The 117,394-nt window shown below is 45.2% G+C and overlaps 2 protein-coding genes and 1 long non-coding RNA gene across 4 annotated transcripts; 1 reads left to right on the forward strand and 2 right to left on the reverse strand.

Moving 5' to 3' along the window:
- Positions 1 to 20,557: 20,557 nt before the first annotated feature.
- On the reverse strand, positions 20,558 to 29,665 carry Klhl38 (kelch-like family member 38). Of its 2 annotated transcripts, none has more exon segments than NM_001025008.1 (4): positions 20,558 to 21,506; positions 22,482 to 22,587; positions 27,445 to 28,795; positions 29,417 to 29,665. In NM_001025008.1, coding segments are annotated over 3 exon segments (1,746 nt in total). In that variant the 5' UTR covers position 28,795; positions 29,417 to 29,665; the 3' UTR covers positions 20,558 to 21,216.
- A 20,005-nt stretch (positions 29,666 to 49,670) lies between these two features.
- On the reverse strand, positions 49,671 to 102,295 carry Anxa13 (annexin A13). Its single transcript, NM_001134910.1, is given in 11 exon segments — positions 49,671 to 50,416; positions 53,244 to 53,356; positions 56,739 to 56,814; positions 60,727 to 60,828; positions 61,776 to 61,844; positions 63,540 to 63,619; positions 63,724 to 63,757; positions 68,370 to 68,540; positions 71,804 to 71,898; positions 79,951 to 80,035; positions 102,259 to 102,295. Coding segments are annotated over 11 exon segments (960 nt in total). The 5' UTR covers positions 102,274 to 102,295; the 3' UTR covers positions 49,671 to 50,296.
- On the forward strand, positions 51,561 to 93,750 carry LOC134479910 (uncharacterized). Its single transcript, XR_015625571.1, has 3 exons — positions 51,561 to 51,677; positions 79,125 to 80,286; positions 92,313 to 93,750. It is a non-coding gene; the product is annotated as an uncharacterized LOC134479910 (long non-coding RNA).
- Positions 102,296 to 117,394: the final 15,099 nt, after the last annotated feature.

Consider the following 117,394-nt stretch of genomic DNA (forward strand, 5'->3'; position numbering starts at 1 on the left):
GAAGAGAGCCAGGGTGTTGCTCCTGCAAGAAATCATCCCGGGACAGCCATAGTCATGGGAGGATGGAAATAGCATTGTGTTCTTTAAAGAACATCAGAGCTGGTTGACCAAATGCAATTTCATGACTACCGATTGCATTTTGGTCCAGGGAAGGAAAGTGTGTGTGTGTGTGTGTGTGTGTGTTTGTGTGTGTGTGCATGTGTGTATGTGTGTGTGTTTGTGTGTGTGTATGTTTGTATGCGTGTGTGCGTGTGTGTATGTGTGTGTGCATGTGTGCGTGCGTGTGTGTGTATGTGTGCATGTGTATGTGTGTGTATGTGTGCGTGTGTATGTGTGTGTATGTGTGTGTGTATGTGTGTGTGCATGTATGTGTGTTTGTGTGTGTGTGCATGTGTGCCTGTGTGTATGTGTGTGTGTATGTTTGTGTATGTGCATGTATGTATGTGTGTGTATGTGTGTGTGTGCATGTGTGTGTGTTTGTGTGTGTATGTGTGTGTGTACGTTTGTGTGTGTGTGCATGTATGTGTGTGTGCATGTGTGCCTGTGTGTATGTGTGTGTATGTTTGTGTATGTGCATGTATGTATGTGTGTGTGTGCATGTGTGTGTGTGTGTGTGTGTGTGTGCGCGCGCGCACATGTGCACACGTGTGCACGTGTCTGATTTGACTCCCTGTAAGCTTACCCCTCAGGAACCTCCTGATGCTGAGGAAGCATTTCTCAGTTTATCAATCCCCTGGATTGGAGTTAAAAAAATCTCCTCTGTCTGTCTTCTCAGTGCACTGAGCAGTAACAGGTTTTTGTTTATGGCCGATTGAACTAAAATAAGTTTGCAATGCATGGCACTTAAGACACCGGTGTTTGGTGTCAGCTTGCCTGGCTTAAGCTTCTGCTATCTCATTCTGTGTCCCTGAGCAAAAAGGCTTTACTTCGGGTTCCCAGTAGGGAAAGGAGGACAGCATTAATTGTTACAGGTTGGGAGTGAGGATTGATTGCCACAGTAAGTGACAGATTTACCTCAATGTTGATCAATGATAAACCTTCATCGAATGCTAACATAAGCATCACTCAAGTGACAAGCTAAAACTTTGAGTTTTGATGGCCATGATGGAGGAGGATGGATTTTAGTTTTGAGCAGAGGTGAATTTAAACCCATCACTGTCTGACTGACACGGAACATGCGTTCTGAGTCTTGGCTTCTCTAATTTGTAGTGTGGGAGAGGTTAACGTCTCTGCGGTTTGTGAAGTTGATAGAAGGGTCCATTCTGTGTGCCAGTACAGCCTGGTGCTCAGTGGGCTCCTGGCAAAGGCATCTGCTAGACATCTGCTTCCTCTCTCTCCCTCTCAGCCCTTTCTTTCTCCACACATGTGAGTACCAAATTTTGAACAGAAAGAGGGCAGCTATGTTAACTGGTATAAAGGATTAAATTTTTTAGGATCATTATAACTGTTTCTACTTATTATTTAGTGACTATTCTTAAAGGTCTTGAAAGACTCCTTGAAACCTTTCTCAAGGCTTAGTCAAGGAAACAGGAAATATTAGTGTTCTGGTCCTCCTCACCCCACTTTCCTTTCTCCCATCTTCCTTTCTTCCTTCCCTTGCCCATTCCTTCCTTCCTTCCTTCTCTCTCTCTTCTCCCCTTTCCTCACTGCCCCTTCCTCCCGCCCCTCCCCCGACTCTCTTTATTTGACATTGTTGAGGTACGCCTTGAGCCTGAGATCCTCTTGCCCCTGACATTCTGGGAGTACAGGCATGCGCCATCACACCTGGGTTACAAACCATTTCTTTGTTTGGCACATCCAACCGGGGAACGCAGAGACTTTTGCTTCCCACGGCCTATCCCAGTCTCTCATTGGCTCCCTCTCCTCTCCATCTTCTAAGTCTCTCCCTCCTAATAACTCTGTTTAAGTTGCTAGTCATTTGTGAGGAGATGGACGAGCTAAACTGGGAGGCCCTTTGAGCCAACTGATAATGAATAATAACCAATCAATTTTAAGCAGAGAATTTCAGTCTTGGAATCATTGATATTTTAGGGTAAAGGGGACATAATTGAATAACATTGCATACATGTATGAAAATGTCATATTATTTTTTACACTTAATATGCATTAAAATTAAAATAAAAACTTCAAGCTCATCACCAGAGACTAATCAAATGCCACTTTAACAGTCTTTGCTTTTCAGCCTGACTGTGGGAAGCAGTGACTAGATTACTAATGAATGCTTGGGTTTTTCTTTTTCTTTTTCTTGTTCCCAAATAAGCGCTTGAGCAGGAGGGAACACACACACTGTGACCCTTTCTGTGTGTAACTGAAACAGACCTTGGGGGAGCCCTGTGCATGTAAATCAGTTTCCCTGTCTGAGCTCCCCAAAGCAGATCTTCACCCACACTGGCTAGCCCTTTGAAATCTTATCTGCAGACAATGGCACAGCCCCAGCAGCTCTGCTTTGCCTTCCAGAGAGGACCTGTTGTCCATGAGAGAATCCAGAAAAATCCCCAAGGTGTCTGATGAGATTTGCCTTTTGGAGGAAGAATTCTAATAATGAGGATTATAAAAGTTTTCATACAGCGTCTTAGACAGAGATCTTTAATCTCGCGATCGTGGCTATTTTAAGATTCTAAAATTGGGAGACAATTAAGTCTTCAGGTTCAATTTCGATTAAGCTTCAGCTTCGTGAGGATCCAGGCTTTACCATCTCTGCGCTGAGGTTTTATTGACACAGGAGTTTCTTAACCTTGAAACCTAACCAGATGGGAGGCTACAAATAGCCCACGCTGAATCACTAGGGCTCAAGTCAAAGGCAGTTTGAAGACATACTGTGAAGTGAATGTGGATGTATGTGTGTGTGTGTGTTTTCCCTGTTGAGTGTGGGAAATATTTGGATTCATGAAACCAGAATTGTATAACACAGTCAATTACAATACAGCCAGGATCAACCTAAACCCACTCGAAGAGAGATCTGGGTGGGAGGCGGTCTAGAACTTTCCATCTGGCATAGATTTTTTTCCCATTCAGTTCTAATGTACATCAATAACTGCTCTTAATGACACTCAGTTCATAAAATTTCTGGTGCCTAGTTATCTCCAGTCAAGTTGAAGAAAAAGATTGGTTGACTTCGTGTCATTCCACTGAATGACAAAGTGCCCTGTAATAGTGGTTTCAACAACAATTTCATTTAATTTTTTACCTTGTGAGTCATGCATGTAGAATCACTGGGGGCTGTTGATCTGAGGGTTAAAGGATCCATTTCCAAGATGGTCCCTTCACATGACTAGCAGTTAGTGCAAGCAGCGAGGAGGGTGCTCAACTGGACAGTTGATGAGATTTCCATTCCTCACCTGATGATTTCTCCATGGAGCTTGGACTTCCCCACAGTGTAATACTAGTATCCCATTGCCAATGGTCTGTCTAGTTTAGGTCGTTTGAATGAAGCATCAGCAAGCACTGTGGCCCTAGGTAAAATCTTGCCCGCTACTTGATTTTGTAAATAAAGTTTTATTAGAACACTGCTGTGTTTATTGGTTTCCTTACCATCAGTGTCCCACAGCAGCAGTGGTGAGTATTTCCAGACTGTAGTCTGGAAAAGGGTAGGATATTTTCCACCTGGCTCTTTGCAAAAGACGTTTGCCAGCCCGTTTGCTGTCAAGGGGTTGATCTGTTTACCCTTATCTCTTCCTTCTCCCTTATTTCAGTGGGAAAGTTGAAGGAGTCTTGTTTCCCTATTTTTATGTTTTTGGATATTTATCTCAGTCTAAGAGGTTCTCCTTGAGGGGTTGGGGATTTAGCTCAGTGGTAGAGCGCTTGCCTAGCAAGCACAAGGCCCTGGGTTCAGTCCCCAGCTCCGAAAAAAAGAAAAGAAAAAAAAAAAGAAAAAAAGAGGTTCTCCCTGAGCTTATCCATGGTGGGGACTCCAACATGCTGAACTGCTTATGCTAAAAAGGTTAGCGCCCTCTATTTTCTTTTTTTTTTTTCCCTTTTTTTCTGGAGCTGGGGACCGAACCCAGGGCCTTGTGCTTCCTAGGCAAGTGCTCTACCACTGAGCTAGATCCCCAACCCCTAGCACCCTCTATTTTATTTGACCAACTCATAAGAACTGATGGTGATCCAGTGTAAAGAAGCAAGAATGTTTAATTTAATAAAAAGATTAGAGGTTTGGGAGCCTTTGAGCTTAAGTCCCAAGCACACGTCTATTGTTCTTTAGTTGGATCTGTTCTACCTTTTGGGAACAGTAATTTATTCTTTCCTCCCCTACTCAGTGCTGTCTTGGTTGAATCAAGGAACTTCTTTCTGTACCTGTTTACAGAAAATTAGACATGTGACCAAGGGGGTGGGTATTAAACCGATTCATCCCATGACAGTAGTCTGAAGACCAGGCCATCTGTCCTTTCCTGTTGCCTAGAGCCCTGGAGATACTCTGACCATAGCTCATTTTTCAGACTCATTTTCTAACATTTCTTCTAAATTCCATGAGCTATCTGGCATGCTTTCAATTCTTTAATTTACAACTAAAAGTAGTTAATTGGATTATTTCTTTAAAAAAATGGAAAGATTTTCTTTATTAATGACCCCAACTGTATTTTTTTAGATACAGGAGTGTTGAACTCAAATACTTAGAAGAAGTTAAGATTGCAGTACCTACAACTCTATTTTGTAGAAAAATAAAAGGGGATTAAGTTGATCAAATGGAATTTTTTTTTTTAAAACTTAGGAACTATCAAGTCCTTGCAAGCACAGCTCATTTATTTCTAATGGAGAATCCTCTCTATGGCATAGAGCACAATCTGCAGAGTTAAGAGACACTTTGCAGAGTGGGAGGAAAAACGTGCAAGCCTTCTATCTGACAATCGATTAATATCTGTAATCTATGGGGTAAAAAAACTCTTAGCAAAAACATCCAGAAGAAGGAAATAATTCAGGTAAAAATGGCCTAACGATTTGAATAGACATTTCTTAAAGAAGATACATGGCCAAAAATGTGGAAAAGTCTTCAGTATCAATGATCATCAGGGAAACGCAAATAAAATGATAGGTGATATCACCTCAGCCCCACTGGAACGGCTAGCATCAAAGCAAAACAAAACAAGTGCTGGCAAGAAGCAGAGAAAAAGGAACCCAGACAGTATTTGTGAGAATGTAAGTTAGTATAGAAAACAGGATCAGAGTTTCTTAAAAACAAAAAGAGGTGAGCATATGACTGGGCAATTCAACTATAGAGAGAGTGTATATCCAAAGAAAATAAAATTATTATCTTAAGAAAATATTTGCGGGCCTATATTTACTGCAGCACCAGTAGCAATTGTCAATATTGCCAGTCAAGGTGTCCATTGGTAGATAAACGGATAATGAAAATGTGACACATGCATAGGAGGGAGCATCATTTAGCTACAAAAAGAAGGGAATACTACAATTTAGTTATGTTAACATGGATGGATTTGGAGGTTTCATGCTAAATGAAATGAATCAGACCCAAATACCATACATTTTTATCCATTTGTGGGGATTAAAACGTCAAACTCCCAGAGGAGTGGAATGGAATTGTGGTTACCCGAGACTGGGAATACAGTGCAGGGGAGACTGGAAGGTCAGAGAAGGGCTACCAAGGTATAGAGGAGACATTAATACGTTGTGTATAGAACTGTAAAATAACTGTTATGTATGATAATCTGTGACAGATTTAGAAAGAACTAGAAGAGTTTGAAAGTTCTCCCCCACCGCCCAAAAAATCAGTAAATAGATGCTTCCTATCCAGACTTGATAGCAAAGCTAGAAATGGAACTCTAATGCCTGGTTTGATCATCATACGCTGTACACATATAAAATTGTCCTTCTGTCCTTCATAAATATGTACAAATATTATGTCTCAATAAGAGGGGAAGAGATGGCTTCTTTTACTTGTAATCAATACTTGTAAATGATGCCACTATGTAAAAATAAGCAAAGTGAAAATCAAAACAAGTATTTATAACCTACAAAATCCGTAGAGATTTGCCCAGCAATGATATTCACTGTGTGACCTAGAGAGGTGTCCACATGAATGGTTACTGAAGTTGTTAATTAGTGTTTCCTTTCTGGGGATTTTTTTTGCAGTATGTATCAACAGCATTAAAAAGGTTCATACAATTTGACCTAGCGACTGTGTCTCCCTACGTGTTTGCTGAGGGCAATAATGAGAGATTAAGGTGGTATCAAGTTATATATAGAATGTGAGCTCTGGGGTTTGCCAGCCTGGCTGCAAGTCCTTGTTGGCAGTTGGTAAGTCACATAACCTCTGGCTAGTTTCTCAGACTTTCTACCCAGATGTGGTTGCCATTCTTCCAAGGTTGTTCAGTTGACGTTTCTTCCTTCCTGAGCTTCATGGATACTGGTTCACTGCCTGCTATGAAAGCAAAATACCCAGAGCTGGACACTTTAAAAAGATGTGTAGTCGATTTTTGGAGACTGAAAGTCAAAGATGAGAGAGGCAGGCCATTTGTCTCACCTTAGTTACATTATAGTAAGGCGAAGACAAAAAGAAGACTCACCATGTGTGAGTGGTTTGTAAGTGGTTTGTAAGTTTGGAGTGTAAGGTGGTCTCACTTTATAATCTACTCCTGAGAGAAGAAAATTGCCCTAGGAGATCAGCGTGAATTTTTCCCAAGGGCAGCCCCTTTGGTGACTTAGTTACCTCACTCTAGGCTCTTAAAACCACCTCAGTAAGCACCATGCATCTAGCACATGAACCCTTTGGGGACAAACTGCCTCCAGACTTTAGTGTGTCCTAGTGTGGTTCCGTCCTGTGTTAGAGAGGGTGTTCTGTGTTGCTAGAAGGACACCGTGATGATAATGGATTTGACCCTTGAGTGCAGTCCTCTAAAGCATCATGGCTTCCAGTTCTTTCTCTCTAGCATTCCTCCACCTGGGAGACCCCAGCCACACAGCTGCGATGGCACTCGAGAAGTTCTATGGAAATACCCAGGGAGCTGGGATCCCTACAGTGTGGGCACGTTGTCTTAGAAGCTCAGCTCAGCTGAGTGTGGAGGCTCCCGATTGCTTTCTTCTCAGATACTCACACCTTCTCCCATCTCACTGGTTTCTGCTTATCCTCTCAGTCATTTTGATTGATATGGAAGAGACTAATGTGTCTTCCACTAGCCTTCGGAAACCCAAAGAGTGATGGGTTGATCCACTGGAAAAGCCAGAGTTCCAATTACAGGATCTCTTTCCCCTTAAGAATTTAGCTCTCATTTCTAGGTCAGCACCTGATAGTCATGACCCCAAAGATCAGTGAATCATCCAGTCATGGGGTCTGGAGATGATTCAGTACGACCGAAAGTGGTGTCAGGCGTGCTTTTGGCTGACATTCTCCAAGGTACTGATTACTCCTCCAATTATGCAACTGGCCCCTAGACCCACCCTGTGGAATGATCCGAGTCTCACCCAAATTAAGCATGTGAGACAGGGCTCTTACCTGGTACAGCATGGTCTCCTGAAAGATCTCAGATTTTTGTAGCCCATGGAAATTACTGCAGCCAAGATGGTTCTCTTTGCTTTCTTCAGAGAAGGGACAACAGATCTTTATTCATCCTCTTGATTTTCTTCTTCTTCTGAACCAAGATCAAGGGTCATTTGGGGGTGGGCATCATTGACCCCAGTCTCATAGTTTTTTGCTAGGTTTTTGGCAGTCATGGTATAGGGAAGATGACTCCAGGCTGAATCAGCCAAGCATGCCCTATGTTCAATAACTATGAACGCATTTATATAGAGTAAGATTTTGTGTCCTGTTTTCGTAAGCAATGTAGGACACTAGAATAAAAACCACGAACTTAGTTTTAAACCCTGCTTCTGTAAAGAATGTGTCCTGAATATGACCAAGTTACTATATCTGTGTGAGCTTAGCTTTTATCAGCTGAGTGGGAGGATAGAAGGCGTGTGGTTTGAATGAACATGGCCTCCATAGGCTTGTATGTTTCAACACTTGGTTCCTAGTTAGTGGAACTATTTGGGAAGGATTAGGAGGTGTGTCCTTGTTGGTGGAGGTGTGTCACTGGGGATGGGCTTTAGTGTTTCAAAAGCATACACTAGACCCAGTTTCTCTCTCTCTCTCAGCCTGCTTCCTGTGGGTCAGGATGTAAGCTCTCAGCTCCAGCCACACCTGTCTGCCTGCCTACCTGCCACCACAGGCACAGATGATTACAGACAAACCTACGGAGTCTCTTCATACCAGTAGAACAGCAACTATGGCAGGAGTTCCATTAACTATACTATTTTATCTTTGCAAATGTTATCTATAAGTGTTCTCCCTTCCACTCAACAATTTTTTCAATGAAGAATTTTTAAATAATTTTTTGTGTCCAGCATTTTTGGCATTAAATATACATATATGAACTCTGCTGTTAGCTTATATTTTAGTATAAGGAAGCAGAAGATGCATACTGGAAGAGCAGTATAGTCTTAACTGCTGAACTATTTCTCCAGCCTCCCCCCAAGATCACATCTTAAGAGAGAGAATGGGAGGGAGCATGGGTACTACAAGGGGGTTTCAAGGCTATACTCTGTGATGATGAAGAAAAGTTCTTGAAAAGGAGATAACATCTGAGAGGTTACCCATAATATTTCTAGACTAGTTGGTTTTGTGTCAATTTGACACAAGCTGGAGTCATTAGAGAGGAAGAAGTCTCAGTTGAGGAAATGCCTCTGTGAGATCCAGCTGTAAGGCATTTTCTCAATTAGTGATCAACAGGGGAAGGCCAATAGGTGGGGCCATCCCTGGGCTGGTAGTCCTGGGTTCTATAAAAAGAAGTCTGAGCAAGCCATGAGAAGCAAGCAATAAGCAGGCCCCTCCATGGCCTCTGCCTCAGCTCCTGCCTCCAGGTTTGAGTTCCTGTCCTGTTTAAATTCCTGTCCTGACTTCTTCAGTGATGAGCATCGATGTGGAAGCAGAAGCCACATAAACCCTTTCCTCCCCAACTTGCTCTTTGGCCATGGTGTTTTGCTGCAACAATAGAAACCATGACTGAGACAATGAATGAACAGAAGGAGTCTACATAACTAGAGAAATATCATTGCAGCCAGGAAATGGCAAATATAAAAATGCCGAGGTGAGGAAGAATTCACACTTTGAACAGTAGGAAGGAGGCAATAAGCGGGAGCATGGAGCACTGGCAGAGGAGCAGAGGAAGGCAGATTAAATCTGACCCTGGAGATGAGGATTAGGAGTTGACTCTATACCAGGTGCAACACCTCGCCTAATCTGATTTACATTTAAGAAGAAAACATTTTGCAATGTGGTAGCCCTTCCCACCAGCAGCACTGGCCAGGTAATACAAATGCATGTTGGAGGAGTGGGGCAATGTAACTCTCACATACCAATAACCAGCTTGGAAAACTGCGGGGCTGATCTGCCAAGCTGGGCCCATGTGTGCCTTATGAGTCAGCACTTTCTGTTCCCCATTATACACTCGCTGAATAGATCTGCGTACACATAGCCATTAACACTGCCCAAGAGTGCTGTAAGGACTGGAAATAAGAAACTGCATGAATGCTTACTAAGAGTTTAACATACGTGTCTGTGGCACTGAGTCACGAAGTCCAACAACATAAGAGCAAGCTTTAAGTGCATCCAGCAACATAGGTGGATTTTACAAGTTATACAGTCGAGCAAAGTACACCAGAATGACAACTTCAAACTAATTCCATCTGTACAGAATCCAGCTGTTCTAACGGGCTAGAAATCAGGGTAGTAGTTACTGTTGGAGAACCTAGAGTCTGCAAAGGGAAGAGAAGGGGCCTAGGGTCCCATATTTGAATGTATAAAACAAAACAAAACAAAACAAAACAAAATAAAAGTAAAGGAAGGGCATGACTGGTCCCAGGTTTGGTGTAGGAGAATCAGGGATGTCTCGGATAGCCCAGAGAGGACATGACCAAACTGAGCTGTGCCATGTGGGGACAGGGGGAGGGGAAGGGCTGAACTGTACCATGTAGGGAGGGCGAGGGGAAATGAAAAGAGGAGATCGTAGAAACCAGGCCCAGCAGCCAGGAGGTATAAAGGTACAAAAAAGAGTTCGTAACCAAAGTGGTTGGATTATATATATAAAGTGGTTGGAGGAGCTGTGAAGTGAATAGAATATCTATTCTCCAGGCTGGAGAGTTCAGGGTAGGGACTGGATATGGGAGCAACATGTAGGGACTGAGGGATGTAGGAAGAACTTGGAGGTCAAGGTCTTCTTGGATATGTTAAACAGGCATCTCAGACATTTGTACCAGGTTTGAAACTGAACACCATTGTCTTATTTCTTCATCTGGGTGCTGGTCACAGATGTGTTTGTTAGCTTCCCGTAAATACCCCCCTGTTTTACTGCCTGTACAGGCCAGATGAGCTTTGGTCTGGGAGATACAGAGTGGTAGATATGGGAGAATATTTATTTGGGGCCACTGTTCCCATCATCTGCGTTTACATTTATGATGGCAATTTTCTCAAGGCCCTTGGGCAGATGCAATCCATTCCCAAGGAGATCATAGCTTAGGGATTCTCTCCGGCCCTGTTCCGATTCCAGGGAGAGATGGATCTCAAGCTCAAGTCTTGGTGTTTCTTCTGAGGGTGCTTCTCTGAACTGGAAAAACTGGTCTCTCAGGCACCCATCAGCTCCATGACTCAGAAGACCTGCATTTGCCTTTGAGCATTTCAGCCTTGAAACTGATCCAGGATGCGACAGGGGTCTGACCATTGTCCTTATTTGTACAGTCTTATCTCTGATTACCTTTAAAAAACAAAAACAATGTTTTTGATTAAGAGGGTAAAAATATTGTAAGTTAAGACAAAATCAGGTTGGAGGCCCATTAAACTCTCAGAGCGAAATAGTGATTTTCGTTGTCAGATCTTCTCGGTCCCATTGCATGGACATATGAAATTGTGTGTGACATATTGTTCTTTGCTCTAACCACAAAATTTCATGAATTTCCAGTCACTGAATAATGGAATAAATCATCATTCCAGACAAAGAGAAGGGGGCAATTTTGAGGGTAAAAGTATTTCCTTGATGACTTATTGAGAAACAGAAGCGTTGGCCAGATCCACAGGGAATAAGCCTTTATGGGATACGTGTCCTGTGCCTCAGGCCTGAATGTGAAGGCCACATTGTCTCCATTGGACGAAGAGCACAGAGATCTTCTTAGTCTCTGCTTCTGTTTATCTATAGCTGCAGTTTGTAGCTAAGCATTGTTTGTTGGTAGATAAATAAGAAAGTGTGGAGTTGCAGTCCATCATGGTGGCCACGTGTGGCTGTAGGAGCAGTTTTGCCCATCATGTGGTAGAGATAGTTTATATGGCTGCAGATGAGAGAGAAGAATGAGCTGGCTGGAGACACAGAATAGGATGTTCTTTAAAGGTTCACTTCTGCCACCCAGACTCTAACCAGAGCCAAAGCCTTCAAAATAGTATCACAAGTACCAAGCGTTCAAAAGGTCACTTTCTTAGTTGCTTTACCATTGCTATGACAAAGCATGATGACTGAGGAAACTTATAAAGTGTTTAATTTGGGGCTCCTGGTTCCAGAAGGTTAGGGTCCATTGTTATCATGGCAGGGAGCATGGCAGTGGGCAAGCAAGCATGGTGCTTTTGTAACTAAATCATTTGAGGGTGGGAGACCCACCCTAAATGTGGGCCATACCTTTTCGTGGCAGCCTGGATACAGAACATGGAAGAAAGATGTTTTGGCTCTTTGCCCACTTGCCCCTGCTCTCCCTGGTAAGTTTATTCCTTCACTGGTATTACAGACTACTTTGGGGAGAGAGGGGGTTTCAGAGTATGTGCAGATCATCTAAGACATCCAGCCTTATGGACTGAACAATTATTGGATTATTAGACTTTACATTGAGAGACAGCCATTGCTGGAACAGTCAGACCATAAACTGTAAGCCACTCTAATACATCCTGTTATAATATACACTCATGGAGCTTCCTGTCTCTGTTCCTGTTGGGACTGTAAGCACACACTACTGCTCTGGGTTTTTATATGGGTGCTAGATATTAACCTGCAGACTCGACAGATTTCCCATCCTGCTCTCTGCTGCTTTAGTTTCCTTTCTCAATTATGCTGCATCCTGGATGTTTGGGGTATTACCGACCTTCTAGTCTCTGTGACCAAAATATCTGATAGAATCTCAACTCAAGGGACAGTAAGTTAAAGTGTGCCCCCCACCCCCAGTGACTCTCTTCCTCCAGTTACACCCCATCTTCTAAAAGCGCCACAGCCTTCAAAGTAGTTCCCCAAGTTGGGAACTAAGAACTCAAGCTTTGAGCTTGTGGAGGAACATTTCAGCTCCAACCCATAACATTTGCACGGGTGTGCCCGTATACATTCATACTTGCCCCCTGGCGGCCAGCTCTCTTTCTGGAGCCCCAGAAACAAACTTGTGGACACAGCAGACCTGTTCTCATACTGTATGCGGTGACCATCTGGATCGGATGTCAAGTACCTAAACTGAAGAAAGAAAGCAGACCCAGAAACATTATGATGTGAGGTATGAAGGGGAGAAGGAGAGGTTGAAAGTGAATGGTGTAGAGATTGGTTGGGAGCTGCTTTCCCAGGGCAATCAGGGGTGTGTGTGTGTGCATGTGTGTGTGTGTGTGTTGCGGTGGGGGGCAGAGCTGGAAGGGTGTCTTGGAACTGACCATGCCTGTTGCAGGCTAAATGAGCAGGAAATTTCTTCATTATCATTCTCTGATTCATCCACTCAGCAAGAGTTTTTTCAGGGCAGATTGCCACGGCCGTCCCTCCTTTGTTGAGCCACCAATGATCTTGGTTCTAGTATAGAGTCATGGTCGCCTTGAACCCTTCCGATAAGCAAGCCAAATAAATCCATACGCAAAGTGGGGATTCGTTCTGTGTTCTTTGCTAGCACTGGACAAAGGTCCTTCCTCAGAGGTCTCCCTGAGGTCTCCTCTGCTTTGCTCTTTTGTGTCTCCCTTCAGCAGGGTAGAGTGGGAGACACTCCTCTCCAGCTCCCCACACAGCCCTTGCCACAGGATCTGATTTTTTTTTTTTTATTGTTCCAAGTTGACTTTCTGGTTTCTGGATGTGGGTAGGGATGATGGGTCTTTTGGGGGAGCTGCAAAGACAGTCTCTGATTTTGAACAAGGCAGATCTCCAGGCCTGTGTCTTCCTAAGTTACCATCACTGTGGACGTGAATCCTCTGCTGTATCCCAAAAGCTGCATTTTCTGGACCACTGACTTCTTGTGGGAAGGTGACTGGGGAATTGGGGGTTGTAGGCCTTGACATTTTAATTCAATCAAATAAATGAAACAAAAGTGAAAAGTGACTCATGGAGATTTTCAGGGAAAAGAGAAGTCAAATCCCCCACATGAAGAAGATGATTTGAATGGGTTTGGAGTTTCGATGAGCCTGTAGGACAGTCGGCATTTCAGAAATGGATCCGACCCTCAGCAGCCCCTGTTCTAAGTTCTACTCCAACATGCAGCCACCTCAAAAGGTCACATGGGAAGATGAGAGCAGGGTCTAGTGGGTGGCACCGTGCAAAAAGAAGAGTCCTCTTAGATAATTCCATGTGCTTGACCCTGTAACTTCTCAGACCCCAATTCCTTCTTGTTTTTATTATATGTATGTATGTATGTATGCATGTATGTGTATATCTATAAATAATCATCTATCTTTCTATATCTATGTATCCCCTATTTATTTATTTATTTATTTATTTATTTATTTATTTAGTATGCATGTGTGGTGTGTGCATGCATGTGTACATGTGTATCTGTGGGTATGTTATGCAGGTTCTTGTGATCTAATTCAGGTCGCTGGGCTGGGCAGTAAGTACCTTTACCTGCTGAGGTATCTCATTAGCCCTTTAATTCCTTCTTGATGGACATTTGGACAACTGGAGTTGTAGGAAGTTGCTTAAAAGCTATGTCCTGGGCTCGTTTCCTTTTGTCCTTTGAGTTTGTAAATGATTCAGTGCCTACTTGTCGAGTGTCTTCCTGGTGTCAGGCCCTGTGCTAGGAGCTGGAGATCTGGAAGAGATGTCTCTGATGATCACGAAGGTGTTGGGATGACTCCATGCTCTGCTGCCTTTCAGGGGCACAGTGGGATGAAGACCATTAAGAATTCCTGGAGGTCAAGTTCTGCCTTCTCCCAAATTCATGTCTACACAGAAGCCCAAACTTGGGTCATGCTTACAAGGGGAGTCTTTTCAGGCATAAAGGAGGAGACAGAGGATGCCAGACTGCATTAGGATGACCCCTGAACCTGATGAGAACATCTTCTTAAAAGATTGTCCAAGAATATGAAGCACAGGCAGAAGCCAGAGTGGGTGTGGCACATGCAGCCTCAGAACACTGAGAATTCCTGGAGTCATAGAAAGGGAAGAATCAGGAACATCTTCCCTAGAGCTTGTTCAGGGAGTATGGCTCCGTCATACCTAGGTTTGGGACCATGAAGAATGCACTCTTCTAAAACATCCAAAACAAACTTGTGTACCTTGTAAATGTAGCCCTGGGCAACAAGTGTCACACCTAAGGACCTAAGAGCCCTTGAAGCAGAGCCACCAGGCTTCAGTTCCTGCTTCCCTGACACTTTTACATGTTAACAAACCATGCTGGGAAACACCCTTGCTGTGTGTGCTCTGTGGATGGTGAGTGGTGGTGGGGCAGGGTGCTCCTCCTTGTTCTCTCTGTGATTCTCAGACTGAGTATGATACATAGAGCACAAGGGCTTCTGGGTACTATGGCTGCACTCTTAAGTGAGTATTCTGAGTTAATGCATGAGCAGAGGGGTGATGTAATCAGAGGTGGACCAATCAGTGAGAAGAACTGTGGCTGTGGACATCTTCGGAAATGGAGTGCAAGGACTTTCCATCTGCTGGGCTAATTGCTGACCCTTGGTAAAAGTGGTATTGAGGAGGTTTTCCATCGAGATTGTGTAAACTAATCAGTAACAATGGCAGGAAGTAACAAGAAGAAGCAAGAACTGTGCCTATTGCCCCTCCTAGGCAGACACCCGATGGTCCAGGAAGACTTAGTATCTGTGATAACCCCTCATGGGCTTAAACATTCCATTTTTAGATGTGGGCTCTGAGGTTGAGAGAGAGATGGTAGCTGGAAACTACTGTCATGACAGCAAGGAATGGAACTGGAATCTGAGGTAGGCTCTTCTGCTCGTAAGTGTGTGTCCTCTACAGCACACTTCGAAGCTATTGGAAAGGGGCAGTAGTCAGGGTCCCTGAGGCTGGCATAGATCTTAACGCCTTCTGAAGTCTAGGGAATCAGAGGAGAAATTCTCTGTAAAAAATGGTGTGAGAAGATAGTGAGCTGGGAGAACTCTGGGGTTCAGGGGACCAATAGTTCAGGGCCAATAGTTGTGTATCTTCAGATGATCTCAGGCTGACTGGGTAAAGCTGTCCTCTTCTTTCCTGTTAGATTTCACTACACTGAAGAATGTCTATAATACCCAGATCTTCAGTAACTTAAACATATTATGTGTATGGATATTTTGCCTGAATGTATGTTTGCACACCAGCAAATGTTCTTAACTCCTGAGTTTAGGTGGGCAGTGGTGGTGGTACAGGCTTTTACTTCCAGCTCTCAGGAGGTGGATCTTAGAGTTTGAGGCCAGCCAGATCTACAGAGTGAGTTCCAGGACAGCCAGGGCTACACAGAGAAGCCCTGTCTCAAAAAACCCAAACTCTAAACAAAACAGAATCAAAATTCCTGAGTGATTTCTTCAGCCCCATCTTTGATCAGTTTTAAAGGTCAGACATAATCTGAGCTCCTACCTCAGGGAAGCCAGTCAGCCTGGTAATTAAGTCCCTGTTGCTCCAGAGTTGCACGGACCATCCAGTGCCCCGGAGGCCGGTGTACTTCTTCAACTATTTATTTGTTCTGCCATCTGTTTGCCAAGAGCATGACAAGCCTGACCCTGGGATCTCAAAGGAGTAAGACTCTGCTTTGACCTCCCTTCCCCATGAAGAACTTCTATTCCAACTCAGCTCAAAAGAGTCCTGTGATCGGAGGGTTGGGAAGGTAGGTCTGTTGATAAAATGCTTGCCATGTAAGTATAGATATGAGTTTAATGCACGGTGTCCATGAGAAAGGCTGGGCGTGGTGGCATATGGCTGTCATCCTGGGGCTGGGAATAAGACGGGAGGTGGAGACAGGGGGATCCCTGCAGCTTGTTGGCTGGCCAGTCTAGTCTAATGGTTAAGCTCCAGGCCAGTGAGTGATCCTATCTCAGAAAACAAGGTTATTTGGAGGTTCGAGGAAGAATGACAATTAAGATCATCCTTTGAATCTCTCTCTCTCTCTCTCTCTCTCTCTCTCTCTTTCTCTCTCTCTCTCTCACACACACACACACACACACACACACATACATACAGCCTGACTTGTACGTTTACAAATATTCCAGCATGTGTGCATGTATGTGTGTGCACACACACAGACAAGTACAAGAACTAAGGAGCGGCTATGGCAGTACGGTGTGTAAAGGACTAGAACCAAGGAGGGAAGGCCGGGTAGAATGGTTGGAGAAAGCTTCACAGAACAGAGGAGGTGAAGGCTGAGAAATTTGCTCACTAGGAAAGCCACCACAGCAGAGGAAGCAGTGTGTATCAAGACAACGGGGGCATCATGAGTGTGGCATGGTGGGGCTGGGAAAGATTTTAGAACTGGGAAGGTGCATTAGTTAGGGTTTGTATTGCTGCAATGAAGCACCATGATCAACGAGCAAACTGGGGAAGAAAGGGTTTATTTAGCTTACGCTTTCACATTGCTGTTCATCACAAAAAGAAGTTAGGAGAGGAACTCACACAGGGCAGGGTTTTGGAGGCAGGAGGTGATGCAGAGGCCATGGAGGGTCCTGCTTACTGGCTTGCTTCTCCTGGCTTGCTCAGCCTGCTTTTTAATAGAAGCAAGGACCACTAACCCAGGGATGTCACCAGACGCAATGGTGGGTACTTCCCCAACAACAGCTAATTAAGAAAATGCCTTACAGTTGGATCTTATGGAGGCATCTTCCCAACTGAGGCTCCCTTCTTTCAGACAACTCAAGATTGTCAGACAAGTTGACAGAAGACCAGCCAGCCCAGGAGGATGCAGTGTGTGAGTAAACCCAGCCACAGAGATGGTGAAGTCAGTTCCTCCTGTTTGAGAATTTGGTTCTCAACTTTCCTAATGGCATGACACTTTAATATACTTCCTCATGTTCTGGTGACTCCTGGCCACAAAATTATTTCACTGCTACTTCATAAGTGCAATTTTCTACTGTTATGACTCATGAAAATATCTGATGTAGAGGCTGACCTTATTAAAAGGTCATTTGACCCCTCAAAGGACCCACAGGTTGAGAACTGCTGTTTCAGGGTATAGATACCGAAAGCTCTATATTCCTAATCAAGAAGCATTCTTAATCGTAGCTGCAGACGAGTCTCCTTTCTGGAGGGTGAGGGGTAGTCCTAGACCTGGGAGGTAAGCGTTACCTTGAAGCCTCTTGAACAGGTGAATCAGGAAGAGTCTTCATGGGATAGGCCCATGACAGTGTCTGATGGGTGCCTGACTCAGTATCTGGGTGACCATTTCTGTGTGTGCAATGGTGACCTCAGGACAGTTGGACCTCCTTTGTAGACACCCACTGGGACTTGGGCTGAGAAGACACTGTCCAGCCCTGGAGACTGCTTTCCCCTCTAACTCAGCTCGCATTGCCCACCGTCCCTGACTCAGTTTCCTCTTCTGCTGCCTTCTTTGTCCTTCCTTCTTTGTCAGCTCTCCCCATGCTCTCCTGTTCTCTTTTATATCAGGATGGGGTGTTTGATATTTGCTTTGATGTTTTCTTTCCTAAGCCCTGATCAGTTTCACTTCCCACTTCTTCTCTTGCTGTCTGTGGAGATGATTGGTCAGGCCACTTGACATTTTCTTTTTAACCCAGGGGGCTTCCCAATTGGGTAAGAGCAGCTAAGATAGAACACAGTAAACAGTAAGTGATAACTTGGGGTTATCGATAAGAAAGCAGAGTCTAACAGCGTGGAGGGTAGGCAGCTGCCCAGCTAATGTGCTGTCTAAGGCATATGTAAAACTATAAGGCTGTGTGTGTCTTTCATCTGGGGACATAAATGGTCCAATGCAGGACAGAAGCCCCGTGCCAGGATTTATATTATTATTATAATATAATTATTATAATTAAGTATATTATAATATAATTAATTATATTATAATTATTAATGTAATTAATAATTATTTACTACCAAAAGTTTGTGTACCAGGTGATCTCGATTAAGTTGACAGTCAGCATTAACAATCACAGGAGTATAAGGGACAATGGAGGCATTCAAGTACAGAGCTGACCCAAGTCTCAGAGGGGAACTATATGCTGAGGGACTCCTCGATGCAATGCTTCTTAGTCCACTGTGTAAAGTATGAATTGAAATTACAACTGGTTTATCCATAAAGGCAATTGTGCATACAAAGACCTAGGGTAGAGGTAGGAAGGGAGGGGAGGGAAGATGGAAGGAGGTGGGGAAAACAGAGGCAGTTGCAGTGATGGGCATGACAAAGGCTGAGACAGGTGCTGTAGGGCTATGAAAGACTCTTGAGGATAAATAAAAGGTTGGGAAGTTCTGGAGCATGTTGGGCTGGACAGTAACATGACCAGGAAGACAGGGCTGGGTGTATTGTTCAAGAAAGGATATGGGGGAGGGACATGGAAGTCTCCTGTCACTTTAGGGGACTAGTCAGGAGATGAGGATGCATTGCCCTGGAGAAGTCACAAGGAAGGCACAGGGACTGGGGTATTTTTTTTAATCTGTCTTGGGGATATCACTGGGAGGATGAGTGGATAGTTAGATGAGTGATCAGGGAAGGGAGACACTCTGAACAGAGATGTGGGGAGGTAGAAATGAGCCTTGCAGGTTGAAGTCTGGGAAAATGATTTCCTGGAAGAAGGGGCAGCAAGTGTGGACATGGGAAAAGGGGCCATGCTTGGGATGTATAATCCTGAATGGCAGCATGGCTATTGTGAAATGAAATACAGGGGCTAGATGGGCGACAAGGTCCTAAAACAAGAGTGGAGATCCTGGAACGAGGTTTGAGGAAGGGTACAAGTCTCTGATGCTTACCTGAGATCGGAAGAACAAGGGGATGAACTGTCTTTCTCTCTCTCTCTCTCTCTCTCTCTCTCTCTCTCTCTCTCTCTCTCTCTCTCTCTCACACACACACACACACACACACACACACACACACACACGTGCTAGCATGCATGTATATGCACACGGGTGCATTTTATGTGTATGCATATCTTATCTGCACATATCAGCATTACATGAATGTCTGGTATGTGTGTGTGTGTGGCCTGCTGAAGTCAGAAGAGGAGTAATATACAACTACACGCTTTTTTTGTGAATTTACCCATCCAAGGAGATTAAAAAAATGGCCCAAGAATTGACATTTCAAGCATATCTCCATTTAGACTAAGTCGTGAAAATGAGGAGACAAATCTGAGTCAGGCAAAGAGAAGTCAGAGCAAGAGGTATCATGGAAGTGGGAAAGGAAGGTAGTTCAAGGTGGGCAGTGTAGTCAGTCAGCGTGGGTAACAAGTGAAGCTGGACTGTTTGGGTAGTGTTTGCATTACTGGATACCTTCCAAGTTCATATTTAAGGAGAGAAAGGACCAAGAGTCTGACTGGAGAGACTTCAAAGAGAATGGATTAAAGCTAGAAGTGTAGTTTCATGGGTGGAATCCTTGTCTTGCATGTACAATGCCTCGGGTTTGATTGCCAGTGAAGCATGAGCCGAGAATGGTGGTACATACCTGTAATCTCACAACTCAGGCAGTGGAGGTAGGAGGAATAGAAGGTCAAGGCTACATAGTGTTTGAGGTCAACCTAGGTTGCATGAAACTCTGTATCATAAAAGGGGAGAGGGTTAGAGAAGGGGGCAGCATGTAGGCTGGTTGGCAGGAACAATGGTGCAGGCAGAGTCCCTGCACCATCATTACGTGTATTGCCTCATAGAGAAAGCCTGAGGTGCTGAGGTCAGAAAGCAGGAAGAAAGGAGAAGCAACACTGAGAAGGAAGATTGGCTCCAGCGTGTGGGCATTCTGGAACCAGAGCCGGAACAGCAGAGCTTATTCCAGATGCTTCCATGGGTGAGAAATAACTTTCCTACATACTGAGATTGCCTAGTAGTGGCCAGGACAGGATGGGAAAGAAAGTAGCCATGGTGGTCTTCAGTGGTCACAGCAGAACTGGGCTGCAGTTGACCATGGCTCCAGCTAGGGTTACCTAGGATGCCGTTCAGAAATACAGACCTGTAGACCTCACTTCAGAGAACCCCTGGGCATCCATCTTGAATGGGACTATTCGGCGCTATTTCCAAATGTCTCCCTGGTGACCATATCACTTGGGCAGCACTGAGAACCTCGGATGGGTACATCAGCTTTTTCATTGGCCTGACATTGAGTCAAGTATGAGGGGCATTTGGAAGTGAAAGGGACACACGGAGAGTCAGCCCTGACAACCAGAGGCTTCCTGAGAGAATCTGTTAGCTTTCCCCAGAAAGGCCATTCTCACAACCCTTACTGAAATGATGCTCTAGTTTAATTCCACAGCTTGATAGCTTCCTAGAGTCTGGAAGAGAACAGGCACCAGAAGCAAACTTTGTTCTGTTCTTATGTTCTTCATTACAGAATAATTTTGCAAACCCTAGGTAAATACTGAACTGAGTCTTCTTTCAATGAGCTGTATCCACAGAACGTATGGAAACAGTCGTGACTGGTTTCTCATGCTGTCACCTGGCCTGAGGGGTGATTCCAAGGGTTCAAGGGTTCTCTTGGGTCTCTAGACCTCTCATTCTGGATGTTTGGGGTGTCCTGGGCGTGTGTGTGTGTGTGTGTGTGTGTGTGTGTGTCCATGTGTGTGGTTGTGTCAGTGTCCAGAATTCTTTCAACCTCTGAGAAACCTCTTCTGTCTTATTTAATGCAGTTTGGGCTGTCAATCAAGTAGTTAACCCACTTCTATCTGGAGGGATGTGATCTAGACCTATCCAGTTATAATAGTGCCCTTTCAGACATTGGTTCAAGAGGTAAGGATGGAATTTTATAAAGTATCCACTGGCATTCTAAAGAGAAGACTACTCTGTAGAGAGTGGTAGCTCTGACTCCCTCAGCTCTAGGCCTTTGGAGCTGGACTGCAGTCTCTCCCACCACAGCTTTTTGAACTGAGATAAGTTCCCGTGGCCCTCATGAGAGGCTGGTCATGTGGGGTATGCACTGGAGAGTAAGGCAGGCGTGGTCAAAGAGTGTGTGAGGTAGCTGTCCCTGGGATGTCCAGGTGTCCGTCTCTGGGTCATAACAGTCAAAGGAAGCTGAGTCCTCGATGTTACAGTCTGTGGTCAGCCGCCGTCCACCCGTCACGTACAGCTTGTTTCCCATCACCGTGGCCCCATGGTGCATCCTTCGGTCTTTCATGTCCGCGCACTTGACAAATTTGTTGGACTGAGGATCGTAAGCAAGAATCCTCCTTGTATAACCTGGAAGTCCAATAACATGAACATCTGTGGGTTGCTTACCTGTGGCTGTGGGTCAGTGGTTGATGAGTGCTTCTGCTCCCCAGTCACCCCAGGCTGAGACCCTGAGCTGGAGCACGGATGTCCAGGTACCCTGCTGCAACCTGACCAGTGCCAGAGCTGAGTCTCACAGCTGGGTCTCTCAGGCTCTGACCCAAATTTAGGCAGCATGTAAGACATTGGTGGGGTAGGGGCAGATTCTTCCTTCCAGAAGGTTCCTCAGGTTCATTGGCATTTTTACCTCTCCTAATTTACTCCAGAACCATAGTCATTCAAGGAAAGTCTTTGTGACTCAGAAATGGTTGCCCATGGCAGGCTATTGGGTAGTTACTTTGAGGGGCCCTATTTTACTGACAGGCAAACCAGGGCATAGAAAGATGAATAACTACAAAAAGTATGTAACCACTTAGTGGGAGAATTGGGACTTGAACCCAAGTCTTGTTGACCCCTATACCAACCCTGTTAACCATAATATATTAGGCATTTTTAGAGAAATGATGCACTGGAAGCCATTTTTGTTCTTACTCATAGTATCATCATTGTTAATGATTACTTATAATAATGGTATTATTATTATTATTAATTTTGAGATGGGGGTCACACACTGTTGTCTAGTCTGAACTGGAACTCACTATGTAGCCCAGAGTGGCTTCAAACTAGTGATGCTCCTGTTTCAGCCTCCCACGTGCTCAAATTACAGGTAGTTTGAACCACTACAGCTAGACTGCATCAAATGTCTGCAGAATGGGCACCATTTCATCCCTTGTTCATACGGAGAGGCATGGAGAAGCTTCCAGGTGAATACCCTTGCCTGGCTTTGCACACTCCCCCCAGAGAATGTGCTGCCCGTAGAATAACCATCTCCCTGTCAGTATCAGCAACCGTTTCCCCTAAGGGATGCCACATTTGTCCCCAGCCACCCATCCTCTGCTATCTCACCTCCTACAATGATGATCTTTTCCCCCAGTACCACTGCGGGGGCGCACACATTCTTGATCATCCTTGTCTCCATTTTGTACCACGTGTTTCTGGAAATGTGGTAAACCTGGTGAGGGAATCAGAATTATGGCAACAAAACTTAAAGCTAGCTTCTTTAAAAGAGAAAAGAGGTAGTTGTTTGTTACAGCTTTTCTTTAGTGTGTACATGTGTGTGTGTATATGTGTGTAGGTGTGTACATATATCTTTGTGTGTGTGTGTTTGTATCTTTATGTGTGTGAATGTGTGTGTGTGTGTGTGTGTGTGTGTGTGTGTGTGTTTGTGTGTAGATGCCTCAGCTCAATTGTGAAGGCCAGAGCATAGCTTTGGGATTTTGGTTCTCCGCTTCCACCATGTACATTCCAGGATTTGAGCTGAGGTAATCAGTCTTGTGACAAGAGTCATTATCATTGACCCAAGTAGTCATTTAAAGGGCGAATCAGAAATGAAGTTTTCCTTTCTATTTCTTTTCATGATTTCAATTGTGGGTATTACTGTCAGCAAATGAACAATTGCTGGCAGAGAGAAGAATGTACTAGAAGTTAGTCATGTGACCCGATGAGACTAATGGCGGTATTTCCATTGAATGGACCGAGTTTTGCATTGAGGTAGACACTTCCCTTCATGGGATATTTTATTCTTTTAATGAGAAATGGAGGTCATGGATATTTAGGAAACCGATTATTTTTCTAATAATTTTTATTTCTAGCTCATGTTTATATTTCTAAATGTTCCTGTGTAGCCGAGAGGGTCAGAGAACCAAGAATAAGTTTGAAGCTATCTAAGGAAGGCTTTGGAACAGTTTATGCCTGAGAGGAATTAGAGGTTTTGGGAAAGAAGAGAAGCAAGAGAAGAAGAAGACAGCAAAGAGGAGAAGGTAGGCTCATTAGCTCTCCTCTGAAATGTGGGTTGAATCAAGATTCGCTCTTTTGTTGATTTCCTAGGCTTAAAATTCAAATATGAATTTCAAAAGCTAATTAGTAGCAAGCAAAACTTAGCACAGAAGATAAAGGGATTCCACATAAGAAAGGAAGAAACAAAGATATTTGTTAACAGAGGAAAACGACATAATAGTTGTCACTGAAACTTCTTTGCATAGAAAATATAATTTCTAGCTTTATCAAAGACCTTATTCTTACCATTAGATAAAAGTTGGAGGCTGAGGATATAAGGCACTTGGTAGAGTGTACTATGTATGTATGTATGTATGTATGTATGTATGTATGTATGTATGTATATATGTATATGTTGATCCCAGAACCACATATACAGGATATGGTTGGTGTCACAGCCTAGTCATCTTAGGCTACACAGGGAGTTCAAGGTCAGCCTGGGCTACATGAGACTTGTTTTTAAAAGAATGAGTAGGGGCTGGAGAGACAGCTCAGTGCTTAAGAGAGGTGGGTGCTCTTCCTGAGGATCTGAACTCAGTTCTGACCAACTGACATGGTGACTCACAGTGTCTTTAGTTCCGGCTCCAGAGAATCAGATGTCCTCTTCTGGTCCCTAGAGCCACTGCGTGCATGTGGTGCACTGATATATAAGCAGGCAAAACACACATAAAAATACATCTTTAAAACCAAATAAATAAGCAGCAAGAAGAATTTGACATTCACGCTTCATCAGGTAGATAGACTCAGAGGAGCTCAGTGATTTGCCCAAGGCTACACAGCCAGATTGTGTGGAAATGGTGGTTTCTGGTTGTTTTTGAGACCGAGACCCTGTCGGGATCTATATCATTCCTTCTTGCTGTTTGAAGCCTGGAGGAGGCTGAGTGTAGTCACAGTGCCTGGGAAGCTCATTTGCTTCATCTGAAAATACACTGGTGACACACCCCTTGAGAAGTGGGTCCTCAAGGGAAAAGCAAACGCAGCTTGCATTTTACTCCAGTGAGCGATTTCCTCCTGGCCTTCTGTTCCCTCAGCTTTGTGTGACTGTGGCAAGGTAACCATGAAGTGATCTTCCCTTATAGTATGAGATCGGCATTGCCATCCAGCAGCAGAGGCAGACCAAAGGCCAGGGAGATAGGGACTGTACACATTTACCTCGTCTAGTGTCACCATTGAAAGACAGCACTGGAAGGGACACATGCATCAGATGGAGAAAACTCTGCCTCTGCCTGTAAACCTATCCTGTGCCAACAAGTGACCCCCAGCATTCATTTAAAACTGTTTAACTGAGTGTCCACTTCCAAGCTAGTGCTAGGCAGGAAAGAAAAGCATGTCCCTGGCTTTCCTCAGTTATAACACAAAAGGGTCACTCACAAGTCACTATTTACTTGGCTTTGTTTTAGTTTTGCGTTTATTCTTAGGAAGTCGGTGACAGTTTTGTAGTGTGCAGTCACCAGCGTGTTTGTTGATTCTATTACGAAAAACAGCCAGAGATGGTGGAGGGGTGGGGTTCTAGGTTTCCATAAATGTGAGCTGGTGGTTCTCTTGAGTCTTTCCCAGCTCAAGTCAATGTGTGGGACTGAGAAGGGTACTTCTGAAGAGTGAGGCTCTACATGGTCAAGGGGAGTGTGAGCTGCAAGAAAGAAGGGGAGGGGAAGTAACCTCCAGCGGCTCTGAAAGTGTCTAAGCTATCATCATTCCTTGCGTGGTCTTCTGGGAGAATCTCCCAGCTCTTCTCCAGTCCCTCTTCTAGAAGCACAGAGGGAGCTAAAATGCCAATCCACTTTGATGCTCTCTCTGCCCATACTGGTCAGGTTGCCATCCCAGTTTCTCAACAAGTCCAGTGGTAACAGCTTCATCTCCACCAGCCCTTCGGAATGTTCCGGAATCTTGAGGGAGGGGTTCGGAGGCAGCATCTGGATGGAGGAGGTTGCTGGGTTAGTGTGGCACGGGTACGAGGAAGATTACACAGGGGTTAACACCTGTTCTCCTCAGCGACCATCCTGCATATCCTTCTTCCTCCTTGCTCTGCCTGGCCACCATGTGCCACACTCTCGGCTCCCCAGGCAGTGGGCTGAGCCTCCTCCTTTCTCTTCTGGGCCTTTGTACAAACACTCTTTATCCAGAATTACTCCCTCCCTCTGCAGATAACTCTGACTTCCTCAGCAGTCAGAGAGCTCTTTGCTCCCAGTTGGGCCCTGTCTTCCGTGCATCCCAGCATCCACTTGGACTCCTCTCCTCTTTAATCCTTTCTTATCTGCCAGCTCTCTCCTCTGCTTCTCTGTTGCTCAAATCAGCTTAAGCCAAATGCAGAGTTCTCTTCAAAGCCGTCTGTTTCATTCCCTCTGGTCCCATTCAGGACACCTCCTAAGCTCTCAGAGCACCTGGATCTTCAGATTCTCAATCACCACTGCCTTGTAAACGCCTTGAAGGTTAAACGTAATTTTCTGTTCCCTCCTCCTAGGACTTCAGAGCCTTTACAGTGGCCAATGTTCAATATGATACACATGGATGAACAGAGGCCACCCTTGGGGTCTTCTGTATGGCAAAGAGCAGCTTACCATGTATGCAGCAATTGCTAGAAGTGTGCATGAAGCTGGGAAACGATATTCTGATGCAGCCTTTTGCAAACACTTCTCAGAGATTGTTTAAGTGAATTTCTCCTGTCATTTAAGGCATAGGTTCCCAGACCTAGCCATGCTTCAGATCCTCTTGGAGACTTTTGTAGAGCACAGATGCCAGATCCCATGCTGAGAGACTTGGATTCAGAAGATCCGAGGTCAGGTTCCAGGGGATTTGTTGATTGAGGGTGGAGTAGGCTTAGAGTCTTTTTGTGAAGACTTACTGATATGGGATAGTGCAATATGTTTGTCATTATATATGCATCCATCCAAAAGGATTTTGCTTATTATGTTTCAACAAAAACTTCTAGGTTATTTTTTCATCAAGTGAAAACAAGCTCTATGTGAATGGGGGTGCATTAGTCTCACAATAAGAATTCATAAATAAAACAACACTGAAAAGTTCATTCTCTTTGTTCTCGGCAAAAGACAAATGTGTGCATGTGTGTGCATACTGGGTGTGTGCCTATGTGAGTATATGTACACATATATGTGTGTGTTCTCACATGTACACACATTTGAACATATATATGATTTTATGTGCATACAAGTACATATGGATATGTATACTTATATGCACATATGGCCATATGTATATGCACATATGTACAGATGTGTATATTCCATTATATGTCTGCATTTACAGAGGTGTATACATGAACATGTGCATGCTATGATAAATATGATTGTATGGATATACCCACAAATGCCTACATATATATATATATACATACATGTGTGCAAAGATATATCTATGTATATGGGTATACAAGAATGCATGTATATACATACATATTTATGACATCTGGGCATATATATGTACTGTTATATATATATATGCACACAAATTCATGTATATATAAGTATATACATACATATGCATGTGTACATACATATACATTTTATATGTGCATGTGCATACCCATGAATATATACATGCATGTGTATTGTGCAGTATGTTTGTCATTATATATGCACATATGTATATGTGTATGCCTACATATGTGTGAAATTATATATATATATGAGTGCATATGAGTATGTCATGTAATTATGTGGGCATATATGTGTATGTATACATATTTATGCTTTTGCTATATATGTTCATGTGAATGAATGTACACCTGACTGAATACATGCACACATATGTATGCATGTATATACATATCATATATATATGCATGTGCCTATGAGTATATATGTAATAATTATGTATGTGAATATATGTATATGTGTGCATGTTTATGCTGTTATGTATGTGCATATGAATGCTTGCTCACATGACTAAAGACACACATATATACATGTGTGCATGCTTATTTATATATGTATTATATGCATATGTGTGTGTGTGTATGTGTGTATGTGTGCAAACACACTTGGTACTAACATGATGAAAAGGACCAACGGATTACCTGGATAAGGCGCACAGGGTTCTGCATGATGTCCTCACCCCCAAAAAGATAGAGCCTTTGGTCCTTTACTGCGACGGCAGGGTGGAGCACAGCCATTGGCATGTCGGCCATGCTCTCCCAGACATCACGGATGCTGTCATACCTCTCCATGGAGCCTAGAAGCTCCTGCCCTTCTCCAGTACCCCCAATGGAGAAGATGAAGTTCCTGTGGGTAGTGCTTCTGTGGGAGTAACGGGCTGCCAGCATGGGCTCCCCCATCCTCCACTGGTTGAGTTTCATAGAGAAGATATAAACACTGCAGCTGATGAGACCCTTCCCCTCTCTGACAGCCATGCCCCCAAGCACATAGACGCTTCTGTGCAAGGTGACAGCCGAGGCCTTGTACAACCGTGTGGGAAGTTTGGCTAGGCTCTGCCACTGGCCAGTCTGTATACTATAGAGCAAGACGTCCCTGGTGGTCTGCTGGTTGTCCTTCCGTCCCCCAAGGAGGAGGAGGAAGTCTTGGTAGGAGCTCCTTGGGGGCGTGTGCCATAGGAGTTTACAATCCTGGGCACTGGGACCATATAGAGAGAATATCTGCTTCTTGGCCATCTCCAGGATGGCTTGGCAAGCAGGCGAGGACTGCAGGAGGGCATCACTGGCGATGAAGTGATGGAAGAAGGCTGGGTGGATGTACTGCAGACGGACCTGCTGCAGCAGTTCCTGCATGTATCTCCATCGGGCTTGGAGGTCGTGCTTCACCCAAGCCATGAGCGCCTCAAACACCTTCTCCTCCTCTCCACAGAGCTTGTCATCTCCCAGGTAGTCCCTCAGCTCCATGACACAGAGCTCCTTTAGGTCAGCTGATGCTGCCACCTCTGGGAAGTAAGTCAGGGCCACTTCCCTCGCTTTCTTCTTAAGACTGTCACAGCTTAAGATTTCTGCAAGTCTGACCAGGCCCAGGCAGTTGCTGGGAGCCAGCTGGCTCTGGAGGTATGAGGAGCAGGCCTCAAACATCCGGGGATACTGCAGCATAGCAGCCGCCTCCATCAGGGGGAGGACGGTGGCAGCTGAGATGTGTACCTCTCCCGTGTATACATACGCGATGACCTGTTCCAGAGTTGTGGAACTGATGCCTTTCAACTGCACTTTGGCCTCTCTGCTCTCCCGGAAGTGGCTGCAGAACATGGCCCTGAAGTAGGGGCTGCTGGAAGCCAGCACATTGCGGTGGCAAGGGACCTCGCAGGCCCCGGAGCAAATGCTCACGTCAGTGAGGATCTTGCTTTGTCTTAAGCCATTGAGCTGTCTTAACAAGTCAGAAGAAAAGTTCTGGTCTTTGAAGACAACCGCATCTGGTAACTCCTCATCCATCCTACAAAGAAGGAGGGAAGCCTCAAATGTAAGCAAAGCCAAGGCTCTCTCACACAGTATACTGCCGGGGTTCACTGTGAAGAGCTCCCAGTCTCGTTTCAGTGCTACCTATTTACCAAGACAGTGGAATCACAAACAGTAGAGCACATTGGAAATCAAAGAGGAAGCCACCCTCACCCTAGACCACAGAGTGATCTACTTCAGGCTGTTATTATCTTCAGAGATAAAAGACACATAGCATCTCCAGCTACTCATAGGCATCTTCCAACCAAAGTGGATAGTCAGGGAATCACACATTAGCCTACCACAAGACTACTCCACGCCTTTGACAAGAAATGCATGCCTTTGTCCAGCAAACCGACTTGCCAGTTAGTTCCTCTACAGATCTTTCTGGGGGTTAGTAATTCACCAAGGCTAGGATTCGGGGGTGTGGCCATCTGGTCACTGGACAGAACTGAGGGATCCTGGTGGACGGCTGCGAGATCTAGATAGAAGATCATTGCGCTCATTGGTTTTTATTTTTAAGATGTAATTAATAGAGGACAAAGACTAAACCTGTCTGTGGCTTATTGGTGACACAGGCAGTCTGTCTGCTGAGGAATGACCTACTGGGGACACTTACCTTCTTTTGCTGCAGTGATATCCACTGATGCTGAGTCTGTCTTGTCCTCTCAGGATTTCTACCTTAGGCTCGGAGTAAAGCCATAAACCCCGGGCCTTTCCGTTGGCAAATTCTCCGTCCTAGGAGAGTTCTGGATTTGTTTATGCTGCAGGCACTTTCACAGTTTCTAGAGCTCTGTGCGAGGGCTGCTGGGCAGGCAGACAGTGTATACATTCCAAGGCTAAGAATAGCTGCATATGTACTTTCCACTGTTATGACATGCGACTTTCCAGTTGCCTTCTGCAGCCACCCGAGGGCCTGCAGGGCTGCGCATGCTCACATGCCTTGTTTCCTTGGTGAGTGTTTACGTTGGTATAAATAGAACCAAAGGAACGAGCTCTGTGACCGAGGCTTTGCTGCCCATTTGGATGCATCCCGAGTCCCTTGTCCTAAGAGTGCCTGGGAACTTTAGATGTCTGTAAACAGGTTGCTGTGACCTGTGTAGAATCACTGAAGACAGCTCTGGGTCACAGTCGAGGTGGCAGGTGGTCATGGGAGAGGCAGAGTGGACAGAACCCTGGGTGCTCTTCAGTAGATGTACATCCAGCCCCTCCTGCCTGACAGGATTGCTGTGAGGGCTGTGGTTTCCTTTCTAGGCTCTCAAAGCAAAGGAGCACAGAGGAAAGGCCAGTTTTGTTTTTTTGTTTCCTAAATACTTTTAAGCGTCCTGTAGTTTCTAGACTTGTGAAAGTCTTGACTGAAATTGGGCCCTCTGTCCCTATGGTGTTCTCCCTCTCTCTCCCTCCCTCCCTCCCTCCTTCCCTTCCCCCCTACATGTGCATTCTGACTTATAATGACCCTGTGTCTCTCGGCCATTTGCCCCTTCTGGATCCTTGCTAACTGCTCTTCAGCTGGGCTCTCTTAGACCTCAGGCTTCTTTTTCTGTCTCCTCTCACTAGACAGAAGTGAGTTACATGCAAGAGGAAGGCACGGTGATCTAGGGGGAAAGAGAACAGTGAAGAATGGGATGAGGGGAAAGGAGGAGGACGATGAGGAGGAGGGACAGAGGAGAGTGAAGAAGAGGGAAGGGAAAATGGAGAAAGAAGAAAGAAAAAGAGAAAGCAAGAGGGAGGGAGGGAAGAAGATGAGAAATAGGAAGTGGAGGGGAGACAGGGGGATGGAAGGGAGAAGTGGAGGAAATGGGGGGAGGAAGAAGAGAGGAGGGAGGGAGAAAGAACAAAGAGAAAAATGAGGAGGAAGAAAAGGCACTATAGAGGAAGATGGTAGGAAGAAAAGGAGGAACAGGAGGACCAGAAGAAAGGAGAGAAGGGAAATGCTGGTGGGTATGGAGAAGGCAATGGCAGAGGCGGTCAGGCCTACAGTGACAAGAATTGGATCAGTGGAAGGGTTGGGGGCGGGACAAGTGTATGCCGCTCATCTGGGCACTGCTCTCCATGATGATTGCTCTTGGCATAAAGGCCTGGCTTCCTCTTCCCACATGGCTCAGGCTTTTGGGACCGCCTGTCATGCTGGTTTTAGTTTTTGTTTCTAGTCTCTCTACTGTTAACTACCTCTACCTTGTTGCCACAGAGTAAGCCCTGGGAAGACAAGTCAGGACCTGCCAGGCTCCACATCACACCTCTGCTGACTCCCTTATCAAGAGTGCTTCTTAGCAGGAGGCAGCTTGGCCACCTGGCTCTTACCAGAACCATGTCTCCCACTTGTATAATTTTGTCTTGCTTCAGCAGACAGCTTATAGGTCCACGCACATATGTGTTAGTATCTGTTGAGGAGTTAGGGCTGACCTGGCTTCTAGGGTACTCAGGGCAGGGCGGAAGGAGTGTTCTCACTCATAGGTCATACCCCCCAAAGAATTCAGCTGCTCAAAGGCAAAACGTACATCCAAAGCATGGCATTGGGTCCAGGAGTCTAGAGGCAGACATTGGTGGTAGCAGAAAGCCGGTGACAAAAGGGTCAGGTATTCAGGAGATAAGGAGCAGAGATTGGAGCTGAGGGCAGGGGTTGGGAATGCTGACCATTCCCGGGCTTCTGAGGCATGCTGAGGACATGGGTGAACAGTTACATCTCTGACAGGGGCCTGGCGACCCTCTGCTCTGTACTCTGTGCATTCGTGTGCATTCTTTGCTTGGCCTATCTCCTGTTGCACTGCCCCATTCATCCTTCCACACGAGGTCCATGTGCTAGCTTTTCTGAAGTTCTTCTCTGCTCTTCCTCACCTGTCTGCCCTGTCTTCACACCCTCTGAACCTTGGAACAGAGGCTGTGCCTCAGACCCTCTAGATGTCTGCTGGCCCACTGTGCCTCTCCTGTCAGTCTGTAGTCCCTGAATGCAGAAGGTTTGATCTCCTGCCCTTTCCCCAGAGTTCAGTGCAGGGTGTGAGACCTAGTGCGTGGGCTCTGTTAAGTTCCTGAACTGAGCAGAACTGAACAGAGACAGAATGGAGAACGGGAAGATGGGAGCATCATGGGGTTCTGACCTAGGGTTTCATTGCTGTGAACAGACTAAGGCGACTCTTATAAAGGACAACATTTAATTGGGGCTGGCTTACAGGTTCAGAGGTTCAGTCCATTATCACCAAGGAGGGAGCATGGCAGCACCTAGATGGGCATGGTGCAGGCAGAGCTGAGAGTTCTACATCTTGTTCTGAAGGCAATCAGGAGAAGACTGGCATCCTCAGGCAGCTAGGAGGAAGTTCTCAAAGCCCACGCCCACTCCCACAGTGACACCACTTACTCCACAAGGCCACACCTACTCCACAAGGCCACACCTCCAAATAGTGCCACTCCCTGGGCCAAGCATATTCAAGCCACCACAGGGTCCCATCTGCTTTGTTAGGAGTACCAGGGTTACCGCTTGCAGTATGTGGTAGACAGCAATGTGAGCCCTCACTTGAATCAAATAATGTTAATAATATAATGAGCTAAGAAGTGAAATAATTGCTTTGGATGATAGGGTGAGAGATTAGTGCAGGCCGTGGGCAGGGCTTTGGCCTTTGGGAGCTAGGAACAAATGAAACACAACTTTTTCCAGAGTTTGAATGCCTCCATCATGGTTCTTCCAGCCTGTGAGCAAGCCGAGGATATCCTGAGGTCAAAGGGCAGAATGAATTAACTTGGCACAGACCCCTGCAAGGCTACTGAGCTTCCTCCTCCACCATTTACTTAGTTAGGCCTTCCAGACCAGGCCTGTCAAGTGTTTGGCTGGGCCTGGGCATATATGGGTAATGTCTGACCAGCTTCAATCTTTTAATTTCTAGCACTTAGGAAAAAAAGGGCAGGTTCTATTCTTTTGACCTTGCCAAATAGAATTCAGAAAAACACAGAGTTGAGCTGCTTAACACATTAACACATAGCAAATGTGAGCATGCTTGCGTGTGCAACACACACACACACACACACACACACACACACACACACACACACACACACACACACACAGGAACCCAACCCCAAATGTCTTTCCCACCCATGAGTAATCTCAGACAATTTGTTTATACATCAATTTATCTCTAACAGCCTTTTCCTTTTCGTCTTAAATTTCCTTAAGAAGCTATCTTCGTCTTGGGTTTGAACATATGGTGACCCAAAATAAATGGGGACACCCATCTCTGTCCTTCCTTTTGAGGAAAGCCAGTGTCCAATGAATCAAGGCCTAGATTTGGGGAACAGGAGGACGGGGACAAGGGGCTGGGGATTTAGCTCAGTGGTAGAGCGCTTACCTAGGAAGCGCAAGGCCCTGGGTTCGGTCCCCAGCTCTGAAAAAAAAAAGAACAAAAAAAAAAAAAAAAAGGAGGACGGGGACAATCTTAGCATTCTTCTCTTGGTATCTATGCAATCTCTAGCAACTTATTTATGTCCTTCCAGCCTTGACTTCCCATTCATCAGATAAATGGGGTTCAGCATCCCTGTCCCCCACCAGTAACGTGTAGAGTACTGGCAATAGACCTAGCCTAGCCAATGTTATCTTATTGCTCTGAAGATAGTCTTGTTAGAGACTGACAGATCATGGCGTCTGTCTTTTAGGGTTTAAATTTGTTTTCTGTTCATTTTAGCTGTTTCAGTCCTGAGCAATGGATTGATGTGTTCCTAATCCTCTGGAGATTTAACCTTTGGGGGTCTTGGAGACTAATCAGAGCTCTGTCATGAACTGGCTGCATGATCTCAAATGTGTCATGCATCTCTGTATACGTTTCCCCATCTGGCCTTGAAGATGTGAAGCCCCTATCTTTCCAGCCAGCTCCCCCACCCCCCACCCCCTGTGGCTTGTACTCCAGGTGTCTTCCACAAGAGGAGGCACAGAAAGGAACTGTCAAAGGCCGAGCCTCAGCACTGAGGCCTCTTCATAGTTCTGGCTCATCTCTGGCCTGAAGTCACAGAGGAGAATGTTAGCCAGTGCCTTTTATAATGTTGCTCTTTTAAGTGAATCCAGGAAGCCTTTCTTCCCTGGTAGAGTTCTGAACTGACTCTGGAGGCCTTTCTTTCTCATCTGTGAGTACAGGGACTGGATTCTTGTGGAAAAGGTAGGCCAGTGTCAGGCTGGACTACTAGGACCAAAAAGTCACTAAGCAAGCACACACATGACCACAGGGGTATGCACACATGTACATATGTATATATACATATGTCCTCTGGTTGTGTATGCTACCTGCCTTTAGAGAACCTTGGTGGCAGTGGCTTTAAAGTGCTGTGCCTCAGGGACATGCATTGCATGTGAAGACATCCATAGCAGTCATTCCCTCTGGAAGGCTGATCCTAACTGATGTTAGGGCACTTCCAGTCCCAGTGAGGCCAAATGGGGGAGCAAAGTGGTGAGCAGGCATAGGAAGACTGGATCTATAAAATCTGTAGGCTGGAATCTGCCTTGCTGTGTCACACCAGTCCTCCATAGCCACTGGTCCCAGTCACTGGCAGTTAAAATACTAAGAACAATCGCACTTGCAATTAAAGTGTGTGTGAGGATGCTCAAAGGCTCTGTGCAAATAATACACAACTTTGAGGGACTCAAACATTGGTAGTGAATGTTGGTCCCCAGCAGGTCCTGAGGGATGACAGTAGGGTCTAGCTGAATCTGTCTCTTTCTTTTTTTTTTTTTGGTTCTTTTTTTTTGGAGCTGGGGACCGAACCCAGGGCCTTGCTCTTCCTAGGTAAGCGCTCTACCACTGAGCTAAATCCCCAGCCCCCGAATCTGTCTCTTTCTTAATGTGAATACTTTCCCCTCTCCCTTGTGGTAAGGTCTACAAGGACTTTGTAGTCACAACAATAGTAAAGGGGACTCTGTCCCTTGATCCAAGGGTTTCCTTGATGGCTGTCCTCTGGGATCAGACACTGATGACTGTCACTAGCCTCAACTCTTCTTCCATGGCCCCTCCCACTGCCAGCAATATCCTCATATTTTCCTCCCCATGGAGAGCAAGGGGAGAAAAGACTCAGATGATGTCAGCACTATTAGCACATGTTGTTGTAACCTGGATATCTGGACCCCATTCTTCCTGTAAACTGAAGTCTGACCTTATATACCTCTTACGCCACAGGATAGCTGTCCTGGCTGCCGTTAAGGCAGAAAGAAGAATGAACTTAAGTAAAGATGCCTCTTCTTGGTTTAGCTATGGGAATAGAAAATGAAACACACTGGTTTCTCTGCTGCCCATCAGCTGCGGTCAGTGTTAAGATAGACACCAAGGCAGGCACACTACCTTCCTCCCACTCAGCTCTTTTCTCTCAGGAGACTAAAGGCAAAAGGCCTGTAGGGGATGTCTGGCATGAAAGGTGAACTTTCTGAACTTAGAAATCGGATTAGGCTCCTTGGGAGAAATGGGGGTTGACCAAGTATCTGACTAACTAAGAGTTGTGCATATATCCATCCATCCACCCACCCATCCATCCATCCATCCATCCACCCACCCACCCACCCATCTATCCACCCACCCATCTATCCACCCACCCATCCATCCACCCATCCATCTACCCATCCATCCATCTATCCATCCATCCATCTATCCATCTATCCATCCATCCATCCACCCATCCACCCATCCATCCACCCATCCATCCACCCATCCATCCATCCATCCATCCATCCATCTATCCACCCACCCACCCATCTATCCACCCATCCATCTACCCATCCATCCATCTATCCATCCATCCATCCATCCATCCACCCATCCATCCATCCATCCATCCATCCATCCACCCACCCACCCATCTATCCATCCATCCATCCATCCATCCATCTATCCATCCATCCATCCACCCACCCATCTACCCATCCATCCATCCATCCATCCATCCACCCACCCACCCATCTATCCACCCATCCATCTACCCATCCATCCATCCATCCATCCATCCATCCATCCATCCACCCACCCACCCACCCATCCATCCATCCATCCATCCATCCACCCACCCATCCATCCATCCATCCATCCATCCATCCATCCATCCATCCATCCAAGAAGACACTAGGGATCTTGCAGGGACAATAGAGAAATAATTCAAGAGCCCAAAGTATTCTGAAAGGAAGCGTTCCCCACCTGCCTCCCCTCCACATCACCATCTTCCATCACTCTCAGGAGTTCTGGCTCTCTATAGGAGGACTCACACGCACTCATCCTTGGAAAGCTTTCACAGAAGTTTTAATCAAGTCCATCTATGTACCTATATGTCTATGTATCTATGTATCTATCATCTATCTAACAATCATCATCATCTATCATCTGTATATATTATCTATCATCTATCAATTGTCTGTCATCTGTATCTATTATCTACCTATCTATCATCTATCTATCTATCTATCTATCTATCTATCTATCTATCTATCTATCTATCATGTATCATATATGTATCTATGTATTTATGCTAGAATTGTCAGCATAGATTGATCTAGGAGACTGCTTACTTCACATCCTTTAGACTGATAACATTTCTAAAATTATCCAAACCCACTTTCTGTGGACCGATTTGTTTTTGTGAATTTCACGCATACATGCGTATGTGTATTCAGGTTGCTTGCCCTTCACACCCTCATCCCTTCCATCCCTATTCATCCTCCCTCCTCCCTACGCCAGGTTCATGAGTTTTGGTTTTATTTGGTGACCATCTGTGCAAGCACTAGATTGGGACTCTATTAGAGCCTGGTGAGTCCCCTAGTGGGTACACAACTCCCCGTTTCTCTGAATCTGTCAGCAGCAAATCCTTCAGTAGGGAGGAGTGGAACTCCTGAACCCTTTCCTTCATCCCTGCCTGATTGTTTATGGGACCATTTTTGTGTAGAACCCAAAATATTTTAAATCTGTGCAATATTTGCATTTAAATTAAAACACTACATTTACTCATTTTGGGGGTGTATGTTTATATGTGCATAGTGTGCATATGTGTGTACAGGTGTGCATATCTCTGAGTGTGCACTTAGGTGCCAGGGCATTCCAGTGTCTTCTCCTATCACTTTACCTTACTTATTCTTTTTCTCTTTTCTTTTCTTTTGACATAGAGTCTCTCACTGAGCCTGAAGCTTGTCGTCTCAGCTAGGCTGGCCAGCCAGAATTCCTGGGACCTGTTTGTCTCTGCCTCCCAACTAGGGGTCAAGCTTGTGTGATCATACACTGATCCATCTTCCTGTTTTTCACCCTCTTTGGGGGAGCAAAGTCTCTCACTAAACCCGGAACTCATCAATTTCACCAGGTGGCTTAGCCGGTGAGCTCCAGGGAAGACATCTTGCTGTCTTCCACTTCTCAGCCTATTGCCTGCTTGAGCATTACAGTCTCTGGAAGGATACAGAGATTTTGTGCAGGGTGTGGGGGGAGGGGGAGGGGGAGGGGAAGGAGAGGGAGAGGGGGAGGGCGAGAGAGAAAGAGAGAGTAGCCGGCCATTTTAAAGACTGTCGTGGTTGACTGACTTTCAGAGGCTCAAAACTCCTCTTTTCTGTTAGGCAAAGCCTCGTGGGCTTACCCAATGGTTTCCTTAGGCAGTTTCTTTGTCCTTATTCAAAGACTCCCAGATAGAGGCTTTGGGGTGCGGCGGATACTAACCATTCCTCTCGTAAATAACTTTTATGGACAATGGAAACCATTATGAAATATGTATATATATATTATTTATAACTTTGTACTAGGACAGCAGCTTGGGTCCCCAGAACCTAGCAGGTATTCAGGCTCCTCTGGGATAAAGACTTCCCTTGTCATCTCTCCGCTTTCTCCTGCACCTGAATAATCAAAATGTGGGAAGAGTGGGCAAAGCCAAACATAGTTGATTTGGTAACCTCCATTCCGAAGATAACTTGCCAAAGTCCCCAGGGCTTTGGATGAGGAAGCAGGAAGCACCTTCTTGTGTTTTCACTCCAGCGGACAGGCCAGCACAGGCAGGGACTTTCAGACATGAGCTGGAGTTTGGAGAGTCTGCTATTTAAACTCTCTGTCACACCCAGGGCCTTGTCAGTTGTCCAGAGACATTGCACAATGTTGGTGGTAACAACTGCAATTACTACCAGGAATTATAAACCAGGAATCTGCTATTCCACCTGGGAGATTTGAACATTATTCTTCCTATGGTCATGTCCAGAGTTATCTTCAGCCCAGTCCAAGTGACAGAGTGGGAATATTCTCTGTTTGTGGCTGCTGATGTATGACATTTTGGAGTGAGTATGATCTCTCCAGTTGTCAGAGAATTCTCTAGCCAGTCATAGGACCGCTGTAGCCTATGCCCTGGACTGCCTGCTGCCAACCCTACTTGCCCTTGGTGGTTGGAGGTGGCACAGAATGGAGTTTGTGACATGAGAAGACTCCAGGAGCAGGTGAGACACCATGCTGCACGCTCCTTTAGTACCCTCCACCCTTCCTCCTGCCCCATTGGTCCCAGGAAAGCATCTCTTCTAAACAACAGTTCTGGACATTGTCTGAGTCAGCAATCCTTGGTCTCTCAGGCAGTCCTCAATTAGGTCCTCCTGCAGAAGATGCCGTTGAGACTGGGGGAGGAGGGCAGTCTTTATGCAGAGGTGGCCGTGCCATTCCTCGTACAGAAAGATGAAGCATCAGTAGCTCTGATCCAGCAGAGTACTTCCGCCCAACGTGTCGTCATGGAATAAAGACTGCACTCAGACTATCCTCACTGACCACAGAGCAATTTTGGAAAAAGGAAATTCCTTCTTTTGGCAGGCGATACAGTCAGTCATCGATCTTTAACCTGGAAATCATCCCTTCCCCCAGTCAGATCAGATCAGATCATGACTTCTAAAACATGTAGAAAAGTTCCATGGATAAAGGGAAAGGATTGTTTCAGAATGCGTTATTTTTTTTTTTTTTTTGGTTCTTTTTTTCGGAGCTGGGGACCGAACCCAGGGCCTTGCGCTTCCTAGGCAAGCGCTCTACCACTGAGCTAAATCCCCAACCCCCAGAAGGCGTTATTAAAACATGAATTATCCCTAGAATGAACATTTCGGGCCTGTGCTTTGCTAGTCAGAAGAGCTGGCTGCAGTGTGAAAGGAAAATCCGTGGACAGGCAAACCAGGCAACACCAAAGCTTTGCATCCCAGATGCACCTGCGGTTGTTGGAGGGCCTTCGAGAACCCTCTCCCTTCATCCTGCTTACCACACAAGGTGTCCAGATGGTCGACTGAGGCACAACAGACCTTTCCTTCCTGGCGGTTCCCTACAAAGTTTTTCATGCTGTCTGTCCCCAGGCGCTGTTCCCCACTTCACCCCTCTGCTAGCACCTCTTCTCAGTTTCTCCTTTTGCTCCAGTTTCTCAGGTTACTGTTGCTTGCAGAAGCACTATGCACTTGTATGTTCCATTGCCATTTCTTACTCGGGATCTTTCTAGCGACCTAAGTGGCTTGACAATCAGAGTTAACGTCCCCGCTTCTTCCCTTGTGTGCCTTCAAGTCCCCTAAGCGCCATGGCATGATGGAAAGGGACATCACCCTCCCCACAGTTTTCATTGTGAAAGCTGCCTCTGGTCAAGATAAGCAGCTCAAGGAAAGAGAAAGACCCTGGGAGGGGAGAGAGAAGTCTCACACAAGTCTCACAGGTGTCATGGTCTCTCGGGCAAATTTGCTTATTAAACAGACTTAATATCCTTTAGTTTCCTTCTCCTCACAGGGACCTATGACAGGCCGTATGCCATCTTGATGAAACACTGTTTTGGGGGGTAGCTACAGGCAGTCCTGAGCTAGCCTGTGTTCTGCTGGCCCTATGATTTGGCTCAGACCCAGTCTTCACTTTCACCTTTGTGACTTCCACACGGTCAACTTGTATTGATTGTCCCTTCAGCACCATTGTAGATCCATGGGACTGATGTGGTCACACACAACTCGCACTCCATATAAAGGTGCTTACCTGAGGTGGCCTACAGATCTCACACTCTCTCTAACCCGCTGACCTGGATGGAGGCAGGTGTGAGGGCTCCCTCCTGGAAAGAGGCTGCTAACACTTCTGTACTCTCCTTGGAAGCTGCATTGGAATCTTGTTTTCTGTAAGTCACCCCTCCTGCCTCTGCTTGCCAGCCTTTTGTTAGTCTTGTTAGTCACTGCAGTGTAACCTCGGTTGAAAGGAAGCCTCTAGGTGACTGACTGACTACCTTTAGGCTGACTGCTGACTGCTCTCATCGGACTGGGACTAGGAGAGCAATGGCGAGCCCGCATGCTCCTCTTTAGGCTTTCTCTGCCAAACAAAAGAAGCAAGCAATCAGTATATAGGGCGTAGGTGCTCTAGAGCCCCCCAAAATACATTTTTCTAAATAACTGGATCTCTTCTTACCCTTTCCCTAATACCTGTTTCAGAATGTGATTTTCAGGGCTCATGTTCCTGTGTCTTGTTTTGAAAACCATGTGCACTGAAAGCGTGGCGTCAAGCCTCCAGGCTTTTTGGGGGTACATTGTGGTGCCTAACCAATCAATTATTTCTTTATTTAACATGTGTTGGGTGAGTCATTAATACAAGAGTATGCTGTGAGTACTCGTGAGTTTCAGCTACTGTTCTCGACACCAGGGAGACAGGGGAGGGGCAGAGGAAAGATGAGTAGATGAAGTCAATAGATCCCTGAGAATGTTGTGGTTGAAGGTAACTGCCATGAAGTCACTCCCAGGATGCAGAAGTGATTGGATTGGCAGCTGTCTGATATTTGTATTAGCTACTTTTCTGTTGCTGCAATCATGACCAAACTGTGACCAAAGGCAAACTAAGAAAAAAGAGTTTATTTTGGGCTACTGCTCCAGAGGGATGGAGTTTATAACGGCAGGGAGAACACAGCATCAGGCAACAAGAGTGGGAAGCTGGCATCCACATACAGGAATCAGAGAGAGAGAAAGAGGGAGAGAGAGAGAGAGACAGAGACAGAGACAGAGACAGACAGAGACAGACAGAGACAGACAGAGACAGACACAGAGACAGACACAGAGAGAGAACAAGAAGCAGAACACGGCTATAAACCCCCTAAATCTTGTCACCTCCAGTGATGCACTTCCTTCAGCAAGGCTGAACCCCCTAAAGGTTCCATAACTTCCCCAAACAGCATCACTCCCTGTGGATAGTGTTCAAATATAGAAGTGTATGGGGGACATTTCTCATTCAAACCATTGTAATTACCTTGTAAAATAAGGTATGAAGGTGAGAGCTGTGTGGGGAGAGTTGATGTGTGCACTAGGGTAGAAATGCTGAGTAACAGGTAGCCCCTACAGGGCCCCAAGTTTACTTGGGCAAGTGAATAAAGATAACTATGGAGAATAACGTGGTATAATGAGCTATGGGGAACCAGCTAAAAGGAAGCACACTGGCTCCAGCTAAAAGAAAGGAACTGGCTCAGTTTGTGGGAGTCGGGAGGGAAGGCTTGTGTCCTTGGGTCTTGGTGTCCGAGCCATGACAGGGAGCAAACATGGAAGTTGGCTGAGGGAAGAGAAGATGTGCAATCCTGTTACGGTGCGTTCGGCCAACCGCAGTTCCCTGAGCACCTACTCCATGTGTGTCTGTGTGTTCTAGGTGTGGGAGTCAAAGTCGACCTTCCAGTGTTTGTGTTCTAACAGTGGGCAGGGTGGACAATAAGTAAATCGGTGAGATAATTTTAAGTGGTGACAATCCAAGACAATATAGGATAAGGACTAAGGGAGATTTGGAATGTGCTGAGGGCAGTCATGGAATGGAACTGGGCTTGGAAGAGGTGACACATGAAGGTGACACGGTGACATGCAAGAGGTGACACTTTGAGATGGGACTGGGGATGCCTAGGAAGAAGAACTTCCAAGCTCTGAATACTGGAGGCAGGAAGGAGTGTACTAAATTTGAGCAAGAGGGAAATGCCTCGGGTGGGTTGTACCTGATAGGGGAGGGAGAGATTGGCATTCCAGAAGCATCCAGAGATGAGACAACTGGTAAAACAGGGAGCCTGGCTATGAGGCCAGTGTGAAGTCTGGGCTAGAAAGGATAGAGCAGTCTCTCGAAGAAGTAATTATTATGGAGATCTGAAACATGGGAACTCTAAGGCACCTGGTGGGATTAAAAAATGGCACTTCTGAAGAATCAAGGATGATTCCTGAGCAAATATTTGAGAAGCTCTGTAGATAGAAGTAGTGACTGAGATGGAAGAAAGCAGAAGGAGCTGGTTTTGGAGACTGGGTTTGCACTGGACATGTTTATTGTGGAATTCAGACTGGATACTCTGGAAGAAAGGAAAGAACTTTTTTTCATGAAAGCTTGAGATCTGAGAGATGGGGTTAGGTGCCTGGGGACAGCATGGAAGACACAGTTAGGGAGGTGTCTGGCTGTGAAGGGCAAATGTCTGGAGGCAGGAGTTGACTAGAGGTAGAAGGCCAAGCTGGTCTGTTGTCTGAGTGGAGGAGGAAATGAAGGATCAGCATTCATCTGGTATCTGCTCCCTCCAGGCGCTCCCTCTGTAGTGGACTGATTCATGACTCCCATTTCAGGGTTAGCCACTCAACACAGAGGATGGGATGACTTGGGTAGACAACAGTGTATCTAACTGAATAGATTTTGCATGGCATGACTGCAGCCATCTTGAACCAGAACTTCCACAATCACCCCTGAGAGGTGCCGGTTCCTTTTTACTACATACTTTTCCAGAAAACTCTAACTATTTATAAAGTATACAGTAGAGTGGTGTGTGGAGCTTTTCAGCCCAACCCTGGCTCCTGGGATTCGTCTGATTCTTTAGTATTAAATAAGCCAGGTACATTTCAGCTAGGATGAAGTAACTTTTGTCCAACCTTAAATAGTATACCTTTCCTTCTCATCCAAATCGTGAGGATCACGTCGGTTGGATGTAGTCGCCTAGGACTCCACTTTTGTCAGTAAGTCTTCCAGTAAGTGACACTGTCGGACCTATGGTCTGCCTGCCTCTTTTCCTCTGGGCTGATCCTCATTCACTAGGACTGAGTTGGAGAAGAACAAAGATATTTGCAGGTTCCTGAACTGTGCCGACCTCTGCAAAGAGCTGCCACTACCTCTGCCATTTAGTCCACGCGAAGATCCTAGCGTCAAGTCATCTACTTGGCGTCAGTGTGGTTGTTCCTGATGTTTTGGTAGACCCAGACACCCAGACACACACTAAATGGGTTAGAGGGAGATCAGTGGGTAAGATACTTGTGTACTTGCCCTGTAGCTTGAACACCCGAGTTCAACCCCTAGAGTCGCACACACACACACACACACACACACACACACACACACACACAGAGAGAGAGAGAGAGAGAGAGAGAGAGAGAGAGAGAGAGAGAGAGAATACTTTGCCAGCCATAGTGATGCGCACTTGTAATCCTGCAGCTGGACCCCAGTCTATGTGGTCAACTCAAGGCTGAAGAGAAATGCACCAAAAATCAAGGCAGATGGTACCTGAGGAACAACAGCAGAGGTTGTCCTCTGACCTCCACACCCATGTGTTCCTGCACACACATGGGAGTATACACATACATACAAAAGGACGCTAAATATTTATCCTTCAAAGATACCTGCTGTTAGCCAAGAGCCCCCCCCCCCCCCGCCCGTTTTCTCCAGAGGCAGTTTGTTCTCATCTATGCCTGTACACTTAAGTAGGGAGCTTCTGGGGCATTCATCCCCATGTTACAGATGAGAAAGTTGAGTCTCAGAAGAGCAGAGTGTGTGGACAGGCAGGTCCCTCTGTTGGGTTTTCCCTTTCCGCCTCTGTGTTCAGTCAGTCAGGGGTAGGATGGGAGAGGGGAGCTGGAGGCAGAGTTATAAGACCTTTGACCAGAAACGAAGGTGGTCCCAGTTGGATGAGTGTTTCAGAAGGAAGACATGATGTGTACACACTAGAGTCTCCCTGCTAGCACAGGCGGTCTGCACGTAGACCATCTGTGTCTTAGCCTACAGCAGCAGCGGCTCAGGATAGAACATCTACAACAGGTGTGTGTCTGCTGGGGAAGGGTGTAGTGACGTACTGAGAAGTGTAACTGAAGGGCGAGCCAAAGGCGGGCGTGCATTGCCGTTCTGGCTTTGTATGACTTACTTTTCTGACAAAACTCTGGGGAAAGCAGTTGAAGGAAGGAGGGATGTCACTTCAGCTCACCTTTTGAGGTTTTATTCTATCAGAGTGGCATGGGGGTGAGGTAAGCTGGTCGCTTACACACAAAGTCAGAAAGCAGGGAGAGATGAATTCTGGCACTCAGCCTGCTTTCTTCTCTCTGGGTTCTCAGCCTGTGGAATGCTGCAGTTTGTACTCAGGGTAGATCTTGCCTCTCTAGCTACAATGTCTCCGAAAACCCCCATGCAGACCTGTCTAGACCGTCTAGAGGTGTCTCCTAGGTGATTTTCAATCTAGTCAACCTGACAGTGACATAAGTCATCTCTACCTTTGTGTCCCCCTCCCCCTCCTCTTCTTTAGCATATTCAATTTGGCTTTCACAGGAATGAAGCAGGCTTTTCTCCTCAGAGGTGATCAGCTTATTTAAGAATTAGCAACATTGTTTAACAAGAATGGCAAATACAACACAAATGCGATCTGCTATTGCCAAGTTCACAACCCTCCAGAAGACAGGGGACCTCCTACTCATGCCCCACAAGCTGACAGCCCGTACAGCAACCATGGAGCCACCAACAGGTTTTACAGAGAGAATAGGTTAGTAGTTGTTCTGGTAAATAGGCTAAGGGGTTGAATGAGAAGAACTCCGGACAGAAACACGTGTGTTTGACACTGGTCTCTGACAAACATGTGAACTGAACACAATACTTGTGTTGAAATGGTTTTGCTTTTTCTGGTTCTTTTCTTCTTCCTGGCCTAACCTTTTCAAAAGACTGGTTCTAATTTGAACTGGTTCAGTAGGATTTGAAAAACAACATTGATATTGTTTTCAGGGTTGTAAAAAAAAAATTAATACTTGGGTTGGGTTTGGAGTTTGGATAATTAGTGTTGTCCACTTTGGTTGGTGAGTCACACTATCCTGGTCCACATTATTCCTCCCCGTGAGGAATGATCCAAAATCAGTGCTTGTCTTGTAGTTTAGAGACAAAAAAAAAAAAAAAAAAAAAAAGAACAAAAAAAAAACCCGCCTTGTCTCTTTTGTCCTGAGGTGTCCATATTCTCAGCAATCCAAATGTGCCACTCACCGGACACCAAAAATTACTAACAGATAAAGTGACCCATGAGTCCACTGAAGCTGACAGTGATTGGGACCTTATTGTAGAGATGCTCCACATAACTCAATAACTATTCTCATCCAGGTGCTCATAAAACAAATGTTCCTCCCAGTCATGGCTCTGTTTTGGTGGGAAGAGACTCAGTCCATGCCAGAAGCTTTGTAAACTGCCTAGGGTTTGGCCCTAATTTGAGTTTTCCTGATTTCTCCAATTTGTATTATTTCTTTGATTCCAAGCACCTTCTGTGTGGAATCAGTATGGACTATGTTTTGAACTTATGGAGTTGGTTACTTTAAAAACGAAAGGTATCAGTGTCTTTATTTTTAGTTACAAAGAAGCCACAAAACATTCTCCTCAGAGCCTAAGGGCAATAACCCTTTAGGCATATGGGGATGGGAGTCTGAGGACAGCTCAGCAACCTCCCATCCTTCCTGTTACGAATGCTGACTCTCACAATAAAATAGTGCACCGTACATTTAATTAATGCAAATGAAATTCATTCATGCACATTTAAGGATTTATTTATTGTTTATTAAATATAATTAGCTGTCTTCAGACACACCAGAAGAGGGCATCAGATCTCATTGCAGATGGTTATGAGTCACCATGTGGTTGCTGGGATTTAAACTCAGGACCTCTGGAAGAGCAGTCAGTCTCTTAACGGCTGAGCCATCTCTCCAGCCCATTTATGCACATTTAATCCTCTCTGTACATGCGTATGTGTGCAGGTATACTGATTGCTGATGTGCTTCCCCAGAGTTCCTGTACTAGAGTCTTGGTCCATAGTATGGACTCATAACCTGTTAGCATTTTTAAAAGGTGAAAGGTGATTGGGTCACTGGTGTCTGTCTTGTACATCCCGGATCAAGGCTTCTCATGAGAAGTCTTAGGGGACCAGATTACTATAAGTAAGCCTGGCATCTTTCTTTCTTTTTTAAAATATATATCTACATTTTTTATTAACTTGAGTATTTCTTATTTACATTTCGAGTGTTATTCCCTTTCCCGGTTTCCGGGCCAACATCCCCCTAACCCCTCCCCCTCCCCTTCTTTATGCGTGTTCCCCTCCCCATCCTCCCCCCATTACCACCCTCCCCCCAACAATCACATTCACTGGGGGTTCAGTCTTGGCAGGACCAAGGGCTTCCCCTTCCACTGGTGATCTTACAAGGATATTCATTGCTACCTATGAGGTCAGAGTCCAGGGTCAGTCCATGTATAGTCTTTAGGTAGTGGCTTAGTCCCTGGAAGCTCTGGTTGCTTGGCATTGTTGTACATATGGGGTCTCGAGCCCCTTCAAGCTCTTCCAGTTCTTTCTCTGATTCCTTCAACGGGGGTCCTATTCTCAGTTCAGTGGTTTGCTGCTGGTATTCGCCTCTGTATTTGCTGTATTCTGGCTGTGTTTCTCAGGAGCGATCTATATCCGGCTCCTGTCGGCCTGCACTTCTTTGCTTCATCCATCTTGTCTAATTGGGTGGCTGTATAGCCTGGCATCTTTCTTACCTCTTGGCTTACATGTATGCTCCTCCCGTGGGGACTGTTTTCCTTTCTGTGTTTCCGCTCTGTTGTGATACAGTCCCACGGCACTTAGCAGGGTTCCAACCAAGTACTGCTTAATCATACACAGACTTGAACGTTCTCAATTGTAAGCTAAGTCAAAAGAAATCCTGCCACGGGGAATGGAAACAGTCCATGGCAATGGCAGGAGACTGTGGCTATCCTTGATCTGTATTACTTACCCTAGTATTATGACTTCCTCCTCTCTTGCCCCATTGTGTTGCTTTCTAGAGCCAGCATTTGCATCCTAGCAAGAACCATGGGGCGTTGATGATAGCTGAAGACATCCTATGAATGCCCTGGATAGAAACACAAATGGGGCTGGGGAGATGGCTCAGCCTTTAAAGGCTAGGCTCACATCCACAAATATAAGAGACACAAATAGATGTTGATCTCTTTATGTCTACATGTGTATCATGCATACACATGTGTACAGATTGAAAAGCATGGGACTACGGCTGTAAATACTCAGCAGTAAGGCCCCATATGCAGCATCTACCAGTTCCCATGTTCTAAATATCACAGCCTGTTTCAAGGTGCTGACATGACATCATAGAACATGAGTTGGGGAACAGTAAGCAATGGTACACCAGCGTGTAGAATTTCCACCTCTCAAACACAGTGGGTGAAATAGGCTGAGGGGTAGGCATGCATGGAAAGACTACCTGGGACCCTCAGAGCTACTGAGAGGAATTTGCAGAGTAGGAGTTAATGCTCCCAGAGCTGCTGGTGAGACTCCTTAGTTCTTCGACGTGAATGTCTATTTGGTTTGCCCAGGCTAGACTCCCACATTACTTACTTACAATGCCCTAAGAATCTCACTAGGGTAAGTAGCAGTGTTGAGTGTCATCAGAACCTGGATTAGAGCTTGCTGGGGGAAATGCATGCTGGGCTAACACAGGCAATGGAGGGATGTGCTATCCTCTTGTAACCTTGGAGATGGGCTCTGGTGTAATCCCCAGGGTCTTGAGTATCTGAATGGCTGGAGATGGATTCCTCTGGTGGCCCTGGAGGGATGGTTGGGCAGGAAAAAAACTGCACAGTGGAGGCCAAGACAGAGCTGCTCTCCTCTCTACTTTCCTTCTTTTACTTTCTCTCTCCCTCACTTCCCTAGGTAGATCGTCAACTCCAAAACTGAGGACACAGCAAGAATGAGGCATGGTCTAAGTAAAGCAAGAGTGTGAAGGAGAAAGAGAAACCCCCTTAGATGGCTAGAGTACCAGAGGCTAGGGTGTGGGTCACAGGACACAGCAGATAGACAGTTTTACTTAGACACACAGAGACTCATCCTGTTTATAGGTGCTGAGTGAATATCCAGCAATCATAGGGATATATGTTTGGATGCTTCCTTCTTCTCAGTGTGGAAATGAGCAATTCTGAGTCGTGAGCTGGTGCAATGGGGAGCAAAGGCATTAGGGTCAGAAGAACTAGGGTGAAATTCCAGCCTTAACTTCACTCTCCTGAGACTTTGAGTAAATGGCCTTGCTTTTCTGTCATAGTTATATTGATCCTATGAAACATCTTTCTGATCTATCTGAATTATGCCCCCCAGACAAGGCTAATTCTGGCTCAGTCTCTTTTCAACCCACTCTTTTGTTTTCCTGTCCTTGTTGAGTTCAGATCCCAAGAATTGGTCACTTTGCTTCTGTTTGGTGACACATATATTTCATATGTTATGTTATTAGATTTGGTCCTCGTTAAAAAAAAAGTAATGTTTTATGTGTAAAAGCTCAGCTTTGACAATGACTGTTAGGTAGATAGCAAAGCTCACAGAACTCCTTAACTTGTGGGTCACCACTTTTCTAATTACTAAAAAGGACATCCCATGGCACAGCATCTATCCTTATACTGAATGTTTGGACTATTTGCTGTAATATTATCCAAATGACTCCCAATCTCCAGCCTGATCAAGTTCTTTGTTCATGTAGATATCACCGATGGCTGCCAGTGTTTAAAACATAGAGTCCTACCTCGGGAGAACATCCATTCCTCCTGGGGTCAAAATACAAACTCAGCAACCCCGCTGCAGCCTTGCTAGCCTGCCCTTTTCACAACACCCGTGTCCCAAACCATCTGTCCATCAATGTTTCTCGGCCCCTCAACCTACTAGGGGCCACAGCCCTGAAGAACACGTCAGTAGTTCCTCAGGTGGGAATGGGGCTCCTGTGCTCCTACCCCATCTGTGCTGGAGTGATGACCGCCTTGATCATGTGTGGATTATACATAGGCAACCATAACTGTTACGAGTTCATAAGCATGGTGTTATGTCATGTTTGGAAGCCACTGTCTTGCCACACTGGCTCTTAGCCTTCCCTTCTCCCTGTCTGGGATGTTCCCTGAGCCCCAATGGGAGGAGATGTGGTACAGATGCCCCGTTTATGTCTGAGCACTCCGTAGACACCCATTCTCTTCACTTTGACCTACGCACTCTTCTTAGTGTACTGACAACATTCCCCGTACTGATGGAGACATCTTATTTCAGGACTAGTTCAGAAAGATACTACATTAGAAGCAGCCCATGTTCCGTTGACTTTTGTGTCAGTGGAGCCCACCAGAGTGATTGGAAGGTAGAAAAATAAGCAATGAATGGTTTCTGACTCATTCTCACACACGCCCTGCAAATCACGTTTCTGAGAAACCCGGTCAGTAGCATAATTTCTGCAGCCTTCCAGCTTGTGAGATGAATCCTAATTCTGATGCTTACAAATGGGTTTTAGTCAGGTTACTTCTTAGGGTCTTCAACTCATAAATGGAGGTCATAGGAACCTCACAGGGTTATAGATTCAGTGTGGATTCAGTATGGTACTTAGCCGTGCCAGGAGCAGATCTCATCTAGGACAGGACAGCTATGATGGCTTGCCCAAGGTGTCTAAGTTAACTTGAGAGTCTCTGAATGGCTCCATGTGACTACAAGACCAGCGTCTTGGAACAGAGATTCTATGATCGCAGAATCAAACCACCTGACAGACAGGGCACTGACGGCAATCCCATCAGCACTGACGGCAATCCCATCGGCACTGCGCTTAGCCTAACTGTATTTGAAGATCGGATGGAAGACTCAAGCAAGCCACAAATCTAGAGAAACAAGAAAACCCAAGCGAACCAGGCGAGGTCAGTGAGTTTTACTTCTATTTGCATTTCACATAGGCAGGCCATCTCTTTCCTCGATGCCGGCCTTGACCGATATCCCCAGTGATTGTTAATAGACATTTGCAATCCCCCAGTCCATTTGGATTTCCCGAGCTCTCTGTTTCCCAGGCGAGATCCCAAGTTCATCAAGCCAATTTGGCAAAGCAGCTGACGGAGGCGCAGACCATCACCGTAATTAACGGAAAGGCTTTGAAACTGAACGCACAGAAGGGAAACGAACAAACCGTTTAATCTTGCCTCTACTCCGTTTTAGCCATTTAATCTCTGCTTTGGCTCTGTGCATCTGGGAGGCATATAATTTTCTAAACATTTTATTATAAATGTTCAGCCCCCCCTCCCCCACCAACTGCTGGTTTCATTTGTGCTTAGAAAGCATTCCCTTCAAATGCTAAAGGGAGGCTGGAGGCACTTTAGGTTCCTGCTAAGCCAGCATTCAAGGCTGTTCAAGCCCTTGGAGGACGCTGCTCCTGACTTCAGCTGCTGGGCCTCGGGCTCCCTTTAAACTGATGAGCAGACAGTCCAGAGGGGGTGAAGGGTTTTCGCTCATTTGCAAATTTGATTCGTTTGGGCTTGGATCAGTGCAAGAGAGCTACCAGCAGTTTTCGGAAGTCCCCAGAGGTATCTGAGTGAACCATGTCAGAGAGCGACTTCTGATACTTCTCCTGGAACTTGGCTTTTATCCCCTGCAGGTCAACCTGTGGGAACGATGACAACAAGGAAGGTGACAGCACCCGTGGTACGGTGTTGTAAATGGCGGACACTCTCCTACACCATCGTATTCATTCACTGTGTCTTTGAACAGCCCCTTGGGAGCTAGATTGTCATTATCTTCCATTTTGAGGAAAAGAAAAGCCTACTTCAGCCCCCTGAAAATAGGTGCTTCTTTATGTGTGTATGTGTATATGCACACATGCACTTACTCCATTAAAATTTTATTTGTGGAAGCTAAAGTTTAAATTGCATATTTTAAAAAGCGTTTTAATGGTTTATTTATTTTTATTTTATGCATGTTAGTGTTCTGCCTGCTTGCATGTGTGTGTGAGGGTGTCAGATACCCTGCAATGGGAGTTACAGACATTTGTAAGCTGCCATGTGGGTGCCAGGAATTAAATCTAGATCCTTTGGAAGAATAGTCAGGGCTCTTAACCACTGAGCCATCTCCCCAGCCCCCTAAATTGCATATATTTTCATGTGTTACAAGATATTTTTCTTTTGGGTGTTTTATAGGTGTTTGCAAAGGAGTCATTCTGGGTGGCAGAGCTGTACACAAACAGGTAGGTGGTTTTCCAAGTCATAGTTTGACGGTATTTGGTAGAAAGGAGATGATTTTCCAGATGGAGCTTTAAAAGTAAGCATTGGGAGCTGGGGAGATGGCTCAGCCATTAAGAGCACCAACTGCTCTTCCAGAAGATCCAGGTTTGATTTCCGGCACCCACGGCAGCACACAAGGGTCTGTAACTGCAGTTCCAGGTAGACACCCAAAGAACCCGATGCCCTCTTCTGGTCTTTCTGGGCATCAGACACACATGTTGCATGGATAGACAGGCAAAACACCCACACACATAAAATAAATAATAATTTTTTAAAAAGAGAAATGATTTCTTCCTTGTACCAAATCAGGAAGAATAATAGTTCCAGTTAACACATTCCAAACTGATTGTAGGACTTCTTTTGAGTTTAATTCATATAAGGCTTAAGAACTGGGGGCTGAAGGAAATGGGGAGGAAAAACAGACAAAACATTGTCCTGCTTCAGCTTCTTTCAGCTGTAAAAGGAGAGCTACGCCAGAAAAAAAAATTCCAGTCTGGACAAAACAAGTCTTACGAAGAAACAAAGTTTAGTTTTGGTTTGAGCTCCGCCTTGCCTACCAGGCCTAGAAACTGTAGACAGACAGGCATCTGGTTCTCCTTCTCTTGCTTTCGTGTATGGTTGTACTGAGAAAGAGAAGAGAGGAAGGTAGGAGAGGGTGGGGAGTAAGAAGTTGTTTGCTGTGGATGTCCACTGAGAGACTACTGGAGGGCAGATGCTGCCCTGCTTGGGGTCTCTGCCTGGCTGGATGCCCGGCCCTGGGGGAGGGCCAGGTTTATGGCAGACAGGATTGGGCAGCCGGCATTTTGTTTTAGTCCCCTACACATCTCTGTGCCTGGGCCTGAAGCTTTCCCGAGATAATGGCCACACGTGGAGATTACCCACGCTCACAGGTGGTCCATGTGGAGATGGCATTGAACATCACGTGGTCTCTATGGGAGGGAGCATGCGTTGCTGACAACCCATCTGGTGGGATCCAACCTCTCGCAGGGTCTATAGAGCCCTGTTGCTCTGCGAGCTCTCTGGAGCTTCAGCATGGGCAGAGCGGCTGAGAGCTGGAGGGAGGGAGAAAGACTGAGCGGCTGAGAGCTGGAGGGAGGGAGAAAGACTCAGGACAGAGGAGAGAAAGGGAACTCTAGAGGAATAGCAAAGAGGCAGCTCACATGAATGGGGGTGGGGGGGTAAGGAGGAGGAGAAATTCCAGGAACAGAAATAAAAAACGAAAGAGCTGTCTTCCTGCTGCGAAGCTATATTTAAAAACAACGTCAGCTGTTAAGTGCTTGTCCAAAGGCATGGGTCGGAATTTGGGTTGGTACCTCTCCCTTGCCGCTAAATCGTGTTTCTTTCTTTCTTTTTTTTTTTTTTTAAGATGTCTGTGGTTTTCAGCTGCTCCACTCCGTTCCTTTCTCCAAGGCTTCTGCCACAGCAGTGGTGACAGGCCTGCCCCTCGCTTCCCCTTCAGTTCACTTCTCCTGCTGACCAAGGCCTGACAGCCCCAGGCGCTCTCTGTGAAGCACGCTGGCTGCTTCCAAGCCTCTGCCTGCTCCTGCCCTTCTCTTTCCGAGACTCACTTTCTTCTCTGTGTGGGGTGCAGACTGGTCCTCAGGGAGTAAAAGAAGGCCCAGTCTTTTTATACGTGAAGTATTAGAATGTGCATTGTAGCACATAAGCAGATATCCCGTATTATCTGTACTGTTAAGTTTGGGTGAGGAAAGACGGTAATTAGAAAAAAGTGTCTAAAGTGGCTCTTTGAGAGGGTCTGGATTGAAAAGTTTTAGGGGTGGGGCTGATGTTTTGTTGTTCTGAAAAATCCTACTCGTAAGGTGTGCTCCGTTACATAAAGAGAGTGAGGGAATCATTTGGGTATTATTTCCATCTTGCCGTGGGGTGACCCCTTCCCATGGCTCTGGTTTGTCTTCCTTAAAATAGAGCTGTATGTAGCCGTGCTACCTCGGAACAGCTCCAGCAGTTCCTCTACACAGCGCCACCAGCTCTCTGGAGCCGCGGCCGACAGGAATAGAAGTAACTCTCAGTATTGTGTTTAATAAAGAAGAAGGCTGAAGCAGGACCCATGTGCTCTGCATATTCTGGGAAGGGAAGGGCTGTCTTTGTCTTGCAGTTTTTGAGAAGAATTCTAACAACAACAACAGCAGTAACCAATGACACCAGTGGGGGAAAAGATGTTGACTCCCCTTTTGGAGTCATGTGTCTTACCTCAGCTCTGGTCACAATGATGCGAATTAACGTCTCCTCGTCTGTCCCCACACCCTTCATGGCCTTGTATAGTAGGTCAGCAAAATAGCCCTCAAGGTCCTGGGCACATCTCACTAGGAGGGAGGGAAAGGAGGTTGTGAAATGTCCTCGTAGTCCTGTGGGACGACACAGGGAGCCTGTACGGGACCAGTGTGTCTCGGCTACTCGAGGGACTTCTGGACTTGACAGGTAGAGGTTTGGAAGGATCTGACATTTCAATGAGATCTAGAAGGTTCCCTAGGTCAGCTCCCCTACCAGAGCTGAGTCAAAAACCACTTCAGAGTGAGGAGAATGGGCTCTCTTCTCTGCAAGTCCTGGGGAAGGAGTGTGGGCCCTCCTCACGCCCACAATGTGGAGGTCTAGAGTCTCACTCATGGATAGAGCTGATGGTGCACAGTGAACCCCCCGGGGCTAGAGCAGGGCTCTGTGGGAACACAGCTTGGCCAGTAGCCTTCCCTAATAGAACCTCATATGGAGAAGGTTTGCTCAGCCAGACCATGCCCTGCTTTCTTGTGTTCAGGAACTTCAACACCCTTTGGTTACCTTACTACATTTGTTTGGGTACCTTCTGCAGGTCCCCAGCATCCTTCATCTGGTATAAGGGACAAAGATGTTTGTCCTTACTGATAAAGATCCCCTCTCTATGGTGTTGCTATGCACTCCTTTCTGGCCCTCCCCTTGCCTGCCATCTTTGTTCTGTTTACAAACCGATGAAGCTTGGTATTTGCTCATGAACCAGGCAACTGGGTGCACCTCTGCACTGGAGGAAAGTCAGCATTTCCAGACCCTTCTCCCAGGCTCATAGGCATCCACTCCACAAATGCTTCAAAGGAGTGAACCATTTACTTCTTTAGGTTGTTGACAGTCTGCTAGAAAGCCTACCAGTATTTTTTTTTAAATTTGGGTTTTGTTTTGAGATAGGTTTCACTCTATAGCCCGGGCTAGCCTCAAACTCAAGCAATTCCTCTGCCTCAGATGGGAGTTACAGTGCTAGAATTACAACAGTTTTTCAATGTCAGTAATAGTAATGAATTTAATTTAAGTGTGCAATGTGAACTTCTGTCTGTACCGGAGCAGGGCTTTCATTTCCTAGGCCACTATCTGTGTGGCAGATGTTTCTAAGCAAAGGAGAGGAGGAGAAGCCAGGTCAGGAGCCAATATCCCCGCTTTTAGGCCATATAGCAGCCACTTATGTTTCAGTGGCAAAGTCAAGGGTCAGGTGTTTCTTCTATTTCCAAACTCCTGGTTTGAGGTGGTAGGGAACCCCGTGCTACCCTAACAAGTATACTTGAGACTCCTGGTGGTCCTCAGACTGCATGAGCTGCTGGCATCCACAAAGTTTTCCTACGACTTGCAGCACTGATGCAAAGGCCAGCTCCCTGTTAGTAGCAAGTAGCAGGAATATCTCAGAAGGCTGGACCAGGAAAGCTAGGGGATATCTGGGCTAAACCTGTTTAATGTTGAGTGGAAGCCGTGGTAGCTATGGCTCACCACCATACCTGATCTTCTTGTCTTCAAGGAGTGGGGCTTTGCAAACTTATACTGAGCACAAAGCCACCATGGGGAGCTTGTGACAGTGGCTTTCCAGGCTCCGTCCCACTTCTGGCTTCTCTGTGGTAAACCTGGGCTGGGTCCAGGACACTTTCCTAACAGCTTTCTGAGGTAAGTGGTTCATGGGTCCCATTGAAGAAGTGTTCATGGTGGTGATCATGTGATCTCAGCCTGTATGGATCTGAGCGGTCAGGTGGCATCTTTATGGAGTAGGGTTGGGGATATATAGGAAACAGCTGTGAAGCCATTTCTTTATGAGGTTGACGCTCAGAGAGTTCTCTAAGCACTTTTACTTTTGGAACTGTGAGTCCATTTGGTTCTTGTGGTTCACAGCTCCAGGGTATGACATTCTCCTTCTTCCTAACCATGTGGACTATCTGTTTTCTTTCTTCACTCTTGTTTAATATATATATATGTATGTATATATATGTATATATATGTATATATATGTATATATATGTATATATATAGTGGTGTGTGTGTGTGTGTGTGTGTGTGTGTGTATGTGTGTGCGCGCGCGTGTGTTCTTTGTGGACATTCAGCTCTGTATGAGAAAGACCTGGGTCTTTCATGCGTCTGATTTACACTAAGCACAAACTACTCAGGGCCAGGCAGGAACCAGGAAAACACTGTCACTGAATGGCAGCCCTGGTGTCCTCTGATGGTGCTCTTGGGTCTTCCTGCTCCTCATGTCACAAGTACAGGAAAAGGTCTAGACCCTCAGAACAAGCCACTGGGTAGATCCTTCATGAAGCCCAGAGGACATCTGTCCACACAGGGCTCATATGTGTTCCGTGTGGGGCATGGATGGTGTTGGTAATGTTTAGAGTTCCATACATCAAATCAGTGTTTGCTAATCTGAATGTAAAATGAGCATAGATGGCAAAAGGTCGACGGCTGGCATTGTTTAAAATAAAACAGCGAGGACAAAACATCCTCCAAACTCCACAGAGGGCTTTGGCAACAGAAGCACATATTTTAGGTTCCAGGGCTGCTTGTTTGGTTCTTTTCCTTTCAAAGGGACACGTCCGTCCATTCCTGTGCCATTCTCGATGGCTCCCTGGACTTCCTACCACAGCAGTGTGGACAATGGACAATGCCTTCATTCCAGGACTTGCAAAAGGAGAAGGGGGCATGCCAGACATGGCCCTGTGCCCATCTTTCTGCTATTTCCTGCCTTTGGGCGACACCTGAAGAGGAGGTCCTGGGGTTGGCTTGGTTGGCAATGCCAAGATCTAGCCTCCCTCCCCTCCATTTCTAAACAGATCTCATTCTTTGAGAACATTGAAGGGAATCCAGTGGAAAAAGAAACCCTCTGGGCCCCAGGCATGCTGCAGAAACTTGCTCATGGTCCTAACTGTGGGCACTTTTCAGTGTGTGTCATGTAAACTGCATACCGCTCCCTGAGCTGGGGTAATAGGCGCAGGCTTTGGACTGAGCTGGGGTAATAGGCGCAGGCTTTGGACAGACGCTCTCAGGGATCCGTATTCTCCGAACAATCACAGGAGACCCTGTGGCGGACCTCGCTTAGGCGCTCTCTGTAGGATCAGGCATTCAGTGCCAGGGTCGATTGCTGATTGCTAACAGCTAGGTCCCTTTTCAGAAGTCACCTTCCAAGCGACAGAGGGGCTGCACAGTGTCCCCTGTAGATAGGTCCTGGGGTACAGCCTGTGTCTAGTGGCTGATTGGTGTGCAGTCATTAACAGAGTGAGACTTGCCTCCTTGCTTCACTTTGGACAGACCCACCTTCAGAGCTCCCTGGAGAACAAAAACCGCGTCACACCCACCTTCCGCCCTGCCCAGCTGTGGTGCTTCCAAAATGGCTCAAGCCAAGAGACAGTCTCCCATCTCTCTGAGTGCTTCCACGGAGCCACTCTGAGGAGCACTCTCCTGGTTTTACTTTACCTATAGTTAAATAGGCCTTCTTCAAGTCTCCCGACGTCTCTTCTTCGATGGCTTCTTCCATGTCTTTGCCAATGAGCTGGAGAGACAAACAAAGCCCAGGCATTACCGCAGGGGTTGCCGTTAGCCTCAGCTTCCTTTAGAAAAGGTGCCAGTTTTAGCGCCATGACCATAAAGGTGCCTATCTTGTCTCCTGCATTGCGAGGTGGGATGGTCGTCTCCCTGTTCAAGCATTCTTATATTGAGTCGTATCCTCAGCCTACAATAATTCTTTTTATTATACGGCGTCCTAGTTTCCAGTGTGTTTTCTATCTTTTCTGTTGTGAGTTCCTGAGGAGACTATGGCTGAAACTCTGGCCCCGGGCCCCTTGGACTGTCGACTCAATCACTTGCAGTTTGGGTAAAGTAAGGAGAGGCTGTGAAGTTCATGATGGAACTTGATCTGATGATTCATAAGAGAATGGGGTTTCACGGGCCGGAAGCCAGGGGCCGGCCGCTTCCGTTTACTGCTGGTGATCGCTAGTGGTCTTCCACATTCACGACTGCATCCCGTCACTTGGTGCAGTATTACACACTAGGCTTCTTCTCAAATATTTACAGAAACTAAAGTTAAAGTAAATTGTGCCTATCCTGAACACAAATACCGCCAGGGCCAAGCTCAGGGAAGGCAAATAAAGAGAAAGGCGTGTGCTCTGCTGGGCTTGAGGGTTTTGTCTCTTTCTTAGAAATTGTCTTTGAGGACAGGACACAATTGATCCTCAAAATAATTGAGACATTTGAGTACACACTAGTAGCGCTTGGGGCTTTTATGGGAGAAACAAAGGCAAACAAACATTCTTTGTGATGTGAGGACAATGTGTGTGTGTGTGTGTGTGTGTGTGTGTGTGTGTGTGTATGTGTGTGTGTGTGTGTAGGGGGTTAACAAAGGCCCTCCCCACCATTCACATGTCTGGAAGTCTTTTGTGAGGTCTAGAACACCAGATCACAAGAGAACAGGAGCTTTCAGGCTCTCACTTTCTGAGGTTTGATGTGGGAGGTAGTGCCTGGGCAGGGATGAGCATCACTCCCCCAGAGCCTGGGCTCTTTGTTGTACAGACTGAGAGAGTATTTCATGAAGATGTTCTGTTCACACAAGTCTGGGTCTTTAAAGAAAACCGAAACAAAGCAAAACAAAACAAAAAGACCAAACACAAAACAAATCAAATCAAACACACACACACACACACACACACACACACACACACACACACAACCACCTTTTTGTTTCTATTGTTAGGACTGAGCCAGAGCCACTTTCAATTTTCTGTAGACTCTCAGCCTCCAAAGCAGACACAAGTAGGGAAGAGCTTTTCTGAGGAGGCAGGAGGTGGGGTGGATCACTAAGCATCAGTGCCACTCTCTGTTGCTCTGTGGTATAGGGGATCTTCTTTATGTGCCTCTAGGGAGGCCATATTCACATAGTATCTTTTCTCTTCCTGCTTCACCCCTTTTTGGCAGCTGCCTAGGAATCTGTGTGGACCCCGTGAACACAGTCTGAAGACAGTGGGCTAGCCTATGCTATTGGGGCCCTTCTTTTCAAACTTTTCCCTTCAGTTCTTGCAATACCTGTTTTTTTTTAATGGTGCTCTTTCTGCTCTTTGGACCAAACTAATCTCAGAGACTAGATCAATGGGCTATCGTGCCTGTACGGAGCTTGCAGGAAGAATAGGGACACATGTTCTCCTTTTCAAACACATTCCCTCAAATCGACAGCACACCAGCAGTATCAGGGCCAAAGCTTCTTGTGTGGACTTAGAGTTGTGTACCCAAAGACGCTGTGTAGTGAAGGGCATGGCTCAGAGGTGGCAAGGCTGTGCTGTGGTTATGTGCACACAAAGTTCTCCTGAACTTACTTTGTCCCTGTAACTATGCCGTCTTTTGTGCTTAATAGTCAAGTCATGTTACATGGTGTGGCAGCTTGAGTGGTTCTGTTGCCTGTTCTGACATTGTGGGGTGAGTCAGAAGTTGAGACTTGGACTCAGAGGTGAGGGCGGTGAAAAGAGCAAACCTGAGCTATAGTGTCAAAAAATGAAATTCATCTCCATTCCAGGACAGCATTGTCTGTAGCACACTAGTGGTGGCACACTGGTATCTTTGTGCTTTTGGTCAGTGACTATCAAAACCTTACAGGGCTTGGTGTCTGAGAGCAGAGTAAGCTTTTAAAGGAATGAACAGTCAAGATCAGCAATGATCCTGCAAGGCTCTGGGAGCTGATTTAGAGCTGCTCTCCTATAAATGATCATGAAATCACAGGAATCCCTAATTTGTCCGTTGTTACTGTTGGTTTACAAAGAGAAACACGCTGACAATTGCCAGTGTTTATGGCATTGAATGATTGCTTTTGTTCATTCACTGAATCCTTACTACTCCGACCTAGTAAGACCTACTCCTGTAGGTATTAACTCTATTTTACACCTGGGGAAACCAAGGCACAGAACTCTGAAAACCTGGCCAAGGTTAAGCCTAGGACTTCTCAAACATGTGTCAGATTCAAGGCCCAAACCTCAGGAAGTAGGGTTCAGAGGACCAAGGAGAGGACTGAGAATTTTCATCTTAATGGGTTCTCAAGTGGCTATGATGTTGTTGTTTGGAGACAAACTTTGTGATAATAGCCTAGACCCTCATCACTTGGTTTCATAAAACAAGAGAGAGAGAGAGAGAGAGAGAGAGAGAGAGAGAGAGAGAGAGAGAGGGAGAGAGAGAAAGTGTATGTGTGTGTATGTTTCTGTAGTGATGGCCAATGTCAGCCATCCAAAGACACCCCAACTGTGGCCTTTGTGGCGTGGAAAGAGGACATAGATCACAGATAAGTCCTCCAGCTCAGCGGCCACGGGCTTCAGGCCCTGAGAACGGAGAGGATCAGGGCTGCTGCCTTTGATCCTGACACTGGGCATGATTTGAAAGCAGGGGGCCCTGGAAGCTCACGTACAGTATGGCTACAGTTCCAAGGCTTTGTCTCTTCATCTGCTAGCAGCATACATGAGAGAGGCTATTTTGAGTGAGGAGCAGCCAGCCCCAGCTGAGGTAGGAACACAGCTGGGGAGTCCTGAAGTTCCTGTCCACTTCGGCTACCGACTTGCTGTGTGGCCCTGATAAGTTACAGATGGCTCCTTGCTCTGCGGACTGGCCTTGTCCAGCAGTTGTGGGCCACCATAAAATAGCCATTTGGCCCACATGATAGTTAGGATGTTGTGAAATTTAAATCAAGCGCAGGGCACAGGAATGTTTTGAAGAGGTAAAAGCATTCTCCAAAAACAAAATAGAAGACAAAAGAAACTGGAAACTCCCTGTAGGCTTTGTGTAAATTAAAGATTTTCTCTCAGAAAAGGACTAATCGCCAAATACCTTGAAATAGCCAGCTTATTTTGTTGACTTACATTGAGAGTGAGACTAAAAAGATAATTTATGCGTGTTTTTCTTCAGGAGCCTTTCTCTGAGGTATAGCACATCTATTTCTCCTGGGAGGCTGACAGTAAATTGTGATCATAAAAACAAGGGCAAACATTTGTATGGTTGCCACATGCCACATGTGGTTCTGAGCCTGCATCTGCCCTCACATTGAAGATGATTCTATGAGAAGTGATGCCCATGGTCTCTGTCTCACAAAAGAGGAGGGGAGGTTAGTCACTCACTGTCAGTAGAGCCAGGATTTGCACCTGGACCCTCTGAGTGTAGAGCTTTGCTCCTAAACGTGACAGTTCTCTGTTTTCCTAGCTCTGCCGTAGCCCACAGTACCCCAACTCCAGTCCCATATTTAAGGCTGGTCAGTTCTGAAGGGTCGAGCTGCTCTGGGTGTGTTTAGCAGTCTCCTGGGCCTTCTTCTCCTACCATTGTGAACTACTGATGTAAATGATCTTGTCCCCAAAACTCAGTCCCACATCTGAGATCTCGGCTTCCTTTAGAGATAGTTCAGGACAGTATTAGAAAGGACCCTCATAGCTTCACCACTTACGATCTGGTAAGCCTGAAAGGTAGCACGCAACTGCTTGTAGCTCCTCTTGGCCAGGACTTCATTGAAGGCAAGCTCGTCGGTACCCCATCGGCCTTCGCCTGCCTAAGGGCCAAGTATAAACAATGTGAAAAGAACTGGTGCAAAGCCATACATTACTGTTGACACATAGGAAACTTAAGCACGACGTCATGTAGAAAACTACAGTTGTCACAAGTAGCTGTGTCAGAGTGTCCCTTTGTGGCTAACCATCCTTGAAGCTGAGGTGAGGTTGTTCCCAATATATCAGAAGCCAATGTGACAAGGCACCTTCCCTAATGCTGCTCACGCACACCAACTAAAGGTATGTGTCCTCAAAAGCCCCTGGTGTCATTACAATGTCACTTACATTGTAGTTTGGACTCTGTACCTTGTGGGCTTTTCTCGAGGTGCCTGGGAAGAAATAAGCCCCCAAAGAGATCTGGTCCATCGTGATATGGGAGAGAAAAGGAACCATCTTACCCCACCAGTACAGCACCATCTCATACTCACAACACATCCTTAAAACCCTCAATGCAGACCCCACTTGGGTTATTCCCCTTTCGGGGAGTCTCATATGGAATCCCATTCCAATCTGTCTTTGGAATGTCTGCTTTCCTAATAAACTTCTGCTTAAACTATCTATGCCTTTCAGCTGATTTCTTTCCTTTAAGAAGACAAGAGCTGAGAGATCCCCATAAAATCATGAGTGGGCCTCACTTACAGAGAAGTACAAAATATGCATGCAATAGAAGTCAATATATGGAACATTTAAAGCTTCTAACCGGTGGTGTATGTGACACATCTGCCTGTATCATTATCTATACCCTCCTGTGTTCCAAAGTATAGGAATAGGAACAAGTTATTAGAACATGATCTATGCGAACTGTAGCAAGTGTTTACCTATCAAAGGCCACATTTCATTCCAAAGTAATTCTCATTTGCACGAAACAAAGAAATGCTTGTTAAAGAAACAATCCGAGTAAGTCAAAGCCCAAAAGAATGTGTGGGGCCAGGTGCGTGCAAACACTTACATCATACAAATCTTTGGCATCCTGACCAGCCAATTCTTTGTCCACAGTGTCTTCTTCATCACGACCGGCCTACAAAGATTGACCAGATTGCCATTAACTCAAGTACCTGCTTGACCGCAGAAAAGCCAAGCAAGTCCTGTGATTCAGGGCTGACTTTGGGGAAAGGGGAGGAGGAGGGTGGAACTCAGCTCAGCCTGGTAGAGTGGCAAGGCCTACTCTTTGCTGCCATCTTTTGGGAGAGGCTAAAAAGTTTAATTTCTGTAATTCTCTCTCTCTCTCTCTCTCTCTCTCTCTCTCTCTCTCTCTCTCTCTCTCTCTCCCTCCCTCCCTCCCCCCTCTCTCCTTCCTTTCCCCCTTACTCTCTCCCTCATCTATATCCAACCCCAACCCCACAAAGTTCTCTCATCAAACCCACAGTCTTCAGTGAAAGCTGACAGCAACCTGGACTCTACTAGGAAGCTTTCTTTCTCCTCAAACACCAAATGCCACCACTCAGTGGCCAATGCCCAAGAACTTTGAAAGTTGGTCATGTAAGTCTTGGGTGGGGGGCAGAGTGCTGGAATAGCCAGTGACACGACCCCTAGTATAATCTCCTTTCCTTGGGTGAGGATGATCTCAGGATGACATCATGTCAGATAGCATGAGGGGAATTTTGCAGATGTAATCCAGGTCTTTAATCAGGCGAATGAAAGAAATCCAAAGGGAAACTATCCTGGGTGGCCCCTGGCCCAAGCAGATGAGAGTTCTTAAGGATCAGAGGTGGAAATCCCAGAGGCTCTCTTGCTGCTGGCTTTGGAGTAAGCAGGCAGCCTGCCTGTAAACTGTCCTGGTGGTGGGAAGGGTGGAAGGACATGCGGTAGGGATCTGGAGAAAGTCCCAAGAACTTCTGGGTAACTAGCAAGAAAACAGTCACATCAGTCAGCAGGCCCGGAAGACGTGAATTCTCACATGCTGACATGTTAATTTCATCCTGGTGAGACCCTCCATGAAGGACTTAGCTAACAGATATCTGGACTCTCGGCCCATGGGCAATGGTGGATCTCTTGTAGTTCCCACAGGTCTAGACTGTAAGAAAGTGGAGTTGTGTGTGGAGAAGGCTCTGTTTGATGCCAAATGGTTCTTGCTCCTGGGTTGTTTCTAGCTCTGCTGTCTGCCTCTGGGACTTGAGTTTCTTTCTTGGACAAAGGAGGCCTCTATGCTAAGCGACAGAATTACAGCTAAAGGAACTGTAACCCTCAAGTAGTCGGGCAGAGTGCTGGGAGGTGATGGCTTCCCAGAGATGAGGGAGCGATGGTGCCTGGGTTCTCACTAACACTGAACTTGGATAGCCCAGGCTGGCCTCATACTTGATATGTAGCCCAGGCTGGCCTCATACTTGATATGTAGCCCAGGCTGGCCTCATACTTGATATGTAGCCCAGGCTGGCCTCATACTCGATATGTAGTCCAAGCTGGCTTCATACTTGACATGTACCCAAGGATGACCTTGAACTTCTGATCCTCCTGCTTTTACCTCTAAAGTATTGAGATCACCTAAGTGAACATCACTTCTGGTTTACATGGTTCTGGAGACTGAACTCAGGTCTCCCTCCATTCTAGACAAACAGTCCACCCGTGGAGCTGCATCCCTGACCCCTTCTCTAATGTCTTAAGTGCGTGTGCGTGTGTGTGTGTGTGTGTGTGTGTGTGTGTGTGTGTGTGTGTGTGTGTGTGTTAATCACTCATCCCTAAAATCACGAAGTAGGCGATTCCTGTTTGTTCTCACCTGGAGCAGGGACACCAGAATCTTTCTCAGGTTTCCACTTGTGTCGTCTTTGACATCAGATTCAAGGCTCCTGCCAAATACTTTTGAGGAAGAAAAGAAGGAAAGGGGAAAGTGGATGACTGAGTTCCCGGTGATATTTCAAAAGAAATACAGTTGATCCAAAGCCAGAATAAAAGCTACTTACACCTTTGGTAAGCTTCTTTGATGTCGACAATTTCCTAGGAAGACGATTGAAATAATTATTGTCTGGGCTGGGAGTCAATAGGAGCAGAGAATTGAGGCAGGAGTCTGTCTCCAGATGCAGGCAGCTGGCCTTTGTGACTTTCTCTTGAGATGACTGTCCCTACAGGGTAAGGCACAGGCCTGTGGGGAGTCTGTTAGCATAAAGTGGCCCTCTCTGTGGAAGCATGTCAAACATGGAAATAGTGTATGCACACAATCTCCTTAGAAATGGAGTCAACTTGGGGGATGCATCACCAGGCAAATGAGGACAATGTACGTTTGCACAATGGAATACTATTCACCCCTAAAAGGAAAGAAATTTTGCCATCAACCATGGCAACATGGTTGATCCTGGAAGGTATTAGGTTGAATGAAATAATCTAGACACAGAAAGTCATGGACTCACTCATTTATGAAGTATAAAAAAGCTTACCTCATAGGCACGGGAAGTAGAATGGTGCTTACCAAAGGCTAGAGTAGGGATTGGGGGAAGGGCCAGCAGTACTAAGTCATGGCGTGTGGTGGTTTGAAATGAGGAATGTCCCCTATAACTCAGGTCTTTAAAAATTTGGTCCCCAGTTGCTGGCTGTTTGTGGGGGCTGTGGGAAGGTACAGCCTTTCTGGAAAAAGTCACTAGGAGAGGGGTTTGTGGGTATAGCCTCACTTTATACTGTTTCAAACTTGCAGTTGAAGATGCAACCTCTCAGCTTCCTTCTCATGTGGCCACGCCTTCCTGCCATCATGGGCTTTTATCCCCCTGGAACCATTAGTCATAGTTTCCCCTTCCTGCTATAAGTTACCCTCAGTCATGGTGTCTTATCACAGCCCCGGAAAAGTAACCGATACACAGTAAGATAGGCATGAGGAGTTCTAGTCTACACAGAAAGAGGATTGAAGTTGACAAGAATTCATTATATATCAGCGTGGCTAGAAGAGAGGATCTCCAATGTTCTCACCATAAAGGCATGGGAAATGTTGAGGGTGATGGGTTCACCAGTTATTCAAACTTGACCATGATACTTTGTCTATTTGTATCAGAATGTTGCACCTCAGCCCAGACATAGCTACAGTGATAATGTGTGGATAAGAAAATAGAATGGTAAGAGAGTTATGGCTAACTTAATAGCTAATATTTTTCCTCTGTCTCCTAACCCAGTTATTCTATCATCCCCATCTATACAACCAAGGTTCAGTGTGTATCTCACAGGTGTCTATCACAGTCCTGAACGCTAGTATATATGTCTAGAGTACTATCCTCCAGGCCAAACGGCAACCATCTTTGTAAGTTTGACAGTGCTCAGTTGCAGAAGATCATCTCAGCTGAGCTTCTTGACTATTGATCTTCTCTCATGGGAAAAGGGGTGTAGAAGGTCATGGGATCCTTACCTAAATATATAGCCACTCCTCCCACCTAGTTATAGGTAATTCTGCCCTAACTGTAATGGTAGTAAGGAGGAGCTAGAGGTATATAGGCTGAGGGGGACTAGGGAAGGGAGTGGGCATCTATGGTGGGTGCAGACCTTCCAGTGTGGCTGCTTTAAGGCCACCCACACTCATGCCTGTAGCCCCTCAGCGACTGCTCTCTAAGTAAGCCTAATAAACCCATTGGTTCCCCAGAGTGGATTTTGTGGAATTGTTCTTGCTTTGTCATTGTTAGATCTCCCCTAGGAAAGGAATCTTAGCAACAGAAACGTCTAGAACTGTTGTCTGCATCATACCTTTAGGCGGTGGGAAACTGCTTGTTGTTTTGTGGCTTATTTTTAACTCTATGTTGTCTTGGAGACCCAAGCTATCCTCTAACATGGATCGTCAGTGTGTTTTTTGGAAGGAATAGAAAATATCCCCTTCTGCATGAGCCACAGTTGATTTATCTAGCCTCCTCCGGTGGCTGCCTAGGTGGTTTCCAGTTCGCCTGTGCTTTAAACAACTTGCTAGGTCAGCAGGGCAAGTCTCCCTCTAGAATGTGTACTGGAAGGAATTGGTTTACATCCTCTGTGTCAAGTCGCCCACCTCGGAGCTGTCTCAACTTTCACTTGAGCCAGCAGTGGTTAAGAACTGGCATTTCCCTGCTCTTAAGTGAGTTAAAAAGAAAGAAAGAGAGGGCCAGGTGTGGGGATGGCACCAAGTGGGCAGGTTTGGGCTGTGATGGGGCGGGGGAGGGACAGCAGACCAGGTGGGAGGAGCTGCTCACCACTTTTGTTATGCAGCTCCCCCCCTTTCTTTTTTCCACCTACCCCTGGGATCTGTCTGAACCCAGCCCTCCTCCCCACCTTCACTTTGTGTGTGTTTTCCTTTTTAAACCACTAAGTCTATTTGTTTGAAAGAAAAGCTTTGCTGATGGCTTGGACCTTAAAAAAAATCCTGCTGAGATTAAGAAAACAATAAGGAAAGCAACAGGTCACAAAAGCAGGTACTGCTTGCTCTTGACATTGGATGCTCCATTGCAGGGACCTTGGCATCTCTGGGAAGGGTGGGCACGCATGGAGAATACGAAGTGACATCAGGTGGGGTCTGTGCTACTCCTCCTTTGAGCTCCTCCCCTATCTCCTTGAGATGGAAGGGTTACAGGTTAGGCATCCAGCTCATCGGTAGAGCCTTTGCCTGCTAAGTGTGGGCTTGAGTTCAATTCCCAGCTGTAGGGACACGGTTCTGATGCTTTGATTTAATCGGGAATCTGCTGAAGGTCCTTGTCCCCAATTGGGTTTTGATCTATCAATAAAGATGCCAGCAGCCAATGGCCGGGCACAGGGCAGGACATAGAGAAGAATGGAAGGAGATGCCCATACTGGGGTGAGAGAGAGGGAACAGACACAGAGCTGCAAGGGAGATCATCCAGGATGTAGGAGAAAGAGAAAATGGTCCACAGAAGGGCAGCCCAGAAGCATCTTGGGCAGCAAAGACCAATGGGCATCACAGAAGATATCTGGGCAGCAAAGTTAAAGGTAGATTTGGAAGGTGTTTCGCCAGAAGTACTGGAGAGAAGGGCATGCTAGCTGCAGGAGGCTTAGGAGTGCCCAGCCACTGAGCCAGTAAGGCATGCTAAAGATAAACTGTGTGTGTGTGTGTGTGTGTGTGTGTGTGTGTGTGCGCGCGCGTGAGTGTGAGTGTGTTTCATCCAAGGATGCAAAGATTCCCTGAGTGGGTGGCTGTAAGCGCAGCCTGCACAGGATCATAAAGTGGGATAGATAAAACTACATGCTACGCTACACACAGCCCTGGAAAGGGAAAAGGAAATGGAGAGACCTTATTAACCCCAGAGATTCAGAGGACTGGAGATTGTGGTTGTGGCTTGGTTCCTGGTGGTGCTGTGGGGACATGACTGAGCCTGAGTTTTGGTCAAGCAGAGGAAGCAGCTTCAGGGACTACAACATTGCACCGAAGCATGGAGGCAGGGTTCCCTCCTGGGAGCCTCAGAGTGTTGTTGGGCTTTTCTGGCACTTTCTCAGCTATGCCTCCCCACTCTAGCGGTTGTGGAGAAGGGTGGGGATCTCTAGAAATGATTTGTGGACTTTACTCTTAACTCGCCTGGCTTGAGGAGCCAAAGACAAGTTGGCCGTGCCCCTACCATAACAACTTCCCAAAGGGTGGTGCATTCTCAAGGGGTACTGTGGGAGATCTGCTGATAAAGGGCACAGGACCAGGGGTGGGGATGTGGCTCAGTTGGTAGAGTGCTTGCCTAACGTTTGAGAAGCTCTCCGTTTGATATCCAGTGCCACATAAAACTGGTTTTGGCAGTGCATGCCTATAATCTCAATACTGGAGGGGGGAGAAAAAGGGGGGGCAGGAGGACTAGGAGTTGAAGGTTATCCTCAGCTATACAGTGAATTTGAAGCCGGTCTTGGTTACATGAGCCTCTGTCTAAAAAAAAAAGAAAGAAAGAAAGAAAGAAAGAAAGAAAGAAAGAAAGAAAGAAAGAAAGAAAAGAAAAGAAAAGAAAAAACAAGAAAAGAAAGAAAAGAAAATAGAAGAGAATAAACCAAAAAGCAACATCAAAAATCCCAAGTCCTAACTCCCCACCCATCAAGAAATAAAGCAACAAAACTCTACCGTTCCAGAATCGCCCAGGGAGATGCTAGCCCAGGGAGATGCCAGCCCAGGGAGATGCCAGCCCAGGGAGATGCTAGCCCAGGGAGATGTTAGCCCCCGCGGAGGCTGTTCACTGGAATCCTTGGTTCCGCACACCTTGGCCATTATTGAAACATTCTGCTCTGTGCTAGGTAGTGACACTAACATCCTTGGCTACTTATTCATATTCACAGCAGAGGGCTCATGAAGTCAGACTGAGAACAGATAAGATAGAATTCTGCCTTCTGTGTGAAAAGTGCATCCATTAGAAAAACAAAACCTGAATCGACATAGCTCTCTGTCAAGCCAGGGACAGCAATGTAGAGATTGATCTCTGGAGGACTCCAAAGAGTTGTTCTTCCTACATAAGCTTAGCAGGAATGTTTCTGTCCAGAATCTTGTCTACTCATGGATACCATGTAGGGTATTAGCTTTCTCTAGCAGGACTCAGCATGTCTGATGCAACAGCAGGGCTCAACCACGTGTGATGCATGATTGACCTGTCCTCCAGGAAATGGGACCAAGGGCTCAAGATAGACTAACCTTGTTGCTTCTTGTGCATAGGATCTCTATGAGCATGGCCTCATCAGTGCCTAGGCCCTTCATAGCCTTCTGCAGCTGCCGTGCTGCATACTCATTAGGTCGATCCAGAAGGGCCAAAGCTGCCTTCTCGAAGTTTCCACTCAGTTCACTCTTGAGCACCTCCTCTAAGTCCTGCAGGAAGCATAGAGCAGTTGGCTGGGAGTGTCATGGGAAGAGAAGGGGGTGCCTTGCCTACAGCACTATGTGAGTTTCAGGACGGGACACCTGCCTTAGACATGCATAGGAATGATCTGGGCAGGAGTCACTTGATCACCATGATTGCCTGTTCATTTCTCCCCTACTCCTAAGTCTGGCTGAGAGGCATCTCATTCAGGGCTGATGCCCCCAAAGATGAATTTTAAAAGCTAGAACATTTATAGAACATGTAGAGAGCTTTCTTTCAGCTGAAGTTCATCATAGCCCTTCAAAGCTGGCAGACAAATCTCATCTCCACCTAGTAAACCTCAGAAAAATGAAGAATTTGCTACCAAACATTCAGTTAGAAAAGACTCAGCAATCTGCATGGATGGTCAGTGTTTCTATATGGGAGAACAGCAAGACTCATTAATGTCATAGGGTGGTTGGGGGAATGAGAGTCCATGAAAAACTCTGTGTAGTGCCCACATTCAATGCTCAAAAAAAAATTCTCATGGTAATATGTGGTTTGCAAGAATATTGCTATTCCATCCTAAAAAGAATTTTCTGAGAAAACAGAAATCAGCTGTTTCTCTGATAGATATCTGAGCTCTGGGTTTGGGAGGGGAAAAAGCGGATTTTACATAAGGGGATCTGCTGTGTTCAAGGGCACATGATATAATGCCTTTGTCCATCAAGGTCATGTCTCTTTGCCTAACCAAGTCCTGTGAAGGCAGGCCTTTCTCAAAACTATCCAGTATGAGTCTATGGAAACAATATTTTTTTTTCAAGTCAGATAGGCGTTGTTTAGACATGCAGTCCCATCTGCTAGGTCTTTTGATCTGTGAACATAAAATCAAACCTGGTGTATTCATATGTTTCTGAGCCCAAGAAGCAGGTTTAAGAAAACTGGACTCTTGTCCTGGCTTCCCTAAAAACTACCTATGGTACCTTGGAATAGCTATTCTCAGAGATCAGCTGATGTGTGGACTTAAAGGTGATTATTTGAGCTCCTCTAGGTATTATTTTAGCATCCATGGTTCAGCTCCCAGGAGATCACCAAACACTTGGCACAGGAAAGTCTTTTGAACTTTGTGTTAAAATATTCTCTATTCTTCAGCAGAGTCCTTATCCCCACAATTCCTTTTGTTCTGGACAAGAGTTTAAGATGTCTGTTTCTGACTTCCTATTTTATTGAGCTAGAAATAGATATGTTAGGGGATGCTCAGTCCAAGTTATGCATGTAAAATACGGATGAAAATTTCACTTCAACTCCGTGCAGGTGAACAGAGTCACTTGTTTTCCTAAAAAAATGACATTGACAAGCCTGGTTATTAAGACATACACATACATAGCACACACACATACAACACACGTATAGCACACACACACACACACACACATACACACACACACACACACACACACACACACACACACACACACACACCACTGCAACATCACAGCCATTGACCATTTGTTTTATAAGCAAACAGGCCCGTTATGCCCTGGTCTTCTGGGAATCAAGGTTGGCCTGGGTTACTGAAGACTTAGGCATGGGTCCTGTTTTTTTCCTTTCTTTTCTTTTTAACAAAAGTTAACTCCGGAGGAGGAAGTGTGAGGAGGTGCAGGAGGAGTAGAAATTAGGTTGGATATAATCAAGATATATGTGTTAAATTGTGAAGGACATGCACGGTTCATAAAAAGCCCACTAGTGACATTACTTCAACACATAATTGTTTGACCATATGTGCTCTACCTTGCCTGTCTGTAAAATGAAATGACCTAACTGTCATAATTTCTATTTACTGGTTTGTGCTGGAATTATTCTGTTTGAAAACCAAGAAGAGCAGTAAGTGACCGTCCTCATTCTGACTCTGAGGAGACCAAAGCCTAAAGAGATTACTATGGAGCCTTTATCAACAGGAATGAGAATATACCATAGTGGTTTTCGTTTTTGCATAATAATTCCAGTGTCTCGGGGCTATGATCCCCCAGGAATGGGGATTGAGGCGGGAGGATCTCAAGTTCAAAGTAAGCCTGAGCAAATCATGGAGATTCTTTCTCAAACTAAAAATAGAAAGGGGGCGGGACATAGCTCAGTGGTAGAAATGATCATCTCTAAGTCCACACATCAGCTGAGCTCCTAGAATAGCCATTCCAAGGTACCATAGGTAGTTTTAGGCATAGTATGAGAGAGTCTCCAAGTTCAACTGAGCCTCAACTAAGTTCAGGTAAGCCTTAGCTCTGCAGGTATCCGATGAAAGCTGGGAGGGGGAGAAAGTCTGTTCCCAGGGGAGAACGCACACACCCACTGCTTATTCAATACCAAATGGAAGCCCTGAAAACATACATACAAGTAACACTATACAGACTGAATGGTCACAGTATGTACTTAGGAATATTTAAAATAGAGAATATTTAGCAATGTATAGTTACTAGCATATTTAGTAATGTAATATATGTTTAGTTATATATACATATACATACACATATACTTATAGTGTGTGTGTGTGTGTGTGTGTGTGTGTGTGTGTGTGTGTGTGTAACAACAATGAAAAAAGAGGCCATGAATTTGAAAGAGAGCATTGAGAGTTATATGGAAGAGTTTGGAGGGAAGGAAGGAAAGGGAAAATGATGAAATTATATTATCATTTCAAAAACTAAAAGAAATAACTTAAAACAGTTTCCTGTACCAATGATTTATCAAGAAATATGGACCGTGAAGACAACAGAATACATCAAAATTTGTATAGAGAGCCCTGCTGGTGGGAACTGGTTTCCAAATCGCTGTCCCATCTATAAGTTATTATGTGTAATTAGTCCATATTGAATGAAAAAATGAGCAACTCCAATAGAAAAATGAAGTTGATTAAAAGCAAAACAACGAATTTTGGAGTACTGACATATAGGCATTAAGTTGACATAGCAATATTAATCTTTTGTCTAGTCAATTAAAAGTTCCAAATGCCAGGCTGGAGAGATGGATCAGCGGTTAAGAGCACTGACTGCTCTTCCAGAAGTCCTGAGTTCAATCCCAGCAACCACATGGTGGCTCACAGCCATCTGTAATGAGATCTGATGCCCTCTTCTGGTGTGTCTGAAGAGAGCGACAGTGTCTTCACATACATAAAATGATTAAGTCTTTTTTAAAAAAAGTTCCAAGTGCCCTTTTCTCCGACTGTTCCGACTTTAGCTGTGTCCTCCCTCCTGAGGTGTGTAACAGAGGCCGAGGCTGAGGTTGGCACAACCCTGCATACCTTACTGTACTTCTCCTGGTACTTCTGCTTTATCTGCTGCCTCTGCTCCGATGTCCTGCTAGATAAGACTTCAATGACGGCTGCCTCATCCGTTCCTGAAGTTCGGGAGATAGAAACAAAGTCACAGCAGTCAAGAAATGTGATGGAGGTCATTGTCACTCAGGTCTGAAGAAGCCAGGTGTCAGGGGCTAGACTGGGACTAGACAGAGTTGCTGCTTACTGTTTTCCTCTGAAAACCATGCTCTTGCCACTCAGACAAGTATCTATGGAGACCTCACCATGTGTGAGGGGCAGTGAGAGCCCCTCAGAGAGAAATGCCTATGGCAGGCATGTTCCTGAATTTAATTCCTGATGAGTAGAGAAATCGGCATGAAACCTGAGCTTGAGTCTCCATCAGGAGACAAGGGGCTAAACAAAATCTGGGATATACATACGATAGAGTACTGGTGGGTCACAAGAAGGAGTAGGGTACAGAAAAATAAGGATGAACTTTGGAAATGTTATACTAAGTAAAAGGAGCCAATCACAAAAGACTACACACTGTATGATTCTACTCAGGTGCAAATCTAGGATAAGGTATTTCATAGGGCAGAAAGTGGATTAGGGGCTGGGGGGTGGATAGAATAGACAGGAATATACGGAGATGAAAGTATTCTAAAAATAAGCAGCTGTCTACGGCCACACCACCCTGAGTATACGCCAATCTCATCTAAAATCAACTACAGCGGGGCTGCATATGTCTATGAATACAGTAAACATCGAACTGTATATCTCCAATGAGTAAGTTATATAGAATGTGACTTATATCTCAGTAAAGTTATTTTTTAAAAAACCTAATAAAGGGTATGGCTTATGCCTTTTTTTTTCTGGGTACTTATAACTGAACAGGTAAGATTGAAGCTCAAATTTACTGAATAGTAATCTTATCGATAAACTTCTCTCTCCCTCTCCTGTGTGTGTGTGTGTGTGTGTAAAGTACTCTGGCACCCCTAGTTCCTCACTTACAAGCTGGGGTCATGTTGTTCACGGGTGTGTGAGAACGAAAAGACAGAGTCCACAGTGGGGCCATGGTGCATACAGCAGCAAACTGTGTATCACAGACAACAAGCAGCATGGATGCCCAAGGACCTGGTACTGCCTCGAGTCCATGAAGGGCTGGTGTCCAGGCCACCCTGCAGGAGATGCTCAGCCATGATAGAGTCTGCTGTGCTCCCACCACAGCACTCAGCAACTGCGAGCTCTTCATGGAACTTTTGAGGTCATCTAGTTCTTAGTGACAGATGAGGAAACTTAGGGAAGAACATTTTATTGGTTCCTGCATATTCTTTTCTATGCTCTGAACACTGTAGCTAGTTTGCCCCTAGCCTCCCATCAGTCTCTTCCCTCCCCTCCCCCACCTTCTTGTCAGCATCATATGCTGGCTGCCCCTCCCCCCCAGTTCCAATCCACCTCTCTGGTTGTGCTCTACTTGGTCACATAACCACAGCTCTTTCTTGTGTTCAGCTGAGCTCCACACGACCCCTCTAGCCCAGTTCTTTCCCCTGGATTCCCACCTTGTTCCCAGCTGCCTGTGGCCACACTCACATGGCCCTCCAGGGCATTTCTGCTTGGAGCGCAGCTTAGCCAGATTCATTTGGTAAAATTTTAAGTCTATTCTCTGAGCTGTTACTTCGGTTCCATACATGGCATCACCTTAGTTAGAAAATCCAAGGTTGCCTAAGGGATCCGCCCTTGCTGCTTTTGCTTTCTAATGCCGTTAACCATACCCGTCTCTCCTACAGAGAGGCTAATAGTTCTTTCATCGGAGCCTTTCCTTTGCTTCTGCTTCTGTTGCCAAGCCTTGGCTGGTTTTAGTCTCCCTGATACAAGGCACGCGCTGACCTCTGCCATGTCAGTCTCACATCATCTCATAATCTAAACACTGTTTATGACTCCTAGGATTGGTTCCTGAAATGTGGTCTCACGCTGCTCTTCTAGACCTTTCTCTGTGATGATGGACACGGGACCCACTTGTCTTCTCGTAATGACATTTGTCAGTAGATCAGTCACTCTCAGAAGCCTTGAAGAAACAAATTCCTGCTTATTCTGATCTCGCATAGCCAGTGTTAGGACGGGTTATTATAAGATCGTATAATGTGATGTTGTGAGTCTCATGGTTAGGCCCTGGGCGGTGGTCACTCAATGGTAGTGGGCACTTTTACATTGCTTGGGCCATAACTGGGAGCTTGGGGGAGTTGAAGGTTCTGCAAGGTCCACTAATCTGTTCTTTGCTAAGCCATAGAAGTATGAAATTGATTTTGAAAGGCTGACATGTAACCATTTTTTACACTTACTAATTATGACTTAATGTGGACTTGTGTTTTGCGAAAGAACAAGGGTTAAAAATAAATAGAATGAGAAGGAAATACTAAGCCAAACATATTTGCATTGGCAAAACTTTGGGGAAACAAATGTTGGAGGTCCAGATACCTTGCTGTAGATTATCGACTCTTCGGGGATGTGGATGAGTCTGACCTGGACTCGAGTCTCTTTACACAGTGGATTATGGTGGTTCTCACATATTCTGTGTCAGTACAGGTTGTCCTGTGGTGATTTATTCAGGGAAAGGTGTTGTGATGCCAAGCTGAGCTCCTCTGCCTGTGGGCTAACACTTCTTCTACTCATCCCATTGCCTTTCAGAAATGGCCACAGCCCATAGAAATACACCGTGGCCCACAAACCCTTTGCTGGTGGGCTTCCGAGGTCCAGAACTGTAATAGTAACACCTCCCCGCTGTTTTAAGCCACTTAATTTCTGGCGAGTCAGTATGAGATTCTAAGACATGACTATAACTGCTCTCCTCAGCAGTCTCCAGATTCTGTGGCAGGAACCAAGACCTCTCTCCACAGCCCCAACCTGGAGAATCCTGAAGTTGCTGGTGACCACCTTCGTTGTAGGGGAAGGGTGATGGCAGGGTGACCACTGAATGGAACTGAATGAATGAACTCACTGGATGAGTACACCCTGCTCAGAGACTGGAGTCTTGGGGGATCACTAAATTGAGCTGACATATTTTGATGGAAGAGTTGGGAGCAAGGAAAAAAATCAGACTGTGGCTGGGGACAGGAGATGGACAGGAACTGCTGGAGATGAGGAAGGAAGCGGATGGAGCCCAGTAGACATGTCTCCCTTCGCTTTGGCTTTGCATCAGCTCTGAAAACTGTCTTTGGAAAGACCCAGCCTGAACTCAGAAGGAGAGGCCCAGCCCAGAGGATAGAGAGTCCTGGGAGAGCCACTAGCTTGGTGTTCTTGGGCCATTCATTTCATCTTGAGGGTTATTTTCACCTCTGTAATTCCGGGAAGACTTTAGCTTTTCGAGTCCAGGTAGAGAGAGAGACTCCTAGGATGAGCTCACTTGCAAAAGCAGCAGGAGCGGGTTGACTGCCCCTTCCTGTTTTGGTTCCCACACTGTGTGTCTCCCCTCATTTCCTCCTGGGCTTTCGCCTAGGTGATGTGCATCTGCTTACTCTGTGGTGCTTCGTGATCAACTTTTAAATGTCCGAGTGCCAGAAATCTCACCCTCAGAAAAGACTTCATTTCCCTTTAAATAGCATAGAACGTTCCCTTTTAGTGTAATGGACTGTCTTTCCATTGGGGCCGCTCCTATCCCTGTCAAAGGCCTCAGTGTTTTAGGCTTAGATCCTAGACCCTCCCACGCCAGCCTCCATTTGGTATATGCATTGTTTGGGGCCAATGAAAACCGGGGCTTCATCCCTGGATCTTTCTCCTTTCACTCTGTGTCCAAATAGTCCTCTGCTCCAACCTTTCAACACAGGTCCCTCAAGTACGGCAAGGTCTTAGAGGAGCTCAGTGACCTTTAAGTGTACATCCTATCGCTCACCCCCTCCCAAGCCTTTATCATCCACTCTAGAGGGAGTTAGCAGCCACTGTTTGGTTTTACAACCCAACAAAGAAGCGGTTTGCTGAAGGTGACCTCACTCCACATTTCACGGTCCCTGTGTCTTATAAGCAGTCTGTGAGGCCTTTTCCTGCAAACATTTGCAATGGTTTGAGGCACTCAGGGCGGTCCCCGGTGGTTCTGGGAAAGATGTTAAAACTGGAAGAAAAAAAAGACCCTCCGTACTAACTGTACATTAGACACTGGAGGGGAGTAATCACATTGCACTGTCAGAGCCAGAGTGGCCACCAGCCTGGAAATATCCATGCACATGTGCGGTATGCTTTCCCGGCAATCTTCTGGAAAGCAACTGGGTGGTGTTGGAGTGTTGGCAGGATGGAGCCACAGCGCTTGAAGGCTACAAGATCCCGTGTGGCAGCTAAACCAGGCTAAACTGGGAACTCCAGAACTCCAGCAAAACTCCAGTCCACTCTGACCTGGCTGGCCACAGATAGCTGTGTTCTTAGATCAGGTGCTGGAAGCCATGCCCCCTGGGATTCCCTGTCCCTAAATCCTTCTGGAAGCAGGGCACAGGGAAGGCAAGTGAAGTAGTGACCTGTGCTGAATCCTGTCTGCCTGAGGGGACCATGGGCTCCAACTCGTTCTCTGTATTCTTCTCACACAACTTTATTACCAGCACAGTTCTGATAGTGGAAGTCTGAAGTCACTGTGTCAACCAGGTTCTCTAAGCTCATTGGTGCTCTTTGGCAGTGAGTACGTGAGAGCAGTCTCCACCATTCTGCATATATCCCGAAACTGGCAGCCATCTTCCTCTTCTGTCTCTTTTAAAAAGATCTATTGTAGGGGCTGGGGATTTAGCTCAGTGGTAGAGCGCTTACCTAGGAAGCGCAAGGCCCTGGGTTCGGTCCCCAGCTCCGAAAAAAAGAACCAAAAAAAAAAAAGATCTATTGTATATGTATGTGTGTACATGTATATGTATATGATGTATATGTATATGTTCTGTCTTCAGACACACCATAAGAGGGAATCAGATACCATCAAAGATGGTTGTGAGCCACCATGTGGTTGCTGGGAATTGAACTCAGGACCTCTGGAAGAGCAGCCAGTGCTCTTAAGCCCTAAGCCATCTCTCCAGTCTTTGTTAAGGACACCTGTCATTGGATTTCAAACCTACCCAGTATCCCAGGAGACTTTCTTCCTAGCATCTTTAACTCAATCACATCTGTTAAGACCTCTTTTCCAAATAAGGACAAGGCCATTCTCCCAGATCCTGAGGCCTAAACCTTCTAGAGGCCTCCATTCGACCTTTTGTGACAGAGAATAGGTTGGGTCTGCTTAATGCACAGGCTGATCACAGATCCGCTACTGGATCTGATGCTTAGTGCATAGGCTGATCTAATTGGATCTGAGCTCACTGCTAAGGAACGGCTTAGTGGTTACCAATGGGATGCTGTACACAGCACACAGATTGTGTAGGGAAAGGGTCTGGGCTGGAAGTTAGGGTCTGAGTTCTAGGCCTAAATCATGCTCTGAAGTGGCTGAGTAGTTTAACTTCCATGCCCTTCAGTGGACCTGAGCTTGACCCTATGGTGTGTCTCCTCTCATTTCCTCCAGAGCTTTCGCCTAGGTGATGTGTATCTGCTTACTCTGTGGTGCTTCGTGATTAAATTTTAAATGTTCGAGTGCCAGAAATCTCACCCTCAGAAAAGACTTCATTCTAGAGGTCCCAGGCTCTCTAGAGTTCTTACTGAGACCTATTAGAAATGTAAAATGGACAGTCCCTTCTTCCCCATCTCTACCCCCTCCCCGCTTCCAAGAGCTCTTGATGACTAGTATGCCTTTGAACATTTGAGAAACCATGTATTAGCCACTATCTCCAGTGGCTCTGATGTCTAAGAGGTTACTGGTCCATATACTCTTTATTGGGGCCTTCTCTGTGGAGGGTCAGTTAGTAGGCATCACTCCAAAGGGTAAGTCTAGGCAGACTGGTGGATGTGCAGTGCCTTGGAACTGAGACTGGGGCAGCAGAGGAGCCTAGGCTGAGAAAGAGTGTACATGTTAGGGAGAGGCTGGGGACCCTTTGGGGCTGCCCACGACCCAGGTCATCTACATACTTAGGGCATCATAAGACACCAATGTTCCAAACTAGACTCTAAGTTTTGGCATCATTTGGAGAAACAAACTGTCATTTCATTATAGAACATTATAATTTTTGGCTTGCATTGGTGGGTCAGTGATAGGAGTGCAGGTAATCCGTCCTGTGCTTGGGCCTCCTAGCCTTCCTTCCTTCATACCCTCAGCATCTGACCCTTCATGGCTGTTTAGTGCCTTACAGGATGACTGATGCAAATAAAAATATCTATAAGTACAGACTGCACACCACAGGTCAGAGAGTTCGTGCAAAACAACAACAACAACAACAACAACAACCCCAGAATGTAAAATACCTCATTATCATTTTATGTTAATAGTGGAATAAAATTATATTTTTATATAAATTGGGATTGATGAAATTGTATCATCAAAAGAATCTAACTTGTATGGGGTTTTTTTCTCTTAACATTTAGCTTCTTAAAAACTAAAGTAAAATTGGGCACAGCGGCACCTGCCTTTGGCACCAGCACTTGGGAGGTGGAGGCAGTAGTGTCAGTTTAGGACTCAGTTACATGAGTCCAAGGCTAGCCTAGCGTACCCGGTCTTCAAAGTAGAGCTGGGAAGATTGTTCAGTGGGTAAATTATTTGCTATGGAAGCACGAGGGCGTGAGTTCCAGTCCCTAGCACCTATGTAAAAAGTGGTGTACACCTGAAATATATGTGCTCAGAAACAGGAGGATGCCTGGGCTGGTGGGCTAGCCCGTCCAGACGATCAATGAGCTTCATATTCGGTAAGTGATCTTTACTCAAAACGAACAAACAAACACACCAAGGTGGAAATGGAGGGAAGAAGCCACCTGACACCAGATTTTGGCTAGCACATTCATGACCACATGTAGCTGCAGCATAAACTTGCAAAACTGCACGTGGCGGTGCATGCCTCTAATCACAGCACCGAGGAAAGAGAATTGCCATTATTGGTGAGGCTAGCCTGGGCTATACATCAAGTCGTCACCTCAAAGTAATATTTAAAGTAGTAGAGTGACCATGTGGCTCACTGTGTGACTGCTGGAGAGCTTCACTTTAGACACCTAGATTCTGCGCTGGCAAGGCTGTCCCACAAATTATGTCAATGATATAAGTTTGCTTCATAGTGTGCTTGTCAAAGGAGTTGAGATTCTACACTTTCAACAAGACCAAAGATCTCTCAGGTGGCCAAGTTTTTATCAGCTCCACCCTTTGTTTCAGAATTTTATGATATGGGGCAAATGTTTTACATCAAGCCTTCCATTCCCATCTAATAGTTCTTATATCACATCTATTTTACAGGCCTTCAGGGAAGACTGAACAGGATGATGATGGATAAGTGACACTGAGCTGGCAGTGGTCACACAGGCATTCTACACAGGAACAGGCATGTTGGCTCCATTCTGCGGTCACATGCAAGAGGGGCATGAGAACACTGATTCTGGCACCCAGTAGGTGCTCAGCCCAGTGTTTTAAATGAACTCCAGGTGAAAGTAAATAGTTCACCAACATGCTATATCGTTACCATACCCAACCCCTGTCTGCAACCCATGGCCAAGTATCTGGACCTCACCACACAGCATCAGGGAAGTCTCAGCTGCCTGGAAAGCACCCTGGAGTTCTCTTCCACTCAGCAAAACTCGGCATAAACACCCTGAGGCTTCCACACAAGGCCTTTCCTTGACAGCTGTCTGCCACAGCAGGAGGCGAGCAGGAAGCCACTACCTCTGGGCTTTTCCTCTGATTTCCTGTGGCTGCCACAGCCAAGCAGGGCTTGCCTACTAGCTGCCTCTCCCTCATCATGAATCCAGGCCTACCAGATGGGATTCCTCACTACCTTCCATGGAAAAGGACAAAGTGATTTAGACAAGATTAAGGCAGAATGAACTTCACTCCGAATGAAGTTCCCCATAACTTCAAGGTCTGACTAAATGTCACAAGATGTAGCTTCCAATAGCTCAAAAATGTGCCTCTATGATAATGTGGCGACCCCAAATAAAGAGATCCCTGGAAGTGATTGGAATACAACAGCAGGCAGATCACTTTCCTGTCGCTATGAGAAAGCTGGTCATGACTTCAAGCTTAATCAATTTAAAAAAGAGATAAGTGAAGAAAACAATTTTCCTACCCATTCCTTTGCAGGCTTTGTATAACTTTTTGGCATCTCGGTCGGCATCGAAGCCATGGTGATGGTGATGGCTTCTCTCTTTGGCCTGGAGGGGAAATAATTCAAAGGGTGAGGTGGATAAAGCAGTTGTTCTGAAGTTAGTTTTGCTGGATTTGACAACCAACTAGAAGACCAAGCCATCGTCCAAACACGAGCGGGGCAGATGCTGCTCTACAAGTGGGTGTTTGTGGGAATCAGAAATGGCTGCTACTCCTTAGGGCCCTTGGCCTTGGGTGGTCATGGCAGAAGGGTCTCCTCTGTTCTTAAGGACAATTGATTGCTCTGGCTAACTCTATGGTAAGTGATTTTCATAGCAACCCATCTTTGTGTGTCCTTTTCTCTCAAACAAAGCGCAATACCGTGGGCCAGTGTCCTCCACGGTGGATAGGCCAAGTATATCCAAGGAGCAGGATTTGCTAGCCAAAGCTGAGGGAACCTTGTCTAGTATATCATGTTCCTGGCCTAGAGCAGTGCCATCCATACAGCAGAGACATCGTTTAGTTTGTCAGAGACTCTGTGTGAACTGACAGGGGAGAAGTTTTTAGCTTTTAGTTCTTGTGGGAGAGAAAAGTCCTGTTTACATATTGAGCTGTCTTATGTTTCAGTCCTTAGATTAGTCACCCACTGCTGTGTTCTTCTGTGTATGCCAATCTCCTTATAATAATAATAATAATAATAATAATAATAGTAATAATGTGTTGCAAGTGTGAAGGTTTTCCTTCACTCAGTCAATAAACTTGGTTTTTCCTTAGTTATTTTAAAAAGACACTTTCATCAGCACTAAACTGGAAAACCAATACATTTGCATAAAGAACAGATAACAGTCAAAGCAGCAGATCATGATCAAAAATGTAAAGGCTAAATGACCACTTTCAAGCTGAAAGCCTTGAGTTCTGAGTTCTCTCAACTCATTGCCTTTCCTCACCCAATGAGGCGCCCCTGTGTTTCCGTCAGTGAAGCTGGCTCAGGTCCACATCCCCTTCATTCCACTTCCCCTCCTTGTACAGAGGAAGTAAAAAGCAAGCCACACACAGGACAATGGCCGTGTAACATTTGTCTGGTTCACACCACTATTTCTTTGGTGGCTTGCCCCTCCAACATGCTTGGTGACCCAAATGGGGCTGTCAGTCATGAGGCCTGGTTCTCATTATTGTTGGTCAACAATGTGGACACCAGCCCCGTCACTCTGGCTGTCATGATCTGTTCAGAACACAGCATGCAGTCATGCCGCGTCTTTCCCTTGGTAAACATACTGGTAGAGGTATAAGGGGCCCGCTCTCGCTCTTGCTCTCGCTCTCGCTCTGCCTATGGGGTCAGGACATAGGTCTGCTCCTGCTCTAGTATCTGCCTGCGTTCCTCCATGCTTCTTGCCATGATGATAGTGAACTGAACCGCTGAAACTGTGATGCTAAGCTTTATGAGTTCTGTTGTCATGGCGTCTGCTCACAGCAATAGAGCAGTGAGTAAGACGCCGGTCCTTCCTTATGAATGTGCATGTCTGGCATATGATGTAGAGTGGAGTCCATGTCAGAAACACTGTCCTTGACAGGGAAGGATCAGGACACAGGCCCTGCCTGACTCCTTGTAGAAACCACTATTAGCCATGCTGGCTACCCTTTCCAACCATTTGAGAAGAGAATGAGGTCTTGTTCTTTGGAACAGAAAGGTCTGTAGTATTGGAGTGTGCCATGCCATGATTATTTTAGAGACACAGGAAAAGGGAAGAGAGGAGGAGGAGGAGGAGGAGGAGGAGAAGGAGGAGGAGGAGGAGAAGGGGGGAGAAGGAGGAGGAGAAAGGAGGAGGAGGAGGAGGAGAAGGAAGAGGAGGAGAAGGAGGAGGGGGGGGGAAAGGAGGAGGAGAAAGGAGGAGGAGGAGGAAGAGGAGGAGGAAGAGGAGGAGGAGGAGAAGGAGGAGAAGGAGGAGGAGGAGAAGGGGGGGAGAAGGAGGAGGAGAAAGGAGGAGGAGAAAGGAGGAGGAGGAGGAGGAGAAGGAGGAGGAGGAGAAGAAGGAGGGGGGAGAAGGAGGAGGAGGAGGAAGAAGAGGAGGAGGAGGAGGAGGAGAAGGAGGGGGAGAAGGAGGAGGAGAAAGGAGGAGGAGGAGGAGGAAGAGGAGGAGGGGGGAGAAGGAGGAGGAGAAAGGAGGAGGAGGAGGAAGAGGAAGAGGAAGAGGAGGAGGAGGAGGAGGAGGGGGGGGATCTCAGCCTGTTTGGGTTTCTTTTTGTTCTGGGTCTGTCTCCACAATGAGCATATTTATGTTTGCCCGAGGCTCCTTGGTTGGTCCTGGGGTGTCCTGGAGCTTTTAGAGGAGCTGGAACAGGCTCCTAGGAAGTAGGCCATAGTCATTGTCCATTGTTAAATGGGTAGCTCACTTTGGGGCCTAGTCCTGTTTGCCAAAAAGGAGATTTCATTTGTAAAACCAAAGGCATGGTGAACTTCCACATAGAGGAGGAATGTGGGGTCAGACATAGAGCCGGTGGCAGTGACCTCCAGCATGGGGTCATGATATTCCCAAGCTTTTGAATGAGCACACAGATACTCTTCCTGTGTAGGAAGAGTGACATCCTTGTGTAGATGTGTTTGTCTTGAGCAGCCCTGGCACCCAGTGACACTCAGGAAACAACGGTGGCACAAGAGACTGGATGCCAGTAACAATCAGTGTGAAGTAAGGTCTGGGCTCTGAGCCACAGGAATTCTGGTTCAAGTGTGATTCTGCCACTTGGCTCTTTACCTGAGTCAGTGCCACGATCTGTAAAATGCAGGCCATGTCTACCTTGTGAGGCCCAAGTGGCGTGAGACTACATTTCAAATGCCAGATTTATAACACACAATGGCTTCCTGCCAGCGTTCAATGTCCCACTGCCACAGAGCATTCACGGTTGTCCTTCCCTGCCTCTTCAGCCATGTCTTGCCTCTTTGTCCTTTAATTCTGTCTATAGTGTTTCAGGAAGTGATATTCATGTAGATATCAGCTACACACGTGTTTTTGAGTCAGGATCTCATGCATCTTGGGATGTCCTTGAACTTGTTATGTAACAAGAATGACCTTGACTCTTGAGACTCCGGCCTTTACTCCCAAGTGCTGGGCTTACAGATGTGCACCATCATGACAAGCCTGGCTCAGTTATGCATATTGGATCAACAAGTTTGGGAAGTTATATGAACATATATGAAGATTCATGAGTTTCGTATTCTGCATATTTTGACTCACAGATATTTGGCATACGTTTTTGTATTTATTCTACATATCTTTTTTTTTTTTTTGGTTCTTTTTTTTTTTTCGGAGCTGGGGACCGAACCCAGGGCCTTGCGCTTCCTAGGTAAGCGCTCTACCACTGAGCTAAATCCCCAGCCCCCGTTTTTGTATTTATATATAAAGATAGATGTGTATGTCTATATATCACAATATCCAAACAGTATAATTTATTGTAGTTGGCCACTGAAGACCTCCTAGTTAAGCTAAGTAGATTGTGAAATGTTACCCATTACTGGCTGTGTAATCTACCTGCTAGCAAAGATTCTGGGTCTTACCAGAATAATTTATCGCACTCCTTGTTGACTTTATTGTCTCATCAAACATTTAAGGAAGGAAAATAATAGTTTTTTATTTACAAATCTATATCTTGCTCTAGGTTTTTTTCAGTGGGCTGGAGAGGTGGATCGGTGTTTAGGAGCACTGGTTGCTCCCCCAGAGCACCTAGATTTGATTCCCAGCACCCAGGAGACAGGCCACGATTGTCTATAATTCCAGTTTCATAGGCTCAGATGCCCTCTTCTGACCTCCAAGGCACCAGGCTCTCATGTGGTGCATAAACATATATGCATTCAAGTGCCTGCTTGCTCCACCATTGGTCCTGAAGGGACTTGTTTGCAGAAGGGGGTAAGAGAGAAAAGAAGAGATGAAGAAAGAAAAGAAGGAGGAAGAAAGGTGAGGAAGAATGGCAAAGGGAGGTACTCTTCAGAGGAGAGCTTCCTTTGCTGTGACCCATCTTAATTAATTCACGTGGCTCTTACCCAGTTAGACTTTCTGTTTAGTCTGTTGTTGTGTGCTTTGTTTTTAAAGCAGGGTCTCACTCTGTAGTTCAGGCTAGCCTGAAACTCACTCCATAGTACAGACTGTCCTCAAAGTCAAAGCAGTCCTCCTGCCTCAGCCTATGGAGTCCTGGGAATGCTCAGTTCTATAACAGTATACTCGTATTTTTCCAATCCCTGTGTTACCTGAGCTGAGACTCGAGACTGAGGGTAGAGAAGCCTGAGTTACTGGGATTCAAATCCAGCCTGATGAGGAAGCTCTTAAGCTTTCACACCGCCCCCTCCTTTAGAGACTTCGTTAGCCATTTAATTAGCATTACTGGCTCATCTTTAAAGCGCATGCTCTAGCTCATGAGTAATGTGGCATTCAGATGCAGTCGTGTCTGGGACAGGGTAGCAAGATGCCGGATTACGGTGATCACTTGGTTGGTGGCACGTAGGAGGTGGGCTGCCTGGTGATGTAAGGATGTAAGGGTCATTTGTAACTCTCAAGTATTGTTGACATGTAATAGGAGTGGCACCAGGATTTAATAGTTCCATCACAGGTCCCCGGAGGTCCTGGCTCGGGGCACTCTGGTTAGTAAATATTTGAGAATGGTTGCTTGGTGTCCAGGCTCCAAGCCAGCAGGGCTCAGGAAGTACAGAGGGCAGAGGGCCACTCTACACTGATCTGCTAGCTGCTGCTGTTGGGGCCACTGTGAAGTAAATGAAGAGGGTAAGGATATTAAATATCATCCTGAGTGAGGTAACTCAGACCCAAAAGGACATGCATGATATGTACTCACTAATAAGTGGATATTAGACCAAAAAAAAGTACAGAATATCCAGAATACAGTCTACGGAACTCAAGAAGGTTGACAAGCTAAAGGGGCCAAGTGAGGGTGTCTTGATCCCATTTGGGAGGGAGAAGAAATCAATCACGGGGTGGGGGAGGCGTGTAGAGGGAGGGAGGAACATGGGTGGGAGAGGGGATAGGGGAGGGAAAGGGGAACATGATCAGGTATTGGCGGGGGCAGGACTGGAGCCCCGAGGGCCAGCAGAATGAATGGAAACAGGCAACCTTGAGAGGTAGGAGGTGAGGGTACCATCTAGAATATAGCAGAGACCTGGGAGGTGAGAGACTCTCAGGACTCAAAGGGAGGGACCTTAGATAAAATGCCCTACAGTAGGAAGAGGGAACTTGTAGAATCCACCTCCAGCAGGAAGACAGGGCATCAGTGTAGGGATGGGGTTGCCATCCCATAGTCAAAAACTCTGACCTGGAATTGTTCCTGTTTAAAAGAATTGCAGGGTCAAAAATGGAGAAGAGCCTGAGGGAAAGGAGGTCTAGTGACTGGCCCAAAGTGGGATCCAGCTCAGGGGGTGGCCAGAAAGTCTGACACTGTTACTGATGCTGTGTGTGCTTACAAACAGGAGCCTAGCATGGCTGCCCTCTGAGAGGCCCAACAAGCAGCTGAAAGAGTCAGATGCAGATATTTATACCTAACCAATGCACAGAAGCTGGGGACCCCTGTGGTTGAATTGGGGAAGAGCTGGAGGAAGCTGAGGAGGAGGGTGACCCTGTAGAAGGACCAGCAGTCTCAACTAACCTGGACCCCTCCCCAAGATATCTCACTGAGCCACCAACCAGGCAGCATACATCAGCTGATATGAGGCCCCCATCACATGTACAGCAGAGGACTGCCTGATTTAGCTTCAGTGAGAGAAGATGCACCTAACCCTCAAGAAACTTGAGGTCTCAGGGAGTGGGGAAGTCTAGTGGGATGGGATGGAGGGTGGGGATGTCTTCTTGGAGACAGGGGAGGAGGTATGGGATGTGGAACAGTCAGAGGGAGGTTAGGGTGGGGGATAATGACTGGACTGTAGAAAAAGATTAAATAATAATAATAATAAAAACAAAGCAAAACAACAACAACAAAATACAAAGGGCAGGATTAGAGGAAGAAGGTGTTGTCTGAGTCTACGAAGCAGGAACAAAGTGGAGGGAGACTGTGCTGGGGATAGCCTGAGACATGTCTAGATTCTTCTTAGAGACAGCAATTATCATACCAACATTCATGGTACAGGAAGCAAGCTTTGCTATTCTGGCTTAGCTTGTCTTGTATGATTTACTGTTGTTGTTGATGTTGTCGTTTGTTTTACTTTTCAAAAGCAATATTCTTGAAAAATTTACGATCTGATCGATGTGTACTTCGTACCATACACTGCATACAACTTGATGCCTTTAGTTATACACATAAACCCGTGGAACTGTCACCACGGGCAGGGTTCTAGACACGTCCTCACCCGCCCCAAGTCACTGTGCTCCCTTGAGCGTGTGGTGGGAGCACTCCATACTAGATCTGCACGCTGACTACTGTGATGTGTGTGCTAGAATATTGTTGAGTAGTATTCCTGGCAGGGAAGAGGTGCCTGAGACACAGTGTAGCCACTCTTCCATGTACAATCCCAAGAGCTTGACTACTGTAGGTACCACCCTTAAGTGGAAGGGTGCCATGTTGGTCTTCTAGTAACTGGTTTATTTTACTTAGCTGAACGCGTTCTACACTCATCAAAGTTGTCAGTACTGACACGATTGTTTTCTTTGTTAAGTCTGAAGCATTTCCCATTGTAAAGTTGCCTTGTATTGATTTTAAGGATGTTGTGATATTGAGAAAACTGAGTTCTAACTTGGGAAAGGACTTCTTCGAGGCAGAATAGATTCTTTCTGTGCCCTTGAAGATATTTACCCTTGATCCAGGTACAGATTTCCTCTTTTATCTTTTGTTTTTCCTTCTGAAAGTTAATAAGAATTCCACCTCTTATGGCCTGCTGTAAGGATGTGGACATGGAGCATTTGACAGGATGGTTGGCATGTGGCGAGCACTCATTATTATTTTGGTTATCTCCTTCTGACTTTACTTGGTTTGCACTGGGCTGAGTAAATTCTTCCTGGGGAGTCTTCAAAAATTGGAACCTGGCCTATTGAGATAGCTGCTTTGGTAAAATGCTTGCTTTGCAAGCACATTGATGCAAGTTCAATCCCTAGAAGCCATGTAAAAAAGACTAGGTATGGTACTGCACACATGTGATTCTGGCACTGAGAGACAGTGCTCACTGCCCAGCCAGCCTAGCCTGGAATACTTGGAAAGATCTTGTCCTAAAGAAACAAGCAAAAACTAAAAGCAATATGGGGATCCCCTTAGAAATGGCATTTGTGGCTGTCTGGTTGTCATTTGGTCTTTACACAAATATGTGTTGGTCTTCACACTTGTACGTTAACATACATACACACCCACACCCACAACCCCCACCACACAAACAAATAAAATCTACCTTTACCACAGTGAACTCAAAGTTGTGAACTGTATATTTTGTCTTAGAACCAAACCTCTCTATTCTTTTAATTAGCAGCAAGGACTGAAAGCCACAGAGAAATGTCTGGGAAGAAAGCTTAGCACTGAGAATGACAGCCAACCCATATCACTTATTGCATGGCAGGCCCTGGTCTACATGATTTACATAAAACCCATTTTTAATCCTAGCAGCAACTATGGAGACAGGGACTATGACTGTGCAAGTGAGAGGACCAAGGCAGAGAGGTAAATTAGCCATCCAAAGTCAAGCGATGGGGCAAGTATGCACACCTACACTCTGCTATATCAGTACTCCCATTACTGACTCTTTGGGCCCTGATTTAAATCATTTTTAAGAATGGAAATTGTAGTCCACATCTTTGAAAGATTGTCTTTCACAGAAGCATCATTTGACACATGTGCCCTGGCCAGAGAAGTCAAGAACCTCTTGCGTAGATAGCTGTGGGATCAAGAGGTGTTTAATGAAGCAAAAATAAAAAGTGAAATGAAAGCTGAGGGCTGGGTACCACTCCTTGCAGGGTGATATGATTAACCGTCTCTTCTTAGGCAGGCTGGGCACGCAGGAGGGTCACTGTGTCCAGAACCATCACCCAATGTTCCTTTTCATTCACATAGAACCATGTGTTCTGCTTCTTATTTGGAAACTGAGATTAACGCCTGGCCTGAGATTAACAGTCATGGAAAGATTAACTATTGGCCATTTGGCACAATGACCCAAAGCTGGCAAGGGAGCTTTTCAGTCCTTCACAAGCAATGAGGACACTTCCTTCTCCTCTCCCCGTCTCACTCACACTTTCAAACTTTCCCCTGTTTTCCAAAACAGAAAATACTACAGCATTTTGTGTGTGTGTGTGTGTGTGTGTGTGTGTGTGTGTGTGTGTGGTGTATCTGACAGAAAGGCAGAGAGAGACAGAGGCAGAGAGAGGGAGAGTAATTTTAGTGAAGGCATTCTGAAGACTGGAAAGGTATGACCAGTAGAAGGTCATTTCTGATGAGTATATTTGGGGGTAGATGGAGGCGACTTCCAGCCTGACAAATTGTCAAATATTGTCATAGGTAAATTGTTATTGTGTTTCTCTGATAGAATGTATAAATTGACTCCTACTTTGTTTTATTTCCAAGAGGCCGTCATGGTGAGGCAAGGGAGGAAGGGGAAAGATACTTCAAGTGGATCCTTCAACTGTAATTTTTTGGGTGGGACTTCATGACTCTTTTTTTTCTTTTAACAAGTCATTGCCATTGATTCTGTGTAGTTATGAAGAAAACAGTTGTATATGGAAATATACTAAAGCCTCTATTCTGAAACCATCTCTACCTGTCTGCCTAGAACCGGGGATTTCTTGGGATGTGGGATTTTCAGTACTTAGTCTGACAATGCTGGGGTAGATCAATCATCCCATCTGAGGCTGACTAGGTAAGTTTGCAAGCACCACTTATGAATCTCTCACCTAACCCTGGGCTCAGAGAGGTCATATCAGGTATTGGAAACCAGATGTATAACAAGTTAGCAACCTAGAAACCAGGCTTTTGATTATGGTCTCATTTTATAGAACATCCACTGACTTTGCCTTTTGTGTTTACATTCTACATTAGAGACATCTACCATATTCCCTTCACTGTGACGTTTACCAGCCTGCCTTTTCCCTTAGACTATAGAGTTCTTGGTGGTAAGAGTCATTTCATGTCCACTGTCACTCCCCAAAACTCAACACAATGGCCACCCACTAAGGCACATGGCCAGTGTACATGTATTAGTGAAAGTAATGGGACCCTATGCTGCCAATCCCAAGCATCCAGCATGTAACAGATGGAGGGACTCTTTCTTAGGTGGTCACAACACTTCTCTGTCTTTTCAGGAGATGAGGATCCTCTTCCTCATAAAATGTGTAGCATGGCCTTGTTCTACTTTGTGTCATTGTCACTGGTCCAGGACAATGGTGAGGACAGGAAGGGAAGAGAAAATGTATCAGGTTAGATATGCTGAGTTGCAAATGATAACAAGCATCCTAGGATGGTGGGGCACAGAACTGAAAGGAAATAATGGTAAGTGAAGTTCCTGTTCCCTCGGGAAGACAGGACTCACGGTAAAGCGAGGGCTTCGGATACTCAGATGTGGAACAAGTCTGAACTAAACTGAACTTAGAGCTCCTAGAATTAATATAACATGGAGGGGAAATGGGCTTTGAGGAAAATGTCCTGGCCAGGATAAAGTTCAGTAGTTTTTAAACCCTGGCTGCATATCACAATCATTTTTGGATGCTTACAAAGGACAGAGCCATACTTCGGTCTCACTAAACCAGGAGAGCCAAGTTATAGATAGGTCTTATGTTAGTTTGAAATTCTCCACACAGTTCTAATGGACAGCCACAGTTGGGAGCCATTGGTTGGACAGTAATTATAAACATTTCCTGCTCACGTTCCAATGTAAGCAAAGGAAGAGTAGAAATGTACTGAGAATTTATGCAGGCAAGAAAGCCTGGACCTTATCCAAAACGCTAGACACAAAGGGAAGATTTTTACCATAGACTCTTACGGTGGGATACAATCAGAGTCTTTTCAAATAGGTGACATGGAACACCAGGGCATGGAAGTCATTAGAACTCCCATTAGAAAAGGAGTTCCCAGGCCTGGGAGGTGACTCAGTGGGCAGATGTGACTGCCATCAAGCCTAATGACTTGAGTTGGATCCCTGGGACTCAGATGGTAAAGGAGAGAACTGATTCCCATGAGTTGGCTTCTGAACTCTACACATGTGCCTTTGACCTCCATATGTATACCGTGGCATGTGACTGGATACCCATGCACACACGTGCACACACACGCCACACAAAATAAATAAACAAATGATGCAATAAGGAAAAGAAAACAATTCCCTTTTGAGGTCTGTCTCAATTCTTCTGGTTGTCTTTGCCTGGTAACATGAGAATTCATACCCTTCTCACCTAACAGACATCGTAAGCTGAGGACCATCCCCCTCCCATCATGTGTGCTCGGAAATAAAGTTGTAACACTCAGTCTATCCAGTTATGTCTGGTCCATGGCTTCTTTTGTATAACAGGATGGAAGTAATTTCACACTGGACTCCAAGGTCTCAGACATTTACCGAGTCAATTCCTATTCTGTCCCGTGCAAACTCTTCTTCCCCCTCACTTTAAAATCCGAGAGCAGGTGACAGGCTCAGACCCTTTAGTGGGAGCCAGCAAACTTGGTTAGAATTTGATACCGCCTTCTGTTTTCACTTACACACACACACTGATACTAGTCCCCCATTCATGGTGCTAATCTAGAGTTTCCTCTTAAGATAAATTCACTGATGCAAAAAAGCAAACAGACTTAAAGATGGTAATTAGAACAGGTAGTAGGTTGGGTCACATGTGCATCCTATCAGCGTCACGAATGTTGGATTTAAGTTTGAACCTTGGGACACTGCATCTAATCCTGTTCTTTCACAGGTAATGAAACTACAGTCTAGTGATTAAGTCACCTGCCTATGGTCACCTACTTACTTATGGAGTACATTCCTGTCCTTGTTAAATAATGACCTCATACCTCCTAATGGCCAGTCAGTTGTACTTTGAGCCAGTTGAACTGAGCACAAATTATTGCACAGTTAAAGTTTGTGGATTCAGAGCCAGTTAATATCCTCATGACGTATCCATAGACATGGATTGAGAAACGATTTGAAACAATCGATTTGCACTTTAAGCATGACATGTTGGTTTCATTAAGGTTGATTGTTTCTTGGTCATGGTTTCCTATGGTTAATCAATCTGATTAAAAGTCTTGTTTTATTTAATAAAATGCACTTAAGTGCGTGTATGTCAAATGCTAAGACTACTAAACAGAAAACATGTTTTTTTGTATATTCTGTTGGGCACATTCAAGCGCAGTTTGAATCTTACAGGAATATTCGATATTCTGCTCCATGATTTTAACTTTATTTCCACTGGGATTCTCCTTGATCACACCAGCTAAGGGCAGAGCTTTGCCTAGCCTCCGTGCCTCTTCCCACTGGTATCTGTTTCGTTTACTAATCTTGGGATGGATCAGAGAGTGCCGGAAAGTGGGTATGGACGCCTGAGTTCCGTCTGCATAGGAGTGTTGGAAGTGTGACAGAGCCATGTGTTGCCATGGATCTTGCTTCCAAGGATGCAGTTTTGAAGCAGTGCTATGATTATTAAGTGATTGGTCATCATTCTACACAAAGAAAGCTATTTGGATAATTTGACAAAAGAATTGAAAGAAGAGAAATGGGGCTGGAAAGGCAGCTCAATGGTTAAAGGGCTCGCCATGCAAATGTGAGACCTGGGGGTGGGAGTCCCTGCAAGGATGGAAATGCTTCATGGGTGTCGTGGTCCTCCTGTAATGCCAGGGCTGGAGCAGTCTGAGTGGGTCAGGAACTGAATCTGGCAAGCTCTGGATTCACTTGTGCCTCTGTAGCATGAGGTGGAAGGCACTTGATGAAGAGCTCCAAGCCTTCACACACATGCAAACTCATGTGTACCTATTCACATGAGGACATGTATGCATGGTACATATAATACACCTGTAGACACATGCAAAGGAAAGAAAAAGACATCTATTTGGATCAGAACCTGACATGCATATTTACATATACTGACTGTGTTTTGATAAATGAGTAAAACTTATATTAGAAATAAACTTTCTTTTGCATGTAGGTGTTGGGACCATCTTTTCTCATTGATTTTTTTTTTTTTGAGACAGGGCTTCTCTGTGTAGTTGGCTGTCCTAAAAATCACTATATAGACTAGGCTGGCCTCAACCTCATATAAATTCTCCTGTCTCTGCCTTCTGATTGCTGGGATTAATGGCTGTATATTTGGTACCTTTTAATGCTGATTGACGTAGTTAGGGTATTTTCTATAAAGACAAATGTTCTTCGGCTGTATGTATTGATGTGACATTTATCCATCAAAGGTGATTGTGGACTTGGCCAGAAGCAAGGAAGCCTGACCCAAGACTCTTCAACAGCCAGCACCTTGAAGCAGTAGGTGTCGTTTGTTGTCCCTGAAGTGGCAGTAAACACTCAGATGTGTAGATATGCGGCCAGTTTGTCATACTGAGTGAGGATATAGGGAGACGAAGCCAGACAGCCTTCTGTGGCCAACCAAGCAGGAAAGGCATGTAAATGAACTCATGAGTGATCACAGCAGTCTTCCACAGTGTCACTCTGCTCAGGGACACCTGTAGCTTAGCAGCTCGTTACTAGCTGGGCAGTGAGGCCTCTCCCCACCCCCACCCCCACCCCCACCACCATAAATCACTAACACAGAATAACAGCTACTGCTGTCCTCATCAGGAAGCCAAAGGTCAGTCTCCAGGAGCTTTTCCCCTGTGATAAGAGATGGGGGTCTATGTGAAGGCAGAAGGCAACAGATATGAGGGCAGATGCAGATTCAGAGAACTGAAGATATTATGGGGACAGCTTCTGCTCATGGCTTTGCTCTCCCAAAGGCGTGTAACAAATTCACTGGCTCTTAACTAACCAGAAGCAATTTCTTCTGGGCAATATTGCCTGGAAACCTTTACCATGATTCCCAAACGGGACTACTCCTCTTATAGAAAAGGAGAGACGCCATGGATTGCTCAATATCCTCCAATGCATAGAAAACCCCTCAGGACAAATCGCTACCTGAGCCCTAATGTCAACAGTACCAAGGTCCTACGTGCCCAGGGTCTAGACGGCCTGTGCGTTTCAAGATGCCGTCAACACATTCCTTTAGAAGGCAGCCCATGGCTGAGTTTCCAGTGGTGAACGGTGTGTGGGTCCTGACCAAGGCAAAGGTCTTCTATTGCTAAAAGAAATAACCAGGCTTCCATAAAAGGGAAGATTAAAGGCAGGCTGTGCCTTTCTGAGGACAATTCTGAGCAATGAGTAATAGGATACAGTAATGTTGAAGAAATAAATGGAGCTGAACACAGACCCTGAGCCAGAAGCTGAGTGAGAACTGTCACCTCCGTTCTGGTGTCTGCATCCTGGTATTGAGGGCACCACAGCCAGGATGGCAGGATGTCAAAGCTACGTGACAGCTCGTAGTTGGCCCATTTCAGGGATTTTTAGTGCTGTGTTGGGCCCAAGAACATGGAGTATGTAATGCAGTGGTTCTCAACCTTCCTCATGCTGCAACCCTTTGTTACAGTTCTTCGTTATGGTGACTCCAACCATAAAATTATCTTTATTGGGGGCTGGAGAGATGGCTCAGCGATTAAGAGCACTGACTGCTTATCCAGAGGTCCTAAGTTCAGTTCCCAGCATTCACATGGTGACTCCCAGCCATTGTGGGATCTGATGCCCTCTTCTGGTGTGTCTGAAGACAGCTACAATGTACTCATATACATAAAATAAATAATTCTTAAAAAATATTTTTGTTGCTACTCAATAACTGAAATCTTACTACTGTTATGAACTGTAATGTAAATACCTGTGTTTTCTGATGGTCTTAGGTGACCCCTGTGAAAAGGTCATTCGGCCCCCAAAGGCCACTAGCCTTTGAGAACCACCACCCTACTAGAAAGCGAAATAGCATTAATTATCTGGAAATTAAATTTGTGGTGTGGAGAAAATGACAGTCCTCTTCAAGGGTTGTCCACAGATTGTTCCGAGAGCCAGAGACCTAGGCACCAAGCACAAAGGGCACGGGGGCTGCTGGGACGTAAAGGGTCTTTCTCAATGGTGACAGGGGCCGTGTCTTCAAGGGATTAGGACAAATAAAGCAAGTTTTCATTAGAAAGGAATGATCCACTTCCTTCTTATATGGCCAAAGACTGTCTTTAGCCAATTCACCCAGGGTGGAAACTTGGAATTCATTTCCTGTAAGATAAAAAACAAAACACAAAAAACAAAAGACAACTGGTGTGTTCTAGGATCTAGGATCAAAGATAGGTGGGCAGACGGAGTTGAAGAGAGAACGTATTGGGGACAGGGTGAAACGATGGTGGTGTTATTTGTGCTGTACTGTGAGACCTAAACAACAGAGTGTGGACATGTTCTGATTTGCTAGAAAGGACGCAAGGAGAAACAGCTGAATTCACCTTAGCAAATCCAGTCAGGACCAAAACAACGCATGCCTTTCTTCCCCTGGTGAGGGACTTTCATGTGCGTTGGCTCCAAGCCTAGTAATTCTTTTCTTTAATTTTTTTTCGTGTTTTTACCCCTCACCCTGACACTATAACTATCCAAATCCCCATCATAAAAAGAGAGGGTTGTTCTACTTCCTGTCTGTTCTTCAAGTTTTTATTATCTCTTAGTCACCTGAAAGTTACTATGCGGGGTGGGGGCATCAGACGTGATATCAGTGAAAGCCACAGTTTGAAGAAATCAGCAAAGGTAAGGCAATGGCTCCTTCCCAAAGGTAAGCTTGGCCTCAGCCACAGTGATCCCCCATCAGGCAGCATGTGACCCAAGCCAATTAGGATCTTCTGAGATTTAAAATGATGATCTATATGTATGTATGTATATATGTATGTATGTATGTATGTATGAATGTATGCATGTATATATGTATATGCGTACTGTACGTGTGTACATATGTATGTGTGAGAATGAGGAGGTATGTGTGTCTTTGAGGGTAACCAAGGGTCCAGATAAGGGTGATTGGTGTCCTCCCCTTTCACCCTCTGACTGTTCTTTTGAGGTAGAGTCTCTCCTTGAGCCTAGAACACACATTATCTTGGCTAAGTTAGAATACAACAAGGCCCAGAGATCCTCATGTTTCTGCCTCCCTTGGGTGCTGCTTGGATTACAGACATGCACAGGACACCTTGCTTGTTACTTTAGTGCTGGGATTCAAATGCTGGTCTTCGTGATACTTCAGCAAGCACTCCTACCCACCGAACTGTCTCTCCATCCCTCTCTGACATTTTATACATGGGCGCTGAAGGAAGATAATGTACAGTCTTTGGGTCCATTGGCTTTGCTTCTTCAGATTCAACCAACCACAGATAAAAAAACTATCTGGAAAATAATTGCATCTGCCCAGCACATGTAGAGGTATTTCTATTGTCTTTAATTTTGGAGCAGTAGAGTGAAACATGAGTTTACATTGCATACATAATTCAGTGCTATATAGACACTAGTCTAGACATGTCTATATAGTGTCTATGTTGTCCATCAGTTAATAAAAGTGTTAAGCAATTTTATAAGGGACTTGGGAGCCTGTATATGTTGACCCTGATCTCTCTCTATGTCTCTATCTCTGTCTCTATCTCTCTCCATTTCTCTGTCTCTGTCTGTCTGTCTGTCTGTCTGTCTGTCTCTCTCTCTCTCTCTCTCTGTGTGTGTGTGTGTGTGTGTGTGTGTGTGTGTGTGTGTGTGTGTGTGTTTTGGAGCCAATATTTATGGACTCTGGGAGCAGCCCCTGTTTGCCTAGGTTGGAGCTGTGTAGCCAGGCTTTCTCTCACCAGTTTGCTTTATCTGTCACACCATTTCTAACGGCATGTAACCAACTCTTCTTCTGACCCAACATGCCCTCTCTCTCCCACTGCAAATGGAAGATTTACTCTGTTCCAGGGACAAAGGACTCACAGTTCTTCAGTTTTCCTTTACCAATCAGTTTGCCCAGTGAGATCGTACCGTTGGCAGAGGCATAAGGGGTGTGGCCTTGATGAAGGAGGTACATCAACAGGGGTGTGCTTGGAAAGTTTAAAGTGTAGCCAGGTCTAGTTCACCGTATCCTCCTTGTGCTTGTGTCTACTCCTGCTGTTATGCCTGCCCCTCACGGCCATGCCTCCTCACCCTGATTGGTTCCTATCCTTTGGAACTATAATCCAAAACAACTACTTCCTCCTATAAGATGCTTTGATCATGGTATTCTATCACAGCAACAGGAAAGTAGCCAACACAGTCGCAAATTAAAGACTAAAACTTTCTGGAGCGTTTGCTGTATAGCAGGCACTGTATTGGGGATTATACTATGAAGCAAAATAAAACGCCATCCTGTACTCAGAGAACCATCAGTTGAGCATGAGGGGAGCATTCAAGAGAGATGAGTTTAGAATAGTAGTTCTTAACCTTCCTCATGCTACAACCCTTTAGTGCAGTTCCTCATGTTGTGGTGACCACCCCCAACCATAAAATTATTTTCATTGCTACTTCATAAGTACAATTTTGCTATTGTTATGAATCATAATACAAATATCTGATATGCAGGATATGTGATATGTCACCCCTGTGAAAGGGCTGTTTGACACTCAAAGAAGTTGAAATCCACAGGTTGAAACATGGTTTAAGGGCTGGAGAGATGGCTCAGTGGTTAAGAGGTCCTGAGTTCAAATCCCAGCAACCACATGGTGGCTCACAACCATCTGCAATGAGATCTGTTGCTCTCTTCTGGTGTGTCTGAAGATAGCTACAGTGTACTTATATAATAAATAAATCTTTAAAAAAGAAAAAGGAAAATGGTTTAAATCCATAGGCAAGTGAGGGTTATAGAATGTTATCCTAAGATGATGTTTAATGTGGCTTGGAGGAGGTGAGAGTCAGGAAGGGGATGGGAGAAGATGAGGAAGCATCTAGATCCTTAAATGAACCCAGGACACTGTGAAAAATGGCTAAGTGCAAATCCACACTTTATCGTGTGTGTGTGTGTGTGTGTGTGTGTGTATGTGTGTGTGTCTGTGTGTGTCTGTGTGTGTGTCTGTGTGTGTGTCTCTGTGTGTGTGTTTGTGTGTGTGTGTGTGTGTGTGTGTCTGTGTCTGTGTCTGTGTGTATGTGTACATTTGGAGATTAGAGGCCACTATTAGGTGTCTCCTCTATTATTCTCCACAAGGTCTCTCATTGAATCTGGAGTATACTACTTTGCCTAGGCTGGCCAGCAAACTCTTGGAATCTTCTGCCTCCAGATCCCTTACTCAATACCGGGAGCTAAATATGTACAGTGCTGTGCCCAACTATTACACAGATTCTTAGAATCTGAACTTGGATCCTTGGTGGCTAAGGATTTGGCCCTCAGATCCATCTTCCCAGACCCCTGTGATATTCCTCTTCACGGATCACCAAAACCACCATACTTTCCTTTGCCTCATGTTCTTTCTGTTCGAGAGAGGAATCATACCGGTATCTCTCAGGATTGTCTTAAAGACTGTTCAGAGCCTGGCACTGTACCAGGCACAGTGAAGAGCTCAAACCTCACAGATCACAGTGCACACCTATGCAACTCCCACTCTAGTAAGCACCGGACAGTAAATATAGCATTGGCTCTCATCAACACTTCTAAGTCCGTATTTCACCTCTTTCTATCTCCACCATTACTCAGAGTCTCAGTTCTTGCTTCTGAGCTGAGAACAATGCCAGGCTGTACCGCCAGGCTGTGCCACAAGGCTGTGTATGAATGCATGGGTGAACTAAGCGGCCCCCGGTACCTGCAGCCCTCAGGTCATGTATGTCCTTCTGTGAGTTTCATTCCTTCCTTGTGTGAGTATGTTAATAGCTGCCTTATCTGTTCCTAGCAGCCTTCTTACCACCTCTTAAACGTGGCTGCTTTTATTTGCCAGACAGGAAATTCCCCAAAGCCCAGGGCACATAACTTCACTTGAGAAGTAGCTGGACCTTGAATGAAAATCTGTGTGTGAACAAAGAAGGCATGCTTTTTGCGCATGGAATATTTTGCTATCTTTCTTATAACTTTCTATACTCTGGGTAATGATCTAAAGGACTAGATTTCCCCTTGTAAATGCTTTCCTGCTAAGACAGGTGTGGTTTCAGGGAGTTTCTGCTGGGGATTGACTGCTGTACACTTGCATGACAGGTCACAATTAAATGGACACACTCAGTTAAAATCTTATCTTCATTCCTGAAGCTCTTTACAGTGTTTGCATCTGCCTCTAATGCTTGTTTTTGCAGAGATCTAGGCCTGTTCTCCACCTGTTGTGTTCCTCCAAAGTACCCCTGGTCCACCTGTACCTGAGCTTACTCAGCGTTCACTGGAACCCAAACTTTTCTCAATATTAGCTAATGTTTATGTTGGCTAAATATTAGCACAAGCAAGTCATTCACTTGGCACGTTCACAGACTTTGAAGCAGATGGCTGGGCAGATATAACATTTATAAGCTGGTTTTCTTTCATAGGCACTCCCTATGATACCCGCTTTCATCAGCAGTGAGCTGAGCTCTCTCTAAAGTTAGGTGTATGTGTGGGACTTGTCAGTCACTTGAGGGAACACTTAGAAATTCTGATGTCTGGGAGAGCAGCCTCAGCAACTGATTTCAAATCTCTAGGGTGGGACCTGGACACCAGTGGGTTTTAGAATTCTCCAGGTAAATGCAATGTTCATTCAATCTTGGGAACTTGTACCCAAGACAAATGCCTGTATGCATTAGACTTTCACATGTATGAGACACAGGAAAGAAGTATAAGAAACAGACTGAAGTTCCATGCAGCCATGGGTGGCACTAAAATTCTAATTTTTCTTTTGTTTGTAGGGGCATTCACATATGTGTGCTCCTGTGGAGGTCAGAGGTTAATACTAAATGCCCTCCTTAGTTACTTCTCTACTTTATTTGTCTTTTATTGAGACTGGGTCTCACTAGATAGCCATGTACCCCAGGGTGGTTTTGAACTCACAGAGATCCACCTGGCTCTGTCTCCTGAATGTTGGTATTGAAGAGGTGTGCCATCACACCTGGCCTGCCACCTTATTTCTGAGGCAGGGTCTCTCACTGAATCTGGAACTCGAAGAATCATCTAAACCAGATGGCCGGAAATCTCTAGGGATCCTCCCTCCCGCCTCTGCACCTGCAGTGCATATCAGGCATGTGCTGCCTTGCTGTGCCAGCATTTACCTAGCTGCTGGGACTTTGTGCAGCAAGCACTTCACTGAGCTGAGCCTTGGCTGGGAATTTCTGATAACTATCCCAGCGATGCTGATGTTTCTCCTAGGTCAGGGGCCCCATGAATTGCAAAGCTGTCTGTCTGTCTGAACTCTCTTTATCAACATTACAAATAATTTCCCAGAAACCACTCATCCATTTGGGTTTGTGAATATTTTCTCATTTTAGTGCCCTCCCAAGATTTGCTTGTCAGCTCAATGTTTTATTTTCCTCTAGATATCAATTGTCTTGAAAATAACCCGCATGACAACACAGATCTGATGAAGCATCGCTAAAGCTAAGCATAGTTTTCTATGCATCGTATTTTTCTCTGTGTGATGCCTGATAGCATAGGGGCCAGCTTAGGCTGCAACTCTTTAACTGTGGTGTGATCATACTAACCCAGTGTCTTGGTTACTGGCATTCAAACAGGTTCATCACAATGAATTATGTATTTAGTACAAAAAGAAAAAAAGACAAAGGAGAAGAAAGAAAAGGGAAAAGAAATTCAGGACTGGTGAGATGGCTCAGTGGGTAAAGGCGCTTGCAATGAAAGCCTGGAGACCTTGAGTTTGATCCTTTGAGGGCATGTGAAGGTGGAAGGAAAGAATCGACTCCACGAAGTCGTCCTCAGACCTCTATACATGCACCACAGCATGCATGCTCACACATGCACATATACAAATAAATAAAAACAATAAAATCGCCAATGGGGAGAACAAAGAAAAGCCTACAGCAACCGTAGTCTTCAGTTTCTGCACTGGCTAGGGTTCCAGATGTCAGTACTTGGAAAATTCATGCCCTGCTGTCGAAATATTAGTCAAGTAGTTATATGTGGATAGTGATCTGTGTATGTGTCCTTAGGAAGTTATGATTTTCCTCAGAATTAAATGACGATTATAACCTAAACTTAGTACACAGCACCCTGGATCATAAGGATGAGTTCAGTGCCTGCCATTGTGTGTGTATTTTTAATATTAATTAGGAAGTCATGAGTCACCGCATAATGCTTTAGGCTTGCCAGAAACTCAAAAGAAACAGAGCAAAAAAAAAAAAAAAACCAAACAAACACAAAACAGCAACAACAAAAAGAAAAACAAAAACACAGGGCTGTTGTAGATTGCACAGGACCATGCAATTCAAGAACACAACATCCCCTGTGTAGTAATTAATTTGTGAATTGGTTTTGGCACTCAGGTTTTACTTTGTACTTATTCAAGGAGCTTGGTAGGGCAGTTTAATTTGAGTCGTTTCTTAATGTTTTGTTATTTAAGTAGGTTTTGCATCTACTCTCATAGGACACAGTCACTCCTGCACTTGCTATATTGCCTTGCTACATTGTAACTTAGCTTGGGGCAATGTGTCCTGGGGGGACCTTAAAGAGATGCTGCAGGGAACAGTGAAGCCCTAGAAGGCAACATTTTCCCATTAGCTGCAAATATTGTAACAAGCCTTGTGTGAGTCTGTGTGTGTGTGTGTGTGTGTGTGTGTGTGTGTGTGTGTGTGTGAAAGAGAGAGAGAGAGAGAGAGAGAGAGAGAGAGAGAGAGAGAGAGAGAGAGAATATTTTTCAGCCTAAAGAAATAGACTGTAGTTGGGTGACAGTATATTAGTATAGCTGGGAGAAATCTTATCATTTGAAAGGAAAATGAAGTGCCTCCAGGCCATGGTTGAGTGGTGCAAGGCTGCCAAGGCTGGGTTGCCCCTTCCGACAACTGTTGATTGCCTTCTGAGAGGAAGAATGGACCTAGGGATTCAAAAAATGAAATCCACAAGAATTCTCCTCCAGTCTCTAAAGGAAACTGCCCCAGGGAGGGGTGGTTTTTCAAGGAACAAAATGCAGATGTTGAACTGCTGGTCTCCTGAAATCCCTTGTGTCCATTAAAAAAAATTGTAATATAATTAGTTTTTGGCTTCTGGGAAAGGTGTGAATGGATAACTGCTAACCTTTGGCTAGCTAGAAAAGGCTATTTACAGATGATTTAAACTTAACAACCCTCTGAAAACAATACTCTCATACAAGTAAAGACAAACCCTTATAAACAAGACTGGTTTGCAGAAAACAATTGATTTTTACTCCCTTTACCCTAGTGTCACATTGTATAAATATCTGTATTAAGTCTACTGTGTATATGAGATATCTCCATGAAGAGCTACGGTGGCTGCACTGCTTCAGACATTCACATCTCAGCATCAAAAATCTGATTCAAAGACATTTCACTAATGTATAAAATGCAAAGTAATCCAAACTAGTTAATCAGAGGGCAATGGAGTCCTAGGGGCTGGGACGGTGGGAAAAGGAGCAATTACTAATCAATGAACTAACTTTTCTTTAAGCAAGGAGCATAAGACATAGGCCTGCTTCACCATATCATACTTGGAGCCAGTAAAACTATTATTGTACACTTAAATGTTGTTAAGATGGCAGGTCCCACGGTAACCAGTATTACTAAAATAAATGGTTTTCAAAACAAAACTTTAATTCAATTCTTATCTGTCTCATGCAGAAAAGATTCCAAACGGTGAATGTTTTGGCCAGTTTTTCTTGTAAGCCTAGACATTTCAGTAGTAAACAGATGAAACATTTAGTCTATTCTGTGAACAGTTGCGAATATCTGGGTGTTTGGTGATAACACTGGAAGAGTTTCTCCTTGTAGCCTAAACTAGATGGCCTCGCAGGAGCGCCTTTATCTTGCTGCACTGATGTTTTCAACAGGACCCCATCTGTCACACAAACTCTGACTAGGAATAGTCTCTGAGGGTTTGTACAATTTCACCACAACTAAAAGCACTACCCATACATTCTACAAGTATACGCTAGCCATTGGCTTGCGGCCAGGCAATCTTCATTGCCTTATGTTAAATATCCTTTTAAAGCCCTTCTTACAAGATCCCATATACATTTATTTAAAAAGCATAGGACACTCTTGCTAATGCTAGCAACAAGGGGAAAATCAAAGCGATAAATATAAGATATCAATCGTGAGCTCATAGATGAGTGAGCTCTTTCACGGGATAACCAAACAGAAAACTGCGTCCCAAAGGCAGCGAATACTTACGTGATGATTCCCCATCTCCTCTTCTCTGAGACGGCTGTCTTGGAGTTCTTCGAGAAGAGCCTGGTCCTCCCACAGACAAAGTTTATAATGGATCCCGCAGGGCACAATAACTCCTGTGTTTAATAAGTAACTTTGGTATTGGATTTGAATACGCTGTTGGGGATGGGTAGGGAGAGGCGATAGCTGAGAAGGCGCTTTAGCTCCTGGCCATCCGGGAGAGCATGCACTCAGAGAAGGGCAGCTTAGACTCTTTACGTTGAACCATTTAACCACAACTAAAGGACTGGGCTCGCTTCAGTTCTGATAGTTAAAAGATTTTGAAAAGATTATTTTCCCTTTCCCCCCTCTTGTTGAAGATAGGTTCTCATTATATAGCTTGAACTGGAAGAAATCCTCCTGTTTCAGCTCTAGAGTGTTGGTATTACAATCATTTACTACCACTCCTGATATTTCAATAATTTTCTTTTTTTTTTCCTTTGTTTCTTTTTTTTCGGAGCTGGGGACCGAACCCAGGGCCTTGAGCTTCCTAGGCAAGTGCTCTGCCACTGAGCCAAATCCCCAGCCCCTCAATCATTTTCTTAATTAAAATTCGTGTGTGTGTGTGTGTGTGTGTGTGTGTATTTAATAATAAAAAGCTATTTTAATAAACTTGGGAGGCAGAGTCAGGCAGATTTCTGTGACTTTGAGGTTAATTTGGTCTACACGGTGAGTTCTAGGTCAGCCAATGCTACATAATGAACCTGTCTTAAAAACTGTCCTCATCGTCATTGTCATCGTTATCATCGTCATCATCATCCTCATAATCATATTAACCAAGTAGACTGAAACTCCATTTTATTTATATCACTATTGTTATTTTATTATAGATAAAGATTTATTTATTTATTTTATATATGTGAGTACACTGTTGCTGTCTTCAGACACACCAGAAGAGGGTATCGGATCCCATTACAGATGGTTATGAGCCACCATGTGGTTGCTGGGAATTGAACCCAGGACCTCTGGAAGAGCAGTCAGTGTTCTTAACCACTGGGCCATCTCTCCAGCCCCCAGGGGTCATCATTTTCATAATCCAAATAGTTTTTAAATTAAAAAAAATAACACCTGCCAGTCTGAGTAATTTTTTTCTCAACAAAACGATGACCATTAAAAGTGAGCCTACTGAGTTCTCTGTTTCTTCTTCTAGAGGCTTCTGTGAATCCTTCCAAAAGTGGTCTATGCATATGTGCCCCTGTCCATTTCCCTACTTGCCCCTGTCTGTCTGTCTGTCTTCCACTCTTGGTATGTTTATCTACAACCAAAGGATTTCATGATGTATTTTGCTCCATGCCTTGTGTGCTTCTTACACTAGAGATGCTAATCTGTTACAGGCATGAATTTAGCTTTATTTAATAAGTCCACTACCACAGTCCTTTTAGGTTATTTGGGGTCTTCTGCATAAATATCTTAGGTCTTTGGTTTTATCTGTTGAATCTTGAAATGAGATTGCTTATCGAAGAATATGCAAACTTAAAATTCTAGAAGTATTTTGTCAAGTTATCTTCTACATAGGCCTTAGAATGCTGGACTACCGTTGCAGGTCAGCTGACCCATAGGCCTCGTGTTTAAAGGACGGAGCTCACACCCGATGGTGGCACCCGGTCCTTTCCACTGGCTGCTGGCATCCACATGGTCCATCTTTTCATTCCTGCCAATTTCAGAGGAAGAATGGTGATTTAACATTTCTCCCATTTAATACCTTTGAAATAATAGATTCAATTCCCTTAAAGCTTTTGTGACCGTTTCCCTGTTACTGCTGTTTTCTTGTTTGTGCTCCTGTTTCTGTCTGAGTTAGTCTTTGTGTTTCTATTCATAAAACACTTGAGTAAAAGTGAGCCATTGCCAAGCAGAACAGTTGGTTTCCACCAGGTTTCTTGCTTTGTTTTGTTTTGTTTTTTTCTTTGCTCTGTTTTTATATATTCTGTAAATATATATGTGAGGAAAAATTTTAATGTCTTTAAAATGTCAGTGTTTACTTTCTCTCACTTACACAGTTTTTTTTTTCCTTCTGCGTTAAGATGCGTAAATCTCGTGGTTTCCCAAGTTTTTTTCCCATTTGTTTCAGTGACTGGAGTTGAACTGAGAGCTCGGGTGCTGGCTCAGCTGAGCTGGATCACTTGTCTCTTTTTACTTTTCATTTTGAGACAATCTCTGAATGCTCCCTGAACTGGCCTTGGACTCACTCTGTGTCCCAGGCTACCTCAGCATCCATGGCAGTAGTAATTATAGGTCTATACCATCAGCCCCAGATCAAAATTCTTTAAATTGCTTAATTAAAAAAATAGGTGTTTAGGTTTTTTATCTTTAAAACCATCTTTAAAGACATAGATTTAATTTTTATGTGTATCAATTTTATCTACGTGTATGTGTACCACATGTATGCCCAGTGCCTGTGGAGATCAGAAGAAGCCATCTGACCTCCTAGAACTGGAGTCATGGACTCCAGTTGTGAGTTACCTGATGTAGGTGCTGAGAACTAAACCTGGGTTCTCTGAAGAGCAATGAGTGTTCCTAACCACTGGACTATCTCTCCAGATTCAGACATTGGTGTTTATTTATGTTTAGTATCTTTTCTCCATCTCCAACAAGGTGGGTGGTGAGTCTGGTCACGGCTACACCCAGGATCCAGGCCGGAGTGTGGCACACATTGAATGCTAAAGGCTCCATATGAAAGGAATTCTTGACCAGGCTTCAGTGAACACTGCTCTCACATGAGTTGTGGGAAAGAACTGATATCTAATCTAGATCCCCTCCCTACACATCCAGAGTGCAGTGCACTGTCTTGGGCCTAATGGTACACACTTTTAATCCCAGAACTGGGGAGGTGGAAGCAGGAATATAAGGAGTTCAAGGCCAGCACTTGGCTACATAAGGATGTTTGAGAACACTCTTGCAATATGAGACCCTGCCTCAAAACAAAAAACAAACAAAAAACCCAACCAAATATTCATTCGTATTAGATGATAAAACCCCCATTCTGAAGCCATGGATAGGGGTTAGGAATGTCTAGAGCCTTACCCCCAACTCTTGCTGCCAACATGTCCCAACATTAACCAGCCAGGACACACCATGAGGTAGTCATGGTTTCAAAGATACCCACCCCCCCCACACACTGATTTTTAAAAATTTATAAACAACATATATCCAAAATATAACACAATATTACTTCATGTTATTACAATATTGCTTCATGTTCCAGAGAAGACAACCGAGATTTTGTTATTTGTGTTAATAAGCAGGCACCCTTCCCTCCTCTCCCAAATAAAAAGCCTGACTTCTTTGGTATGCTACTCCAAAAGGGCATGGCATCCCTTTTCTCAGTTTGAAATATCCTCGTATCAGACACCTCGCCTTCTGCCTGGACATATTGGCAGAAGAAGTAGGGGTGAACGGGAAGTGGGGAACCAGACTAGGAAGAAGGAGTGAGAGGGAAGGGGAAAGCAGACTGGGAAATCTGGTCTCTCTCTGACAACTGCCCCCAGATCCTTGCCCAGCTCTGCCACCCATGGGTGACAGCTGCAAGTGTCTGCCTACCCAGGCCTCTATGCCACTAGGGTCAGGATAGCAACCCAGGGACACTTGGCTGCCTGGGGTCTCCTTGCATCACTGGGGACAGACTGAGTCAACAGCCCCCATGTTGGCCACAGTGAAGGGTCATGGCTAATTGGCAGGTATATTAGTGTAGATATACTAGGTGGGGCTGGCCATCAGGGTGGGCTCCCCTGCAGAGTCAAACTTGGCTGTGGAACAGTGGTTTCCATTTTTTAAGGCCTAAATCTTGATTTGTGAGGAACTGACTTTGATAACAATTAAAGAAAGGGATTGGTTAGTTTTGGGTTAAGCATTTGAGACTAGATAGCTAATAAATAATTCATTTTCTCTCTCTGTTGGTGTGAGATGCTACCTACTTTATGCTAAATTCTTTTATAACTTAAAACTAAAATTCCATATAATTTATTGAACCTTGATTCTAAATGGGTTCATTTTGTTGTTGTTGTTTGTAGATTGTGGTTACAGACATGCTAGTGGCTGGGGCAATAACCCAAGAGAGATGGATGAGGGCTTATTTTTCTTCCTCCAATATATACTTCTGTATAAGAATAAACAGGTAAATAGCAAGTGGTTATGTAGGCCACACATAAGGCAGGAGGTAGGAGGGTGGCAAATGAGGGTCAGAGGTCTTAGACAGAGGCTGCAGGCTTAGCAAAGAAGAAGGCTGGGGATCCCCATCCCACTAAGACTGACATTTAATGGAGGTCACCTGCAGATGAACCAGGAAGCATGCAAACTCTAATAGACAATTTAGGCTCCTCTGTGTACTGTCCTGCTGGGTTTCCAGACTCTTCTCTGTCTGGCCTGCTTCCTTCCTGTCATGTGTCCTTTCTTAATAAATTCTGTCGTTTGGCTTGCTACTCTCCATGTGTCTCTGACCAATTCCTTGCTCTGAGTCACAGAAACCTGACAATCTTGGCAGGTGCCCAGGAAGCTCGGATAACTGCCAATATCAGAAAATAGGGTCTAGATAAAGAAAGGATGTCCTAAGAGGTGTGTGTGTGTGTGTGTGTAACATTTCCTTTACAAGGGGACAGGATTTTCATTTATTTTGAGACAGAGGTTTTTTCATGTACCCCTTGGTGATCTTGTGAATTGAAGTTCCAATAATAATGATGATAGTGATGGTGATGGGATGATGATGATGGTGATGGTGATGACGACGACGACGACGACGACGATGATGATGATGATGATGACGACAATAATAACACCACACCTGTGCTAAAGATTCCACAAGGCTGAATAACTGGCTAGAACTTCATGATTGTGGAGACTTGGAACATGGCAGATCTGGAGTCAAATCATTCTGTCTTCAGGTTCCTTAATTCATTCATTGCCCATCTCAGCATCCTACCTAATGTCTTTGTGACTTGTCCACTGACCCAAGGGCTAAGAACTACATCATCAAATGATATCTGAGACCTGAGGCAGTGTCCTCTTTATGGTGTTTCAAAGGCACCTTTACTGATGACATTTTTATGTCCTTTAGGTATAGAAACTACAGGAAATGCTTACCATATGAAAACACAGTCTTTGGGATACCCTAAATTGGTGTTACCGGGCCCTAGTGACATTCATTTGGCTCCAGAATCTGGAAGTGCCTCTTACTGCCTCTGAGGTCAGAGTGCACCTTTCTGTTAAAGAACAAGGTATTCATTCTCCTTTGAAAACCTGGTATTTCTAACTGGATGGTTGTAGCTGTGTTAAGGTTTAAAACAGGCAAGAAAGAGCTCTACAGATTGGAGGAAATCGAAGGTTGAAAACTAACCGGGCTCCAGGTTCTAGGGTTACATATGAGTAGTAGAAAAGTCCTTGTCTCCAGGGTGACAGTGGAAAGAAGACACAAATGTAAAATGACCCACACATTGTCTCTTTGTTATTTTGTTGTAATTGTGCCTAATTTCTGCCTTATTGTCCACTGTCTCCTTTGACAGCTCCAGGCTTCTCCAGCCACCTCTGCAAAGCCTCTGTCCTGGCTTTGAAGACACACCCTAGGCATCCTTCAACCCTCCTAGAAGCTTCCAGGGAATCCGTGTTGGTTCCTGCTCCCTCCGCTCCCTCCCTCTTTTGAATTTGACTTTGAAACTCAAAGGTCGGGACAATGAATGGAGCGATTAGATACACATCTCGCTGTGGCGATAACTTGTGTTCAAGGGTGCTGAGTTTCTGTGCACGTAAATACCAGTTATGAATTTATGGCCCCAGGGAGTTAAAAGATAGAAAGCTAAGGGACCGAGCCAACTCAGCTTTTTATTTTTCCAGATCATCACCACTAGGGACCATCTTGATTTTCTACGTGTGCCCATAGTCAGGTTTCCATCTGGCTGAAATTAAACTCTCCTAGGTGTCTTCTCCTTTCCCAGAAGGATGGAGGTGGCTGGGGTATACCCAGCAGCTGCAGCCTGGGGGACTGAAACATGTCTGTGACTTCTGGGCTCCAGGGGAAGGGGAGCTATTCTAGGAAAAAGAATTAGGTTTCTGATCTGCAGGAGTAAACGTCACCATGGTGGGAGCATAGTTTTCCTAACATCGTTAATATTTAATCATTATGAATTGTAGCAAGTGCTGCCCAACACAGAAGACATATTCATTTATGTCTTTTGGATTTTCAGGGTTCATAAAATGGAGATATTGCATGCTGGGGAAGGGGTGCTGTTGGCAGTGTGGGGTAGCATCTAGGTTGTCATGGTGACTGGTAGGGTGGGGATCTGCCCACCTTTGTACTTCCACGGTCTAAACGCCACAGCAGTCCTTCAGGGTCATTGCACTAACAAGTCTCCCTGTCCCGTCTCTATTCTGTAGAGTACAAATGAACCTGTGAACGTTCTAGGTTATTCTGCTCCCTGGCTATTGCCCTCAATGGCTTCCCCTTGCTCTCGGGGAAAGTCAGTGTTTACAGTCACCTGCGTATCAGACCCAAGAATGTTCAGTCCCCCTTACTCCCGTTCCTTCTCCTGCATTCTCTCCCACTCTCTTCCCTTACGCTGTGTGTTCTGGTCATGGCTGCCTCCCTGCTGTTTCTAAAATGCAGCACCCACACCCAGGCCTGAGCACCTTCACATACGCCATTCCTTCTGCTTGGTAAACCTCCTGCAGTTGTCTCTGTGGCTCGTGCTTCCGCTCCTCTAGGCCTCTGATGAGACACTACCTCAGAACAGTCTTTACTGACCGTTGTTTAAAATCCACAGCCTCCCTGTCGTAGCCCCTTGGAAGCTCATGCACCTCTGTTGATTTCTCTTCTTTTCCTAACTATCATCAGATCAATATCTGGTGTTTTAATTACTGTTTAAATAACATTTTAAAGATTTGTTTATTTATTTCATGTATCTGAGTAAACTGTGGCTGTCTTCAGACACACCTGAAGAGGGCATCAGATCCCATTACTGTGAGTGCCAGGAATTGAACTCAGGACCTCTGGAAGAGCAGCCAGTGTTCTTAACCATTGAGCCGTCTCTCCAGCCCTTAATTGATTTTTAAGAATGGTACCAGGGATTGAACCCAGGGCTACTCACATACTAGGTAAGTGCTTTACCCATGAGCCCCTAGGTAGATTTTTTTTAGTATATATTAATTAACTAAAATGAAAAAGTTAATTATGATAGATACATATAACCCCTAATTCTCTTTAGTAACTCTCCTTCTTCCCCATTTTGGCTCCCTTTTAGATTATGATTCATCCCCACACTGCCATACCTCTACTATACACACACACACACACACACACACACACACACACACACATATATATATATACATCATATATATATATATATATATATATATATATATATATATATATGAGAACATGGTGGCCTAAGCACCTAGGGGATTAGTGAAGCTCGTTTCAGGTTTGACTGTGAAGGAATTTCCACATCTGATTAGATTACGAGGCTTTGAACTAATCAGTGGGTTAGTCCCTACGGAAGCCATAAAATGATGCTGTCCTTGAGAGGGACTAAAGGTAGGAGGTGGGTCACGGTCGAATGTCCGAGGGGCTGTGTGCTGCCCTGCTCCTTCCTGTATTCTCTCTTCTCTACTTCGTGTCAGCCACTGTGGTGGTCTGAATATGCTTGGTCCAGGGAGTGGCACTATTAGGAGGTATGGCCTTGTTGGAAGAAGTGTGGGGGTAGGCAAAGAGACCCTCCTACTGACCAAATAGGAGTCAGTCTTCTCCTAGTGGCTGTCAGATCAAGATGTAGAACTCTCAGCTCCTCCTGCACCATGCCTGCCTGAATGCTGCCTTGTTCCCACCTTGAAGATAATGGACTGAACCTCTGAAACTGTAAGCCAGACTCAATTAAACGTCATTTATAAGAGTTGCCTTGGTCATGGTGTCTCTTCACAGCAGTAAAACCCTGACTAAGATAGCCATTAAGGATGTACTCTCTTCCCCCATGCCCTCCCTGTGGTGGCAGGATGAAATTTCTGAAACTGGGCCAAACCAACCCTTCCACCTTTGAAGGGGCCTTGTTGGAAATTTTAGTCACAACAATGGTAAAAGTAAGGAACCCACTATTTTCCTCATCCTTATCCTTATCTCTACCTCACTGGGACGAACCTCAGGAGGACTGGGAAGTTTGTTGTTACTGTAACACCCTCAGCACTGAGGACAGAGCTGTCTTTCAATAAGACAGACAGTTCTCAACACAACACAGTAAGACCTGTGTCTCAGTCTCCTTTATAAGGTCCTCACCTAGTAGTTAAAATAGCAAAATATCCATAGACTCTAATTTCCAAAGCTGAACACTTGCTCAGTCTTTCTTTGTGCAGAGAGAGAGAGAGAGAGAGAGAGAGAGAGAGAGAGAGAGAGAGAGAGAAATATTTGTTTATACAGTACTGGTTTTTGGGCTTACACCTTCCTCCACATAAAAGCAAAAACATTGTTTCTAAACTAACTAAAACTATCGTGTTTGTTTATGCATACCACAGCCCCTGCCATGTCATGTTGGTTAACGAAGTCCTCAGAGTGGAGACAGGCTATTGTGTGACACATTCTGTACCTCTCTGTGTGTGTGCCAGGTGTTGAAGCCTGCCCCCAGCCCCAGCATAGTTGTAGCCATTTTGTTCCATGCCTAGTAGTCACTGACATAGAAAAATAACCTGACTCAGAGCAGGATCATGCTGACCACATGCCCTGTTATGTTCTGTATGTTCTGAGGTTTGTTAATCTTAAAAAAAAAATTGACAATGGTAAGCCTCCACTTAGGACCAATCAGAATAAAGGCCAGTTAGAACTGTTCTGTCTAGCTGGTCAACATAGCTTGAGTCAGAACCGACCACTGGACAGCACTTCCTACACCTGCACGTGCACCCACTGTGGGTTTATTTCCTTTATAAGCCAGCCCTCAGAGATGTTCAGAGTCATAGTCTCAGCCCCCAAATTCTTTTTTTTATCTTTATAACTTGAGTATTTCTTATTTACATTTCAATTATTATTCCCCTTCCTGGTTTCCGGGCCAACATCCCCCTAACCCCTCCCCCTCTCCTTCTATATGGGATTCCCCTCCACATCCTCCCCCCATTACCGCCCTCCCTCCAACAATCACATTCACTGGGGGTTCAGTCTTGGCAGGACCAAGGGCTTCCCCTTCCACTGGTGCTTTTACTAGGCTATTCATTGCTACCTATGCGATTGGAGCCCAGGGTCAGTCCATGTATAGTCTTTTGGTAGTGTCAGCCCCCAAATTCTGAGCTACAGCCCTAATCAAACAGTCTTAGGGTGTGCATTCAATTAAACCATCCCTGTCTGAGATCAGTGTTTTTGTGGTTTGTGGGGCGACTCCTGAACCCCAGCCGAGGTTTCTTCATAAAAACGGTTACGTGACAAAGACACAAACACCGACATTGGCAGGAAGGGATTTTAGCTGCTGGAAGCAGCATGTCGTTAGGTCTGTGCTTTCCAACAATAAAGACTTGGAAAACCACACATACGTCTTCCAAGCATCCAACATCAAGTCTCACACATGTCTCCACTCTAGGGTGCATGAGCAAGAACATAGTCTATGTGTGGGATGCTGGCAAACTGTAGGATGTGTGACAAATTGATATGAATGTGAGGACTCCTGCTATTCTCGTGCTCCCAAAGGGAAGAGAATACATCTGTATCAGGAAAGGTTCAAATTTTCATTTTGCATCAGAAAGAAATACTGAGAGAACAAGACTCCAAGTTCGGGGCAGGTACTTACATCAGAGTCGTTTCCAACATGCTTCTCAGATTTCTGCTATGAAAACCTAAGAGCTAGACTTCATCTCTTCATCTACTGCCAGGCCTAAAACACAAGGAACAACCTGTGTTTTGGAAGGCACATCAGAGTTGGGTCTGGTGACACATGCCTGCCATTGCGGCTACACGAAGCTGAGGAGAAGGGTTTTGAGTTCAAGGTCAGCCTGGTCTGTAGAAGATAGCATCCTCAGCATGATTCTTTTGGTTGCCTGTGGCTAGAAACTTAACCCCCAACTATTTAAAGGAACAAACAATTGTTGGCTCCTAAAATTCGAAGGGGCTGCTAACTTTAGGCATAGCTTGAGAAACAGTAGCCTGGGAAAAAGAAGAGTTGCTGGGGTGTGGACCTTACCTTGAGATTAGTGCAGGGGCAGGACCACTGAAGTGATGAGGAGTTGGTTCGGTGGGTGGTGTCTAGGAGGATGCGAGGCAATATTAAATTTGGTTGAGGGATTTGTTGACATAAAAAACGCTTCCATTTGGAGAAACCAGAGAAAACCAGGTGTCCCTGAAGATCTTGCCTCAGGCATTGCTGGGAGGTGGTGACATTAACCGGGGTAAGGAAGACAGCTAAGGAAAGGACTGTGGAGCAGGGCGAGAAAGGTTTTGGTTCTGTGTGAAGTCTGAAGATTTTATTAGGGACTCAGAGAGAGACGTCAAGCTGACCATTGAGTGGGAAGATACCTAGGTTAGAGATAAGCATATAAAAGCCAGGCTGGGTTTGCTCTGGAGAGTGGGAGAAGAGAGGATGGGGAGGGGAAAGGATGGAAGGGCACAGTCTCCTGACTGTGGAGACTAGAAGGCAAGATGGAGAATGAGAGAAGACAGGGTGGCTCTTGGGCTTGAGTTCCTAGGGCTCCAGTCCCAGGAAGAGAGCAAGGCACGCGGAACATACTTCATTTTTAAAAACTAACCTTACGGTTCTTTAGAAATATATGGACACCAGCCAATGCTTCTTGTATAATTTTATTTTTAAAATTAATATAAATAAATGTTTAATTGATGTAAGTTTTTAAATCAACCAGTTTGACTTGATTTAGGCAAAGAGGCTTGAGGAAGATCAATGTTGGTAGGAGGCTGGTCCCCAGGGAGGTTCTATTTCTCTCTCTCTCTCTCTCTCTACCTCATTAGACCACCATTAGCTTCTGTAGTTAGCTGACTGATTACCAGGCAACTCTACTTATAGTTTCTATTGTTTATACTTTTAAGGGAAACGAAGAGACCAGAGAGCTTCTGAGTCCACTTCCATCTCATGGTCACTTGGGCTCCACAGTCCCAACCAGGAGCACTCATGGAGAGTCCCTGTTTACTGAGAAGTATTTGCATCAATAAAAAACGCTGTATTTGGTTTAAAAACTATGCCCACTCACCTGCAGTGCTGTGCAGAGGAAATTTTTATTACAAAGAATAGAACTCTATTTATTAAGTTCAAGAGAACAGAGAGATAAGTGATGTAGGTGAAAGGTTACAAAGTTATAGTTATGTAATATGAATAAACCTAGAGACCTGACTGCTGTTCAACTTGAGAACCAGAGCCTCCCCTGATTCTATTCAAAGCAATGCGGATAGTCCCATTCCCAGATTCCTGTGATTTTTATGGCTTTAGAAAACCTGATCTATGTTCAAAATGTTTCACTTTATGTGGGGACTTTAGGGGTGGATACCTGAGGTAAGAGTCCTTGTCTTTTGAACTTCTCTATGCTTTGCTCTGTGCTGTGGGCTCAGCTGAGCTCAGCACCTTGTCAACAAGGCACACATTGGAAGCTGCCTGCAAGGCCACTGCTGTCCTCCTGACACACACACACAGTCTGTGTGGGCTCCACTCAGGAGCCCCAAACCTGACAGCTGACCAAGGCTCTGTCTGGAGCCTACTTCAGACAGTATGTGTATCCCGGATGCTCTCTCAGTGGGGGTTGGAGGAAGCTGTAATATCAGCCCTGCTGAGCAATAATAGACAAATGATTAATAGGACAGGAAGCAATAAATCACCTGCTGACTAGTGAAGACGTCATTGCCAAGTGGTGCAATGAGGACGGGACACATGGCTTTTTACAGATAATGAGGGCTTCCTATCATTTCCTTATTGTTGAGACTTTCAGGGTCAGAACGCTGGAGACAACAGGAGCAAACGTTACTCTCCATCAGTCATGTGATTTCTTTTACTTCTGAGAACTTGCTTTAAAAATTCATCTCTTAACCCAATGGTTAAGCTCATTCTCACCTTGAAAGGAGTGAGTTGAAGGTTCTTGGGTTTTACTTGGGGGTACATGGTAAGCGGCTAGAAACATGAAACCCCTTTAAAGGCATCAGTGATTGGAGAGGCGTAAGATGTCTAGCCTGCTGCTGTGCAGCCAGGGATGGCTTAACAGACAGCTGACCACGCAAACACACACTTGGACAAATGTGCTTTTGTATCACAGGGCTGTTCCAGATAATAGTCAAAACCAGACTATTCTTCCTCCTAGCAAATATAGGAATATGGGCAGGGGCTTTTTTATTTTTACAGATTTCCCCTCATATTTTCCATGTGCATGTCTCTATGGTGGTGTGCCTGTTTGAATATGTATTCTTTCATGTGCATGTGTATATTATGTTTTCCTGTGTGTGTGTGTGTGTGTGTGTGTGTGTGGTGTGCGTATTCTTGTCTGTGTATGTATATATGTATTCACGTGTGTATATGTATTATTGCATGTGTATGTGTATGTGTGTGTGTGTGTGTGTGTGTGTGTGTGTGTGAGAGAGAGAGAGAGAGAGAGAGAGAGAGAGAGAGAGAGAGTGCTTGTGTGCACGCATGCATGTAGAGGTCCAAGTTTGAGGTCAGGAATCCCCCTCCATCACTCTCCCACCATCTTCACTGAGGCAAGGTCTCCCACTCAACCCCAGAGCTTGCCGATCTGGCTAGTCCTGTTAGCCAGCTTACTCTGTGGATGCCCTGTCTCCACCTTCTGAAGCTGGAATTAAACAACGCCCACAATGCCCTCATGGCATTTAAATGGGTTCTGGGGATCCAGTCTCCAGTCTTCACACTGGCTAGAGCTTCAGCCACCAAGCCATCTCCCCAGCCCATCTAAAGTTTGTGATGGTATATATTTAAAGTACACAGCAGTATGTTTTGACCTACATAAGCTCAGGGGACAATTACTATAGTAAACAAGCTAACACACCCATCTTCTCATATAATCACACATGCGAGTGTGGTTAGAGCTCCTAAAGTCAACTCCTAGCAAGTTTTCCAGAGGATGATACGGTAGTATTTGCTCTGGTTCTCGAGTTGGACATCTATTAGGTCTCTAGGTTTATTCATATCACAAAACTATAACTTTGTAACCTTTGGCCTACATCTCTTATCTCTCTGCTCTCTTAAACTTAATAACTAGTGTTCTATTTTTTGTTAATGTGTATCCAATGATCTTTTTAAAGGATTCTATAAGCATGAGGACATAAGACATGAGGTATTTAGAACCCACCTAAAACCTGGCTGTGGCTCTGGGTACCTATGGCTCCAGCAGTGGGGGTGAGGTAGAAGCAGGTGGATCCCTGCAGCTCACAGCCTGCCAGTGTAAATAGACTGGAGAGCTCCAGGTTAGGCAAAAGAACATGGTTATAAATAAATAAATAAATAAATAAATAAATAAATAAGAAAAATAATTAAATAAGGCAAAGAACAACTGAGGTAGACATTCAACTATGCTGGGCTCTGGTCTGCAAAACACACACACACACACACACACACACACCTGTGTGCATGCATGTATACATGCACACACATGCACACATGCACACATGCACACACATGTACACCTTTAAGTAAGTGAGATCATGTTGTGCTTCTCTTCCATGTTTGGCTTATTTCATGTAGAGAAATCTCCACTTCCGTGTTCACAGTATCTAAAGGAGGGGAAACAACCTCAGCGCTTGCCAATGTATTAAGGTAAAGACATTTACATTCACATGCATGCATTTATAAACAGCTATTGTCGAGGTTTGGTCTTGCTGTCTATTGTAATGCTAAGTGTGTGGGGGGCAGGATCTGGGGTCTGCATGTAGATCTGTCATCCTGCCCCCGAGTTATTTCTGATTGGTAAATAAAGATGCCAATAGCCAATAGCTGGGCAGAAGAGACATAGGTGGGTTTTAGGTTTTTCTGGACTTGGGGTTGGAAAAGAAAGAGAAAAAGGAGGAGGAGGAGAAAAAGGAGGAGGAGGAGGAAAAGGAGGACGAGGAGGAGGAGGAGGAAGGAGAAGAGCTGCCATGGGTTAGGTCAGCCATAAAAACATGGCCCTGGGGGCTGGGGATTTAGCTCAGTGGTAGAGCGCTTACCTAGGAAGCGCAAGGCCCTGGGTTCGGTCCCCAGCTCCGAAAAAAAGAAACAAACAAACAAAAAAAAAACCAAAAACCAAAAACATGGCCCTGAGGGCTGGCCAGTTGGGGCAGCCTAGATGAAACACAGTAAATACTAAGTAACAATTCAGGGGTTATCTATAGGAAAGTAGATTCTAGCAGCATAGAGGGTAGGTATCTGCCCAACTCTTGTGCTGTTTAAGGATTACTGTAAATATAAAGTCTGTGTGTCTTTATCTGGGAACTGAGTGGTCAAAAGTGAGGTAGAAACCCCAGGATGGGATTGCATATTTCTACATCAAAAGTGAAGTACCATTCAGACTTTCTGAACAAGCAAGGGTATCCTGCTGTTTGCAGCACGGTTGTGAACCTCTGGGCCCTTTTCTGTGCAGTTTTATTTATTGCTGACTTGGCTTCATTGCAGAGGGGTTATGGTGTTGAGATCCACTGAAAATGAACGGCACAGCAAAGACTGTTAAAATAAATCACTTTGATTGAAGAAAAATGTAAAAAACTTCTTGTAAAAATTCAAGTGCTCAGTATAAGACGGGCAGGCAGGCAGGCAGACAGGCAGACAGACAGACAGACAGCAGCAGCAGCAGCAGCAGCAGCATTCCAGATGCCTGATTTTAAGTATTCCACACACGTGCTGAGCGTTTGAGAGCATTTTGTCTACACCACTTCTGCAGAGCAAGGCTCTTATTGAGAAGCCCAGGAAGGGTTGGGATGCAGATGGGCCAGTGAGGTTGGTAAAGGTGTAGCATTGGTCTGAAAGCCAGGTTTGCTACTTTAAGTTGTCAACGCCCACCTCTGCATGTGGGCCTCTTGACAGCTGTCATCCTTTGGCTGCCTGCTGAACTGTATGGGAAGTCTACCTCCCTCGTTCCCTCCTCTGTGCTGGGCGCTAGATGATGTCACATGTGTAAGTGATGGAGATGTCTCCGTCCTCCATTGATAATTGTTGAACAGCATCCTGTC

Source organism: Rattus norvegicus, chromosome 7 (genome assembly GCF_021556685.1).
Source record: "Rattus norvegicus strain SHRSP/BbbUtx chromosome 7, alternate assembly SHRSP_T2T, whole genome shotgun sequence".
NCBI classification, from domain to species: domain Eukaryota; kingdom Metazoa; phylum Chordata; class Mammalia; order Rodentia; family Muridae; genus Rattus; species Rattus norvegicus.

Excerpts from the sequence above, each read along its gene's own strand:
- Klhl38 (XM_087557383.1), bottom strand. The coding sequence starts at position 28,794 with ATGGATGAGGAGTTACCAGATGCGGTTGTCTTCAAAGACCAGAACTTT. Across the intron at positions 22,588-27,444 it reads ACCCTGTGCGCCTTATCCAG|GTTTACCACATTTCCAGAAA; the intron begins GTAATCCGTTGG and ends TTCCCTCACCAG. Across the intron at positions 21,507-22,481 it reads AAAGATCATCATTGTAGGAG|GTTATACAAGGAGGATTCTT; the intron begins GTGAGATAGCAG and ends TTGGACTTCCAG.